Source organism: Oncorhynchus mykiss, chromosome 24 (genome assembly GCF_013265735.2).
Source record: "Oncorhynchus mykiss isolate Arlee chromosome 24, USDA_OmykA_1.1, whole genome shotgun sequence".
Lineage (NCBI taxonomy): Eukaryota > Metazoa > Chordata > Actinopteri > Salmoniformes > Salmonidae > Oncorhynchus > Oncorhynchus mykiss.
Window position 1 is genome coordinate 16,641,989 of NC_048588.1, and position 120,345 is coordinate 16,762,333.

The 120,345-nt window shown below is 42.5% G+C and overlaps 2 protein-coding genes across 8 annotated transcripts; both read left to right on the forward strand.

Moving 5' to 3' along the window:
* Positions 1–6,964: 6,964 nt before the first annotated feature.
* On the forward strand, positions 6,965–32,887 carry LOC110503870 (clustered mitochondria protein homolog). 4 transcript variants are annotated; one of them, XM_021582434.2, is made up of 27 exons: positions 6,965–7,335; positions 14,902–15,092; positions 15,370–15,541; positions 15,939–16,082; positions 17,770–17,909; positions 18,455–18,609; positions 18,854–18,979; positions 20,636–20,783; positions 20,899–20,991; positions 21,231–21,665; positions 21,905–22,164; positions 22,448–22,974; positions 23,485–23,586; positions 23,825–23,925; positions 25,468–25,620; positions 25,821–25,883; positions 26,064–26,305; positions 26,455–26,539; positions 26,744–26,897; positions 27,282–27,421; positions 27,535–27,615; positions 27,703–27,828; positions 28,005–28,126; positions 28,261–28,354; positions 28,505–28,639; positions 28,825–28,898; positions 29,057–32,887. In XM_021582434.2, the coding sequence occupies exons 1-27, from the start codon at positions 7,212–7,214 to the stop codon at positions 29,196–29,198; spliced, it is 4,329 nt and encodes a 1,442-aa protein (XP_021438109.1). In that variant the 5' UTR covers positions 6,965–7,211; the 3' UTR covers positions 29,199–32,887. The 4 variants fall into 4 exon arrangements, with proteins under 4 accessions (XP_021438109.1, XP_021438111.1, XP_021438110.1 ...); XM_021582436.2 differs by having other exon boundaries at positions 22,448–22,890; XM_021582435.2 differs by having other exon boundaries at positions 17,770–17,897.
* A 571-nt stretch (positions 32,888–33,458) lies between these two features.
* LOC110503872 (lissencephaly-1 homolog A) lies at positions 33,459–120,076 on the forward strand. Of its 4 annotated transcripts, none has more exons than XM_036962036.1 (11): positions 33,459–33,577; positions 65,614–65,926; positions 94,709–94,793; positions 97,141–97,215; positions 97,731–97,937; positions 105,956–106,124; positions 107,458–107,560; positions 107,715–107,943; positions 112,350–112,451; positions 112,737–112,893; positions 116,110–120,076. In XM_036962036.1, exons 2-11 carry the CDS (start codon positions 65,895–65,897, stop codon positions 116,181–116,183), a joined length of 1,233 nt encoding a protein of 410 aa, XP_036817931.1. In that variant the 5' UTR covers positions 33,459–33,577; positions 65,614–65,894; the 3' UTR covers positions 116,184–120,076. The 4 variants fall into 4 exon arrangements, with proteins under 4 accessions (XP_036817931.1, XP_036817929.1, XP_036817933.1 ...); XM_036962034.1 differs by having other exon boundaries at positions 33,575–33,720; XM_036962037.1 differs by lacking the exon at positions 33,459–33,577 and adding an exon at positions 33,805–33,925.
* The last annotated feature ends 269 nt before the right edge of the window (positions 120,077–120,345 follow it).

The window sequence follows — 120,345 nt, forward strand, 5'->3', positions numbered from 1 at the left end:
GAATGTCAGTGTTCTGCCATGGCCAGCGAAGAGCCTGGATCTCAATCCCATTGAGCACGTCTGGGACCTGTTGGATCAGAGGGTGAGGGCTAGGGCCATTCCCCGCCAGAAATGTCCGGGAACTTGCAGGTGCCTTGGTGGAAGAATGGGGTAACATCTCACAGCAAGAACTGGCAAATCTGGTGCAGTCCATGAGGAGGAAATGCACTGCAGTACTTAATGCAGCTGGTGGCCACACCAGATACTGACTGTTACTTTTGATTTTGACCCCCACTTTGTTCAGGGACACATTATTGCATTTCTGTTAGTCACATGTCTGTGGAACTTGTTCAGTTTGTTTCAGTTGTTGAAACACGTGTAAATATTTGTATGAACATAACATGTTAAGTTTTCTGAAAGTAAACGCTGTTGACTGTGACAGGACATTTATTTTTTTGCTGAGTTTACATATACATACATAAAGTATACACACCTCTTGACTTTTTCCAAATTTTCCTGTGTTCCTGCCTGCATTAACATTTATTAAATTGGGGCCTCCTAATGCACTGCATCGCAGTGGTAGAGGCGTCACTACAGACCCGGGTTTGATCCTGGGCTGTATCACAACCGGCCGTGATCGGGAGTCCCATAGTGCGGCGTACAATTGGTCCAGCGTTGTCCGGGTTAGGGGAGGGTTTGGCCGGGCGTTCTAGCAACTAATTCTGATGGGCCGGTAGCCTGCAGGCTGACCTCGGTCATCAGTTGAACGGTGTTTCCTCCGACACATTGGTGCTTCCAGGTTAAGCAGGCCGGTGTTAAGTGCGATTTGGCGGGTCATGTTTTGGAGGACGCATGACTCAACCTTTGCTTCCCGAGCCCGTTGGGGAGTTGCAGCGATGAGACAAGATCAAAAAAGGTTAAAAATGTGTTTTATTAAATTGAGATGGTGTGTGATACCCCATAATGTCAAAGTGGAATTATGTTTCAAATAAATGTTTACAAATTCATCAGAAATGAAAAGCTGAAATGTCTTGAGTCAATAAGTAATCAACCCCTTTGTTATGGCAAGCCTAAATAGATTCAGGATTAAAAACTTGCTTAACAAGTCACATAATATGTTGCATGGACTCACTCCAATAATAGTGTTTAACATTATTTTTGAATGACTGACTCATCTCTGTACCCCACACATACAATTATCTGTAAGATCCCTCAGTCGAGCAGTGAATTTCAAACACAGATTCAACCATAATGATCAGTGAGGTTTTCCAATGCCTCACAAAGAAGGACACCTATTGGTAGATGGGTGTAAATAAAAAAGCACATTGACATTGAATATCAAAAACATGCTTTGCAAACAACAGATGTAGACTAACAGTGAAATGCTTAATTACGGGCCCTTCCCAACAATACAGAATACAAAAATATATACACTACCGTTCAAAAGTTTGGGGTCACTTAGAAATGTTCCTGTTTTCCATGAAAACATCCATGAAATGATTTGCAAAATGAATAGGAAATATAGTCAAGACGATGACAAGGTTATAAACAATGATTTTTAATTGAAATAATAACTGTGTCCTTTGTCCTTCTAGTTGTTAATTTGTTGAGGTAATCTGAAGAGATTTCACCCCATGCTTCCTGAAGCACCGGTGAAATCGGTGAATACGGTCAAGCTGTTCCCACAACAGCTCAATAGGGTTGAGATCCGGTGACTGTGCTGGCCACTCCATTATAGACAGAATACCAGCTGACTGCTCTTCCCTAAATAGTTATTGCATAGTTTGGAGCTGTGCTTTGGGTCATTGTCCTGTTCTATGAGGAAATTTGCTCCAATTAAGCACCGTCCACAGGGTATGGCGTTGCAAAATGGAGTGATAGCCTTCCTTCTTCAAGATCTCTTTTACCCTGTACAAATCTCCCACTTTACCACCACCAAAGCACCCCCAGACCATCACATTGCCTTCACCATGCTTGACAGATGATGTCAAGCACTCCTCCAGCATCTTTTCATTTTTTCTGCATCTCACAAATTTTCTTTGTGATCCGAACACCTCAAACTTAGATTTGTCTCTTCATAACACTTTTTTCCAATATTTAGAGGCTGAGCCCAGTGAGAGGGAGAGAACTTACTGTGAGCACCTGCACCCGGGTGAGGTGCACTCACCCACACTGCGGCTGGATGAGAGGGACGTGAACGCTGGCAGCCAAAACAGGATGGGGGCGGGGGGGTGAGTACCAGAGAAACAGGGTGAAAATAAATAAGAGAAAGAAATATAAACCAAAAAGGGGGGAAAAGTGTGAAAGTCACCCAAAAGCAAAACCAAAATCATAACAGAGCGAATGGAGTCAGTGTGAAAGCAGAAGCAAGGCAGTGTGGTGGTCAGTGTGAATGAGAGAAGGAGGAGAGAGAAAGGGGTGCATCTCCATAGTCTAAAGTGGTTTCCTCTCCTTGTCTCCTCTGCACAGATCTGAAAACATATAGGATAGGTGAAAGATCAGTGCGGATGATGGAAAGGAGACAAGGAGAGGACGCCACTGTAGAGTGCTGCGATGCACCCAGAGAGCAGTGCTTTCCCATCCACCACTGCGTAGAAGTCAAGAAGCCATCTGCAGACAATGTCCAGCAGAGGGTGGTGTGGTACATTCAAAACTAATTCCCTTGGGGGAAACTAGCCAGTGAGTGAGTGTGTGTGCCTTGAACAACCAGCTTGCAAATACAGTTCCAATATTTATCTGTCCAGTGTCTGTGTTCTTCTGCCCATCTTATTGTTTTCTTTTTATTGGCCAGTCTGAGATATGGCTTTTTCTTTGCAACTCTACCTAGAAGGCCAGCATCCCGGAGTCAACAGGCATCTGTTTCTCAAACTAGACACTCTAATGTACTTGTCCTCTTCCTCAGTTGTGCACCGGGGCCTCCCACTCCTCTTTCTATTCTGGTTAGGGCCAGTTTGCTCTGTTCTGTGAACAGAGCAGTACACAGCGTTGTACGAGATCTTCAGTTTCTTGGCAATTTTTCGCATGGAATAGCAGTTTCAGAAGAAAGTTCTTTGTTTCTGGCCATTTTGAGCCTGTAATCGAATCCACAAATGCTGATGCTCCAGATATTCCACTAGTCTAAAGAAGGACAGTTTTATTGCTTCTTTAATCTGGACAACAGTTGTCAGCTGTGCTAACATGATTGCAAAAGGGTTTTCTAATGATCAATTTGCCTTTTAAAATTATAAACTTTGATTGGCTAATATTGGAACACAGGAATGATGGTTGCTGATAATGTGCCTCTGTACGCCTATGTAGATATTCCATAAAAATCAGCCGTTTCCAGCTACAATAGTCATTTACAACATTAACAGTGTCTGCACTGTATTTCTGATCAATTTGATGTGATTTTAATGGACAAAAAAATTTGCTTTTCTTTCAAAAACAAGACATTTTTTAAGTGACCCCAAACTTTTGAGCAGTGTACATTTATAATAATAATAGAAGAAGAAAATAGTAACACAAGGAGAAAATACACAATGAGCAATGATAGCTTGGCTAAATACATGGGATACCAGTACTGAGTCGATGTGCAGGGATACAAGGAAATGTAGGTACATATGTACATATAGGTAGGGGTAAAATGACTAGGTAACAGGATCACTCATCACACATTCATCACACACACTTACACATTCACCACATACACTGCTGCTACTGTCAATTATCTAATTGACAGTAGCAGCAGTGTATGTGGTGAATGTGTAAGTGTGTGTGATGAATGTGTGCCTGTGTGTTATGTGTGAATGAGTGTGTGTTGGAGTGTCAGTGTAAGTACAGAACCAGTCAAAAGTTTGGACACACCTACTCATTCAAGGGTTTTTCTTTATTTTTACTATTTTCTACATTGTAGAATATTAGAGAAGAAATCAAAACTATGAAATAACACATGAAATCATCTAGTAACCAAAAAAAGTGTTAAACAAATCAAAATATATTTTAGATTCTTCAAAGTAGCCACCCTTGATGACAGCTTTGCACACTCTTGGCATTCTCTCAATCAGCTTCATGAGCTAGTCACCTGGAATGCATTTAAATTAAAAGGTGTGCCTAAAAGTTAATTTGTGGAATTTCTTTCCTTCTTAATGAGTTTGAATGTGTGGGTAGAATCCAGTGTGTGTACATAGATTCAAAATGAGTTAGTATAAAAAAGGGTAAATGCAGATAGTCTGGTTAACTATTTAGCAGTCTTATGGCTTTGGGGTAGAAGCTGTTCAGGAGCCTTTTGGTCCCAGACTTAGCGCTCCGATACCGCTTGCCATGCGGTAGCAGAGAGAACCGTCTATGACTTGGGTGGCTGGAGTCTTTGACAATTTTTAGGGCCTTCCCTATGACCCATCCTTGAATAGATGTCCTGGATAGCAGGGAGTTCGGCCCCAGTGATGTTCAGGTCCGTAGGCACTACTCTCTGTGTTCAAGCAGTTGTCATGCCAAGCGTGATGCAGCCAGTCAAGATGCTCTCAATGGTGCAGCTGTAGAACTTTTCTGAGGATCTGAGGGCCCATGCCAAATCTTTTCAGCCTCCTGAGGGGGAAGAGGCTTTGTCGTGCCCTCTTTACGACTGTGTTGGGGTGTTTGGACCATGATAGGTCCATATTGATGTGGACACAGAGGAACTTGAAGCTCTCGACCAGCTCCACTACAACCCGTCAATGTTAATGGGAAGTGTTCGGCCTTCCGTTTGATGTTGTTCCCGATAAGCTCCTTTGTCTTTCCCACATTGAGGGAAGAGGTTGTTGTCCTGGCACCACAATGACAGGTCTCTGACCTCCTCCTTTTGAGCATGGTGTAGTTATTAATTACACTTTGGATGGTGTATCAATACACTCAGTCACTACAAATACACAGGTATCCTTCCTAACTCAGATGCCAGAGAGGAAGGAAACCACTCAGGGATTTCACCATGAGGCCAATGGGGATTTTAAAACAGTTACAAAGTTACATGGTTGTGATAAGAGAAAACTGAAGATGGATCAACAACATTGTACTTGCTCCACAAAACTAGCATAAATTACAGAGTGAAAAGAAGGAAGCCTGTACAGAATAAAAAATATTCCAAAACATGCATCGTGTTTGCAATAAGGCACTAAAGTAAATTATATTTTTGTCCAGATTACAAAGCTTTATGTTTGGGGCAAATCCAACACAACACACCACTCAGTACCACTCTTCATATTTCAAGCATGGTGGTGGCTGCATCACGTTATGTACATGCTTTTTTAAAATAAAAATAAACAATAGAGCTAAGCACAAGCTAAATCCTGGGGGAAAACTTGGTTAATTCTGCTTTCCAACAGACACTGGGTGGCAAATTCACCTTTCAGCAAGACAAATATACACTGGAGTTGCTTATCAAGACGACATTGAATTTTCCTGAGTGGCCTAGATACAGTTTTTACTTAAATCGGCATGAAAATGTTTGGCAACACTTGAAAATGGCTGTCTACCAATGATCAACAACTAACTTGGCAGAGCTTGAAGAATGTTTTTAATAATAATGGGCGAATATTGTACAATCCAGGTGTGCAAAGCTCTTAGAGACTTACCCAGCTGTAATTGCTGCTATAAAGGTGATTCTAGCATGTATTGACTCAGGGGGTTAAATACTTCTAATAGACACTCATATATCGAATAAAGATATATGAGTGTTTTATTTCTGGTCCCATGTTTCATGAGCTGAAATAAAAGATCACAAAAAGGAATATTTCTGTCTCTAATAAAGGCCTTTTGTGGGGAAAAACTAATTCTGATTGGCTGGGCTCCCCAGTGGCTTCGCCCCTGCCCAGTCATGTGAAATCGGGCCTAATGATTAGGTCCTATTGAAGTTATTTCAATTGACTGATTTCCTTATATGAACTGTAACTCAGCAAAATCTTTGAAATTGTTGCATGTTGCGTTTATATTTGTGTTCAGTATACATACATGTTTATATTGAACCAATAAGGTCGAGGTGGTGTGGTATATGGCCAGTATATTCCAAGGCTAAGGGCTGTACTTATGCACGACGCAATGCGGAGTGCCTGGACACAGCCCTTAGCCGTGGTATATTGGCCATATATCACAAACCCTGAGGTGCTTTATTGCTATTATAAACTGGTTACCAACGTAATTAGAGCAGTAAAAATGTTTGTCAAACCCATGGTATACTGTCTGTTATACCATGGCTGTCAGCCAATCAGCATTCATGGCTCGAACCACCCAATTTATAAACATCAACAACAACATAATCGGAAGTGTAGGCCAATATGGGTAAAGGTCAACCTATTCAGTCCTATATCCCTGGTTCATCAGCTTTGATATTGAGTGCAGAAGTTTTTCACACCCCTATAGCCATAATAACCAAAGAATGATGTTATACAAAAATTCTACATTTCGTAATACCAGTATGCCATATGGGCACAAATTACATGTCCAAAATAAATTCACAAGTTATAATTTTGTGATCCTAGATACAACTGTTCATAAAAAAAGTTAAAGAAGTTATTTGGCACACTGCGCTTCCCGTAGCCAGACGTTTTGGCCAAATATTTTTTATAATTATACCAAGATAGACCACAGAACAAGAAAGGAGGTGGGCAGAGCCAAGCATTCTAGTATACATCTGTATATTTCCGTTAGGGAACAACTACTCTGTGTGTGCGTGTGCAATAACTCAATTTACCTTTGCACTCCTTCTAAAAAGTATTTGTTTACAACTTTTGCAAAGGATAAAGTTTACAAAACATAGTCCATACTGTTCATAGCATATTCTAGTTTTGGGAACAGAAAACTGTATTGAGATCCAATGTTTAATTGATGAGAAAATTTGCAAAATGTGGGCCAAAATCCATCTCTTCACCTCTTCTCCCATTGCCCACCAGTAGGCTTCCTCTCACTACCATATTTGGTAGTGAGTAAAAACGCAAACCGGATGCTTCACATTTATACATCCAGTGAAATATCTGTCTCATTCTTCTATCTGTGTTTTGGGGTGGTGGGAAAGAACGCAAAGAGGTCAGGAGGAGGAGAAACCACGTGTGATTGCCATGTTCAGCGTTGACTGTCCTTCCTCTGTAGACTTGTTTTTGTAAGATCGTACCCTCTGCGTGTAGCTGGCTAGCCCATTAGCTAAATAAGGAGCATTTAACAGATTCACATAGCAATTTTGAACAACGGATTTTTGTTGCCACCTTTGACTAACTAGCTGCCAAATAATGGTGAGCAAGACTGATGACATCCCGGCGTCAGTACCCAACTGTAATGTTAACACAGTTGATCTTGTAGGAGAGACGCCAGACCGCAAAGAGACTTCCAAGGCACCACACAAGGACCCTTGTGGTAAGCAACTAGCTAACGTTACGTATTTATCAAGTTTGATAGACTATCCTGCGAAATGTTAAAGCGGTATCGGAATGCTGGGTAACTAACGTTAACTAGCCTAGCAACGGCATCGGTTGTAAGTTATGAAAGTGTGCACATAGTAATGTTAGCAAGCTAACTGCACAGATGTAACTTAGTCATCTCATCTGTCACTGAGTTGATTAGTCTGCTAACTAGCTGGAAATGCAGCAATGGGCCTCAGCATTCAAAACAGTTTTCTATAACCAAGATGAGTCAATTCTCAATTAAACGATGACAGCTAGCTACACCAGCCATTTTAGGCTTGTTTGAGCTGTTGAACTAGCTACCGTTAGTTGTGTTGGCTAAACTAACGTTAGCATGTCGCTAAGTGGTTAGCTCTGGCTATATCACGAGGGTTTGGCTAACAATCAAATAACTTAAGTATTTAGATAATGAGAGCATTGTTGACAGGTGAGCTGTTCGGCTAGCAAGTTAGCTCATTAGCTGTATGTCAAACAAAGACACAACCCTTGTTGTGTGGCTGACTTGATGTAGCTAGTTAAAGTTAGCTAGCTTAGAAATAGTTAACTAGCCAGGCTTGGCTAGCTAGTAGCAACGCAGCCAGCGGCGATGCTGGCTTGTTGTAGAAAAATGGTTGATATAAATGTGATTCTAGAAATAGTCGTAAGTGTATCCAGTATCTTAACAGTGTCGTGCGAGCACCTGACGCACATGGGACCACAGCTGCTATGTACCTGCCTGAAAGAAAGAATGGACTGAAGGTCACCTTCAGTGGAACTGCACATTAAGAGAACAGAGGGGTTCTAATCGATGTGAAGTAATTTCACACGCCGTTTTCTATTAATAGAAACGTATTTGTTTCACATTGTCCATCAAATGCATGCTATTGTTGTGACCTAGTAATATCGAAGTGACCAGATCACCAATGTCTCCGTTAGTTGGCGTGATACCTCCCCGGCCTCCCTCCCGTTCAGAACCAGAGGTTAGCTGTTCCTCGACCGGGAAGCGGAAGCTGGCCCTTTGAGAATAGTAATGGCGCATGCACGGTGAGAGAAGGTTGTACTTGAGACATTCTGAGTCATATAGCCGGTAAGTGTCGTTTAAACAAACCGATAATCGTTGTTCGCCACCGATCGCATCATTTAAAGTATTGATGGTCGAGACTAGAGGTCGACCGATTATGATTTTTCAACGCCGATACCGATTATTGGAGGACCAAAAAATGCCGATACATGTATTTGTAATAATGACAATTACAACAATACTGAATGAACAATTATTTTAACTTAATACATCAATAAAATAAATTTAGCCTCAAATAAATAATGAAACATGTATTTGTAATAATGACAATTACAACAATACTGAATGAACACTTATTTTAACTTAATATAATACATCAATAAAATAAATTTAGCCTCAAATAAATAATGAAACATGTATTTGTAATAATGACAATTACAACAATACTGAATGAACACTTATTTTAACTTAATATAATACATCAATAAAATCAATTTAGCCTCAAATAAATAATGAAACATGTTCAATTTGGTTTAAATATTGCAAAAACAAAGTGTTAGAGAAGAAAGTAGAAGTGCAATATTTGCCATGTAAGAAAGCTAATGTTTAAGTTCCTTGCTCAGAACATGATAACATATGAAAGCTGGTGGTTCCTTTTAACATGAGTCTTCAATATTCCCAGGTAAGAAGTTTTTGTAGTTATTATAGAACTATTTCTCTCTATACCATTTGTATTTCATTAACCTTTGACTATTGGATGTTCTTATAGGCACTTTAGTATTGCCAGTATAGCTTCTGTCCCTCTCCTCGCTCCTCCCTGGGCTCGAACCAGGAACACAACAACAACAGCCTCCCTCGAAGGAGCGTTACCCATGCAGAGTAAGGGGAACAACTACTCCAAGTCTCAGAGCAAGTGACGTTTGAAACACTATTAGAGCGCGCCCCGCTAACTAGCTAGCCATTTCACATCGGTTACACAAACCTAATCTCGGGAGTTGATAGGCTTGAAGTCATAAACAGCGCAATGCTTGACGCACAACGAAGAGCTGCTGGCAAAACGCACGAAAGTGCTGTTTGAATGAATGCTTACGAGCCTGCTGCTGCCTACCACCGCTCAGACTGCTCTATCAAATCATAGACATTATAACATAATAACACACAGAAATTTGAGCCTTCGGTCATTAATATGGTCGAATCCGGAAACTATCATCTCGAAAACAAGACGTTTATTCTTTCAGTGAAATACGCAACCGTTCCATATTTTATCTAAGGGGTGGTATCCGTTAGTCTAAATATTCCTGTTACATTGCACAACCTTCAATGTTATGTCATAATTACGTACAATTCTGGCACATTAGGCGGCCCAAACTGTTGCATATACATTGACTCTGCTTGCAATGAACGCAAGAGAAGTGACACAATTTCACCTGGTTAATATTGCCTGCTAACCTGGATTTCTTTTAGCTAAATATGCAGGTGTATTGATTTTAAGAAAGGCATTGATGTTTATGGTTATGGAGCAACGATACGCACCGCATCAATTATATGCAACGCATATATCAACTATATCAACTATATCAACTATGTGTAGTTAACTAGTGATTATGATTGATTGTTTTTTTTTATAAGATAAGTTTAATGCTAGCTAGCAACTTACCTTGGCTTCTACTGCATTCGTGTAACAGGCAGGCTCCTCGTGGAGTACAATGGTGGTGAGAGCGTTGGACTAGTTTTTTTTTTATTGAACCTTTTATTTAACTAGGCAAGTCAGTTAAGAACAAATTCTTATTTTCAATGACGGCTTAGGAACAGTGGGTTAACTGCCTGTTCAGGGGCAGAACGACAGAATTGTACCTTGTCAGCTTGGGGGTTTGAACTTGCAACCTTCCGGTTACTAGTCCAACGCTCTAACCACTAGGCTACCCTGCCGCCCCCAACTGTAAGGTTGCAAGTTTGAATCCCACGAGCTGACAAGGTGAAAATCTGTTGTTCTGCCCCTGAACGAGGCAGTTAACCCACCGTTCCTAGGCTGTCATTGAAAATAAGTATGTGTTCTTAACTGACTTGCCTAGTTAAATAAAGGTGTTTAAAAATACCTATTTTCGATTGTTATGAAAACTTGAAATCGGCCCTAATTAATCGACCATTCAGATGAATTGGTCGACCTCTAGTCGAGACAGTCACATGACGTACTACTGGTATAGGTTTGGTGAATGTATGGCCACTGTTGAAATTACACAACCGTAGGCAGCTTTCACGACAATGCCACAGCTTTCAGTGTCACATTTGACAGGACCTTGAGTTGCATGCATGTGTTGGCACGACTATAACTTTACACACACTATAGTTAGTTCAGTTGTCAAACTTAGATAGGTCTAACTTGGATAGGTCTCATCATTGTCACAATTATTGAGCGACCACTGTACTTGCGTCTGTAGAGATTTTCATTGATCGTAGGGACTCATTTTGTCCCAGCCAATGACTGACATGTGTATTAACATATAATTTGTATCAGAATTACAACTCTTTATTCCAGCTATTTGTAGGTATGTTGTGTTTAATCAATTATTTGCATTTGTTAATGCAGATAATTATTTTGAGACCTAAACAACACTTATGTACCAATCAGTATTTGTTGGACGATGAAGCATCTTTTTAATTGGCTAGCCTACACCTAGACTAGAGCCTTGTATGTGCAGCACATCGGCTATCATGCTTTCTTCAAGTGAATATAAGTTCATGTTGATGGACAAAGTGTTTGTTCATCATAGAGCTTTTGTCTGTTGGCAACGTCTGTCAGCTATTGACAAGATTCATTCACAACTCCATAGGTAAAAAATGATCATTACCAACAAAATCATCATTTACCCCTAAACCACTTCCTATTCTTATCAACACTTCAAGATACTATCACCTCCCTGATCAGCTTTCTAATGCAACTCACCTCTCATTTAATAGAAGCCTGCTGGACTGGATAAATGCATCAGGCCTAATTTAGAGCCTGTTGGCTAACTACCAAGACACTGAGCTGTGTATCCTGCAGTACTTACAGTATTGTGACAGACAGCACATGGCAGACTGATGGGGGTTGAGGGGGTATGTTAGTGATTGTAACCAAAGAGGCTTAAATGCTCCTCAAGTGTCAAGAGGTGGTCTTTATAGTCTTCTTGTCACTGCCCAGACTCTCCACACCCTCCCTTCTAGCCCCATGTCATCTCTTGTAAAGTTTTACTAACCTCAGGCCTTCGTAATCACAACACAGAGAGGTATACTACAAAGCAGGATCAAATGAGTTAGCCAGCTAACTTTGATAAGCAACCCAAAATGACTGATTTGCTTGTTCATGAAATATTGTTGTTGTTGACCATGCCCGTTTCAAGATGATCTTTCTCAAAAATATAAAGTTATATCAGAATATTTAGGAAGGTTAGCTGGCTAAATCTTTGATCCTGCTTTGTAGTACACCCCTCAGGTCTGAGGTCATATAAAACAACCCATTCTAAAACACATCAACATGCTTCAGACAGAGGAGCAATTTGACTGGTTATGAGAACTCCCTGCTAAGATGTATGCATGACTCTTCAGGAAAGCTTTCCCTCCCTGATCTCTATCAATGTATCAAAATAAGGTTTGCCATCTTGTGGTGTAATAAATCTATCTATGTTGGGCTTTGTAAAAAAATAAATACAAATAAAGCCCTTGCTCTGTGTTCCCCCCCCCAATGTTCTCTGTTCGATTTCTTGTTGCCCTGAGCCCATGGTCTGTAGGCCCGCCATGTCAAGTGGATGGTGAATTAATTCATCTTTAGTCGAAGCAAGAAACACGGTCAGTCTGTGGTAAACCTTGATCAGAGATATGACAGCAGACGGGGCAGCAGACGGGGCAGTTTGGAGACTAGTGGTTTAATCTCTGGATTAGTTGGCCTAGTGGTGGTCTTTCGCAATTTTGATTGAACAAGAATGTTAGTAGTGATCAAGACATTCACACCTCGAGGAAATTATTAAATTATTGTTGATCTCTTGTAGCTCCTTTCTATTATATGTTGATCTCTTGGAGCTCCTTTCTATTATATGTTGATCTCTTGGAGCTCCTTTCTATTATATGTTGATCTCTTGGAGCTCCTTTCTATTATTTGCCTGATTCATCTCCTTCGTCTTCCTTCCCATGCTATCAGGGACCTAACTCTGTGTTTTTGTCCAACTGGTTTAACTGAATGCTGGTCAGACTGGAGGTCTTCTGCAGAATAATGCCAGTATGGCAGTTTGCAGATTTTGATTTCCCTTCCTTCCATATCTTCATTCCCTAATAGACTGCAGCTCTGAAGGGTTTGGCTCTTTGGCAAAAGGTTGTAGTGATAATGGTAATTTGTTGCTGCCCTCTTCATATGTGAATTGTGACCAACAACATGAATCTCTCCTGTCTACACTACACACAGTGACATGAAGGCTCAACCTCAACAAGTTTAGTTTGGCTAAAAGTTGAGTTATGCAGAAGGTTGTGTAATATTGGACCCTATTCCCTATCACCTCACCCCCTCGTGCTCTGTTCTGCTGCTGTAGGGCCAAGTGGGTCTGTTTTGCAATTATTAGGCTACATGATTGCTTCAGCTTTCATAATGCTGTATAGCACTTCGTACTCTTGGTACTGGCTCTTTTGTACTCTTGCCTTCTCAGTGCAGATTGGATATCATTGGCAGCCAGCATTCATATACACTATTATTTGCAGGCATTTCCACTACCTTCTCAATTTTAATTGAGAAACTAAAACGGTTTACATTTTCATTAAATTACAAGTTACAAAAACAGTCAAGCTGAGCTAAAAACTGAATCTTGAATAAAGCGGAGGGCCGTGTATGACCGAAAGTATTCCCACTGTGTGTTTGTGACCACTCTAAGAAAATGCAATAGCTGGGCCATTGATGGAAGAATGAATGGAGTGATGAAGAGTGACTTGGATCAGGGCCGAAGTAGGACACCCAAGGGGAGAGACGGAGTAACTGATGTAACCTTATCAAATCTGTCTGCTTCTACAACAAGGCAGGAGGAGCAGTCACTGGAGACACAGGTCACTGAACCTGTTCCTAAAAAACAGTTGATCCCTTCCTTCACCTCCCTTCTGACCTACAGAAACATTATCCCTTGGCTCCTATTGTATGTTCAAGTCTTTTCTCCTTGCTCTTTTTTAGAAGTCTGTCTTCTCTCGTAGCGTTGACCAGTTATTGGCCAAGGCTGTTGTGTTTGGTTTTCAGAGCATGACAAGTCTCTTTCTTTCTCGCTCCCTCATTCCCTCCCCCCTCTATTTCTATCCCCCTCTCTATTTCTATCCCCCTCTCTATTTTTTTTTTCAAAATTTATCTTGCCTGCTCTCTCTTTTACTGTAGATTTCCCCCTACCGCCATGCCAGCTGTTTACCCTCCCCCAACCACCCCCTCTACATGTTATCCCTGACACTGCGTTACCCTTGACGTTGAACAAGGGCGCGCTGGTTGCAGTTGTCTGGGAGAGAGAACAGCCCTTCCACAGGCCCCACTAGCTGATATTTATGTATGTAGCCTTTCCTCTTGGCAACCCAACCCACACCATTCAAATGAGTTTGACAATATTATTTTGGCTACTTTTTTTATGATAGAAAAAAATGTTTAACAGCACCTTCTTGCCCTTTGCTGTTGTCTGTGCCCAATAATGTTTGTACCATGTTGTCCTGCTGCCATGTGGTGTTGCTACCATGTTGTGTTGCTGCCTTGCTATGTTGTTGTCTTAGGTCACTCTTTATGTAGTGTTGCGTTCTCTCTTGTCGTGATGTGTTTTTTGTCCTATATTTTAACTTTTTATTTTTAATCCCAGCCCCCGTCCCCGCAGGAGGTCTTTTGGTAGGCCGTCGTTGTAAATAAGAATTTGTTATTAACTGACTTGCCTAGTTAAATATAAAAATAAAGCTGTGGTAAATAGGAAACACCACTGCTACAGCTAGAGGCGTTTTCCACAGTTACAAGGCCTTGTGCCAGTGAGGCCCCTAAGGAGGTTGAGATGGAGAGTAGATGGATACATACACAAGGATGAGGGGAGGAGTTGTGTGGTTGGCTCTATTTTCCTTTCACACTTTATAGTAAAGTTCCTTGTTGTGGACCTTGGTAGTCTGGTGCCCTATGTGGAGAAGGCCAAAGGCACCAGGCAAACCACTAGCTTTTGTGTTCTGTACAATAATCTGAGTGATGGTTGAGAGAAGCAGACCATGGTAACCTGTATACCTCTGCCCCACAAAGCTGGAGATCTTGTTTTCTGTGCTAATTGGATCCTATTGTTCTCCTTGGATCCTATAAGTCGCCAACTTGGCACTGTAGACAATGCCCTTCCGGAGTAATCTAATCTGGCAACATGCACTACTTTGTTTGCTAACTGTAGTCTTATTATCCTTATTAATTTAGATATGTGTCACTCTGCCATGGCAACGCCTTCTCTACCCATCTGTCCAATCAGATAACAAGCTATGTTGAACGTCTCTCCTTCTGTTCAATCACAGGGCACAGTGTAGACACAGTGGTGATGAATGGGGGTGGGGCCCACAATCCTTCGGAGGAGGAGTCCAAGCAGGATGGGGCTGGTGACACAGACGGTGGGGAGGATTCTAATGAACAGGAAGTGATTGTGATTCAGGATACAGGTTTCACTGTGAAGATCCAGGCACCCGGGACGGAGCCTTTTGACCTCCAGGTACAGTACATACTTAGACAGCCCAACTGCCGGTCCCAATTTGCTCACTACCCCTTGACCCGCCTAATCCTTTGACGTCTACAGATCTGTAAGGTGTAAGCAATATAGTGGAAGCTCCACCAGCACACTGTTTATACCTATCCAGAGGCTTCAGATCTGCAAACATTGAAGGGTTAGGGACAAGGTGTACAAGTAGGGACCAAATTGTGACCAGCTGTACAACCATACACTGTCAGTCTCTATTGCTATAAGATGTTAATTCCGCCCGCTCCCGCAGGTTTCACCCCAGGAGATGGTGCAGGAGATTCACCAGGTGTTGATGGACCGTGAGGACACCTGCCATCGTACCTGTTTCTCCCTGCAGCTGGACAGCAACGTGCTGGATAACTTTGCTGAGCTGAAATCCATCGAGGGCCTGCAGGAGGGCTCCCTGCTCAAAGTAGTGGAAGGTAGGACTTGGTGTTTTTGGTATGTTCTAAAGTCAACCCCTAGTCCTAGACTTTATTGATCTTAAAGCCTAAGGATTGTTTAGGTGTAAGATCTACTCCTAGTTCCCTTCCTAGAGTGTTTCCTCGACTGTAGACCAGGCGTGGGCAACTCCAGTCCTCGGGGGCCTGGTTGGTGTCACACTTTCCCCCCATCCTTAGCAAACACACCTGATTTAAACTAATTGCATTTTTAACTGAAGATCATGATTAGTTGATAATTGGAGTCAGGTGTGTTAGCTGAGGCAAAAGTGTGACACCAATCAGGCCCCCGAGGACTGGAGTTGACCAGGCCTGCTGAAGACTGTCCCTAGATTGCCTCAATAATAATGAAATGGCTATCCTCTCTGTCTCTCTCCAGAGCCCTACACAGTGCGCGAGGCCCGTATCCACGTGCGTCACATCAGAGACCTGCTGAAAGGCCTGGACCCGTCTGATGCCTACAACGGCGTGGACTGCAACTCCCTCTCCTTCCTCAGCGTCTTCACTGACGGGGACCTGGGAGGTGTGTGTGTTTGCGTACCCATTTGTTTATTTGCGTGTGTGTTTGGGTGGGTCTGTCAGTGAGAATTGGGGTGTGATATTTCAGTCAGTATTCTGAGGTATCCAGCCACCTTTGTACTACATATTAATGTGTATGTACAGTGGGGCAAAAAAGTATTTAGTCAGCCACCAATTGTGCAAGTTCTCCCACTTAAAAAGAAGAGGCCTGTAATTTTCATCATAGGTACACTTCAACTATGACAGACAAAATGAGAAAAGAAAATCCAGAAAATCACATTGTAGGATTTTAAATGAATTTATTTGCAAATTATGGTGGAAAATAAGTATTTGGTCACCTACAAACAAGCAAGATCTCTGGCTCTCACAGACCTGTAACTTCTTCTTTAAGAGGTTCCTCTGTCCTCCACTCGTTACCTGTATTAATGGCACCTGTTTGAACTTGTTATCAGTATAAAAGACACCTGTCCACAACCTCAAACAGTCACACTCCACTATGGCCAAGACCAAAGAAGTGTCAAAGGACACCAGAAACAAAATTGTAGACCTGCACCAGGCTGGGAAGACTGAATCTGCAATAGGTAAGCAGCTTGATTTGAAGAAATCAACTGTGGGAGCAATTATTAGGAAATGGAAGACATACAAGACCACTGATAATCTCCCTTGATCTGGGGCTCCACGCAAGACCTCACCCCGTGGGGTCAAAATGATCACAAGAACGGTGAGCAAAAATCCCAGAACCACACGGGGGGACCTAGTGAATGACCTGCAGAGAGCTGGGACCAAAGTAACAAAGCCTACCATCAGTAACACACTACGCCGCCAGGGACTCAAATCCTGCAGTGCCAGACGTGTCCCCCTGCTTAAGCCAGTACATGTCCAGGCTCGTTTGAAGTTTGCTAGAGAGCATTTGGATGATCCAGAAGAAGATTGGGAGAATGCCATATGGTCAGAAAAAACTCAACTCGTTGTGTTTGGAGGACAAAGAATGCTGAGTTGCATCCAAAGAACACCATACCTACTGTGAAGCATGGGGGTGGAAACATCATGCTTTGGGGCTGTTTTTCTGCAAAGGGACCAGGACGACTGATCCGTGCAAAGGAAAGAATGAATGGGGCCATGTATCGTGAGATTTTGAGTGAAAACGTCCTTCCATCAGCAAGGGCATTGAAGATGAAACGTGGCTGGGTCTTTCAGCACGACAATGATCCCAAACACACCGCCCGGGCAACGAAGGAGTGGCTTCGTAAGAAGCATTTCAAGGTCCTGGAGTGGCCTAGCCAGTCTCCAGATCTCAACCCCATAGAAAATCTTTGGAGGGAGTTGAAAGTCCGTGTTGCCCAGCAACAGCCCCAAAACTTCACTGCTCTAGAGGAGATCTGCATGGAGGAATGGGCCAAAATACCAGCAACAGTGTGTGAACCTTGTGAAGACTTACAGAAAAATGACCTTGCAAATAAATTCATTAAAAATCCTACAATGTGATTTTCTTTCTCATTTTGTCTGTCATAGTTGAAGTGTACCTATGGTGAAAATTACAGGCCTCATCTTTTTAAGTGGGAGAACTTGCACAATTGATGACTGACTAAATACTTTTTTCCCCCACTGTATGTGTCCTCGGCAGCAGGCTATAAAACATATTTGGTCAAGATGCGTTAGTCTGACCTGTGACCTTATCGTCTCCTCTGTAGACAGTGGTAAGCGGAAGAAGAAGGGCAGTGAGCTGGAACAGATAGACTGTACTCCTCCAGAACACATCCTGCCTGGCAGTAAAGAACGCCCCCTGCTGCCTCTCCAGCCACAGAACAAGGACTGGAAGGTAATAATGACGGTAATTATGGTGATTTTAGCAAACACTTTTATCCAAAGCGACATACAGTTTGTAGTGACACATATTTCATATTTGTGGCCCATGCAGGAATCAAAACCCACACACCTGGTGTTGTCAGCAAGCTAATCATGATCATTCTAATGCCTTTTCATTTACATAGATTCATGTTTATCTCTGACATTGTCTGACAGTTAAAAAAGTCACATTCTTCAAGGAGTTTGTCCATTTGTAGTTACTGGTTTGCACTCCAACCTTTTGATCTGCTTGTATGAGCCATTTTTAAAATGTTATAGCTGACAGTGATTTGCCAGACTTACTCAAGCCTGGCACTAGTACACTATTTCTAGAATTAGTAAACATGGTTGAAAAATCAAGGGTAAGATTAGTTAAGTGACTGAAACCAGCATACATCAGCTGGCTGGGTCGTATTATATCCTTACCACCATAAAGTGCAGATGAAGTAATCAGTCTATGGCCCTTTTCCAGTATCCACAAGTCATAAGTCACATTCCAATGTCCATATCTGATTCCGCCTCTCTCTGTAGCCCATGCAGTGCCTGAAGGTCCTGACTATGAGTGGCTGGAACCCCCCTCCTGGCAACAGGAAAATGCATGGTGATCTCATGTACCTGTATATGGTGACTGTTGAGGAGAGACACATCAGTATCACCGCCTCTACACGTGGCTTCTACCTCAACCAGTGAGTCTGGCTTTCCCTTTCTCTCATTAGAATTACCGCATACTGTTTTCATGCTACTGAACCAAGCCAAGCTGTATGTATTGTGTTGGGATGATTACGCATCCACCAGCTGCTGGAACTGTACTGGAAAGTTTGAAAGGAAACTATCAGAGCCAGCATGGTTAGGTTTGGCTAGATGGTGTGAAAAAGTTTACTATCTAAGGGCGAAAGTTGACCATAATGAGCGATGACCGTTGTGTTCCAGGTCGACCACCTACACCTTCAACCCCAAGCCAGCTAACCCCAGCTTCCTCAGCCACTCGTTGGTTGAGCTGCTGAGCCAGATAAGCCCTGCCTTCAAGAAGAACTTCACTGCCCTGCAGAAGAAAAGGTAAGTAGTCTACACTATCTACAATGCACTGTGCTTTTTATTAGTTCTGTGTAATGGGGGGGAAAACATAATTACTAATAATTGTATGCTTATCAGAATTTTACACTACCGTTCAAAGGTTTGGGGTCACTTAGAAATGTCCTTGTTTTTGAAAGAAAAGCAAAAAAATGTAATAACATAAAATTGATCAGAAATACAGTGTAGACATTGTTAATGTTGTAAATTACTATTGTAGCTGGGAATGGCAGATTTTTTAATGGAATATCTACATTATCAGCAACCATCTCCTGTGTACCAATGGCACATTGTGTTAGCTAATCCAAGTTTATAATGTTAAAAGGCTAATTGATCATTAGAAAACCCTTTTGTGATTATGTTAACACAGCTGAAAACTGTAGTGCTAATTAAAGAAGCAATAAAACTGACCTTTAGACTAGTTGAGTATCTGGGGCATCAGCATTTGTGGGTTCGATTACAAGCTCAAAAGGGCCAGAAACAAATAACTTTCTTCTGAAACTTGTCAGTCTATTCTTGTTCTGAGAAATGAAGGCTATTCCATCTGAGAAATTTCCAAGAAACTGAAGATCTCGTATTACTCCCTTCACAGAACAGGGCAAACTGGCGCTAACCAGAATAGAAAGAGGAGTGGGAGGCCCCGGTGCACAACTGCAAGAGGAGAGTACATTAGTGTCTAGTTTGAGAAACAGACGCCTCACAAGTCCTCAACTGACAGCTTCAATAAATGGTACCTGCAAAACACCAGTCTCAACAGTGAAGAGTGAATAGGTGACTCCAGGATGCTGGCCTTCAAGGCAGAGTTGCAAAGAAAAAGCCATCTGACTGGTCAATAAAATAGTAAGATGGGCAAAAGAACAGACACTGGACAGAGGAAGATTGGGGGAAAAAGTGTTATGGACAGACAAATCTAAGTTTGAGGTGCTCAGATCACAAAGAAGAACATTTGTGAGACGCAGAAAAAATGAAAAGATGCTGGAGGAGTGCTTGACGCCATCTGTCATGGTGGAGGCAATGTGATGGCCTGGGGGGGCTTTGGTGGACGGTGCTTTATTGGAGCAAATTTCCTCCTACAACACGACAATGACACAAAGCACAGCTCCAAACTATGCAATAACTATTTAGGGAAGAGGCAGTCAGCTGGTATTCTCTCTCTATAATGGAGTGGCCAGCACAGTCACCAGATCTCAACCCTATTGAGCTGTTGTGGGAGCAGCTTGACCGTAGGGGTACGTAAGAAGTGCCCATCAAGCCAATCCAACTTGTGGGAGGTGCTTCAGGAAGCATGGGGTGAAATCTCTTCAGATTACCTCAACAAATTAACAACTAGAAGGACAAAGGTGTGCAAGGCTGTAATTGCTGCAAATTGAAGAACACAGCTATTATTTCAATTAAAAATCATTATTTATAACCTTGTCAACGTCTTGACTATACTTTCTATTCATTTTGCAACTCATTTCATGTATGTTTTCATGGAAAACAAAGACATTTCTATTTGACCCAAAACTTTTAAACGGTAGTGTATATATATTTTTTCAGAGCTAACAATATTAGACAGCCATGGTTGTTTTTCTTGATAATTCTGGTAATTACTTCTGAGGAATACTCCCACTGGCTAATTTGGTTTCTGATTGGCTGCAGGGTTCAGCGGCATCCGTTTGAGAGGATAGCCACACCCTTCCAGGTGTACAGTTGGACTGCCCCCCAGGTGGACCACACCATGGACTGTGTCAGAGCTGAGGACGCTTACACTTCCCGTCTGGGCTACGAGGAACACATACCTGGACAGGTACACACACTTCCCGTCTGGGCTACGAGGAACACATATCTGGACAGGTACACACACACACCTATAATACTCTGTTTTGGTTTCGTGTAACATTGCGTCTCTGTTATTTATTCAGACACGAGACTGGAATGAGGAGCTGCAGACGACCAGAGAGCTGGCCCGGAAGAACCTGCCTGATCGCCTGCTGAGAGAGAGGGCCATCTTCAAGGTGAGCCAGCCTACAGCAGTAGTTGAAGCTAAACTTCTTTCCCGTCTTCTGTCTCCTGCACTCTGGCCCTCTTATTTGCTTTTGCTAGTGAGCTTTGGTCATCAATTCTCCTCCTTGAAACACCCTCCTTTCAGCTCCGTTTCTCTGTTTCCGTCTATATCTTGTAGGGTGCAAACTATTACGCTGCTTTCCATCCTCTACATCCTTACACGTTCACTCTCTAACCCTCCTCGCTCCAGGTCCACAGTGACTTTGCGGCTGCTGCCACTCGCGGTTCCATGGCGGTGATTGACGGCAACGTGATGGCCATCAATCCTGGCGAGGAGACGCGTATGCAGATGTTCATCTGGAACAACATCTTCTTCTCCCTGGGCTTTGACGTCCGTGACCACTACCGCGAGCTGGGCGGGGACGCTGCCGCGCACGCTGCTCCCACCAACGACCTCAACGGTGTCCGGGCTTACGGGGCCGTAGACGTGGAGGGGCTGTACACCTTGGGGACAGTGGTGGTGGATTATCGTGGTTACCGTGTCACGGCCCAGTCGATCATCCCTGGTATTCTGGAGAGAGAGCAGGAGCAGAGCGTTATCTACGGGTCTATCGACTTTGGGAAGACAGTGGTGTCTCACGGGAAGTACCTGGAGCTTCTGGAGAGGACCAGTCGACCACTCAAGGTGAAGATATCATGAGGATAATGCCAGTTTCATGCTTTATTTTTAAGTCTGCTAATTGTTTGGGATTGACTTTATTTGTCACTACAAAGTAAGCAAACTTCAATATCTTTTGTTGAACTGTTTTTCTGTCACTGCACCGGCCTACAGACATTCAACGTTTATCACTGCCATGCCACAAACCTGCCATACTGTGGTTATCACATTCTCTCTGTCATAATGACTGACTCTCCCACCCCCAGGTCCAGAGACACAATGTACTGAATGAGAAGGATGAGTCCATGGAGCTGTGTTCCTCTGTTGAGTGTAAGGGCATAATCGGCAACGATGGACGCCACTACATCTTGGACCTTCTGAGGACCTTCCCCCCCGACCTGAACTTCCTGCCTGTGGAAGGGGAGGAGCTTTCCCCTGAGAGTGTGAGAGAGGGTTTCCCACGCCAGCACCGCCACCGTCTGGCCTGCCTCCGTCAGGAGCTCATCGAGGCCTTCGTTGAGCACAGGTACCGTAGAGCGCTTTAGGGAGGTGTTTTAATTGTGTGTGTGTGCTGTGGGAATAGCATGGAGACTCTACCTTTCACATTTACATACCTGTGTTGTAGTGATTAGCTATGGGCTTCCTTGGTGGTTTGTGTGCTTTAGATAGGGTACTGGTTACATCCCTCAAGATGGTCATCAGATGATATTTTTAGTGTATGATTGGGTCTGTGCAGATTTGAATGCTCACGTAACTGACTATGTCCTACCCCCTCAGGGATAATAAAGATTCTGTACTCTACTCCTCAGATACCTCCTCTTCATGAAGATGGCAGCGCTTCAGCTTATGCAGCAGAAAGCCAACAAGGAAAGCAAGCTAGCCACCCTGACAGAGAATAGCAGCCCCGGGGCAGCCGTTCCAGCCCTGCCCTCCACAGAGACCCCCGATGCCTCGGCCGAGTCCTCAGAAACTTCCACAGAAACCCTCACTGACGCCAACTCAGACGCAGTCCATACGGAGACCACCTCCACCTCTGATGCCCCTCAGCCAGCAGCAACAGAAGCCACCACCACAGAAGCAGCCCCCAAGACAGAGCCAATGACAGAAACAGACAGTTCAGCTACAACAACCACTAATGCCTCCCAGGCAACCCCTATAGAGGATAATGTGGTTCCCACGGTGACCACCAATGGGTCGTTGGTGCCCTTTGCCACAGCAATTCAGAACGGGGAGTGCGAGAGCCCTCTGGAGGGTAAGGCTGAGGATATTATCCCTGGCTTAGCCCAGGCCAAAGAGCTGGCTGAGTCTTTAGCCGCGGAAGACGGATCCGGCATCGGTACGTCCAAACCGTTGCTGGGTAGAGAGAGGCTGGGGAAACCCAGTCGGTGGGAAAATGCATTTAAAGAAGAGGGCTCTTTTAATTTCACTAAGACATGCATTTAGAAGTGTGTGTGTGGTTCTGTATGTTGCCATCTTCATGAAGAGGTGTCTAAAAGGGCTTAATGCTGGTGTCTTAGTTGCATCTCTCCACCTGGATATTTGTCCCTGTCTAGTTCTTAGCCTCCTAAGTGAGCATGGACCCCAGTAAAATCACTTGCAGTGTGGGATATAGCAATCCAATAACCACAGATCTCTCCGTTTTGATTTCTCATTGGCTAGTGTGACAATTAATCAAAGGGTTTGTGACTCAGAGTCAATTTGAGGAAAGATGATAGTGATTTTTGGGGAACTTACACCATATAATTTTGATTTGTTGCCCAGGTAACTTGTTATATTGATATTCATTCAACTTCTCTCTCTTCCTCCCCTGATCTCTCTAACCCCACCCTGACCTGTTTCCATCAAGACCCTAAAAGCCGAGAGGTGGTCCTCAACGCCTGCAAGGCCGTGGGTTCCATCAGCAACACCTCCTTCGACATCCGCTTCAACCCAGACATCTTCTCTCCAGGTAGGAACTGTCACTTTATGGTGGTGGATGATGGGAAATGTAGCGCTTTTAGGAGAAGTTTGCTGTGGCAGCTGGCTCTGCTGAACAGTACCAATTGTTGATAATTTTTTGGTATCAATTGCTGTTACCTCCAAAGCACTTCACAGGAATGACCTTATTTTCACATTCATGAAACTAGAGCGTAATAAAAGACTATTGCACCCCCTCCCCCCAAAGAATTCTGATGTCTCTCCCACAGGAGTGCGTTTCCCTGAGGACAGTGCGGATGACATTCAGAAACAGAAGCAGCTGTTGAAGGATGCTGGAGCCTTCATGGTGTCCTGTCAGATTCCGTCTCTGGTAAGTTTCAGGGCAGCAACATCATACCAAGCACAAGCAGTCATTACCTTCACTATATTACAACATAGTCAGCCATACAATTGGGTTTAATTATTTATTTACTAAATACCTAACTAATTACACAGAATTACACATTTAAATCATAACTTAATTACGTCATAAAGGAAAACGTCCCTAGCGGGCGGAACAGATATGACAGCTGGTTACACAAAAGAAAAGGGGCTGGGTTTGAGTGAAAGAGCGAGAAGACTGAGGAACAAAGGGCGAAGCTGTGCTATCGTAAATACAGTATCTTATTCATTCTAAATTACCGCCCATTTGGAAAAGGAAAATGCAATAAATATTTACTCTGAGCTGCGCTTCAGTAGGTTGGTGGTAGATGGAAGGCCGTGTTGACCAACCGAGTCCTTTGTCCTTTGAAGGTTGTCGATTGGATACGTTGTAGTAACGTCGTTGTGCGATAGACGGGATACTCTGTCTGTTCCTTCCTAACCCTCGTTTGCAGCGGCTGTTGCTAACTCAACGGCTAGGAGGTATCACTTCTGTAGTGAATAAGAGTTCAAAGTTCATACCATTCGCAACCAAAGCTCACACTGATGTTGGCTTCGTTCTGTAGTTATTATCTGAACCATTCTGACATCGGACCGTCGTCCTCACGTCCTCGGAACAGGAGGTTATATTGTCGTCAAGGGCTTTAATAGGAAGGGAGAGGAGGGTGTATTTGAAAAGTTTTATAGCCCATGTCCCTTCACAGGGGCAGGCCACTGATAGGGCTTTGCTCAATCTTATGAAAACCCAATTCTCACATTTTAGAAGCTCAAATCACATTTCATCCCATCACGAATAATTTCATATTCAAACATTTTAAATTGAACAACAATTCCATGTGAATCCGATAACTCTGATGTGTAGACTTCCACTGTAGAGTTTGTCATCTTATCATTGATGAGAATGTCTCCGGTGACAACCGAACTGACATCATATTCATTAAGTACCACCACATTATGTTCAATTGGTCGGCTTACCAGAATATAGTTAATTTCCCCCCACCTTCTGATGTTCCCGGAATCTCTGTTAACCAAGGGGTTTGCAAATGTAACATCAGTAGGGTAGAGAGAGGAAAAAGGGGGAAAGAGGTATTTATGACTGTCATAAACCCAACCCCAGGCCAACGTCATGACAGCTGTTTGTGTCTTAATGACTGTTACACAGGTGCATGTTCATTAATTGTTCATGGTTCATTGAACAAGCATGGGAAACAGTGTTTAAACCCTTTACAATGATGATCTGTGAAATTGAAATTATTTGGATTTTTATCTTTGAAAGACCGAGTCCTGAAAAAGGGACGTTTCTTTTTTTTGCTGAGTTTATTTGCTTACATCACTATCACTAGCCTTTGTTTGTCTAGCTATTTGTGGGTGAGTGGGTTGGTGTGTTTGTTTTGGTTATTTGTATTTTGTTGTGGGGGTGTGGTAATTTTTAATTTCTTACATTGTATGTGGAAATTTATTTTTATTTAACTTTTAACTTTTTTCACTCCAGGTAAAAGACTGTCTGGACCACAGTGCTCTGCCCATGGATGGAGCCACGCTGACTGAGGCGCTGCACCAGAGGGGCATCAACGTGCGTTACCTAGGCAACGTACTGGCGTTCGTGGACCAGACCCCAGCCAAGGCACAGCTGGAGCACTTCTATGTAATCCTGACCTCCATTCGATCTTGAAGACTGACTGAGGAGAATTATAATGAAGGGCAATGATAACATGATGCTAATAATGCTAACCTTCTATACTGTTCTGTTGTTTCTACTGCAGACATTGCAGAACAGAGTGCAGGATAATAATCTGCATTCAGCTTGTTTCCTTTTTATTAAATTGTTTTGTATGTGTTCTGTAGAGAATAGGTATCAGCGAGTTAATCACCAGATGTGCGAAACATATCTTCAAGACATACCTCCAGGTGAGCGCTATTTTTCGAGCAATGATTGTTGTAGAATATGATGTAGAATTATGATCACACAGATCTTTGCTATTTTGCACCACGGAATTGTCACCCCTACTTGCTTATCATAGAATGTATTTGTCTCCCTTTGAAATTGATTAAATATGAGAACAATAGACTATGTACTCCGTCTCCCAGGGTGTTGAGTTGTCGGCCCTCTCCGCCGCTGTCAGCCACTTCCTCAACTGCTTCCTGTCCTCTTTTGATGCCGTGGCACACTTGCCTGCCGACGAGCTCGTGTCGCGCCGCAAGAACCGTAAGCGCCGTAACCGCGTCCCGGGGGGAGGGGACAACACTGCGTGGGCCAGCCTGACACCCAGCGAGCTGTGGAAGAACATCGTCTCTGAGGCCCAGAGCTACTACCACTTCACCCTGCACTGGTGGGTGAGAATTAGGATTGATTTTGGCACAATAGTAGGCTTGACGTTAGCACATTATGCTAACAAGCTACCTCTTCAGCCTGCACTGGGTGAGTGTGCTTGGGTTAAAGTTGGTGTATGTTTTCCTAAAAACATGCATCTTTCTACAGCGAGAATGCCGACCAGGTAGTGGAGAAATACGGCCTTCAGAAGATCACCCTGCTCAGAGAAATCTCCATCAAAGCTGGCATCCAGGTAACTGCCATCAACTTATTTAGACTAGGTGCAATGTTCAACATATTGTATACATCTGTCCAATACCTTCAGATCTACAGAAATGCCTAGGGAGTAGGGGCCAGGGTTCAAATTGTAATTCAAAATGTATTTTAAGGATGTCACGTTTTTAACCCTCTCCCTTCTAACACTCTTCCTGTGTCTTCTACCTCCCTGCGTTTCTAGATCCTGATAAAGGAGTATAACTTTGACAGTCGCCACAAGCCTGCCTTCACAGAGGAGGACATCCTTAACATCTTCCCTGTGGTGAAGCACGTCAACCCCAAGGCCTCCGATGCCTTCCACTTCTTCCAGAGTGGACAGGCCAAGGTCCAGCAAGGTGAGGCTAGCATGAGGCTACTAGACCTCAATCAGCATACAGCACTACTTACACTTATAATGCAACTCACATGCATGCGCACACACACCTGCTACAGGTCCAGCGTGGTGAGGTGGGTACCAGTCCTGCTAGGCGGGGTCAGCATGGTTCCTCCTAGGGCTAGAGACAGATCTGTAAATTAAACTCTACTCACACATGCAACACACACACACACACACACAGGAAAGTTGAGAAATGTTTCCTTCCTCCCCATACAAACCATGCAGATACATTCAGTGTCATGCAACTTACATTGTGTCCTCTCTGAACCCATTCACATTACTTTCTGTTGCGCTGTACAACGATTGTGGAAGCCTGACTTGTCAACAAGGTCTCTGTGTGCAGGTTACCTGAAGGAGGGCTGTGAGTTGATCAACGAGGCTCTGAACCTGTTCAACAACGTGTACGGGGCCATGCACGTAGAGATCTGTGCCTGCCTGCGTCTGCTGGCTCGCCTCAACTACATCATGGGAGACCACCATGAGGTGTGCTGCTCTCGACATTATAAACACATTTTGATATTCCTCTCACGCATGACAACAAATGGCCACAGCAATTCCAATGACGCAGTCCTGACTGTGGTCTTCTCTGTCCACAGGCTCTCAGTAACCAACAGAAGGCTGTCTTGATGAGTGAGAGGGTACTGGGCGTCGAGCACCCCAACACTATCCAGGAATATGTACGTATCCAGGAAAATGTCTTTTTTTTTTTGAGGACAGGTTGTGTTTACTGTTTCTAAATGCCTCTGGTTGCTTTCTCTCCCCAGATGCACTTGGCTCTGTACTGCTTTGCCAACGGTCAGCTGTCCACTGCTCTGAAGCTGCTGTACCGTGCTCGCTACCTCATGCTTATGGTGTGTGGGGAGGACCACCCCGAAATGGCGCTTCTAGATGTGAGTGGGCCACAGTATTTCATTTATTTTCTTTTGACTGAAACCATCCTGTGGGTGTTTGTCACAATGTTAACTCTGAAGTTATCTACCATTTTTGTGTAACCCTTTGAGGTGTGTTTGTGACCTTTATTAAATCAGTTCTCCTTACACCTGTTCTCCCGGGTCTCCTCCTGTAGAGTAACATTGGCCTGGTGCTGCATGGAGTAATGGAGTACGACCTGTCTCTGAGGTTCCTGGAGAACGCCTTGGCCATCAACTCCAAATACCATGGACCCCGCTCCCTCAAAGTAGCCCTCAGGTAACTAACTACAAGGAAGAGTCATTTCTTGAGTGACTGAACATACATTTTGGTATTATAACTGATTTGCTGTTCTATACTCTAATTTGTATTATCTTCAGTTGATTTAATACAAATCCAATGCTCTTCTGCAGTCATCATCTGGTTGCGAGGGTTTACGAGAGCAAGGCAGAGTTCCGCTCTGCGCTCCAGCAGGAAAAGGAGGGCTACACCATCTACAAAAACCAGGTTACAGCTACAGTACACAACGCTCTACACGTCCTCTCATCGGAAGTGGCTTAAGAACATTTGCTGAAATAAGAATATGTGCTAGATTACCAACAACTGATAATAGTTTAAGGTCTCTTTCTCACTTTCTTCCCCTCTATCCCCTCTCAGGTGGGAGAGGCCCACGAGAAGACTAAAGAGAGCTCAGAGTATCTGAAGTACCTCACACAGCAGGCTGTGGCTCTGCAGAGAACCATGAACGAGATCTACAAGAACGGCTCCAACGCCAGCATCATGCCACTCAAGGTACGTGGCTTAGGGCCTAGCTATATTTTCATATGGGTTTTTATCTGTAAGACAAAATGAAAGGGCCTTGTATTGTCCCCAGATGATAGCATACCTGCGTCTGTAGATTATGCTTTCAAATGTATTGTGGCTGTTAGATTCATAGTACAGTGTGTAATTTTGTTGGGTTCCACCACTTTTTCCAGTTCACAGCTCCCAGTATGGCCAGTGTTCTAGAGCAGCTCAATATCATCAACGGCATCATCTTTATACCCCTCAGGTAAAGTGAAGTAGCACCTTATTTTTTACAGTTTGCTTTGAAAATAGAAACCTGTCAGGACCCAGTACTGACCCCTGTGGAATTCCATCTCTTAAAAATGTAAATGTGTCAGCGCTCAACATTAACCCTTGTGGTATCCTAACCCATTCACTCTGCAGCCAAAAGGACTTGGAGAACCTGAAGGCGGAGGTTCAGCGGCGGCAGCAGCTTCAGGAGTCAGGGAAGAGCGTGGAGGATCTCACTGTGGACGGTCCACTAGAGCTGGAGGACAAAATACCCATGGACGTTAACGTTGATTAACGTCAAACCCTCCACACCACATTACTTTCTGCAAGGGAGAGGACGTGATACAACTGCTATCTTCTTGAATGAGCATGTGGACCCGAGAACTGAGCTGTCTAAAAATCGACAATGAAAACAAAAGGGGTGAGGGGCAGACAAAGAGAAACATCTATGTATACAGTAGGTATAGAGTTTATAAGAGGAACTTCAAGGAGTAACAGAGCAGGAGTTAGTATATACAGGCGTAGGAGAATACAGAATCCATGTTAACATGTTCAGTCTGAAAGCCTACAGCCTCAAGAGCTTTGGTAAAGAAGCAGAACGAATGTAAACTTGATATCTGCTGCTGTGTGTGTGTGTGAGAGAGAAGGCGACCAAGGACGACCATGACATTGTATTACCAGAGCCTTATCCACTGTTCATCCCACTCCACATCAACCAACTGTTCTGCCTACCCAAGGACCACTTTTTACCCAACACCTCCAAAACTCCTGAAAAAGCCACTGAGGCAACTACGGCTTCCAACTACGGCTTTCATCATGGCCCCATGTTGCCTCAAATAACATCTGACACCCTGTCCCAGAACTCAGGGGATTCTTTTTTTTTTTTTTTTTTTACTGTGTGCTAGGTGAGATTAAAGTCACTAAAATTGAGAGATTTCTCTGTTTTGGGCCACAAAATGTAAACTCCCTACTCTTGCGTTTAGTCTTGTTAAACCTCCCCACCAATCGCCCATTTGCTCTTGAGTGTACCCTATGGTCAGTCAAAATTGTATTTGTATTTCATGGTTTTATCATGAGTTGCTGCTGTGTCTGTTGGTTCTATCACAGAAAAACAGACGGTGACGCATGTATGCTCTCCAATCAATCTTTTGATTGTTACACCTTTTTTTTAGTAAAAATGTATCTTTTTGTAAAAGCAAAATGGAAACGAGGGAGACGCCATTTTTAGCTCTGTCAATTATCCATTAATTTAAAGGTAAAGTCAGCGATATGATGTAGGTGCACAAAGTAAACGGCGTAGTGGATCAATTTCCGCAACAACCTAGAGTGAAGCACAAGGCTAAACTCACCCACTGTTTTAGTCCCGTACCTACCACACTCGAACAGTTTGAAGCGAACCCATGCACATGCGCTGATACTGTGGGAGCAAAGTCAAACGCCTCGCTCATTGAATTATCTGCGGTGTTGCTCGTGGCAACATCATTTCGCTGTTTACCTTTAAGCCATGTCCTGTTTTTATAGAAAAATGAGTGGAAAAGATGTATAAATAAATCTGTCTATGGGGTTTAGACAGGTATTTGATCAATGTTGATGTTGATACAGATATGAAACGTACAACTATGGCTTGAGCAGTAGACCTATATAGATGTGTCCAGTCTTCTATTTTTCCACTTTGAAAGAATATGTGCATGTATGTTTTTGTTTCTTTGTGTTTGTGTAGTCCGAGAGAAGGAATCGGATATGGCCATGAGGAATTTGACACTTGCAGCTTCGTAGTATAATGACTTGGTTGGGTAAGCCACAACTTTCCAAATGTTTTATTTTTATATGCAATGGCTGTGTTTACACAGGAAGACAAATTCAGATATTTTGTCCAATTATTGGCAAAAGGCCTGATTTGGTCTAAAGACCAATTAGTGGCAAAAAGATCAGAATTGGGCTGCCCGTGTAAACAAAGCCATAGTAAAACCATGGGATGGCTAATGCAAACTTCCATTCTCATGTAACATTCTTGGCCAGCAATGTTGTAAATCTGCTCATATGAAGTGAGTATATGAGAAACATATAGTGAGTATATGAGAAACGGTAATGAGAAACTCCTTGTTTCAAAATAGTAAACTGTTGTTTCCATTGTTTGGTAAACCCATTCAACAAGTTGACAGTAATTCGGCAACAGCAGGCGATGTATGAACAAAGTTTCCTCGTCAGTATTGAGTGCACTTTCCAGTGCTGTCTGTCTGAATACATACACATACAGCACCACCAAAAGTGGGTTGAGAAGGGCTTCTTCAATATACCAAAGAAGACTGATCGAGGTGTGTGTTTTGTGGGCGCTTGTGTACGACCCTCCCTTGCAAATGTCTTTCTAAAAATTGTTGCGGTGTCTAAATGTATGTGATTAAAGCAATAGAAACTATGCTGGAACTGATCCTTTTGAAGTGCTGCACTTGTGTGGCTGCACAAACTGCTGTCATTGTAAGTAAAAGGCTGTCACCAAGAGAGGGGACAGAGCAGTTAAAGTAATGAATCTCTTGATTATTATGCTCCTAAAAAGCTGGAACAATAGAATGTTGTATGATTTGTGCCTATTTATGCTTTTCAAAACGTTTTAAAATGTTTTTCTGGTTTCTTTTAATTTTTGCTCATGTTTTTCAAAGGAATATCATTGGTTTCCTTTTTGAAATATGTGTACCTGCATTTCCTTCTCAGGTTCAACTTCCTCTATGAATGTCAGTCCTGTCTTGCATTACACTTAGTAGCCATGGGGTGGTGCTCTAGAGTACTTCAGAAACAAATGAGAAGGCTTTATTCGTGTGAAATAATTTTGTCCCATACGATGTTAACAAGCATATCTCAATGCTAGTGTGTAACTAACTAACTGTTCCATATGCTTCTCATTCACTGGACGTTGAGGAAAGGAAAAAAAGTATGATGGAATTGTGACGATAGTTTTCAGACTATTGCTTGATGAACATTTAAATTGTTGACACCTTTACAAAAGACTAAGATTCTGGCCATTTCTGATAGAAGAAACTTATTTAGAGTGATCAAAAATACTTTTGTCTGCCTCGAGACATCACTTTTTTTTTTCATGGATCATAATCATGCTACTTCAATTTAATCACAAAGGCACTAATTATTGTTGGAGTTCAGCTGCAATTCTGTTCTAATTGCGTCATAATGTACCTCTTGATACATTCAAGTAATTGCATGAGAAACTGATTTGACTGTTCTTTAGATGTTCAACATTTGGAGACATTCAGAATATAAAGGATATCCATCCATACAAACCAAGGGGTTTACATAACATGAAGAAATATGTAATTTCAATGCTCTGGAAATGAATAATTGTAATATTGACAAAATTATACATTATCTTCAGCTTTGATAAAATTAACTGGAGGTCTGTCACTCCCTACTGAATTAATCTAATTTTAAACCTCTTCAAATGTCTCCCAGCACTTAACTGATGTCGCACATATGATACTGCTATTCTGTACATTTACACATCCATTTCATGTTCTCTCCAATTTGATACAAAAATGTGTATTTTCCAGAGATAGCACATCGAATCACCTAAGTAGCACACAAGAAACCACCAATCGAGCCATCTCTTTACTATGTAGAAAAATAGAAGGCTCTGACCATCAACATTTCATAGATGCACTGACACTGAGCGGGGTTGTCTCTGCCCTCTCGTCTAGTGGGGAGAAAAATAGATCCTATGGGGCAAAGACTGTGCAAATATGGTCTCTATCACCTCAGTGTAGCTGGCTGTCTAACTCAACGAGGGTTTGTCAGTTTGATGTTTCATTCTTCTATTTTCTCTCTTACCTTGAACTGATGAAATTTCTTTTGCACATTTCTAGTGTTAAAGTCTACTTCCCTGGCTGTGTGGTACCTGTCTGTTGCTCTTTACAAAATAACAATCTAATTATTTTTGGTCGTGAGTATGCTTTTGTATTAAAATGAATAAAGAACTAGCAAATAACAATTGGCTTGGATTTTTAATAACTACTCATGTACATTGAGATCTAATCAAACTTTTCTGAAATGATTCCAAGCTATCTGACTTATATAACCTTAATTAAACTAGGCAAGTCAGTTAAGAACAAAATCTTATTTACATTGATGACCTACCACAGCCAACCCCTAATCTGGACGACGCTGGGCCAATTGTGCGCTGTCCTATGGGACTCCCAATCACGGCTGGTTGTGATACAGCCTGGAATCGAACGCATCTAACTGAGATGTAGTGCCTTAGACCGCTGTGCCATTCTTGGACATGCAATTAGATGCAGTCCTATCATTATCATGTATTTCAATGGTAAAGACTGGTTGCTTATCTCTGCTAGCCGACAGGGGACCTGTCACACAAATGTTACAGTACGTAATTCATAGACCTATGGGACGTCATCAAGAGATCAAATTCTGATAACATTCTGGAATCTGAATATCCACTATAAACAGACGTAAATGACACCATTGACAGAGGCTGACTAATGATGTGTTGTCAAAAATAGTGAGTGTTTACAGCTAATAAGTAAAATTATAGTAGTTTATCAGTGGGTGTTTGCAAGTGTATATTTAAGTAGGGCTGTGATCGAAGTCGTACGCGCGCGTCGCTGTCAGTTTGCGAACGCAAGCGCGTCACCGACTCCGAAGGCAACTGCGGTAAGTAAAACAAGGATTGGTCGAGAGACAATTCGGCATACTTTAAACTCGAGATCAGAAGTCCCTTATTTTGGAACAAAAAACATCCTCTTGGCTTTCATAACTGGCCGAACTTGTTAAAGTTTTTCAGGAGAAACTATAAGGTAAGTGTAAATTATTTTGCATCAGATATTGAGTATCGAAGAAATGCTAGGTGGGGAAAATGACGATGTGGCTGTAGTTTTTGCGCCTCCTTTTTATGTCTCAAAATGGCGGACAGGCCGATTGGAGCAGCAGGTAGCTAGCTAGCTGGTCATCAGAGTTGTAAATGACTGTGTTAACCAACTAGTGGCACTGGTCGATTTGCATGTAAGTAACTTATTAACCTGCTTTAAGTTACCATTTGAATCTAACTTGCACCTATTTTTCCAAGTAAATGATCAAATTGATTCGATAATTTTATATCAACTTTACAGCTCACAAGGCAGCTAACTAATGTTGTTCAGACAGTGGAAATAATCATCAATTATGTGTGTAGGTAGCTAACCTAATAAACTAGTTTATTTACTGACTTGTTGCAATATCTTTTATCGATGTAGCTAGTTAACTTTAACTAATATTTTGCGGAGTATATTGGTGAAGTTCAATTCATTACTTCACCTCGCATTCGAATTGTTAGGCTAGCTAGCGTGCGCGCTCTAGTCTACCCTGCGTTCGCTTGGCGATCATATGTAGGTCATGATTTGAGACCGTTATTAAACATACCCGCTACAAATACTTACCAACTAATGTGTGGTGTTGAGTGTAAAACGATATCTAGCTATCTGCTTGAACACTTTGTGACAAGCTAGATAACTTTAGCTAGGTAACGTTACCTACGATTTTAGAATGTTCAATAATGGGAAAGGGCGTATGCAATCGGTTGTATTTAATTTATTTAGACATCTATTTAATAAGTAACTAGCTAAGTCTAAATATGTTATTTTTCTAGTTTTGGCCAAATGTCATGTGAAACAATAGCTGTGGTCTGACATTTTTATACCTTTTTTAGCTCCGCTAGCTACCAAGCTAGTTGTATGTTTCCTGTGTAGCCACTGGCTACCCTACTCCATCCATAACGTTACATTGGACAACTTTGATCAACATTTTGTGAAATGTCATCAGCAAGGCTCTACATTAGACCGGTACCGTTTTTACAGAAATCTTTCACTGCAAGTTGGCTCTGTTTCACGAATCACCTAAGTCTGAATTTATGCATTCAGTTTATAAAAATAAGGGTGGAGCACATTGGTGAAAAAAATTGAGTTGTAGGAAAACTACCATTTGTATTGACCAATAACTTCAGCTTGAAACCTATGTTTTCTAAAATACTTTTTCCTTTTATTTGGTGATTGATATCGATTAAGGATCGAGTATAGTCTGTTTGATCACATGTGGGTTGAAAGGCAGTGATACCCTCTATTCGGTTAGAAAAGACACCACCCCTCTGCTACTGCAGAATGGATCCTTCAGCCAGCATCGCTTTGAAACTGACAAGTCATTCTCCTCCTCGCCCGCCTTGTGGATGGTACCCCTGTCTTGTTTGTAGCCTGGATCCTTTGCTTTACAGTCCACCTCCCCTTAATGTACCATTTCATCCTGGACAGACCAGAGCTTGGCTACGCCTGTAAGGATTGCTGCAGCAGCTGATGCAACGGAAATGATGATGGGATTGTTTTAGGAGTGGCGCTTCAATTAATAAATCGGTAGCTATAATTCCTCCTCCAGTTGTAGCTAATGTGGTTCTTGGTTGAATAGGTACAGTCATTTATGTAAGCAATCAGAGATGTTGAAGTTCTAAGATCTGTTAATAAGCTACTTGTTTGCGGTTGCAGGCTTGACAACTTTCCAGACTCATTTAGAAAATAAAGCACATTATTATCGTGAGAATATAAACACGTGTACCCTCAAGTATCTATTGTGCAAAATGGCTAATCAGTAATCATTGTATTTGTGTTTCTCATAATGGCCTCAATACACACATGCTGTGATATTTGGCTGTTATCAGAGGTGGGACTATGTCAACTGGACTGAGTGTTCAGCCTGCCTTTCAGTTTTTTGAGTAGTACCTGACCAATAGCGACATCGAAAATGTGTTTTTTCAGATTGCTCTGGGGAGGGTGTTTGATTACCCTCTCTGTGGAGGAGGCGGCAGGGTAAGGGAGATGGAGAGGATGAGACGGGGTGTGTCATTTTTGTGAATGCCGAGTGCCTCACTGACAGTCAGCACCAGATGCCCACGTTACCCTGATTTGAGCTTCAGCCCAGAGGTCACAGTAGGACAGTGGCTGACCTTCAGCACAGGGGGACTGGTCTAACACACTGCTAGTAATGACCTGCCGGGCCAGCAGCTCCCCTCCTTTCTCCGGATCTGGGACAGCCAGGTTGGGTTCACCTTCACATGACTGCTTGGTGCCACTGCTCATTCAATGGGTTTTGATTGGAAATCAGTCTTTCCAGGATTCTGTAATCCCACATTTTTGAATCAATAATTTCCTGCATATTATGCGAGGACTTGGAAATCACTGCACTATTTCCGCATAAGTCAAACCATCACAATATTGTTGCATAAAACTGACCCATCACTGCAGTAACAAAAGGCCTGCTATTTCAACTAATCACTGCACATTTACTGCATAATTGGGGTCAATCAAGCCACCTCTCACCCAAGAACGTTCCCCAAATTTGTCAATTGATGCATATGTCAGAATTGCCTTAGCAAAATCGGGCATTTTTGCCTGAAATTCCCCCCGACATCCTGGAAAGACTGGGAAATATGGTGACTGTATGTGTATCTTCTGTTAGCTTATGCCATTGTTCTATATAGCAGCTTGATTCCCAAATCCTGTAATGTGTAACTAAAAATGGATAATGTCTTGATCCCTGATTTGCACAGTGCACTGCATAGCCTATACTGAAAACCCTTAATTGTATATGTTCTCATCAGTTTAATGTTGGCCTATGTGCAGTCAACTTGGATTTGTTAAGTAGCCTTATCCTATGTAATTTTGGTGCATTTTAAAGCACTTTGAGATTAATTATGTAATGGAATAGCATTATAAAAGTTTGTCTTGTCAGTGGTTTAGCTCACTGATGTGTTGCCCTGGCCTGTAGCAGCACCTCTTCTCAGACTCTCCCAGAGTCCTGTTTGTAGCACAGACCAGTGTTGCTGCTGAGCACAGCACTCCCTCAGAGGATGTTTACTTTGATCTGCTAATCATGGCTTTTCTATCAGGGGACTCTTAACAGCATTGATGGCTAGACCATGCTTTATTGGACTCACTTAGCTTCTCGGCAGCAGCAGTGCACATTCAGTCACTGCACTCGATCATGATTCCTCCCTCCTGCAATCTGTTTCAATTGGACTGCTTAAATATGCATGGAAGGAAGAGTAGCCAAGATTGACTTCTCCCACAACTCTCGCTGGGATGTGGCTAGTCAACAACGCTAAGATATGTTCAGTTTGATATGTGTTAAGTTTAAGAATGAATGCTATATGTGAATGAATAGTAGCAGCAGCCTTCCATTTTATCCCTGGATACTTTAGCTTGTATAATAGCTATTGCAGCCAGCCCAGTTGATATCCCCTGGAAGACTGCAGTGTGTGCCAGATGTTCAATCCCATCATTATCAATTAGTGATAAAGCTCTTCAAATAATTTCTGCAGGAGTGCCCTGCTTGCCTAGAAGGGAAATATTGTGCAAAGCTGGTAATTCTTTACAGAATAACTAGCTCTGAAAATCCCATCTGAATGTAGCCTAGGCTATGTTGGAGGTTCTGGCTGTTCCAGCTGTTATTTTAGGAGAACCCCCCCCCGCTTGCCCATGTAGTCATGGGTGAACAGGGTGTACAGGAGGGGGCTGAGCACGCACCCTTGTTGGGCCCCAGAGTTGTGGTGATGTTTCCTACCTTCACCACCTGGGGGCGGCTCGTCAGGAAGACAAGGACCCAGTTGCACAGGGTGGGGTCGAGACCAATGGTCTTGAGCTTAATGACGAGTTTGGAGGGTACTGTGGTAAATGCTGAGCTGTAATCGATGAACAGCATTCTTACATAGGTATTCCTTTTGTCCAGGTGGGTTAGGGCAGTGCAGTGTGATTGCGTAGTCTGTGGACCTATTAGGGTGGTAAGCAACTTGGAGTGGGTCTAGGGTGTCAGGTATGGTGGAGGTGATATGATCTCTCAAAGCACTTCATGATGACGGATAGTCATTTTGCTCAATGGTCACCCTCCTTGAAGCATGTGGGAACAGCAGACTGGAATAGGGATTGATTGAATATGTCTGTAAACACACCAGCCAGCTGGTCTGTGCATGCTCTGAGGACGTGGCTAGGGATGCTGTCTGTGCCGGCAACCTTGCGAGGGTTAACACGTTTATATGTTTTACTCACGATGGCTGTGGTGAAGGAGAGTCTGCAGGTTTTGGTAGCGGGCAGTGGCACTGTATTGTCCTCAAAGCGAGCAAAGAAGTTGTTTCGTTTGTCTGGGAGCAAGACGTCAGTGTCCGCGACGGGGATGGTTTTCTTTTTGTAATCCGTGATTGACTGTAGACCCTGCCAATAACAGTGGGGAGAACAAGTATTTGATAGACTGCCGATTTTGCAGGTTTTCCTACTTACAAAGCATGTAGAGGTCTGTATTTTTTTTTTAGCATAGGTACACTTGTGAGAGACGGAATCTAAAAATCCAGAAAATCACTGATTTTTAAGTAATTCATGTGCATTTTATTGCATGACAAAAGTATGATACATCAGAAAAGCAGAAAAAAGCATTTTAATATTTGGTATAGAAACCTTTGTTTGCAATTAGAGATAATGTTTCCTGCAGTTCTTGACCAGGTTTGCACACACTGCAGCAGGGGTTTTTGCCCACTCCTCCATTACAGACCTTCTCCAGATCCTTCAGGTTTCGGGGCTGTCCCTGGGCAATACGGACTTTCAGCTCCCTCCAAATAATTTCTATTGGGTTCAGGTCTGGAGACTGGCTAGGCCACTCCAGGACCTTGATGCTTCTTACGGAGCCACTCCTTAGTTGCCCGGGCTGTGTGTTTTGGGTCGTTGTCATGCTGGAAGACCCAGCCACGACCCATCTTCAATGCTCTTACAGAGGGAAGGAGGTTGTTGGCCAAGATCTTGCGATACATGGCCCCAAAGAATGATGTTTCCACCTCCATGCTTCACGGTTGGGATGGTGTTCTTTGGGTTGTACTCATCTTTCTTCTTCAAACACAGCAAGTGGAGTTTAGACGAAAGCTATATTTTCGTCTCAAGACCGCATGACCTTCTCCCATTCCTCCTCTGGATCATCCAGATGGTCATTGGCAAACTTGTGTGCGCTGCAGGATTTTAATCCATGGCAGTGTAGTGTGTTACTACTGGTTTTCTTTGAGACTGTGGTCCCAGCTCTCTTCAGGTCATTGACCAGGTCCTGCCGTGTAGTTCTGGACTGATCCCTCACCTTCCTCGTGATCATTGATGCCCCATGAGGTGAGATCTTGCATGGAGCCCCAGAGCGAGGGTGATTGGCGGTCATCTTGAACTTCTTCCATTTTTCGAATAATTGAGCCAACAGTTGTTGCCTTCTCACCAAGCTGCTTGCCTAATGACCTGTAGCCCATTCCAGCCTTGTGCAGGTCTACAAATGTATCCCTGATGTCCTTACACATCTCTCTGGTCTTGGCCATTGTGGAGAGGTTGGAGTCTGTTTGATTGAGTGTGTGGACAGGTGAGTGTCTGGTGAGTGAGTGGTGAGTGTCTGGTGTGTGGACAGGTGTCGATACAGGTAACGAGTTCAAACGGGTGCAGTTAATACAGGTAATGAGTGGAGAACAGGAGGGCAGCTTAAATAAAAACGAACAGGTCTGTGAGAGCTGGAATTCTTACTGGTTGGTAGGTGATCAAATACATATGTCATGAAATAAAATGCACATTAATTAAACAATCATACAATGTGATTTTCCGTTTTTTTTCTTTTTTGATTCCGTCTCTCACAGTTGAAGTGTCCCTATGATACAAATTACAGACCTCTACGTGCTTTGTAAGTTGGAAACACTGCTGATTTTGCGGGTTATCAAATACTTGTTCTCCCCACTGTACATCTTGAATTGTGACTATTTTGTCTCTATACTGATGCTTAGCTTGTTTGATTGCCTTGCAGAGGGAATAGCTACACTGTTGGTATTCGGTCAGGTTTCCAGTCGCCTTGCCATGATTAAAAGCGGTGGTTCGTGCTTTCTGTTTTGCGCATATGCTGCCATTGATCCACAGTTTCTGGTTGGGGAAGGTTTTAATAGTCACCGTGAGTACAACATCACCGATGCACTTGCTAATAAACTCGCCCACCGAATCGGCGTATACGTCAATATTGTTGTCTTAGGCTACCCGGAACATAATCCAGTCCACGTGATCGAAGCAATCATGGAGCGTGGAATCAGATTTGTCGGACCAGCATTGAACAGACCTGAGCACGGGCGTTTCCTGTTTTAGTTTCTGTCTATAGGCTGGGAGCAACAAAATGGAGTCGTGGTCAGATTTGCCAAAAGGAGGGTGAGGGAGGGCTTAGTTTGTGTCTCGGAAGTTAGAGTAGCAATGATCTAGAATGCTGCCAGCCCGGGTCGCGTATTCTATATGCTGATAACATTTAGGGAGCCTTGTTTTCAGATTAGCTTCGTTAAAGTCACCAGCTACAATAAATAAAGCCTCAGGATTAGAGGTCGACCGACTATGATTTTTCAACGCCGATACCGATTACTGGAGGACCAAAAAAAGCCGATACCGATTATTGGAGGACCAAAAAAAGCCGATACCGATTAATCGGCCAATTTTTTTAATTTATTTTTTTAAATATTTTTTTGTAATAATGACAATGCTGAATGAACACTTATTTTAACTTAATATAATACATCAATAAAAATCAATTTAGCCTCAAATAATGAAACATGTTTAAATGATGCAAAAACAAAGTGTTGGAGAAGAAAGTAAAAGTGCAATATTTGCCATGTGAAAAAAGCTAATGTTTGAGTTCCTTGCTCTGAACATGACAACATATTTTTAAATTTAATTTACTAGGCAAGTCAGTTAAGAACAAATTCTTATTTTCAATGACGGCCTAGGAACAGTGGGTTAACTGCCTGTTCAGGGGCAGAATGACAGATTTTTTTTGTACCTTGTCAGCTCGGGGATTTGAACTTGCAACCTTTCAGTTACTAGTCCAATGCTCTAACCACTAGGCTGAAGGTTGGTGGTTCCTTTTATCATGAGACTTCAATATTCCAAGGTAAGAGGTTGTAGTTAATATAGTATTTATGGGCCTATTTCTCTCTATACCACTTGTATTTCATTAACCTTTGACTATTGGATGTTCTTATAAGCACTTTAGTATCGCCAGTGTAACAGTATAGCTTCCGTCCCTCTCCTGGCCCCTACCTGGGCTCAAACCAGGAACACTTCGACAACAGCCACACTCGAAGCAGCGTTACCCATCGCTCTGCAAGGGCCGCGGCTTTTGTGGCGCAAGGGGAACAACCGCTCCAAGTCTCAGGGCGAGTGACGTTTGAAACGCTATTAGTGCGCACCCCGCTAACTAGCTAGCTATTTCACATCGGTTACACCAGCCTAATCTCGGGAGTTGATAGGCTTGAAGTCATAAACAGCGCTGTGCTTGCAAAACGCACTAAAGTGCTGTTGGAATGAATGCTTACGCGCCTGCTGCTGCCTACCATCTCTCAGTCAGACTGCTCTATCAATATCAAATCATAGACTTAATTTTAACATAACACACAGAAATACTAGCCTTTGGTCATTAATATGGTCAAATCCGGAAACTATCATCTCGAAAACAAGATGTTTATTCTTTCAGTGAAATGCGGAACCGTTCCGTATTTTATCTAACAGGTGGCATCCATTAGTCTAAATATTCCTGTTACATTGCACAACCTTCAATGTTATGTCATAATGATGTAAAATTCTGGCAAATTAGGTGGCCCAAACTGTTGCATATACCCTGAATCTGCGTGCAATGAACGCAAGAGAAGTGACACTGGTTAATTTCATCTGGTTAATATTGCCTGCTAACCTGGATTTCTTTTAGCTAAATATGCAGGTTTAAAAATATATACTTCTGTGTATTGATTTTAAGAAAGGCATTGGTTTTTATGGTTAGGTACAGTCGTGCAAAAATTATGCTTTTTTTTGTAAATGCGCTTTTAAATAATCCCCCTGCTTTGCATCGATTATATGCAGCGCAGGACAGGCTAGATAAACTAGTAATATCATCAACCATGTGTAGTTAACTAGTGATTATGGTTGGTTGATTTTTTTTATAAGATAAGTTTAATGCTAGCTAGCAACTTACCTTGGCTTCTACTGCATTCGCGTAACAGGCAGACTCCTCGTGGAGTGCAATGAGAGGCAGGTGGTTAGAGCGTTGGACGAGTTAACCATAAGGTTGCATGATTGATCCTGTAGCTGACAAGGTAAAAATCTGTCGTTCTGCCCCTGAATAAGGCATTTATCCCACCGTTCCTAGCCTGTCATTGAAAATAAGAATGTGTTCTTAACTGACTTGCCTAGTTAAATAAAGGTGTAAAAAAAAAAGCCAAATCGGTGTCCAAAAATACCGATTTCCGATTATGAAAACTTGAAATCGGCCCTGATTAATCGGTCGACCTTTAGTAATAATACATCAAGATAACAAAATGCTGCTTAGTTTCTTTAGAACATAAAGCAACCATTTCTGTTGGCGCCATGATGAAGACATTCATTATTTAATGTGACCACATGAGTTGAAAGCATCCAGTCAGACTATAGTGTCCTGAAATGTATCGTGGAAACAGTAATTTGATTTAAACTCGTATTATAACCAGTTATACTTTTAATCCTTGTTTTGACTTCATTACCTGCTTTTGTCAGGTCCCTTCGGTAGTTATCAGGGACATGTTTCATGTTTTACATTATTGACTGTAGCAGGGCTCTACGCTGACCTTACTTACAAGGAGAATTTGTGGGCCTAAGTTGAAGAATGTAAGTGCACAGAAGACCTATTCGCACGGGACTAGTATTACTAGAGAAAATTGATTATGTAATTATTAACCCTGAATGGTTGTTAATCCAGTGGGCAATTCGGATGGGATTATTTTTTTCTTTGCCAAACTCCCCCCTGTAATTATTTTTGTTTCATTAAATTGACATTTTTTTTCTATGCGTGAAGATATTTCAATAAGTCCAGGGATACACCGATAACTTGAGCTTTTGTTCCCAAGTTTGTAAACCATACCAAACCAATTTTGGTATAGATTCGCCATAATATTCGACTTGAGGAAGTGTCATCATAATCCTTAGGATAATTTAGCCAACTGCAGTATGTCCTAAATGCCTCCTAGCCTTGAGATGCATTTTAAGACTATGGTTGTGAAAGTGAACGTATCATTTCCAAAAGTTTAGGTCAGTTTTATTGTTCTTTGCCATCTATTAACAGCAAGGGTCACATTAAATGATCACTATTTTTTTACTGGTCATTTAGCAATGTTAAATTAATACGCACAAAACATTTACAGTACCAGTCAAAAGTTTGGACACATTTAAAACTATTTTCTACATTGTACAATAGTAGTGACTGCATCAAAATGATGTAATAGCACATATGGAATCATGTACAGTTGAAGTCAAAGTTTACATACACCGTAGCCAAATATATTTAAATCCAGTTTCACAATTCCAGACATTTAATCCTAGTAAAAGTTCCCTGTTTTAGGTCAGTTAGGATCACCACTTTATTTTTAAGATTGTGAAATGTCAGATTAATAGTAGTGATTTATTTAAGCTCATGTTTCTTTCATCACATTCCCAGTGGGTCAGAAGTTCACATACTCAATTAGTATTTGGTAGCATTGCCTTTAAATTGTTTAACTTGGGTCAAACATTTCGGGTAGCCTTCCACAATGTTCCCATAATAAATTGGTTGAATTTTGGCCCATTCCTCCTGACAGAGCTGGTGTAACTGAGTCATGTTTGTAGGCCTCCTTATGCGCACAAGCTTCTTCAGTTCTGCCCACACATTTTCTAAGGGATTGAGGTCAGGGCTTTGTGATGGACACTCCAATACCTTGACTTTGTTGTCCTTAAGCCAGTTTGCCACAACTTTGGAAGTATGCTTGGGGTCGTTGTCAATTTGGAAGACTTGAATGTCCACATGGACCATGACCCCAAGCATACTTCCAAAGTTGTGGCCTACCAAGCTTAAACTGAGTTATTGATGTTGCTTCAATATATCCACACAATTTGTCTCCCTCATACCATCTATTTTGTGAAGTGCACCAGTCCCTCCTGCAGCAAAACACCCCACAACATGATGCTTCCACCCCCGTGCTTCACGGTTGGGATGGTGTTCTTCGGCTTGCAAGCCTCCCCCTTTTTCCTCCAAACATAACGATGGTCGTTATGGCCAAACAGTTCTGTTTTTGTTTGATCAGACCAGAGGACATGGCTTCTTCCTTGCTGAGCGGCCTTTCATGTTATGTCGATATTGGTCTCGTTTTTACTGTGGATGTAGATACTTTTGTACCTGTTTCCTCCAGCATCTTCTCAAGGTCCTTTGCTGTTCTCGGATTGATTTGCACTTCTCACCACAGTACGTTCATCTCTAGGAGACAGAACGCGTCTCCTTCCTGAGCGGTATGACTGCTGCATGGTCCCATGGTGTTTATACTTGCGTTTTATTTTGTACAGATGAACATGGTACCTTCATGCATTTGGAAATTGCTCCCAAGGATGAACCAGACTTGTGGAGGTCTACCATTTTTTTTCTGAGGTCTTGGCTGATTTCTTGTGATTTTCCCATAATGTCAAGCAAAGAGGCACTGAGTTTGAAGGTAGGCTGTGAAATACATCCACAGGTACACCTCCAATTGACTCAAATGATGTCAGTTAGCCTATCAGAAGCTTCTAAAGCCATGACATAATTTTCTGGAATTTTCTAAGCTGTTTAAAGGCACAGTCAACTTAGTGTACAGTCGTGGCCAAAAGTTGAGAATGACACATTCATTTTCAGTCTGCTGTCTCAGTTTGTATGATGGCCATTTGCATATACTCCATGTTATGAAGAGTGATCAGATTAATTGCAAAGTTCCTCTTTGCCATGCAAATGAACTGAATCCCCAAAAAACCTTTCCACTGCATTTCAGCTCTGCCACAAAAGGACCAGCTTACATCATGTCAGTGATTCTCTCATTAACACAGGTGTGAGTGTTTACGAGGACAAGGCTGGCGATCACTCTGTCATGCTGATTGAGTTCGAATAACAGACTGGAAGTTTCAAAAGGAGGGTGGTGCTTGGAATCATTGTTCTTCCTCTCAACCGTGGTTACCTGCAAGTGAACATGTGCCGTCATTGCTTTGCACAAAAAGGGCTTCACAGGCAAGGATATTGCTGCCATTAAGATTTCACCTAAATCAACCGTTTATCAGATCAAGAACTTCAAGGAGAGGTGTTCAAATGTTGTTTAGAAGGTTTAGGGTGCCCAAGAAAGTCCAAGCTCCAAGACCATCTCCTAAAATTGATTCAGCTGTGGTATCGGGGCACCACCAGTACAGATCTTGCTCAGGAATGGCAGCAGGCAGGTGAGAGTGCATCTGCGTGCAGTGACACTTTTGGAGGATGGCCTGGTGTCAAGAAGGGCAGAAAATAAGTCACTTCTCTCCAGGAAAAACATCAGGGACAGACTGATATTCTGCAAAAGGTACAGGGATCTGACTACTGAGGACTGGGGTAAAGTCATTTTCTCTGAATCCCATTTTCCGATTGTTTGGGGCTTCAGGAAAAAAAGCTTGTCCGGAGAAGACAAGGTGAGCGCTTCCATCAGTCCTGTGTCATGCCAACAGTAAAGCATCCTGAGACCATTCCTGTGTGGGGTTGCTTCTCAGCCAAGGGAGTGGGCTCACTCACAATTTTGCTAAGAACACAGCCATGAATAAAGAATGGTACCAACACATCCTCCGAGAGCAACTTCTCCCAACCATCCAGGAACAGTTTGGTGACGAACAATGCCTTTTCCAGCATGATGGAGCACCTTGCCATAAGGCAAATGTGATAACTAAGTGGCTCGGGGAACAAAATATTGATATTTTGGGTCCATGGCCAGGAAACTCCTCAGACCTTAATCCCATTGAGAACTTGTGGTCAATCCTCAAGAGGCGGGTGGACAAACAAAAATTCACGAATTCTGACAAACTCCAAGCATTGATTATGCAAGAATGGGCTGCCATCAGTGTCCCAGAAGTTCATTGACAGCATGCCAGGGCAGATTGCAGAGGGCTTGAAAAAGAAGGGTCAACACGGCAAATATTGACTCTATGCATCAACATGGAATTGTCAATTAAAGCCTTTGACACTTGCGAAATGCTTGTAATTATACTTCAGTATTCCATAGTAACATATGACAAAAATATCTAAAGACACTGAAGCAGCATACTGTGGAAATTAAAAATTTGTCGTTCTCAAAACGTTTGGCCACGACTGTGAACTTCTGACCCACTGGAATTGTGACAAGGAATTATAAGTGAAATAATCTCTAAACAATTGTTGGAAAAATTACTTGTCATGCACGAAGTAGATGTCCTAACTGACTTGCCAAAACTATAGATTGTTAACTTCTTGGTGACGGCAGTATTTTCTCGTCTGGATGAAATTCATTTCTAAATTCAACCCCCTGCTACTCATCCCCAGAAGATTGGATATGCATATTATTAGTAGATTTGGATAGAAACCACTCTGAAGTTTCTAAAACTGTTTGAATCATGTCTGTGTATAACAGAACTTATTTAGCAGGCGAAACCCCGAGGACAAACCATTCAGATTTTGAGGTCACGCTCTTTTCAATGGGTGTTCATTGGGAATCCAGATTTCTAAGGGACCTTCTTGCCGTTCTGATCGCTTCCACTGGATGTCGACAGTCTTTGGAAATTTGTTGGGTTTTTTTCCTTTGTGTAATGAAGTACGGCCTTCTTGAACGAGGGGCACCTGAAGTGTACTGTTAGAGGCGCTTGACCAGAAAGCGTGCTTCAGTTTGTTTTCTTCCTGTATTGAATACAGATCATCCCGTCTTCAATTTTATTGATTATTTACGGTTAAAAATACCTGAAGTTCTATTACAAAAGTAGTTTGAAATGTTTTGGCAAAGTTTACAGCTAACTTTTGAGATATTTTGTAGTCACGTTGCACAAGTTGGAACCAGTGTTTTTCTGGATCAAACGCGCCAAATAAATGGACATTTTGGATATATATCGATGGAATGAATCGACCAAAAGGACCATTTGTGATATCTATGGGACATATTGGAGTGCCAACAAAAGCAGCTCATCAAAGGTAAGGCATGAATTATATTTTTTATTTCTGCGTTTTGTTGCACCTGCAGGGTTGAAATGGTTTCTCTCTTTGTTTACGGAGGTGCCATCCTCAGATAATAGCATTGTTTGCTTTTGCCGAAAAGCCATTTTGAAATCTGATATGTTGGCTGGATTCACAAGTGTAGCTTTAATTTGCTTTCTTGCATGTGTGATTTAATGAAAGTTTGATTTTTTTATAGTAATTTATTTGAATTTGGCGCTCTGCATTTTCCCTGGCTTTTGCCCACGCTAGCGTCCCATTGTCCCAATCATCCCATCATTGTCCCATCATTGTCATGTTGAAAAACAAATGATAGTCCCAGTAAGCACAAATCAGATGGGATTGTGTATCGCTGCAGAATGCTATGGTAGCCATGCTGGTTAAGTGTGCCGCCTCCATGCATCACGGTGGGAACCACACATGTGTAGATCTGTTCACCTACTCTGCGTCTCACAAAGACATGGCGGTTTGAACCAAAAATCCCAAATTTGGACTCATCAGACCAAAGGACAAATTTCCACCGGTCTAATGTCAGTTTCTTGGCCCAAGCAAGTTTTCTCATTGGTGTCCTTTAGTAGTGGTTTCTTTGCAGCAATTCAACCATGAAGGCCTGATTTCATGCAGTCTCCTCTGAACAGTTGATGTGTGTAACTTGAACTCTGTAGCATTTATTTGGGCTGCAATTTGAGGCTGGTAACTAATGAACTTGTCCTTTGCAGCAGAGGTAACTCTGGGTCTTCCTTTCCTGTGGTGGTCCTCGTGAGCCAGTTTCATCATAGCACTTGATGGTTTTTGTGACTGCACTTGAAGAAACTTTCAAAGTTCTTTGTTTCGTTTTTACTGACCTTCATGTCTTAAAATAATGGACTGTTGTTTCTTTGCTTATTTAACTTATGGCTAGAGGTTCCGCTAGCGCTACCCCTTGACAACAACATTCTGCTGAAAAGGCAGTGCGCGAAATTCAAAAATATATTTTAGAAATATTTAACTTTAACACATTAACGTGCAATACACCAAATGAAAGACACTTCTTGTTAATCTACCCATCGTGTCTGATTTCAAAAGGGCTTTACAGCGAAAGCACAACATATGAAGTCAGAGCCAAGTCAAACACAGCCATTTTTCCAGCCAAAGAGAAGTCACAAAAACAGAAACATAGATAATGAATCACAAACCTTTGATCTTCATCAGATGACGCTCATATGACATGTTACACAATACATGTATGTTTTGTTCGATAAAGTTCATATTTCTATCCAAAAATCTGTTTACATTGGCGCGTTACATTCAGTGATGTTTTGCTTCCAAAACATCCTGTGATTTTGCAGAGAGCCACATGAATTTACAGAAATACTCATAATTAATAAACATTGATAAAAGATAGTAGTGTTATTCACAGAATTAAAGATGCACTTCTCCTTAACCTCTCTGAACCACCCATACCGGATCCGGGATAATTGTCATCAGCAACGCTGAATTGCATAGCGCCACAGTCAATATTACTAGAAAATATTCATATTCATGAAATCACAAGTGCAATATTGCAAAACACAGTTTAGCCTTTTGTTAATCCACCTGTCGTGTCAGATTGTGAATTATGCTTTACAGCGAAAGCAATACAAGCGTTTAAGTTTATCGATCACTCGACAAAACAATAAGTACACTTAGCATCAGGTAACTTGGTCACAAATCAGAAAAGCAATCAAATTAATCGTTTACCCTTTGATCTTCAGATGTTTTCACTCACGAGACTCCCAGTTAAACAACAAATGTTACTTTTGTTCCATAAAGATACTTTTTATATCCAAATACCTCCGTTAGTTTGGTGCGTTATGCCCAGGAATCCACCGAAAAGAGCGGTCACGACAACGCAGACAAATTCCAAATTATATCCATTATGTCCACAGAAACATGTCAGATGTTTTTTTATAATCAATCCTCAGGGTGTTTTTCAAATATCTATTCGATAATATCAACCGGGACAGTTGGCTTTTCACTAGGGCCGGGGGTAACAATGGCCACCTTTCTCTTTTGCGCACAATTCACTCCAGGAGCCCCCACCTATCCACTTACGCAATGTGGTCGTTGATGCTCATTCTTCAAAATAAAAGCCTGAAAGTCTGAAGACTGACACCTTGAGGAAGCAATAGGAAAATGAATCTGGTTGATATCCCTTTTTAAATGGAGCTATGGAACATGGACTTTTCAAAATAGAAGCCACTTCCTGGTTTGATTTTTCTCAGGGTTTTGCCTGCAATATCAGTTCTGTTATACTCCGACAATATTTTGACAGTTTTGGAAACTTTTGTGTTTTCTATCCTAATCTGCCGTTTCAGTGAAGCTGTTTATAAAGGCAATAGGGTGGCTACTTTGAAGAATCTCAAATATTCTGTTTTGTTTAACACTTTGTTGGTTACTGCGTGATTCCATGTGTTATTTCATAGTTGATATCCTGGAATGAGTAGGTGTCAACTTTTGACTGGTACTGTAAATAATAGCATTCACTGTGAAAGTTGATACATGTAGGCCCTTCATATATAGGCTATGCATAGCATTTTGTTCAATTTATCCAATCTTTTTGTTTCTCAAACCGTGAGCAACACCTGTGAAACTCAGAAATTTCTCTAATGTTGAGTCACACGGGACTAGCATTATCAGAGGACCTCTGAGTTTGCCCAAAAACTGTGTTATTCTGGTTCGAATTATTACGCTCCTGCCATGTAAAAATTAATGACATGGCAGATTCGGATGGGACTAAAATGAGATGTGGTGTTTTGTGCACGTAATTACATTACCCGACCACTCCCAGTAAGACTTATCCCTTATGACTAGGGCTAAAGAATTGTTGGAGCCCATTTGAAAAAAAGAGGTGACATTGTTTTCTTTCTAGTAGTGATGCAAGTATGAGTGTCAATCTGTGGCCACTGTATTCTCCATGGCACAGGGAAGTAATCATTGCAACTATTATGATCTGATTTATTTTCACTTTTCCACGTGCACTGGTGCTCCTAAATAAAAATTCCAGGTCCCACAGCAAAATATTTTGGCGCATATGCAAGTAAAATCGTCGCACTGTAGAGCCCTGGCCTTTACCGATTTATTCATCCAATAACCACAGCAGTCAGGTGACAGACGAGGTAGTCAGGGCCCTGCATTCATAAAGCTAGTGCTGATCTAGGATCAGTTTAGCTTTTTAAATAGACAGGAGACCTGATCCTAGATCATTTTCCTAAACCGAGAGGCTTTGAGTACAGGCCCAGGGCTTCAATATTTAATGTACTCTATATTCAAAGCCAATTTGGATTGTTGTGGGGGTGGCGACAGCAAAGGAATCATGCTATTGTGATTGGTACTTGGATGTGGGAATCTGGGAAAGGGAATGCAGTGATATTGGACTTGCCCCCGGGCAGGGATTCTTCTAAATCCCTATTGCTGTATTCTTTGTTTGGCACAGTATGGTAGAGCTGCTAAATACTACATGCTGCTAAATAGCACGTGTGCGCCACCCATTGTTTCCATCATTCCATAGAAGTGTACCCCTGACGCATTTGCCATTCCTTTGTTCATGGCTTTGTTGGACTTCAGAAAGGCATTGACTAAATGCAATATCAGTGTACATTACTATTGTAAGGATTAATATGTTGAAGAAATTCAACGGTTATTTGCTGGGTTCTGTTAGCCTGTTGACTCATGCTTACAGCTCTCTAGATTTTGATCAATATGCTATTGTAGGCCTACAGTTAATCTGCTTGCTGCTTTCATTATTCTTACATTTATAATCAGATGTCAACTAGCCTACTAGTCTTAGTTTATTGTAAATCAAGATATTGTAAATTCACCTACACCTCACTGTTTGAAGGCTGTGAGAACTTGCATCACCGTTACGAATCCCTTTTGGCCCGACAGTCTAGGGGAGATGGTAACGAGACCCATAACATAACTCATGCAAATTATAATAGTGTAAAAGTGAGAACGGCGGGGGGGGGGGGCTGAGCTGGACCCAAGAAAAGAAACAATAAGCATCCAAAACACCCCTAAGCTAGACTAGCCTATTTCAACAACAGCTAACTAACCAAAAATACAGTGGGTGGTCCGCCCAGTTTTAACTAGTGTTAACAAAGTTTACCTACGGGTAGTGTACACAAACACCATAATCAAAAACAATACTCACAGGTGAGGACAAAGTGATATGGAGGTGCTCAAACAGAGATCTCAATACATAACGAGCGATAGAGAGACATAGTAGGAGAGGGTGAAACAGAGCGATCTACAGACATATGGCATTTACAGAGAGATTGAGCTCTAGAGCAAACCAACTGACAGGGTTTTTAAACCAAGGGAAAGGAACTGTGATTGGGTAGGAAACAGGAGGAGGTGTGTCTTCTGATTGATGATTTGATTGGTGAATGATTGGGGAGTGATGATTTTCACCTGTGAGGGGAGAAGGAGAGAAAAGAACACAGGACACACACACCCACAGGGTACCTGTATCCGTAACAATCACAAACACTGCTTTTTTTTATAACAGTTATTGACATTACTTAGATGTTTTCAAACATTGTTTTCCTGTTTTTAGTGTCAGTGGAGTGTTGACCAAGAACGTTTCCCTGTGAATTGAGGCATTCTTAGAATATTGATTCCTTACTGGAGGTTGACCGATTAATCGGAATGGCTGATTAATTAGGGCTGATTTTCAAGTTTTCATAACAATCGGAAATCAGTACTTTTGGACACTAATTTGGTGAATATATATATATATATATATCTTTTTTTACACCTTTATTCAACTAGGCAAGTCACTTAACCTGTTATGGCTGTATCCCTTTGTTCTCAATTTCTGCCTGAAGACATACCCTAATCTAACTGCCTGTAGCTCAGCCCCAGAGGCAAGGATATGCATATTCTTGGTATCATTTGAATGGAAACATTCTGAAGTTTGTGGGAATGTTCATTGAATGTAGGAGAATATAACACAGTAGATCTGATGGAAGAAAAGAGAAAGAGCATATGTTTTCTGTTTTTTATTGCTGTAGTATCTTTCACATGTACTAGAATAGGATGCTGGAGATAATTTTGATGGATAACACAAGAGGGCAACTGTAGGTGTGCAAAGTTTCAGACGGATAACTTCTGGAATGGGTGAGCTACATGACATTTAGCATGGAGTCACCCAGGTGTCCCACACAAGTTGCCCAAATGTACCCAAGTGGCTGAATTGGTGAAGTTATACATTTTGAAGCAAATAACTATATACAAAATACCAAAATGGTATTCTAACACACCCCTCCAAAAAACACAAAATACATTTAAAAAAATAAAATAAATAACAAGGGTAACTATTTATACACTTTCAATATTTGGAAGACCCTCAGTCCTCTACACTATTGTGCTTCTGATGCCATGTGCCATAGCAGTCGCTTTCTGCTGTAAAGCAGAGGGTCACCAAGCATGTGGTGCAGGTGATTGGCGACACCATTTTGCAAAGAACACAATGACGCCTCCATGCTGTGTCCTTTTGGCCCTGAGGCACATCCATGCCTGCATAAATACATTTGGGCATATGAACACCACTTGTGGCAGGAGCTGGATGAACCAGCTTCAGTGGGGGATGGACACCTTGGCGCTGGGGGCTCCCATTCGGAGTCAGTGTCACTGAAAGAAAATGTTCAATTAGAATAGTTTCACATATGAGCCCTGTATCAACAGGTATAATAAACAGAGATATATATATATATATATATATATATATTATGAGTACGGTGAACACAAGGTTGAATATATTATTATAGACCTGCTAGATCTGTCTCATTTATATTATGACAGACCAGCTAGATCTACGGTATTTTATATTATGACATTTCAGCTAGATCTACTGTCTCCATGTCACTTTGGCCATTGTTGTGGGCCTGCCCTCCCTTCAACAGCCTCAAATAGGCTATTTCATGTTGGGGTGGGGTTTGGCGGCAGACACGTGCATCTCACATTTCATTACATTACATTTTTATATATTGCTACTAAAATTGTAAAGAATATCAAATAATATTTTATTATTAATTTCAAACAACTGCATTAGCATGAGAAGAACTTACCAGTCCAAAACGATGTCCTCTCCGTTTAAAAAATATTCCTCCATTTGGGAATCGCTAAATGAATCATCCTCCAACAATCTGTCTCACTTCTGTCTCCCGATCAATTTCTTCTAAAATTGTGTGTACATCTGTATATCCAGACTTAGATTTAGCTTTCCCTGACTTAGTCGCCATACTGATTTGATATACACTGCTCAAAAAAATAAAGGGAATACAAAAATAACACATCCTAGATCTGAATGAAATATTCTTATTAAATACTTTTTTCTTTACATAGTTGAATGTGCTGACAACAAAATCACACACAAATGATCAATGGAATTCAAATTTGTCAACCCATGGAGGTCTCGATTTGGAGTCACACTCAAAATTAAAGTGTAAAACCACACTACAGGCTGATCCAACTTTGATGTAATGTCCTTAAAACAAGTCAAAATGAGGCTCAGTAGTGTGTGTGGCCTCCACGTGCCTGTATGACCTCCCTACAACGCCTGGGCATGCTCCTGATGAGGTGGCGGATGGTCTCCTGAGGGATCTCCTCCCAGACCTGGACTAAAGCCTCCGCCAACTCCTGGATAGTCTGTGGTGGATGGAGTGAGAAATGATGTCCCAGATGTGCTCAATTGGATTCAGGTCTGGGGAACGGGCGGGCCAGTCCATAGCATCAATGCTTTCCTTTTGCAGGAACTGCTGATACACTCCAGCCACATGAGGTCTAGCATTGTCTTGCATTAGGAGGAACCCAGGGCCAACCGCACCAGCATATGGTCTCACAAGAGGTCTGAGGATCTCATCTCGGTACCTAATGGCAGGCTACCTCTGGTGAGCACATGGAGGGCTGTGCGGCCCCCCCAAAGAAATGCCGCCCCACACCGCGACTGACCCACCGCCAAACCGGTCATGCTGGAGGATGTTGCAGGCAGCAGAACGTTCTCCACGGCATCTCCAGACTCTGTCACGTGCTCAGTGTGAACCTGCTTTCATCTGTGAAGAGCCAGTGTCGAATTTGCCAATCTTGGTGTTCTCTGGCAAATGCTAAACGTCCTGCACGGTGTTGGGCTGTAAGCACAACCCCCACCTGTGGACGTCGGGCCCTCCTACCACCCTCATGGAGTCTGTTTCTGACCGTTTGAGCAGACACATGCACATTTGTGGCCTGCTGGAGGTCATTTTGCAGGGCTCTGGCAGTGCGCCTCCTTGCACAAAGGCAGAGGTAGCGGTCCTGCTGCTGGGTTGTTGCCCTCCTACGGCCTCCTCCACGTCTCCTGATGTACTGGCCTGTCTCCTGGTAGCGCCTCCATGCTCTGGACACTACGCTGACAGACACAGCAAACCTTCTTGCCACAGCACGCATTGATGTGCCATCCTGGATGAGCTGCACTACCTAAGTCACTTGTGTGGGTTGTAGACTCCGTCTCATGCTACCACTAGAGTGAAAGCACCGCCAGCACTCAAAAGTGACCAAAACATCAGCCAGTCTTGCTAATTGCCTATAATTTCCACCTGTTGTCTATTCCATTTGCACAACAGCATGTGAAATGTATTGTCAATCAGTGTTGCTTCCTAGGTGGACAGTTTGATTTCACAGAAGTGTGATTGACTTGGAGTTGCATTGTGTTGTTTAAGTGTTCCCTTTATTTTTTTGAGCAGTGTAGTTTTGTTTTTATGGGGCTTTGTTCTTGGATAATCGCATCGTATTCTTTCGCAGTAAATCCTTTTTTAAACCTGACAATGCAGTTGGATTAGCAAGATTCTAGGCTTTCGACCCATGTGAGACACTGTATTTTCATGAATGTTTAATGACTATTTATTTAGCGATCACCGTATGTTGTCGAATTTAATCCCGCTAACGGGTTCGGTGCGCAGAGAGGTTAACAAATATTGGCAAATCAGCCATTCTAGGCAGTTTCCTATTATACACTGAACAATATGAAGTGAAATTCAATGTGTTGTATTGCGTGTGAATTGTGAATTTCAGTGACAAGTTTTTGCATAGCACATGCGCAGAATGTTTAGAAATCGGTAACAAGCGTCTGGGGGACGTGGCGAACAGAATGCTAGAACAGATTTTTTCCCCCCCCTCTGGTATCGCGATACTACTTGGTATTGTGATACTTGGCCTGGTATTGTACCGTTGGAGCTAGTGTTGTCGCAATACCAACAGTGTACTTACTACTGACAACACTGTAATTAGAATGGTAAAGTGCAATGTCGAACACGATACACAAATTACACACAGAAGCTAGCTATTAATAGTAAAAAAACATCTAGTTTGGGAAATCAACATGTTAGATTGCACTACAGTCATTTAGCAGGTTCTTATCCAGAGCAAGCCTACTGCTTTCATGTTGCCAGCCATGTAGCCTGGAGTGTATGACACATGGGAGCAACCAATGCAGTGTTCGATCTGTAAAGTTGTGAACGATTCACCTCACTGAATAAACTCCTGAGACTTTCCCCCTGCAGTCAGTGTATGACAGGGTGGTTACCGCTGGCATGGAGATGACATCAGTGTTCATAGGTCAGGTGGTGCCCTGGGCACATCACATTCACAGCAGAGTTCAAAGCCAAAGCCCCATGTATCTTTCCTCTAGCTCTCTGCTGCTGACAGCCAGTTCTGACTGCCCTGCTACACCAGTGTCAAGTCCGCCAACCGCTGATAAAGAACCACTGTTTCCGTGTTTTATTGATTCCGGTATTCCTCATTGCTGGTTTTGTGTAGAATCTCTATTGCAGGGCTGACCCCATTTAGTTGACTGGTAAAAAAAAAACATACAAATATTTTTGGGGGGTTGATTGGCTGTTTGTCAACTTTATTTTTATTTTTAGGTGAGCTGTAGCAAAAAAATAAAAAATATGGCACACGAGACACTTGTTTGAGTGGACTAATCCATTGTTGAGGCCGCAGGGATGGCACACCAGTATCGGCAGTTGTACATTTACCCTTATTTACCATACTTTCTTATCTACAATGTTTGTTTGGTAAGGGTCATTTATTTTAATGCATTTCATTTATTACATTTTCAGAGTTGTAGGAGTGGACACGTTGTTTGCAGAGTACACAACCTAGGTTAAACTTGTGACAAAAGTGTTGGGTTATTTCATTCCATTTACGGTTTGTAAATCTAGTCATTATTTTGTTTGGAGCGCTCCTGTTAATCTTGTGTAAGGACATGCACCTGATTACGCCTAGGCTACCTTGCCCGCTTGCAAATGTAGGCTTATACATGTACCCATTTGGGGATCTGATACTATTTCTGATAGAGATGCTTCATACTGATGGTGAGTTAAGACAAAGTAATTGTTCTTTGCCTCAAAAAGAAGGTAAAGGAAGTCAGTTTTTAAATCATTGAAAAAAGGCTACTTTGAGGAACTATTGCCAATTTGAGCAATCTTTCCAGCTTTCTCTTTCTATAACCACTCAGCATGAAACGTGGCAAAAAATGTCAAGCTCAGATCTGGTGGAAATGTCATAAAGGCCTACCTTATTATTTACTTATGCAAATAGCCTACTGCTGTGTCTGTCAGGAGCTCACTGGTGCAGTAAACTGAGGGCCCAGAATATTTTCTAAAATTGTTCCAGTTTGCTAGAGCAAGCGTCAGGCCAGACCTAAGTTAATAGTTTATACAATGTTTAAAGTTCCTTGCAGACAGGCCATGCACAGCAAATGTGATTTATAGGATATATATTTTTGTCATATTTTCTAACTGTAGGCTGCAATGTTTGTATTTATTGGCAATGGTAATAGAAGTTACTTTTAGATGTATTTTTATTTAGATAGATTTGGTTAACCACATGACATTGATTTTGAGAAATGAAGGCATCATTATACATTAAATGAAACAGGCATGCAGATAAGTAGAAATGGTATGATAACTTGGCAACGCTGTTGTAGCATATTACCGTCAACTAGAAGTTGCCTAATGGCAGAATCTGGGAATGCCACCAGCAGGAAGAGGGGGCGGGTCTGGAACAGGATTTTGTTGTCTTCTGGTTAAGCTATAATCTCTGGCTCCTTTAATTTGTCTCAATTTTTAATTGCTGTGCTTAAGCATCAGACAGTAACCTACATATAGTGGATTTTATTCAAACATAGGGTGTGTCTATATATGGAAAAATACACATTTAAAAAAAGTCTACCAATCAATTGGTCGAAACAACAGATCTCGGTCAACCAAGATGTTTTGTTAGGGACAGCCCTAATCTATTGACTAGGCAACCTCTGCTTTTATACGTTTTGTCTCTAGATTTGATGTAGGTACTACTCTTGCTGCTCTGTCAAAGGGTTCCCTTTCTCTTGCAAAAAAGCAACAGGTGGAAATTGACTGACTAATATAAGGAATGTAATTGAATGATCTTCCAGTAGGTTACAACTACAGGTCGACCGATTAATCGGAATGGCCGATTTTAATTAGGGCCGATTCATAATCTGTTTTTTTTATACCATTATTAATGACCTAAGGCTCATATTTCTGTGTGTTTTATAATTAAATCTTGATATTTGATAGCGCGGTCTGACTGAGCGGTGGAAGGCAGCAGCAGGCTCGTAAGCATTCATTCAAACAGCACTTTCTTCCGTTTGCCAGCAGCTTTTCGTAATGCTTGAAGCACGGTGCTGTTTATGACGTCAAGCCTATCAACTCTTGAGATTAGGCTGGAAATACCTTTAGTGCCTATAAGAACATCCAATAGTCAAAGGCCTATGAAATACAAATGGTATAGAGAGGAATAGTCCGATAATAACTACAGCCTAAAACTGGGAGTATTGAAGACTCAAGTTAAAAGGAACTATTCATATGTAATGCGCAAGGAACTTAGACATTTTTTTTTTTACATGGCACATATTGCACTTTTACTTCTAACTTTTTTTTGCATTATTTAAACCAAATTGAACATGTTTAATTATTTATTGTATTATATTAAAATAAGTGTTCGTTGTTCATTCATTGCCTGCGTCCATAATGGGTCCGCGGTCAAACGACCACCCCTCATCACTGTCAAACGCTCCCTAAAACACTTCAGCGAGCAGGCCTTTTTAGTCGACCTGACCCGGGTATCCTGGAGGGATATTGACCTCATTCCGTCAGTAGAGGATGCCTGGTTATTCTTTAAAAGTGCTTTCTTCACCATCTTAAATAAGCATGTAGAACCAGGAACAGATATAGCCCTTGATTCACTCCAGACCTGACTGCCCTTGACCAGCACAAAAACATCCTGTGGCATTCTGCATTAGCATCAAATAGCCCCTGTGATATGGAACTTTTCAGGGAAGTTGGGAACAAATATACACAGGCAGTTAGGAAAGCTAAGGCTAGCTTTTTCAAGCAGAAATTTGCATCCTGTAGCACCCACTCAAAAGTTCTGGGACACTAAAGTCCATGGAGAATAAGAGCACCTCCTCCTAACTGCACTGAGACTAGGAAACACTGTCACCACCGATAAATCCACTATAATTGAGAATTTCAGTAAGTATTTTTCTACGGCTGGCCATGCTTTCCTCCTGGCTACCCCTACCCCGGTCAACAGCCCTGCACTCCCCACAGCAACTCACCCAAGCATTTCTCCTTCACCCAAATCCAGATAGCTGATGTTCTTAAAGAACTGCAAAACCTGGACCCCTACAAATCAGCCGGGCTAAACAATCTGGACCCTCTCTTTTTAAAATGATCTGCCGAAATTGTTCCTACCCTTATTACTGGCCTGTTCAACCTCTCATATCGTCTGAGATTCCCAAAGATTGGAAAGCTGCCGCACTCTAGACCCAAGTTGCTACAGACCTATATCTATTCTACCCTGCCTTTCTAAGGTTTTCGAAAGCCAAGTCAACAGGTTACGACCATTTCGAATCCCACCGTACCTTCTCCGCTATGCAATTTGCTTTCAGAGCTGGTCATTGTTGCACCTCAGCCATGCTCAAGGTCCTAAACGATATCATAACCGCCATCGATAAGAGACATTACTCTGCAGCCGTATTCATCGACCTGGCCAAGGCTTTGTTTCTCAAATGACTGCCTGGTTCACCAACTACTTCTCAGAGTTCAGTGTGTCAAGTCGGAGGGCCTGTTGTCCGGATCGCTGGCATTCTCTATGGGGGTGCCACAGGGTTCAATTCTCGGGCCGACTCTTCTCTGTATACATCAATGATGTCGCTCTTGCTGCTGGTGGTTCTCTGATCCACCTCTACGCAGACGACACCATTTTGTACACTTCTGGCCCTTCTTTGGACACTGTTAACTAAGCGCCAGATGAATGCCATACAACACTGCTTCCGTGCTAAATTGTAATTATTTCGGCGCTATGGCCTATTTATTGCCTTACCTCCCTAATCTTCATTTGCACACACTATATAGACTTTTCTATTGTGTTATTGACTGTATGCTTGTTTATTCCATGTGGAACTCTGTTGTTTGTGTCGCACTGTCTCTTCATCTTGGCCAGGTCATAGTTGTAAATGAGAACTTGTTCTCAGCTGGCCTACCTGGTTAAATAAAGGTTAAATAAAAAATCATAAATCGGCCGACCTAGTTACGCCTCTCCCCTATTTGCCAAAATAGTTTGAATGCATTGATATGTAGGCTACGTGTGCCTTTAAAATAAAAAATTTAAATGTACGTAGTTCTGTCCTTGAGCAGTTCTTGTCTATTTATGTTCTGTATTATGTCATTCTGTATTATGTTTTGTGTGGGCCCCAGGAAGAGTAGCTGCTGCTTTTGCAACAGCTAATGGGGATCCTAATAAGACACAAATATTAGTCAACGCAGGGCCCTGTGCCTTTGGGTCACCTTGTCCTGGGTGCTATGTTGAAGCAAATTCTGGAATTGATCTTCTCTTCCAATGCTCTCGTCATTTACCTCTGTCGTTGTTGAGAAGGAAATTAGGAGTAGGGACACGAGGAATGCATTGAAGGAGAAGAAGCCCAGGAATCAAGAAAAATACTTTGAGATTCCCCCTTAGCATTTAACAGCTGTGTTTTGTTTACTGGTCTGGGTGAGACGACGTGATCCTGCTCCCAGTAGACTAAGAGGCTTACCGTGGCGGATGGCCGTGGTTGTAAACTCAGGTTAACCCCAAGTATCAATTGGTTCCTGAGTGTATTATGTTTTCCTGTATGCTTGGAAGCACTCATGTCCTTGTTACTTTGAGTTTGTATAAAATTAAGTAATAGTTAAGATTTATAGAAACTAGAGGTCGACCGATTATTACAAACTCATTTGTAATAATGACAATTAACACAATACTGAATGAACACTTATTTTAATATAATACATCAGTAAAATCAATTTAGCCTAAAATAAATAATGAAACATGTTCAATTTGGTTTAAATAATGCAAAAACAAAGTGTTGAAGAAAGTAAAAGTGCAATATGTGCCATGTAAGAAAGCTAATGTTTAAGTTCCTTGCTCAGAACATGAGAACATATGAAAGCTAGTGGTTACTTTTAACATGAGTCTTCAATATTCCCAGGTAAGAAGTTTTAGGTTGTTATTATATGACTATTTCTCTCTATACCACTTGTATTTCATTAACCTTTGACTATTGGATGTTCTTATAGGCACTTTAGTATTGCCAGTGTAACAGTATAGCTTCCGTCCCTCTCCTCGCTCCTCCCTGGACTCGAACCAGGAACACATCGACAACAGCCACCCTTGAAGCAGTGTTACCAATGCAGAGCAAGGGGAACAACCACTCCAAGTCTCAGAGCGAGTGACGTTTGAAACGCTATTAGTGCGCACCCCGCTAACTAGCTAGCCATTTCACATCGGTTACACTAGCCTAATCTCGGGAGTTGATGGGCTTGAAGTCATAAACAGTGCTGTGCTTGCGAAGAGTTGCTGGCAAAACGCACTAAAGTGCTGTTGGAATGAATGCTTACGAGCTTGCTGCTGCCTACCATCGCTCAGTCAGACTGCTCTATCAAATATCAAATCATAGACTTAAAATTAACATAACACACAGAAATATGAGCCTTCGGTCATTAACATGGTCAAATCCAGAAACTATCATCTCGAAAACAAGACGTTTATTCTTTCAGTGAAATATGGAACCGTTCTGTATTTTATCTAACAGGTGGCATCCCTAAGTCTAAATATTCTTGTTACATTGTACAACCTTAAATGTTATGTCATTATTATTCTAAAATTCTTTGCAATGAGCCAGGCGCCCCAAACTGTTGCATATACCCTGACTCTGCGTGCAATGAACGCAAGAGAAGTGACACAATTTCACCTGGTTAATATTGCCTGCTAACCTGGATTTCTTTTAGCTAAATATACAGGTTTAAAAAGATATACTTCTGTGTATTGATTTTAAGAAAGGCATTGATGTTTATGGTTAGGTACACATTGGAGCAACGACAGTCCTTTTTCACAAATACGCACCGCATCCATTATATGCAACGCAGGACACGCTAGATAACTACACATTGTTGATATTACTAGTTTAACTGGTGATTATGATTGATTGATTTTTTTTATAAGATAAGTTTAACCTTTCTAGCTCATGGGTTCTGCTAGCGGAACACCTTGACAACGTTCCACTGAAAAGGCAGCGCGCGAAATTCTAAAATATTCTTTAGAAATATGTAACTTTCACACATTAACCTCCTCTAGGGTATGTGGGATGCTAGTGTCCCATCTCGCCAACATCCAGTGAGATTGCAGAGCGCCAAATTCAAATACAGAAATGCTCATTATAAAAATTCAGAAAACAAAACATATTTTATATAGGTTTAAAGATTAACTTCTTGTTAATCCAACCACGGTGTCAGATTTATAAAATGCTTTTCGGCGAAAGCATACCTAGCCCAAAACACAGCCCAGTTGACAAATTATTACAAACAGTAACCAGCCAAGCAGAAGTGTTACAAAACACAGAAATAGAGCGAGAATTAATTCCTTACCTTTGATCTTCATATGGTGGCAATCAGAAGACATTAATTTACTCAGTAAATGTTAATTTTGTACGATAAATTCTAGTTATATCCAAAAACGTTGTTTTGTTTGCGGTTTCTTCAGTAATCCACATGCTCAAACGCAGTCAAAACAGGCAGACAAAATCCATTTAGCCTAAATGTTCTATAATATTTCAACCAGACAATAACGTTGTCAATATAAAAGGTAAACAAGAAATGCGCACTCTCGGGATTGCACATGAAAAAGCTCTGCGACACGGTAGGGTCCACTCATTCAGACTGGTCTTACTCCCTCATTTATAAAAATACAAGCCTGAAACAATTTCTAAAGACTGTTGACATCTAGTGGAAGACATAGGAATCAATTGGCAGTTCCTAAATCAATGGATACTGTAATGGCATTGAATAGAAAACTACAAAAATCCATTCAGGAAGTAGTTTTTTTTGTTGGTTCCCTCAGGTTTTTGCCTGCCAAATCAGTGCTGTTATACTCAGACAGTATTTTAACAGTTTTGGAAACTTTAGTGCTTTCTTTCCAAATCTACCAGTTATATGCATATCATATCTTCTGGGCCCGAGTAGCAGGCCGTTTTAATTTGGGCATGCTTTTCATCCAAAATTCCGAATGCTGCCCCCTACCATAGAGGTCAACAAGTCCAATACAGCAAATGAAAGATTAACAAGATGTTTATCTGCCCATCGTGTCCAAAAATGCTTTACAGCTAAAGCACAACATATGATTGTTAGATCACCGCCAAGTCGAAAAACACACACAGCCATTTTTCCAGCCAAAGATAGGAGTCACAAAAAGCAGAAATATAGATAAAATGAATCACTAACCTTTGATCATCAGATGATACTCAGGACATCATGTTACACAATACATGTATGTTTTGTTCGATAATGTGCATATTTATATCCAAAAATCTGTTTACATTGGAGCCTTACGTGCAGTAATGTTTTGATTCCAAAATATCCGGTGATTTTGCAGAAACACTCATAATAAACATTGATAAAAGATCCTAGAGTTATTCGCAGAATTAAAGATATGCTTCTCCTTAATGCAACCGCTGTGCCGGATTTTTTAAAAACTTTACGGAAAAAGCATAATCTGAGAACTGCGCTCAGAACCCAAAACAGCCAGAAGAATAGCCGCCATTTTGGAATCAACAAAGTGAGAAATAACACCATAAATATTCACTTACCTTTGATCTTCATCAGAAGGCACTCCCAGGAATCCCAGTTTGACAATAAATGACTGATTTTGTTCCATTTATGTCCAAATAGCCACTTGTTGTTAGCGTGTTCAGCCCAGTAATCCATCTTCATGAGGTGCAGATACTTCGTCCAGACAAAACTCAAAGTTCTGTTACAGTCCTTTAGAAACATGTCAAACGATGTATGGAATCAATCGTTAGGATGTTTTTAACATATAACATCAATAATGTTCCAACCGGAGAATTCCTTTGTCTTCAGAAAAGGCACTGGAACCAGAGGTAACTCTGTCGGGAGCGCGCGTCATGAGACCGAGGCTCTCTGCCAGACCACTGACTCAAACAGGTCTCATGAGCCCCTCCTTAAATGTAGAATCCTCATTCAAGTTTGAAAAGACAGTTGACATCTCGTGGAAGCCCTAGGAAGTCCAACCTCATCCATATCTCAATGTGTACTCGGTAGGCCAAGCTTCGGAAAAAGTACAAACCTCAGATGTCCCACTTCCTGGTTGGATTTTTCTCAGGTTTGCCTGCCATATGAGTTCTGTTATACTCACAGACATCATTCAAACAGTTTTAGAAATGCCAGTGTTTTCTATCTAATAATAATATTATATTATACAATAATATATTAGCATCTGTGACAGAGTAGGAGGCGGTTCACTCTGGGCATGTTATTCATCCAAATGTGAAAATGCTGCCCCCTATCCCAAAAAGGTTAATGCTTGCTAGCAACTTACCTTGGCTTACTGCATTCGTGTAACAGGCAGGCTCTTCGTGGAGTGCAATGTAATCAGGTGGTTAGAGCGTTGGACTAGTTAACTGTAAGGTTGCGAGATTGAATCCCCGAGCTGACAAGGTAAAAATCTGTCTTTCTGCCCCTGAACAAGGCAGTTAACCCACCGTTCCTAGGCCGTCATTGAAGATAATGTGTTCTTAACTGACTTGCCTAGTTAAATAAAGTATAAATAAAGGTGTAAAAGGTTTTTTAAATCTGTGTAAAAAAAAATACTGATTTCCGATTATGAAAACTTGAAATTGGCCCTAATTAATCGGTCGACCTCTATTAGAAACCATGAGACTAAAAAGGCGATTGATTGAATTATTAAAATAATTATTTGAGCCCTGTTGTTTTGAAGCCCTTGTCAGTTGATTTAATTTGTATTGTTATCAGCCAATTCAGACCCAAAATTAGTTTGGGTCTGCCTGGAGATTTGGCTGTACAGTCAGCCATTAGTCTGTCCTGCTTTCTACTGTTCTATTGGACAGCCATTGGGATGGGAACGGAAGTGGGCTGCCTTCAGCTGGATGAATCTGGGTCATCTCTCTATCCTGCATGTGTCAGGGTCTCCCTACAGGGTGAACCAAGGGCTCCAGACTGAACTGCCACCGTGACATGACCAGGCTACCTCGTAGGGCTGGAGTAGTGTGTTGTTGGTGGTGGAAGTTAGAAGAAGAGGGGTTATTGGGAGAGTTGTACTGGTGACTCACCTGATGAAAATGAGGATGTTTTGAATTCTTGCTGGGTGTCACATTGTGTTGACCAAGCCTTAAGTATATTACAGTCTATTGAGTCAAGAGGTCAGCTGCATTATTGTGACCTCTCCATCTCTTTCTGGTTCTCAGTATTGTGACGAGATGGCTTTAGACCAAGGGGGCCCACAAAATTGGGGAGTAAAAAGGGGCACACATTGTAGTTTATTTTCTTTGTCTCCCTTCGGCTGGAGGAAGTACCCCTTTTTTCTCCCCAATTTCGTCGTATCCAATTGTCCCATCGCTGCCTCTCCTGTGTCCGTACGGGAGTTGTGACTGTCGAGAGCCATGAGTTCTCCAAAACACGACCCAGCCAAGCTGCACTGCTTCTTGACACAATGCTCGTTTAACCCGGAAGCCAGCCGCACCAATGTGTCGGAGGAAACACCGTACACCTGGCGACTGTGTCAGCTTGCATGCGCCCGGCCCACCACAGGAGTCTAGATCGCGATGGGACAAGGAAATCTCAGCCTGCCAAACCCTCTCTTAACTCGGGCAACGCTGGGCCAATTGTGCGCAGCCTCATGGATCTCCCAATCACGGCTAGCTGTGACACAGCCTTGGATCGAACCCGGGTCTGTAGTGACGCCTCAAGCACTGCCTTAGACCGCTGCGCCACTCGGCATGCCCCACAAATTGATTTTAACAAACATTTGGTCCCCCCAAAAATGTGTCCCTCCGTTTAATTTCTAAATCACGACGCAATCCTTGTGCCCAAAAATGTGCCCACCTCTGCTTTAGACACATGATCTTTACTGTCATATGAATGTTCTCGTCCCCAGTTCTATGTGGTGTCTGTCATGCATAATACTGACCGCTCTGGCTCCTTTTCTCTCTCCCTCGACTTTCTCTCTCATGCTCATATTCTCCCTGCTCTTTCTCTTTCCAGATGCGGTTTAGAACTGACTGGTAACCCTACTGCAGGCGTTATCCTCGTCTCGTTCCTGGAGCCAGAGCTTTTGGGGGGCAGAGTCCTGCGTTAGTGGCAGAGCCTCCATCCCCCAGTTAGCCGGCGTCGTTGTTGTGCATCGGAACGCCATCACTGTCAGTGTGTCTGGTGTTCATTAGATTGAACTGATCTGATCTTCTGACTGGGGAAACTGCAGCAGCTGCAAGCCACGCCTTGTGCTCGACCATCCCTGGCCCCGCCCACATATCCCTGCTGCCACCATGGTGCTGTCACAACGGCAACGAGACGAACTGTGAGTAACACATACACGACCAACCATGTTAAAACACAACCCACAATTTTGTTGCAATAACTTGCTGAGCTGCCCTGTCTTTGATATCCACCACCATCTGTTCCCTAGAGCCACCCTGAATAACACAGCCATGTGACATCAGCAGTACCTGTGACATCAGCAGTAACTCTATCAGGGACTGTGGCTGGTTAATGTCTTTATTAGGTGGGCTAGAAGCCCCATGAGCTCAATACATGCATCTGTATTCAGCAAAGTGGGGAAAACAAGTGAACACTGGAAATTGCATTTCCTTCCTAGCCCCACTGCAAAGTGCAAACCTTCTATGCCTTGTTAACCATTCGATCCATTCCAGAGACACAAAGCAACATATCTCTAGCAAGTAGTTACCATTGTTCTCATCAGACAGACATGGATGTAGTGAAGGAAAATGCCAACTCACTCACAGCACAAGATGTGCATTGATTTTTGAAACTGACCAACTGAGGTGAACAATAACTATCAGGCCCACCCAGGAAGAATCAATGATCTGTAGTTAGGTGGGGTGCTTGGGTCCCAGACACCCCTGAGGTCCCCAGCCCAAATATATTGATCTCCTCCTTCCTGTCTCAAATGTTATTGATCACTATTCAGTTTGGCCTCTGTAACCCAAAAGATGGCATGAGGCAGAATATAACAAAGGATGTGGATGATGACACAGCCTAATATTCCTAGTGCAGAGGAGATCTCTTTAGCTTGTGGCCAAGGAAATGGTCTGAGGTATACAATGGCTTTTGTACTTTGTGGAAGTCCAGACAGTCCCATGTGTGTTGTCCCGCGAATCGTTACCCAGAGGCATTGATTTGCGGAGTTCTACACACACACAGATGTGTTCATCTGTGCAGTAAGTCAGGGTCGATGTTGAAGCCAATAGCAGGGACACTGTTGTAGCCAGAAATAACAGGGTAGGTGTGTAACCATCCCTGCGGTGTCCGTTGCCCTGTGGTGTCTATGAACCTGGTAATTAACTCCTGAGGTGGGGGATAGGGTTAACACAGCCCTGTGTCAGATCAGATGCATGATGAGAGTTGTGTAAGAGAAGGTGAAGATGTGTGTGGGGGGGGGGTGTGTATCTGAGCTCGGCCTGGGGTAAGGGGATTTCAGATCTATAGGAGGGGAGAGATGTCAAAGGTTATGCGTTTAATTAACACACTAATTTCTGGGGTCACATTAATGCAGGAATGAAAAATATTTGTTTTTATATCTTGATGAGTTTTTAACGATGTATTTTGTAAACTGAGATCAAAAATGCTTGTTGTAATAATAAGCTCTCGTTATCAATGAAATATCTACATTCACGAACCGGCATTCTATCAGCAGACAGAGCTCTGACTGTTGTGGAGCCACTTGTAGCTGGCTACATTTTTCTGATAAACATTAGACATATTATGATCATGCATTTGTTTTTGCAAAAAAAATACCTAGCCTTTTCATTATAAGCTAATTTACTTAGCTAGCTATGTGTGGCTGCTGGCCAAATAGCATTGCCTTTCTGTTGTCATCTGAAGCTATTTTCTGCCGAATGTGTTGCACTAAATGTACTTTGTGTGAAGGAAAACGAGTTGCATGCCCCTGATCACTCTATTGAAGCAGAAAAATAACCGGTTGAAATGGTTTAATGATCTGCGTTTTGAAAATGTATCTGTAATATTGTGTTAGGAAGAGTTTGCCTAACAATGCATCTTTTATTTGCATTGATGAACTAAGTTGGTGCTGTTACCTTATCTGTAATGAGATCGGTAGACAATGAATGTGTCGGTCATTCACATGACATAACAGAACACTCGTCATTCTCTTGAAACGGTTTTAGTTTAGCCTTCGAAGACATGGGGCCAAATTAACTCTCAGTATCGCTATTGAGTGTTCCGTTGGGATTCTAATCCTCCATGCTCTTTAATCAGAACACTGAGCAGGCTCTTCACATTCTTCTCCTTCTACTCCGTTATGTAATGCCCGGACACGCACTACAGGAAACCAGTATGGGACCATTGCTCCATGCGAGCCGCCAGGCCGATGAGGACCAGCATCTGTTGCATTCCATCTATTGTGGAGTCTGAAGGCTCTTGACAGTAAAACACCCACTCCGATCTGTGTGACAGACCAACCGCCGGTCCCGCTCTATCTGTGTTCTGTGAACCCTGGTGGGAAACCGGGTAGACATCTTGAGTCATTACATCTAAATCAATGGACTGACTGGAGGGAAATGGTGACTGTTACCAGCTGACTGCCCGCATGCCCCGGCCTCCTCAATACTCTATGACCCCTGTTCCCCTCCCTCACCCTCTTCATGGTTTGTTATCAAGCCGCACACAAATGGATCTTGTTCCCGTTCTATTTAAAACTTCCTCCACTCTGCCATTGCTTTTGTCTCAACTCAACTGTCAGATTGAGCTGGAGAGAGAGATGGTTCTTCAGGGCATGTGTGAAAGCTTCTATAAATTGCTGATGCTTTTTGAAAGAGAAAGTCTAGTAGAAGAATGCATTTTGCTCACTGATATATAAGACATGTCACCATAGAGATTGTTAGTTCAGGGAGAAAGAACGGGGAAGACATTTGTGTGCTGGTTTTGTAAGACTAGACTTTTTTTGAGAAACTTTGTGGTTCTTGGAGGTCTTCCTCACTGATGTAAATTGTATTTATATATGTATACATATTAAGTGAGAAGCCTTATTCTGAAAACAAAAATATTTGTCTTAGGTGTCAGGCCTATTTTATCAGCTGTTACTATTACGAATTTTTTATTTTTTTATTTTTTTTTGTGGAAGTCCAGACAGTCCCATGTGTGTTGTCCCGCGAATCGTTACCCAGAGGCATTGATTTGCGGAGTTCTACACACACACAGATGTGTTCATCTGTGCAGTAAGTCAGGGTCGATGTTGAAGCCAATAGCAGGGACACTGTTGTAGCCAGAAATAACAGGGTAGGTGTGTAACCATCCCTGCGGTGTCCGTTGCCCTGTGGTGTCTATGAACCTGGTAATTAACTCCTGAGGTGGGGGATAGGGTTAACACAGCCCTGTGTCAGATCAGATGCATGATGAGAGTTGTGTAAGAGAAGGTGAAGATGTGTGTGGGGGGGGGGTGTGTATCTGAGCTCGGCCTGGGGTAAGGGGATTTCAGATCTATAGGAGGGGAGAGATGTCAAAGGTTATGCGTTTAATTAACACACTAATTTCTGGGGTCACATTAATGCAGGAATGAAAAATATTTGTTTTTATATCTTGATGAGTTTTTAACGATGTATTTTGTAAACTGAGATCAAAAATGCTTGTTGTAATAATAAGCTCTCGTTATCAATGAAATATCTACATTCACGAACCGGCATTCTATCAGCAGACAGAGCTCTGACTGTTGTGGAGCCACTTGTAGCTGGCTACATTTTTCTGATAAACATTAGACATATTATGATCATGCATTTGTTTTTGCAAAAAAAATACCTAGCCTTTTCATTATAAGCTAATTTACTTAGCTAGCTATGTGTGGCTGCTGGCCAAATAGCATTGCCTTTCTGTTGTCATCTGAAGCTATTTTCTGCCGAATGTGTTGCACTAAATGTACTTTGTGTGAAGGAAAACGAGTTGCATGCCCCTGATCACTCTATTGAAGCAGAAAAATAACCGGTTGAAATGGTTTAATGATCTGCGTTTTGAAAATGTATCTGTAATATTGTGTTAGGAAGAGTTTGCCTAACAATGCATCTTTTATTTGCATTGATGAACTAAGTTGGTGCTGTTACCTTATCTGTAATGAGATCGGTAGACAATGAATGTGTCGGTCATTCACATGACATAACAGAACACTCGTCATTCTCTTGAAACGGTTTTAGTTTAGCCTTCGAAGACATGGGGCCAAATTAACTCTCAGTATCGCTATTGAGTGTTCCGTTGGGATTCTAATCCTCCATGCTCTTTAATCAGAACACTGAGCAGGCTCTTCACATTCTTCTCCTTCTACTCCGTTATGTAATGCCCGGACACGCACTACAGGAAACCAGTATGGGACCATTGCTCCATGCGAGCCGCCAGGCCGATGAGGACCAGCATCTGTTGCATTCCATCTATTGTGGAGTCTGAAGGCTCTTGACAGTAAAACACCCACTCCGATCTGTGTGACAGACCAACCGCCGGTCCCGCTCTATCTGTGTTCTGTGAACCCTGGTGGGAAACCGGGTAGACATCTTGAGTCATTACATCTAAATCAATGGACTGACTGGAGGGAAATGGTGACTGTTACCAGCTGACTGCCCGCATGCCCCGGCCTCCTCAATACTCTATGACCCCTGTTCCCCTCCCTCACCCTCTTCATGGTTTGTTATCAAGCCGCACACAAATGGATCTTGTTCCCGTTCTATTTAAAACTTCCTCCACTCTGCCATTGCTTTTGTCTCAACTCAACTGTCAGATTGAGCTGGAGAGAGAGATGGTTCTTCAGGGCATGTGTGAAAGCTTCTATAAATTGCTGATGCTTTTTGAAAGAGAAAGTCTAGTAGAAGAATGCATTTTGCTCACTGATATATAAGACATGTCACCATAGAGATTGTTAGTTCAGGGAGAAAGAACGGGGAAGACATTTGTGTGCTGGTTTTGTAAGACTAGACTTTTTTTGAGAAACTTTGTGGTTCTTGGAGGTCTTCCTCACTGATGTAAATTGTATTTATATATGTATACATATTAAGTGAGAAGCCTTATTCTGAAAACAAAAATATTTGTCTTAGGTGTCAGGCCTATTTTATCAGCTGTTACTATTACGAATTTTTTATTTTTTTATTTTTTATTCTTATTTCCAGAACCAATGAAAAGCACGTATTTTGTTTTTCCACTCTTGATTGTTACTTAACTTTTCCATGCCGTTTCTTTTTGGGATAGCTAAGCTTCTCGTCTCTCCCTGTGGAATTGTCAGCTGACGTTCCTGAATATGCTAAACATGGAGACGTCATCAAATGAACACATTTTGTCGGCAGATATATTGCTGTAGTGGTACAACAAGCTCAATCACTCCCTGTGCTCTGTATTGGGTGTGGCAGCTGTCTCCTATGGGAAATGGCTCACACCTGTCCATCTTGTCTACACACTCACCCCTACATACACTCACCCCTGTGGCGTGCTCCTGGTGGGCTGGGTATCGAGTTTGGCTGGGTGGGCTGGCAAGGGGTCCATCATTAAAATGTTCTAATATCCAGCCTGTCAGATACGCACAGACCTGATTGTGTGGGACACAACTGTTCTAACCACTGAAAAATGCTGATGCTCAGACCATGATAACATACATTTTTTTGCTTGTTGAACCTAGTGCATTAAACATTGGACAAATGTGCTTTGTATACATTACACAAGCATGAAGTGTACTTCAGCAGGCTAATCTAACAACCTGACTTGTGGGTCTTGCTGCTAGTCCTCTCTGCTGCTGAAAGCTGAATACATGAGTTGGTAATCTAAAGCCTGTACTCCCCCACACTCCCTCGTTGGTCTCGCCCCTTCTCTTGATTTCTCCCTCTTGCGCTCTCCTCTACCCCGTTTCTCTTTTTTTTTCTTTTTTTTAACACTCAAGCTGAACAATGTAACACCTGGTAGGTTTAGTCTGCCCTTGACTGCTGAGAGGCGCAGCCTTTGCAGAGCCCACCAAATCCCATTATGCCTGCTACTAGTGGAAGAGGCCATTAGTTGTATGACGAATGTACGGCAGATTGTGTTCACCATGCATATTTTGTGTGTGGTGTGCATTTGCAGCTGACTCAACAGTTCCAAGCTAGACACACAAACACACACCTCACCTCCATGTGTTGTAGAGCTCACTGACCCTCCAACCAGCAGATCAGTACCATGTCATTGCCTCTGTATGGAGTGGGGAAACTGACTTGGTTGGTACTGGTAAATACTACAGTCAGAATTACCTTCATTTCACTCCCTTTCCCTGTGCAGATTCACAGCTGTTTAGATAGCACTCCATACTGCTCTCCTACACTAAGTGCTGAACTGTGCTGGGCTCCTCTAATCTAATCCCAAACCAGTCAACACCGGGTTGAGAGTACGCTACAGGGACCACTGTAGAATGATCGGACCCGTTTGTTGGTACGTGTCAATAGGGCTGGGCGGTATATAATATTTTATGATATACTGGTATTGATGCAGGGACCAGTTTGGGTTTTTACTTTACCTTCTATAATGGTATTTGAATGTTTGTTAACTTCTCAGGGTTAGGCACCCCGACGGTCGCAGATTTTAGAGAAACAACAAATGTTCGTACATATAAGTGTCTTATATCGGTTGAAAGCTTAAATTCTCGTTAATATAACTGCACTATCCAATTTACAGTAGCTATTACTGTGAAAAAATAGGTCTGATATATTCCACTCTGATGGTGAAATGTGTACTTACATTCTGAAATCCTGCTCTGATTTATCAACCCAAGGGTCCCAGAGATGAAATGAAGTGTTGTTTTGTTAGAGAAAATCCCTTTTCATATCCTAAAAAGGTCCATATAGCATACACGATCGATTTTGTATTTTCACTCGTTCAATTTGCAAAGAAAGAAATCTGTGAAAATCTAACCCTAAACGTTCTTTCAACCAGTCAAATCACGTTCGTATGTATTCTTCAGAGATCCTAGAACGTAACCAGACTTCACTATATCATTAGGAGTATAGTATGTCCTATAGGACACCAAATTTGGTCAGTGACACCTTCATTGCATGCCGACGACGCAGGCGGCCTTCATTGGTCGACTAACTTTGTCAAATAAACATCAATCGGGGTCAAACAAAGCTAGCTAGATAGCCAATGAACTGGGCTTTACGGGAGTATCCGGAACCCTGTATCTGTCGCAAAATGTAGCTGCTAACCTTATGCAACAGCATGCCTTTCCTTTTAGACAAAAATGTATACGAATATTCAGAGTTATGAAAACTGGGTGTTTTGCAAATGTTAAACTTATAATGAATACTAATACTGGAAAAGCTAAGTTGAAGTCTAAGTATACAGATTTTACGATATTCTTGCAGAAAAATGTAATATGAATGCAAATGTCTACTTCACGATTTGCCCAAATGTACCTGGGTGACTTCGCACTAAATGTCATGTAGTTTGCTCATGCTTCAAATTGCCCTTCTGAGAATTTCACACTGCTGCCATCTGGTGGACACAATTGGAATTATGACCAGAGTGATGGCTGGAAGTGGGACCTTTGTTGCATTTCAAAAATGGTGGTAGAAAAAAACAACGGTTGTTTTGTCTTTGTCTTTTCTTCTACCAGATCTATTGTGTTGTTCTCCCGCAATAAATTCACTTTTCCACAAACTTCAGTGATTCCTAACAAATGGTATCAAGAATATGCATATCCTTCCTTGAGGGCCTGAGCTACAGGCAGTTAGATTTGGGTATGTCATTTTAGGTGAAAATGTAAAGAAAACATAGGGATAGCCCCCCCCCATTTTTCTAAGACTTGAATTAGCTAACACAACGTGCCATTGGAACACAGGAGTGATGGTTGCTGATAACGGGCCTCTGTACGTATGTCAATTCCATAAAATAAAAATGAGCCATTTCCACCTACAATAGTAATTTACAACATCTACACTATTAATGATCAATTTTATGTTAATTTAAAAATGGACAAAAGTGCTCTATCAGGACATTTCTAAGTGACCCCAAACGCATGCACGGTAGTGTGTATATATTTTACACTATTCTATGATATCTATTGCATCTTAGTCACTCTGTCACTGCTCATCCATATATTCTTATCCCATTCCTTTACTAGATTGTGTGTATTCGGTTTTGCTGTGGAGTTGTTAGATATTACCTGTTCGATACTGCTGCACTGTCGGATCTAGAAGCATAAGCATTTCGCTACACTCTAACATTTACTAACCATGTGTATGTGACCAATATGATTTGAGGAGTGGTTAATTCCAGTCCACAAAAAAAAAATCCCCCCAGCCCCAGCTGAAACACCTGACTCTAATAATCACCTAATCATGATCTTCAGTTTAGAATGCAATTTGATTAAACAGCTGTGTTTGCCAGGGATGGAAAAAAGTGCGACATCAGTAAGGCCCTTGGGGAAAGGAATTACCCACCTCTGTGCTAGAGGGTAAACCTTTTTCTAATGGCTAAAATAGTTTCCCCACCCCCTCAATCTACAAACAATACCCCATAAAATACAAAGCCCCCCCCAAAAAAACGATTTACCATTATTTTTTTTTGGGTGGGGGGGGGTTATATTTACATAAGTGTTCAGACCCTTTACTCAGTACTTTGTTGAAGCACACCTGTATTTGTGTAATTTCTCCCATCAAGCGCTGTCAGGTTGGATGGGGAGCGTTGCGGCACAGCTATTTTCAGCTCTCCAGAAATATTCGATCAGGTTCAAGTCCAGGCTCTGGCTGGGCCTCAAGGACATTGAGACTTGTCTTGAAGCCACTCCCTCGTTGTCTTGGCTGTGTGCTTAGGGTCGTTGTCCTGTTGGAAGGTGAACCGTCGCTCCAGTCTGATGTCCTGACAAGGCTCTCTGTACTTTGCTCAGTTCATCTTTCCCTCCATCCTGACTAGTCGCCCAGTCCTGGCCTCTGAAAAACATTCCCACAGCATGATGCTGCCACCACCATGCTTCACCGTAGGGATGGTGCCAGGTTACTCCAGACATGACATTTGGCATTCAGGGCAAAGATTTCAATCTTGGTTTCATCAGACCAAAGAATCTTGTTTCTCATGGTCTGAGAATCTTTAGGTGCCTTTTGGCAAACTCCAAGCGGGCTATCGTGACTTTTACTGAGTGGCTTCTGTCTGGCCACTCTACCATAAAGGCCTGATAGGTGGAGTGCTGCATGTATGGTTGTCGTCCTGGAAGATTCTCCCATCTCCACAGAGGAACTCTGGAGTGACCATCGGGTTCTTGGTCACCTCCCTGACCTAGGCCCTTCACCCCTGACTGCTCAGTTTGGCCAGGCAGCCAGCTCTAGGATGTCTTGGTAGTTGCAAACTTAATCCAAGAATGTTGTAATCCACTGTTCTTGGACCTTCCATGCTGCAGAACTGTTTTGGTACTCCTCCCCAAACGTGACCCTCAACAAAATCCTGTCTCGGAGCTCTACGGACAATTCATTCGACCTCATGGCTTGGTTTTTGCTCTGACATGCACTGTCAATGGTGGGACCTTTTTATATAGACAGGTGTGTGCCTTTCCAAATTATATCTCGTCAATTGGATTTACCACAGGTGGACTCCAATCAAGTAGAAGAAACAGCAAGGATGATCAATGGAAACAGGACGCACCAGAGCTCAATTTCGAGTCTCATAGCAAAGGGTAGGAATACTTGTTGTTTTTTATTTTAGCTTTATTTAACTAGGCAAGTCAGTAAAGAACATTCTTAATTACAATGACAGCCTAGGAACAGTGGGTTAACTGCCTTGTTCAGGGGCAGAATGACAGATTTTTACCTTGTCAGCTCGGTGATTCGCTTTAGCAATATTTCGGTTACTGGCCCAACGCTCTAACCACTAGGCTACCTGCCGTCCTGAATAAGATATCAGTTTATGTTAAAGACATTTGCAAAAATTACACACACACAAAAATATCACTTATTCATTGAGGTATTGTGTGTAGGTTGCTGAGTTATTTAAAAAAATATATATATTTTAGAATAAGACAAAACGCAACAAAATTTGGGAAGTCAAGGGGTCTGAATACTTTGAATGCACTGTATGCACGCATACAGTACCAGTCAAAAGTTGACACCTAGTCCAGGGTTTTTATTTACTTTACATTTGTCGAATTTCTTTCCTTCCATTTGAGCCAATCAGTTGTGCTGTCTCAAGATACAGAAGATTGCCCCATTTGTGTAAAAGACAAAGTCAATTTTATTTTAAATATAACTGGGCAAGTCGGTTAAGAACAAATTCAAATTTACAATGATGGCCTACCGAGGAACAGTGGGTTAACTGCCTTGAGGGCAGAACGACAGATTTACATTGTCAGCTCGGGGATTCGATCCAGAAACCTTTCAGTTACTAGCCCAACGCTCTAACCATTAGGCTACCTGCCACCTCATTATGGCTAGAACAGCTCAAATAAGCAAAGGGTGGCTACTTTGAAGCATCAAAACTATGAAATAACACAAATGGAATCATGTAGGAACCACAAGTTAAAAAAGTGAACAAATCAAAGTAGCCACCCTTTGCCTTGATGACAGCTTTGCACACTCTTGGCATTCTCTCAACCAGCTTCACCTGGAATACTTTTCCAACAGTCTTGAAGGAGTTCCCACATATGCTGAGCACTTGTTCGCTGCTTTTCCTTCAGTCTGTGGTCCAACTCATCCCAAACCATCTCAAATTGTGTGGCCAGGTCATCTGATGCAGCACTCATCACTCTCCTTCCTGGTAAAATAGCCCCTTACACAGCCTGGAGGTGTGTTGGGTCATTGCCCTGGTGAAAAACAAAATGAGTGGGACTATGTGCAAACCAGATGGGATGGCGTATCACTGCAGAATGCAGTGGAAGCCATGCTGGTTAAGTGTGCTGCGAATTCTAAATAAAATCACTTGTCACCAGCAAAGCACCATCACACCTCCATGCTTCACGGTGGGAACCACACATGCAGAGATTATCCGTTCACCTACTGTGTAGGTGAGACACGGCGGTTGGGAACCAAAAATCTCACATTTGGACTCGGACCAAAGGACCGATTTCCACCAGTTTAAATGTCCATTACTCATGTTTCTTGGCCAAAGCAAGTCTCTTCTTATTGGTGTCCTTTTAGTAGTGGTTTCTTTGCAGCAATTCAACCATGAAGGCCTAATTCACACAGTCTCTTCTGAACAGTTGATGTTGAGATGTCTTACTTGGACTCCGTGAATCATTTATTTTGGCAGCAGTTTCTGAAGCTGGTAACTCTAATGAACTTACTCTCCTCAGCATAGGTAACTCTGGATCTTCCATTCCTGTGGCAGTCCTCGTGAGAGCCAGATTCAATATTGCACTTGAAAAAAACTTTCAAAGGACTTGAATTTTTCTGTATTGACTGACCTTCATGTCTTTAACCTGTTATGGCTGTATCCCTTTGTTTTCAATTTCTGCCTGAAGACATACCCTAATCTAACTGCCTGTAGCTCAGCCCCAGAGGCAAGGATATGCATATTCTTGTTATCATTTGAATGGAAACATTCTGAAGTTTGTGGAAATGTTCATTGAATGTAGGAGAATATAACACAGTAGATCTGATGGAAGAAAAGAGAAAGAGCATACGTTTTCTGTTTTTTATTGCTGTAGTATCTTTCACATGTACTAGAATAGGATGCTGGAGATAATTTTGATGGATAACACAAGAGGGCAACTGTAGGTGTGCAAAGTTTCAGACTGATAACTTCAGGAATGGGTGAGCTACATGGCAATTATCTGCCGAAATTGTTGCCACCCCTATTACTAGCCTGTTCAACCTCTCTTTCGTGTCGTCTGAGATTCCCAAAGATTGGAAAGCAGCTGCGGTCATCCCCCTCTTCAAAGGGGGGGACACTCTTGACCCAAACTGCTACAGACCTATATCTATCCTACCATGCCTTTCTAAGGTCTTCGAAAGCCAAGTCAACAAACAGATTACCGACCATTTTGAATCTCACCATACCTTCTCTGCTATGCAATCTGGTTTCAGAGCTGGTCATGGGTGCACCTCAGCCACGCTCAAGGTCCTAAACGATATCTTAACCGCCATCGATAAGAAACATTACTGTGCAGCCGTATTCATTGATCTGGCCAAGGCTTTCGACTCTGTCAATCACCACATCCTCATCGGCAGACTCAACAGCCTTGGTTTCTCAAATGATTGCCTCGCCTGGTTCACCAACTACTTCTCTGATAGAGTTCAGTGTGTCAAATCGGAGGGTCTGTTGTCCGGACCTCTGGCAGTCTCTATGGGGGTGCCACAGGGTTCAATTCTTGGACCGACTCTCTTCTCTGTATACATCAATGAGGTCGCTCTTGCTGCTGGTGAGTCTCTGATCCACCTCTACGCAGACGACACCATTCTGTATACTTCCGGCCCTTCTTTGGACACTGTGTTAACAACCCTCCAGGCAAGCTTCAATGCCATACAACTCTCCTTCCGTGGCCTCCAATTGCTCTTAAATACAAGTAAAACTAAATGCATGCTCTTCAACCGATCGCTACCTGCACCTACCCGCCTGTCCAACATCACTACTCTGGACGGCTCTGACTTAGAATACGTGGACAACTACAAATACTTAGGTGTCTGGTTAGACTGTAAACTCTCCTTCCAGACCCATATCAAACATCTCCAATCCAAAGTTAAATCTAGAATTGGCTTCCTATTTCGCAACAAAGCATCCTTCACTCATGCTGCCAAACATACCCTTGTAAAACTGACCATCCTACCAATCCTCGACTTTGGCGATGTAATTTACAAAATAGCCTCCAATACCCTACTCAACAAATTGGATGCAGTCTATCACAGTGCAATCCGTTTTGTCACCAAAGCCCCATATACTACCCACCATTGCGACCTGTACGCTCTCGTTGGCTGGCCCTCGCTTCATACTCGTCGCCAAACCCACAGGCTCCATGTCATCTACAAGACCCTGCTAGCTAAAGTCCCCCCTTATCTCAGCTCGCTGGTCACCATAGCATCTCCCACCTGTAGCACACGCTCCAGCAGGTATATCTCTCTAGTCACCCCCAAAACCAATTATTTCTTTGGCCGCCTCTCCTTCCAGTTCTCTGCTGCCAATGACTGGAACGAACTACAAAAATCTCTGAAACTGGAAACACTTATCTCCCTCACTAGCTTTAAGCACCAACTGTCAGAGCAGCTCACAGATTACTGCACCTGTGCATAGCCCACCTATAATTTAGCCCTATCAACTACCTCTTTCCCAACTGTATTTAATTTATTTATTTATTTTGCTCCTTTGCACCCCATTATTTTTATTTCTACTTTGCACATTCTTCCATTGCAAAACTACCATTCCAGTGTTTTACTTGCTATATTGTATTTACCTTGCCACCAAGGCCTTTTTTGCCTTTACCTCCCTTCTCACCTCATTTGCTCACATTGTATATAGACTTGTTTATACTTTATTATTGACTGTATGTTTGTTTTACTCCATGTGTAACTCTGTGTTGTATCTGTCAAACTGCTTTGCTTTATCTTGGCCAGGTCGCAATTGTAAATGAGAACTTGTTCTCAACTTGCCTACCTGGTTAAATAAAGGTAAAATAAAAATAAAAAATTTAGCATGAAGTCACCCAGGTGTCCCACACAAGTTGCCCAAATGTACCCAAGTGGCCGAATTAGTGAAATTAACTATATACAACAGTGCAAATAACTATATACAACATATCAAAAAGCAATTCTAACACACACACACACCAACAAAAAAGTTTCAAAAAAAAAAAAAAGCAGTACACCCTTTGGAAGTCCTCAACACAATATTGGGCGTGCAAAATTATTCAGCCCCTTTACTTTCAGTGCAGCAAACTCTCTCCAGAAGTTCAGTGAGGATCTCTGAATGATCCAATGTTGACCTAAATGACTAATGATGATGATAAATACAATCCACCTGTGTGTAATCAAGTCTCCGTATAAATGCACCTGCACTGTGATAGTCTCAGAGGTCCGTCAAAAGCGCAGAGAGCATCATGAAGAACAAGGAACACACCAGGCAGGTCCGAGATACTGTTGTGAAGAAGTTTAAAGCCGGATTTGGATACAAAAAGATTTCCCAAGCTTTAAACATCCCAAGGAGCACTGTGCAAGCGATAATATTGAAATGGAAGGAGTATCAGACCACTGCAAATCTACCAAGACCTGGCCGTCCCTCTAAACTTTCAGCTCATACAAGGAGAAGACTGATCAGAGATGCAGCCAAGAGGCCCATGATCACTCTGGATGAACTGCAGAGATCTACAGCTGAGGTGGGAGACTCTGTCCATAGGACAACAATCAGTCGTATATTGCACAAATCTGGCCATTATGGAAAAGTGGCAAGAAAGCCATTTCTTAAAGATATCCATAAAAAGTGTTGTTTAAAGTTTGCCACAAGCCACCTGGGAGAGACACCAAACATGTGGAAGAAGGTGCTCTGGTCAGATGAAACCAAAATTGAACTTTTTGGCAACAATGCAAAACGTTATATTTGGCATAAAAGCACACAACTGAACACACCATACCCACTGTCAAACATGGTGGTGGCAGCATCATGGTTTGGGCCTGCTTTTCTTCAGCAGGGACAGGGAAGATGGTTAAAATTAATGGGAAGATGGATGGAGCCAAATACAGGACCATTCTGGAAGAACCTGATGGAGTCTGCAAAAGACCTGTGACTGGGATGGAGATTTCTCTTCCAACAAGACAATGATCCAAAACATAAAGCAAAATCTACAATGGAATGGTTCAAAAATAAACATATCCAGGTGTTAGAATGGCCAAGTCAAAGTCCCGACCTGAATCAAATCGAGAATCTGTGGAAAGAACTGAAAACTGCTATTCACAAATGCTCTCCATCCAACCTCACTGAGCTCGAGCTGTTTTGCAAGGAGGAATGGGAAAAAATGTCAGTCTCTCGATGTGCAAAACTGATAGAGACATACCCCAAGCGACTTACAGCTATAATCGCAGCAAAAGGTGGCGCTACAAAGTATTAACTTAAGGGGGCTGAATGATTTTGCACGCCCAATTTTTCAGTTTTTGATTTGTTAAAAAAGTTTGAAATATCCAATAAATGTCGTTCCACTTCATGATTGTGTCCCACTTGTTGATTCTTCACAAAAAAATACAGTTTTATATCTTTATGTTTGAAGCCTGAAATGTGGCAAAAGGTTGCAAAGTTCAAGGGGGCCGAATACTTTCGCAAGGTGTGTGTGTGTGTGTGTGTGTGTGTGTGTGTGTGTGTGTGTGTGTGTATATATGTATATATATGTATATATATGTATATATATATATATATATATATATATATGTATGTATATATATATATATATATATATATATATATATATATATATATATATATATATATATATATATATATATATATAATATATATATATATATACACACAAACAAACCACACATTTCATTACAAATTTAAAAAAAATATATATTTCATAAAACGGCATTAGCACTTACCCGTCCAGAAGTACGTCCTGTCCTTGCAGAAACAGCTCCTCAGTTCCTTTTTGAATCATAACACTCAAAGATTCCTCAAGCAAAAAATCTCTCACTTCCACTTTTTCACTTTCACTTTAGACTTTGACTTCGCTTTTCCTGATTTATTCGCCATGATGTCTTCAATGAAATCGTTGAAAATACAACTTTCCGAAATACAGCTGCGCGTAACAAGCCTCACAGCAACTCCTCTGATCGTCAAGGCGAGAATGGAGTTCGTTACACATGCGATATCAAACAAGGAATGGTGCTCCAACCCAAAACCATTACATACTGGCGTTTACCTCAGCTCATTGGCTATCTACCCAGCTAGATTTCAAGAAGATCATTGGGCAGAAATACAGTCCATCAATGAAGCTTCGCTAAAATGATTGGTCCGTAAGGTAGTCATTGCTCGTTGTCTTCAAATCAGTTCACTTCTGTTAATTCTCCCCGCAAAAAAAACAATGACGTTTGGCTGTGTTGCAAACATCCAGAGGAATGCACTGAAACCAACCATGACTAGATAAACGATGGTTTACCGTGTGTAATTGTCGAATGCGCCGTAAAAAATTGATGCGAGATGGAAATCACGGCACAAACGGGTTACAAAATGTTTAGATTTAAGCTATAAAATTGATTTTATCAAAGAAAACGGCACTTCATTTGATCACTGGGACCCTCGGGAAGAGAAATAAGAGCAAGATATCAGAATGTAAGTCATAATTTTACCTTCAGATGTGAATGTGTAAACTGTCATGGCGAAAAATGTTTCTGTTGTTGATTGCTCTTAAACAAAAGCATGGTATTTGTTGTCTGTAATAGCTATTTTAAATTGGAAAACGTAGTTTGATTACCAAGATTTGAATCTTTTGAAGGATGTAAGACACTTGCATTTTCAAGAATGTTTAATGTTAGGATGTTGTATTTTTAGTTGTCACTCTGAAATTTCCCCTGATGTTGATTCCTGTACAGGGATCGCAGCCATAACAGGTTCAATGATGGACTGTCATTTATCTTTGCTTATTTGAGCTGTTCCTGCCTTAATATGGACTTGGTCTTTTACCAAATAGGGCTATCTTCTGTATTCCACCCCTACCTTGTCACATCACAACTGATTGGCTCAAACTCATTAAAGAAAGAAATTCCACAAATGAACCTGCACAAAGGCACACCTGTTAATTGAAATTCATTCCATGCATTCTGGATGGATTTATTCTGGATGAAAGAATGCCAAGCTTTTGTAAAGCTGTCATCAAGGCAAAGGGTGGCTACTTCGAAGAACCTAAAATATATTTGAATAGTTGAACACTTTTGGTTACTACATGATTCCATGCGTGTCATTTCATAATTGATGTCTTCACTATTACTCTACAATGTAGAAAAGAGTCAAAATAAAGAACTCCTGGAATGAGTAGGTGTCAACTTTTGACTGGTTATATATTTATTAGCCAATTAATCTACAACCCCATTTCAAAAGAAAAGGTTGAATTAATTTCAGAGGGTAAATTGATAAGGTTTTATGCCCTTCCACACTTTTAACCCTTTGATGCGTAGGGCTTGGTGATATGGCCAAAATATTATATTACGGTATTTTATTTTAATTTTTTAAAGAAATGGACAGTATCTGTAGTTATTTAATAATCAAAGGTTCTACATTTGCTTTGAGTAGTGAGTGATCCAGAGTGGCAACACATACGTAAAGTTTTTTTCAATTAGTCTTTTTCCATTCTGATTGTTCTATACTGTTCAACCAAAACAAATTTCAGCACTTATAATTTCTGCATTTCCTGCACTCAATTGCAGTGGTGGAATAAGTACCCAAATGTCATACTTGAGTAAAAGTAATTTTCTATTGAACGACTGATAATTTAGAAAAACCTTTTGCAATTATGTTAGCACAGCTAAAAACGGTTCTGATTAAATAAGCACTCAAACTGGCCTTCTTTTGACTAGTTGAGTATCTGGAGCATCAGCATTTTTGGGTTCGATTACAGGCTCAAAATGGCCAGAAACAAAGACCTTTCTTCTGAAACCTGTCAGTCTATTCTTGTTCTGAGATATGAAGGCTATTCCATGTGAGAAATTGCCAAGAAACTGAAGATCTCGTACAATGCTGTGTACTGCTCCCTTCTCTAACTGGAATAGAAAGAGTGGGACGCCCCGACGCAAGAGGACAAGTACATTAGTGTCTAGTTTGAGAAACAGACGCCTCAAGTCCTCAGCTGGCATCTTCATTAACTTCTTATGGCTGGGGGCAGTTTTGAGTAGCTTGGATGAATAAACTGCCTGTTACTCAGTCCCAGTTGCTAATATATGCAAATGATTAGTATATTTGGATAGAAAACACTCAAACTGTTTGAATGATGTCTGTGAGTATAACAGAACTCATGGCAGGCAAAAACCTGAGAAAAAAATCCAACCAGGAAGTAGATAATCTGAGGTTGGTCATATTTTAAATCATTCCCTATTGAAGATACAGTGGGATATTGGTTGTTGCACTTCCTAAGGATTCCACTAGATGTCAAGTCTTTAGAACCTTGTTTGATGCTTCTACTGTGAAGGGGGGCCAAATGAGTGGGGAATGAGTCAGAGGTCTGCCAGAATGCCTTGAGCTCGTTCACGTGAGTTAGCTCGCATTCCATTGCATTTCTACAGACCAAGGAATTCTCCGGTTGGAACATTATTGAAGATTTATGTTAACATCCTAAAGATTGCTTCTATAATACGTTTGACATGTTTCTACGGACTGTAACGGAACTTTTTGACTCTTCGTCTGCTCCTAGTGAACGCCCTTCGTGAGTTAGAGCGTTTGGTAAACAAATCCAAACAAAAGGAGCTATTTGGACAAATGATAGACGTTATTGAACAAAACAAACATTTATTGCACTGGGAGTGCATTCTGATGAAGATCATCAAAGGTAAGTGAATATTTATAATGTTATTTCTGACTTCTGTTGACTGCACAATATATGGCAGATCTTTTGGGCTCTGAGCGCCGTACTCAGATTATTGCATGGTTTGCTTTTTCCGTAAAGCTTTTTTGAAATCTGACACAGCGGTTGCATTAAGGAGAAGTGTATCTAAAGTTCCATGTATACCACTTGTATTTTCATCAACATTTGAGTATTTCTGTAAATTGATGTGGCTCTCTGCAAAATCACCAGATGTTTTTGGATTACTTTACATAACGCCCCAATGTATACTGAGATTTTCTTATATAAATATGCACTTTATCGAACAAAACATATGTACTGTGTAACATGATCATTCTATTTCTGATTTTTGTGACTTCACTTTGGCTGGAAAAATGCCTGTTTTTCTGTGACTTGGCTCTGACCTAACATAATCGTTTGTGGTGCTTTTGCCGTAAAGCCTTTTTGAAATCGGACACTGTGGTGGGATTAACAAGAAGTGTATCTTTAAAATGGTGTGAAATACTTATGTTTGAGGAATTTTAGTTATGGGATTTCTGTTTTGAATTTGGCGCCCTGCACTTTCACTGGCTGTTGTCCTATCGATCCTGTTAGCGGGATCTCAGCCCTAAGAAGTTTTTAAATAGTACCTGCAAAACACCAGTCTCAACGTCAACAGTGAAGAGGCGACTCAGGGATGCTGGCCTTTTTGGCAGAGTTCCTCTGTCAGGTGTCTGTTCTTTTGCCCATATTAATCTTTTATTTTTATTGGCCAGTCTGAGATGTCGATTTTTCTTTGCAACTCTGCCTAGAAGGCCTGCATCCCGGAGTTGCCTCTTCACTGTTGACTGAGACTGGCAAATTGAAGAGGTTCTAGGGTGGCAGGTAAGGTGGTGATATGATCCTTGACTAGTCTCTGAAAGCGCTTCATGATGACAGAATGAGTGCTACGGGATGATAGTTATTTAGTTCAGATACCTTTTGCTTTCTTGGGAACAAGAATAATGGTGGCCATCTTGAAGCATGTGGGGACAGCAGACTGAGATGGGGATTGACTGAATAAGTCCGTAAACACACCAGCTAGATGGTCTGCGCATGCTCCGAGTACTCGGCTAGGGATGCCGTCTGGGCCGGCGTTTAAATGTTTTAATCACATCGTCCACGGAGAAGGAGAGCCCACAGTCTTTGGTAGCGGTTCGTGTCTGTGGCACTGTTGTCTTCAAAGCGCGCAAAGACATTGTTTAATTTGTCTGGCAGCAAGACTTCGATGTCTGCGACAGGGCTGGTATTCTTTTTGTAGTCCTTGATTGTCTGTAGGCCCTGCCACATACGTCTGGTGTTTGAGCCGTTGAATTGCGACGCCACTTTGTCTCTATACAGCTAGGCAGGTAGCCTAGTGGTTAGTGTTGGGCCACTAACTGAAAGGTTGCTAGATCGAATCCCCAAGCCGCCCCTGATAACTAACAAGATAGTTAGCCTACTGGGGAACAGTGGGTTATCATTGTAAGTAAGAATTTGTACTTAACCTTTCTAGCGCAGGGCTTCCGCTAGCGGAACACCTCGACAACATTCCGCTGAAAAGGTAGTGTGCGAAATTCAAAAATATTTTTTACAAATATGTAACTTTCACACATTAACAAGTCCAATACAGCAAATTAAATAAACATCTTGTTAATCTACCCATCGTGTCCGATTTCAAAAATGCTTTACAGTGAAAGCACAACGTGATTGTTAGGTCATAGCCAAGTCAAAAGAACAGCCACTTTTCCAGTGAAAGATTGGAGTAAAAAAAGCAGAAATATAGATAAAATTAATCACTAACCTTTGATCTTCATCATATGACACTCATAGGACATCATGTTACACAATACATGTATGTTTTGTTCGATAATGTGCATATTTATATCCAAAAATCTGTTTACTGCACGTAAGGTGCCAATGTAATGTTTTGATTCCAAAACATCCAGTGATTTTGCAGAAATACTAAAAATACACATTGATAAAAGATCCTAGTGTTATTCACAGAATTAAAGATATGCTTCTCCTTAATGCAACCACTGTCAGATTTCAAAAAATCTTTACGGAAAAAGCATAATCTGAGAACTGCGCTCAGACCCCAAAACAACCAGAGGAATAGTCGCCATTTTGGAATCAACAAAGTTAGAAATAACACCATAAATATTCACATTTTGTTCCATTTATGTCCAAATAGCCACTTGTTAGCGTGTTCAGCCCAGTAATCCATCTTCATGAGGCGCAGGCACTTCGTCCAGACAAAACTCAAAGTTCCGTTACAGTCCATTAGTCCTTTAGAAACATGTCAAACAATGTATGGAATCAATCGTTAGTATGTTTTTAACATATAACATCACTAATGTTCCAACCGGGGAATTCCTTTGTCTTCAGAAAAAGGACTGGAACGCGAGGTAACTCTGTCGGGAGCGCGTGTCATGAGACCAAGGCTCTCTGCCAGACCACTGACTCAAACAGGTCTCATGAGCCCCTCCTTAAATGTAGAATCCTCATTCAAGTTTCAAAAGACAGTTGACATCTCGTGGAAGCCCTAGGAAGTCCAACCTCATCCATATCTCACTGTGTGTTCGGTAGGCCAAGCTTTGAAAAACTACAAACCTCAGATGTCTCACTTCCTGGTTGGATTTTTCTCAGGTTTGCCTGCCATATGAGTTCTGTTATACTCACAGACATCATTCAAACAGTTTTAGAAATGTCAGTGTTTTCTATCCAATACTAATAATAATATGCATATATTAGCATATGGGACAGAGTAGAAGGCAGTTCACTATGGCACGCTATTCATCCAAAAGTGAAACTTTAACTAGGGACTGGACGTTAGCGAGTAATTTACTCTGAAGCGCTGCATGGTGTGCGTGCATCCGAAGCCTCACTAGGAGACCGCTCTGGCCCCTCTCCTCCGGCAGCGTTGTTTTGAGTCGCCCTCTGGAATAATTTCAAACGCTACAGACGTTTTCATGAGAATAACGATTTTTCGGGATGTCTCATGGTCTGACAAACACCGCTCTAGCTCTGCCACCTTTCACCGCAGATGCTGAAGAGCAATATTGGTGGATTGAGAAACATATCTCTAGCTGAAATAAACAAATTGGTATTTTTTTAATGTTAATTAGATTTCCACAGTGACGCTACCGTTGTAGGCCAAGGGTTAATTGCTGGATGTCTGCAGGTAAGAAGACTGTTAATTGCTGCTGTCTAATGACATAGACATGGGGTCAGTCTCATGGTACGCTATTCCCTACATAGTGCACTGCATTAGGCCAGAGCTCCCTATTCCCCATACCAGAGCCCTATGAGACACTGGTCAAAAGTAGTACGCTAATAGGGAATAGGGAGCTATTTTGGATGCGAGTCTGCAGTAGCCCAACCCCACCTATCAGATGCATTTAACTGGACAGAATTCATATGACTGACTTGTCTTTTTCATGGACATTTATGGTTGCCCAGGGATACAACTGTAATGACCCAATCCTTTTATATAATTGGTTCAAACTCCTGAATGTTAGAGGCAACAAGGCCTTTCCTACACACTCAGAGAACTGTTGAGTACAGTACATACAAGGATCATGGTTAGAGAGGGGGAGAGAGAATATGGGCACATGCTCCACACAATCCTTTGTTATAGAAATGTCTTGAAAGCTTCCCGCTCCCTTGGTTTTCTCTTTCCCTCCCCCTCTGTGGGCAGAGTAACTCCTGTGCCTTACAATAGTGCTGCTCTTCCATGGCTTCCACATGGGTGATCATGGCTTCGTGATCTTAACCGCTCTACTAAGCCATGTATCCCTCCAACTCAGAGCAGGCAAGCACAGGACACTATGGGCTGTAAAGAGTCCCATTCTTTGCTCAAGAACAGCGATGGGAAAGTAATAAAGAAACCCACCACTTCTTCTTGCGAGCGCTCTCACATTGCTTTTATTCTATTTTCTATTTATTGATTGTTTATCTCTTTCTGTAATGTCTTTCTCTGCCTGCCAGTCAGTGGCCTTGTCTTTTTATAACTGTACTGAGCCTGGTCCTCCACCCTGTTTGTTTCTACTGAGGTTATCATTTCACAGGCCAGAGAGAGAAGCACTGTAACACTGAGCCAGAACAAGCCCAGGTTGTGATATCATGCTCTATATACAGCAGCAGGCAGCGCAGAGCAACTCATAAAACATTGAGCCTATTCAGAGTTAAGGTCTACCACATAGAAGCCTTAATACGCCAATACCACACTTGGGTTCAAATAATACCATGTTATCTTTCAAATACTTTAGCTGCACGTCATTGAGCTTGCCTGGTGCAATGGAATAGTCCTAAAAGTGCAAATTCCACACAATTGGTAATCCAGGCAGTCAAGAAAACGAATACTAGCTACCTTTTTTAAAACCAGGTCTGCAGGGTATACCTACACACACAACCAGCATATACGATCAAAGACTTGACCTATATACAAATGGATATAAAATTCTAAAGGGAATAGAATTCTATATGTGACACAGTTCCTCAGAGTTCAGACATTGCTTAAAACATTTAATGATACAGGCTAGTGTTGAAATATTCAGCAGGTCTATCTATACATCTTGTCTACGGCTGTGATGTCAAGTGTACTTGAGAAACCTTGTTAGAGATGGTGTCCTGGCTGGCGAAGCAGAAAAGCTGGTTTTATAGCCTGGATTGATTGACCAGTAAGAAGATGGCTAAGTAGCCCATGGCTTGGTAATGATTGGCACAATCAAGACTGAGTGAGTGTATACTGAAATGTGTGCATGTCTTTGACTCTATGGGCTGTTGTAGGGTGTAAGACTAGGCAGTATGTAACAAGTTTCTCTGAGTTGGAAGGCTAATTTAGGATCCGGTCCATCCCCTGTCCATGTAATATTATTCATTATGATCTAAAAGACCAAACTGATTCTATATCAGCAATCCTTCTGAGATGCTTGATTACATGCAGCACCAGGTCTGTCGCGCTTTGCCTTGCTTCTAAATGAATTTCATAGTGAATTTAGGGGCGGCAGGTAGCTGACTTGTCTAGTTAATTCAAGGTTAAATAAAATAAAATAAATAGTGCAGTGTGAAAGCTGTGCAGCAGCGAGCCTGCTCTGGGCGGGGCTCTTGAAGCAGGTGTGTGTGGTGCGGAGCTAGCTCAACAGGACGTGATGTGATCAACAAGCTGGCTGGCTGGCAACAGGCTTGCGCTGTATGAGCTAATGCAGCATCTCCTTGCTCTGTTTGTTGTATATTCTTCATGGAACCGCTCTCACTGTCCTGTCTCTGCCATTTGAATCGCAGCATTTCACCCTCTGCTGCATTCAGCCTATGTTTAGGGTTGTTATACGTTTTGTCTAATTTGTCTGCTCTCCCATTGGTGCAATAGCTGGTGAAATCCTTGTTAGAGGAGTTTCTCATGATCATGTCATTTTTTTATTATTTTTTTATAAAAGGGTGGGGTTGGGTATTGGCTGTCTAAGTAAGCAGCATGACGTAATCTATTTGCCAACCACTGTTTTTAGATGGATAGTTGATATATGTGACATCTGTGTGTGTGTGTGTGTTGAATTGGTAAACAACAGTTTGTAGATACAGCATGTACTCTGAGCGAGGATGTCTTTTGTTACCTCTGGCCATGGCGGCCCACTCACTGATACCAACCAGCCACACACTGTTTCTTCTCACTGTGGGCTGGTAGCCATGGAGACCAGCGTGCTTGCACTCTGTTAGTCCTCTTCCCATTTCTCTCTCCCACCCTCTCCCTTTTTCTTTTTCCCTCTGTTTTCTCTTCCTCCTTTTTCTCTCCCTCTTTTGCCCCTTCTCTCTCGTCTGTTCTTGCCGCATAGTGAATTTGGTATGTTTTTTAATATAATCCCTCCCAGAGGTCGAGCCAGGGTGAGGAGGGAAAAGCTTGGATCTCAACAGTCCGACACTGCAGTACTTCAGCATCTTGATTTTTGACTGATGCCAATACAAGAATGCTTTTGTCCTTCCCAGTCTCTGTTGCTCTTATTGATACATCTTGTTCCTAGCTGAGGTAGAATAATGAATTGGCCCCCATCTTCCCATGTATGGAGGATGGGGGTCAGATATTTCACCGGATGTAAAAATGTGACGCATCAGCTTGGCGTTTCCACTCACTACCAAATATGGTAGTGAGAGGAAGCCCATTGGCCAGGAGAAGATGGAACGAGATGCATTTTGGCTGATCATCTGTAAATGTTCTTACAGATGAAACATTTTGATCTCAATACAGTTTTCTGTTCCCAAAACTAGAATCCAGAGTGGACTTTAAATAAAAAAATAAAATAAGGCTTGTTTAAAGGAGTGCCATGGCGAATTATTGCACATGGGCACTTCAGAGTAGGCGTTCCATAATGGAAATATGCAAATTAATGTTAGAACGTGCCAATAGCATTTCGCTAGCTCGTGCTTGGCTCTGCTCACCTTGCTTGCTCTGCCCACTATCACTAATTTGTTCCCATTTGAACTGACAGGCTGTGATCAAATCAAATGTATTTATATAGCCCTTCGTACATCAGCTGATATCTCAAAGTGCTGTACAGAAACCCAGCCTAAAACCCCAAACAGCAAGCAATGCAGGTGTAGAAGCACGGTGGCTAGGAAAAACTCCCTAGAAAGGCCAAAACCTAGGAAGAAACCTAGAAAGGAACCAGGCTATGTGGGGTGGCCAGTCCTCTTCTGGCTGTGCCGGGTGGAGATTATAACAGAACATGGCCAAGATGTTCAAATGTTCATAAATGACCAGCATGGTCGAATAATAATAATAAGGCAGAACAGTTGAAACTGGAGCAGCAGCACGGTCAGGTGGACTGGGGACAGCAAGGAGTCATCATGTCAGGTATTCCTGGGGCATGGTCCTAGGGCTCAGGTCCTCCAAGAGAGAGAAAGAAAGAGAGAAGGAGAGAATTAGAGAACGCACACTTAGATTCACACAGGACACCGAATAGGACAGGAGAAGTACTCCAGATATAACAAACTGACCCTAGCCCCCCGACACACAAACTACTGCAGCATAAATACTGGAGGCTGAGACAGGAGGGGTCAGGAGACACTGTGGCCCCATCCGAGGACACCCTCGTGGCTTAGTTTTACCAATCCTTGGTGGTACTGTAAGGGTTTAATGAATCTGAAATGAGAAATGGGGTGATGTCTATCTCTCGCTTGGCTCTGGAAACCCTTGTGCAGGGTTTTGTGCTTTTCTGGAGGCCAGAACAGGCTGTAGCTGGTTTGGGTTGTTCTTTTAATATATCTGTGTACATGACACCAAGGATCTTTTTGTTTTGCCCGTCTCAGCTGAGAGGCCCACAGTGTACCATTGTCTGCTGCGGCAAGCAGCCCCAGAGTAAGACTGACTGTTCTGTTGCAGCCCAGGATAACACTAGTACATACGCACAACCAATATGCTTCAGGGGTTTCTGTCTCTGTCTGCTGGGCCTGGGTGGAGCTAGGGAAACACGGTACACACAGTCACAACACACACCCTTTTAACTCTTTTACACAACACACTAACCTCCTCACCAGACCTGCAGCAGGCTGTCACATGAGCGATAACCTCCTGTTGACCTTCAGTTGTAATCACACTGCTATTGTCATCTGGGAGTAGGCAGGGATACAGGAGGTGTGGAAGGGGAATAGGGGGAGTGCAGGGTGGTACATGGGGCACTGGGTGCAGTCAGGCTGAAAGGCCAGCTACATGCTGTCCTGACAGACTGTCAAACATACACACACACACACACACACACCACTTTAAAGCCAGCCAGCCTCCGTGTGTCTGCCAAGCCCAACATCTTTTAAAAAAATTATTTATTGGTCAATTTTCTCACTCAGGTGAATAGCCTTGCCCAATGCCCCCACACACATCCAGACCATACAACGCTGTGAGAGTAAGCCCTCCTTGAACTTTGACACCTATTATCGAGCTATTGAACTTTACTACTTAAACTCACATTCTGTTCTCACTGTAAATTCATTCCATTCAGACCAGGGTTTCCGTTAGCCAGTAATAGCTGGCGTTTGTCGGTTAATTGTCAGAGAATAAGAAAAGAAAAAATCCCATTGCAAAATAATGCTTTTTTTTAGGCAATTCATTCATTAGGCTATTCACCAATTGCGGTAAATACATTTGACTGGCCATGCTTATGTCTAAGTTACTTTGTATAATTTTATGGAATTAAATTGCTGTGTGTACTGTATATTTGTTTTAATCACATGTGTAGAGCGTACAGATACAGAGCCTTTGAATGGACAATCTGTCAGACAGACTGCAGTATCTTTCGCTGCATTCGAGACAGCTGGGGACTCCGGAAAAATGAGGTCAAATCATGATGTCTGTGATCTTCAGGTCGGAAAGTCGGAGCTCTAGAAAGAAGCCGGAGTTCCCGAGTTGGATGACTGTTCAAAACAATTTTTCCCAGTCGGAGCTATGTTTAAAAAAATTAATAATAATCATGTCTCGATTGCACAGAAGTCGGAAGTCTATTCCTGTGTTTTGTAAGAGAGATCAAACGGCAATGGAAGGCAGGCTTCATCAGTGCATCACACCATTTTGCAATGAACTGGAGGCAGTATGCATTTTTAAAAAATACTTGTGTACAGTGTGTGGACACCCCTTCAAATTAGTAGATTCAGCTCTTTCAGCCACACCCGTTGCTGACATGTGTATAAAATCAAGCACACAGCAATGCACTCTCCGTAGACAAACATTGGCAGTAGAATGTCCTTATTGAAGAGCTCAGTGACTTTCAACGTGGCACCGTTATAGGATGCCACCTTTCCGACAAGTCAGTTTGTCCATCTTCTGCCATGCGAAAGCTTCCCTTGTCAACTGAAAAAAAGGTGTTATTGTGAAGTGGAAACGTCTAGGAGCAACAACGGCTTAGCCACGAAGTGGTAGGCCACACAAGCTCACAAAACGGGACTGCCGAGTGCTGAAGTGAGTAGCGCTTAAAAATCGTCTGTCCTCATTTGCAACACTCACTACTGAGTTCCAAACTGCCTCTGGAAGCAACGTCAGCACAATAACTGTTCGTCGGTAGCTTCATGAAATGGGTTTCCGTGGCCCAGAAGCCTCACAGAAGCCTTAGATCACCATGTGCAATGCAAAGCGTCAGCTGGTGTGGTGTAAAGCTCGTTGTCATTGGAGTAGTGGAAACCCGTTCTCTGGAGTGATTAATGGCGCTTGACTATCTGGTAGTCCGACAGACAAATCTGGGTTTGGGGGATGCCAGGAGAACGCTACCTGCCCTAATGCATAGTGGAGCTGTTTTTAATGGTTCGGACTAGGCCCCTTAGTCCCAGTGAAGGGAATTCTTAACACTACAACCTAGTGACATTCTAGACGATTCTGTGCTTCAAACTTTGTGGCATGGGAAAAGCCCATTCCTGTTTCAGCATGACAATGCCCTGTCTACAAAGTGAGGTCCCTACATAAATGGTTTGTCGAGATCAATGTGGAAGAGCTTGACTGATCTGCACAGACCCCAACCTCATTGAACACCTTTGGGATGAACTAGAATGCTGACTGCAAGCTAGGCCTAATCGCCCAACATCAGTGCCCGACCTCACTAGTGCTCTTGTGGCTGAATGGAAGCAAGTCCCCGCAGCAATGTTCCAACATCTAGTGGAAAGCCTGCCCAGAGGGGAGGCTGTTATAGCAGCAAACGGGGGACCAACTCTATATTAATGCCCATGATTTTGAATGAGATGTTCGACTAGCAGGTGTCCAAATACCTTTGGTAATGTTGTGTATATGTAATTATTTGAAACCTGAATGTTTTAATACATATTGAGGCATGTCTTACCTTGCTTCAAAGCAGCCTATTAGAGCTCCCTTTTTACTTCTTCAATGGATATTTTCATATCGGTCACATGAAACCGCTTGCATGTGCCGTGCACTTTGACAACTGTTTTCCCACTAATTGCATTATGAAACAAACCATTTGTGTGTGGCCTTCAGTCTTGTGCACGTTGCACCCAATGCATGTCAATAAATTGAAAATGTTGCCGGTCTAATGTCCTGCTCCACATTTCCTTAACGGAAACCCTGGTTCAGACAACCGTTTCAGCTGAATGACTTTTAGCACTGAAATAACCTAGCCCTGGGTGGGTAAATTTAGCCTCAGCCGTGGCTTTAGTTCCAGGTTGCACCCACAGGTCAGTTACGTGTGTGTATTGGCCCAACCCTGAACAGAGGAAGAGTCACACAGTGAAATGACTGCCTGACTCCTCTCTGTCTGGTTTATCTCCACATCTCTTACCGCTAGCTCACCTTTCACTTGTCTCGTCTAATATAAAGAATTTTATAGAATAGCTGTCTGTCTGAACTATGCAGCTGTTTCTGTGGTGTACAGTAGGCTACTTTTAATTTTCTCTCTACTCTGTGGGGAGTGATTCCTCCATTATTTGCCCAGAGCAACAAGATCTCATTATCGACAGCAGACATGTGCTATCTGTGCCAAATTGGTCTGTGCGTGTGATTTTTCTATAATGCATGTCAAACAAAAGACCAATGCAATTTACATGTTATTCAGACATGCTTATTTAATTTGTTTTACCTGTAGTCACATCCCTGACTCTAAATGAAGTCTGTCTCGTCTTCTAATCTCTACTGCTTTTAACAAGTTAACTAATTGCTGTTTTGTCCTATTGCAGAAATCGAGCGATAGCTGATTATCTTCGTTCCAATGGATATGAAGAGGCTTATTCAACTTTCAAGAAGGAGGCAGAATTAGACATGGTGAGTAATGATGGAACACATTACACACACACACACACACACACACTATCAATCAAGCCTATTTACCCAAACAATACGGCTTTGACTTCCACTTTATTCCCCCTTTTAATTGACGCAGACGTGTGACTGAATCCATATGAGCCCGATTAAGGTGCTTTAGAGCCATGATTATAGGTAGTCTCTCGCGCGCACACACGCGACACTGCAGTCAGGGTTGTGGAACAGAAGCTGAAGATAACCTCTCTCCCGGTCTTCCCAGCTGTGCTCTATCAGAGCTAATGTAACTGCAGGTAGTTAGCAGCTAAAGCCCCGAATGAAAGAGCCCTTTGAATTTATGCAATGAACAATCTCTTCTCAAACAAGACAAAACAAGGAGCAAAGATGACGTGTGGCAGGTTAACATGTAAATGCTCCCTCTGCCTCTTTCTCCCAGTCTTTGTCGTTACCTCTCTATTTGTATAGCACAGATGGGAGAGGTGTTCAGTCCTTCCTTCTCCCTTGTTAGTGGAAACAGCCTGAATAATATATGATTACTATGGACGGAGAAGCTCTCTGATGCGTCTGACACCACACGCACGCACTTTGGAAGGATTGTGTTAAAAGCCTGCCCTAATGATGCTGGCAATTCCATTAACAGCCTTCCATTGCCTTAATCTAGTCTATTCATTATCTGTTAAATGAGGAGGCTATGCCAATGGAGAATGAAGGCATTTCCCCATATGATACATTTACACAGCCTTTGTCTCGAGTTTCTTTTAAGACCTCCTAAAATAATGTAATGCGGTATCTAGGTGAGCAGAGTGGTGTTGAAGATGGCATACTAAACAGCATGCCACACCTTGCGTCTGGCACGGCCCGCACGCACGTGCGCACACATACACCCTGCAGATAGACTGGCAGACCACAGTGATAAGGAGGTGTGTGTGTGTGTGCGGAGCACTGACTGACTTTGTGTTAAGCCATCGGCAGATGGCAGATCACATTTCTCTCTCCTCCCTCTCTTCACAGGCACAGTGCCACGACTCCTTTCATCCCCATCACCTCTCCTCCTCCCCCCTTATCACTCCAAGCGCTGAGCGAGGCAGCAACTGTTCTCTTGTACACCTCTGCTATTTCTTCCAAGGAGCAGCAGCAGCTCAGCTTCAGTACACACACCTGCCCTCTGTTCCTGCAGCACTACTTCACACATTCACGTTTTCTCTCTTCTCATAAGAGGGGAAAGAAAGGGGTTAAATCTAGCATAAAGCAACAAAATAATTCCCTCACTGAAACTGGCTAGCCTGTCAATCAGATTTTTGTATGGTTTGTTTGATAGCTGAGCTGAAGCTGGTGACCTGGTATAGTACTTTACTGAATCACCAGAGAAGAGGGGTTGTACTACCCCTATCCCAACGCACCTATCTCCCTCTTGGCTCTTTCATCGTCTCCCATTAGTAACACCACGTGAAGAGACAATGGAAATACGTACCAACTCTACTCAAACACCATCCCTTACCCCTTTGAGTTTTTAGAGTTTAATAGCCACAGATGTAATTACAGGGTACAGTGAAATATGACCCTGATCACAATAGTCATGATCACTGTGACTGCATCTATTTAGCATGCTATGGAGGCAGAGGCAAGTGTGGGGCTCAGCTGCAGGTGACTTAACTCGACCTCACCCTGGCCCGTTGGCACCCCCAACTTAAACAAGAGCTGGGGGGCTCTATGTCTCACGTTTCCACACATACCAACCACTTCTTTGTCCTTTTCTGCCATCCCTGAATAAAACATGTAGGCTAGTTTTTAGGCAACATGATAGTCTTGATCTTGGCTAGTACCCGTAACAGGTTTCACTTAAGTTCGCCTTACTCCATACCCTAGCCATTCTGTAAACACGTACCAGAAGTCCCTCCTTTGCCCTTTAGAAAAATGGCCTCCACACCCCTGTTGCTAGTTTTTTTTCTACAGGTGGAGGCCGCTCTCTGCCAGGCTCCCTGAAGTAAATTTTCCTCCCCAGTGTACGGTTTGTGAGGGCATAAACCCTTGTCTGCAGGAGATTAGCTTGTGTGAGGAGGATTAAGAATGTGTTTGTCTCTAAGTATGTCTTCGTGTGTATGTGTTTACAATTAGCCTCAAGGCTGACTATGTTTGGCTGTAGGGATGTAAATCCCATTCCTTATTACTGCGCTCTCGCTCGCGCACACTACTGTTCCCGAAGACTCTGTCTGCAATCTCAGCTGCCCCCCCATGCAGACCCATAGGCCCCACTGATTAGGCCTAAGCTAAGTTCTGTGCTAGATTGTGTGTTTCTGTGTGCGTGCAGTGTTCTTTTCCAAAAAAAAATATTTTTTTTTTTCCCAACCAGAATGAAGAATTGGATAAGAAGTACGCTGGCCTTTTGGAAAAGAAATGGACCTCAGTCATCAGATTACAAAAGAAGGTTTGTTTTGTTTCAGGTGATGCTTTTGTAGCTGGGGATTGTGTCTCCTAGTCTTGGCCCATGACTGCGGCGGACCGTCATCTGAGCCGATACTCACTATACACAGCGTATTAAAAAGGTTACACAACAAAGAATTTAATGTGTTAACCTAATGCCCTTAAGATATGAGATCGTTTGATATGGGTGGCTTTGATGTGCTTACTTAGCAGTACACTGAAGAAGCCAGCAGAGATTTCCATGTGTCATCAGCATTAGCAAGCTTATATTAGACGTTTTTGCTTGCTTTTACAGATTATACACGTACTGTATTCCAAAATGGGAGGTTTTCCAAGCGTCTCAAAGTGCTTTACGTTGTAAGGGCTAAACTCACCTCATCCACCACCAATATGTATTTCCCACCAGATGAAGCGCGGCAGCTATTTTGTGCCAGAAATGTCTAATTTCCTTCTTTGTTACTGCATATCCTATTGTGACGGTATTACAATGTTGTCTACATATGCCCTCTAACCCCCAAGGTGATGGAGCTGGAGTCAAAGCTGAACGAGGCCAAGGAGGAGATAACCTTGGGTGGGCCCATAGCCCAGAAGCGTGACCCCAAAGAGTGGATACCTCGCCCGCCGGAGAAGTACGCGCTGAGCGGCCATCGTTCCCCCGTCACACGTGTCATCTTCCACCCAGTCTTCAGTGTCATGGTGTCTGCCTCCGAGGACGCCACAATAAAGGTCAGTAGAATATAAGAACCATAATAAACAACAAGTATTTACTCTGTCTGTTATTCTCCAGGGAAACAATTAAACAATGTACAAACAACGTGATGCACTTAAATGGGATGCAAGCAAACCGCCCCAAACAACTTCCCCAACACTGTGCTGGCAACTTATTTTATCCACTTGTATGGGAGTTGACTGTATATGTATAACTGCAACCAATAAGGCCTGGGTTTGAGTACCTTTTCAGTAAAGGTCAACTGCAGAGCTGTGTACCAACCATTGAACTGCATCATCTTTAACCAATTCACGTCCTTGTACAATATCAAAACGTGCCACTGAACCAATTATATTTGGTGTAAAAGCATGAAATTGGGTGTCAACATATGTTGAGCAAAAATATAAACGGAACAGGTAAAGTGCTGGTCCCATGTTTCATGAGCTGAAATAAAAGATCCTGGAATTGTTCCATGCTCACAAAAAGCTTTTTCTCTCATTCTGTGCACAAATTTGTTAACATCTCTGTTAGTGAGCATTTTCCTTTGCCAAGGTAATCCATACACCTGATAGGTGTGGCATATGAAGAAGCTGATTAAACAGCATGATCATTACACAGATGCACCTTGTGCTGGGGACAATAAAAGGCCACTCTAAAATGTGCAATGTCACAGATGTTTTAAGGGAGTGTGCAATTGGCATGCTGACTGCAACCATGTCTACCAGAGTTTGCCAGATAATGTAATGTTCATTTATCTACCATAAGCTGCCTCCAACGTCAATTTTGAGAATTTGGCAGTACGTCCAACCGGCCTCGCGACCGCAAACCATGTTTAACTACTCCAGCACTTCCACATCCTTCTTCTTTATCTGTGGAATACCCTTAAACCAGCCAACTAGACAGCCGATGAAGCTGTGGGTTTGCACAACCCAATAATTTCTGCACAAACTCCCAGAAACCGTCTCGGGAAGCTCATCTGCATGCTTGTCAGGGTTTTGACCTTGACTGCAATTTGTCGTTGTAACTGACTTCAGTGGGTTAATGCTCACGTTCGATGGCCACTGGCACGCTGGAGAAGTGTGCTTTTTAGGGATGAATCCCAGTATCAACTGTTGCGGGCAGATGGTGGTGTGTGGGCAAGCGATTTTCCAATGTCAACATTGTGAATAGAGTGCCCCATGGTGGCGGTGGGGTCATTGGATGGGCAGGCATAAGCTATGGACAACGAACACAATTGCATTTACCGATGGCAATTTGAATGCACAGAGATACCATGACGAAATCCTGAGGCCCATTCTCATGCTGTTTATCTGTCGCCATCCCCTCATGTTTCAGCATGATAATGCACAGTCCCATGTCGCAAGGATCTGTACACAATTCCTGCAAGCTGAAAATGTCACCAGATGTGTCATGCATTGAGCATGTTTGGGATTCTCTGGATTGACGTGTATGACGACGTGTTCCAGTTCCCGGCAATATCCAGCAACTTCGCACCGCCGTTGAGGAGTGGAACAACATTCCACAGGCCACAATCAACAGCATGATAAACTCTATCCAAAGGGGATGTGTCACGTTGCATTAGGCAAATGGTAGTCCCACCAAATACTGACTGGTTTTCAGATCCACACCCCTACCTTTAAAAAAAAAAAAAAAGATATGTGACCAACAGATTCATATCTGTATTACTGGTCATGTGAAACCCATAGATTATAGCCTACTGAATTTATTTCAATTGACAGATTTTCCTTCTGAACTGTAACTTAGTAAATTGTTACATTTATATTTTTGTTCAGTGTAGTTGGTGCAAGTTTGGGTTTATTTTATTTTTACAGGGGCAGTGCACATTAATCAACGTTTCAGTAAAAGTGTCGGTTTTAGCCAGCCGGCTAATTTTCAACCGCAGTCCCTGGGCAGGTTATTAAAAACAATTACAATATAGACAATCATTGAGCACATGCAGAGCAACAGGACAAGCAAGACATAGGACAAGCAAGACGTAGCATACAGACAGAGCAACATAGGACAAGCAAGACGTAGCATACAGACAGAGCAACATAGGACAAGCAAGACATAGAACAAAAAGCAGCAAGACAAAATTCATAAAAGCAACAGTGTTTCCACACCTCACAAGCTACAGACAACATGGAAAGTGGCAATACACAGCTAGGGATCATGATCAGAAATCTGATTGACCTTTAGCCATGTATTCATACATTTTGTGAAAGTGTGATAGGTGGTGCAGTTGTGTGTCTGATGGCAGTGTATTCCAGATATGGGAAGCTCTCACAGAGAAAGCGGATTTACTAAAGGTGCTTTTCCTTAGGGGAACTATACAGTCACCTCTCATGGCAGACCTTGTGGATCTGCTGCCATACGTTTGGGTTTTCTGTTTAACAAAAATACTGAGTGGAGGGGGAGCCAGGCCATTTAGGATCTTGAATCTTGTGCATTGCACAAGATTTTCCCAACTTAGGAGTAGAGGTCGACCGATTATGATTTTTCAACAACGATACCGATTTATTGGAGGACCATAAAAGCCGATACCGATTAATCAGCCTTTTATTTTAATTTTATATTTTTTATTTATTTTATTTTTTAAATGTATTTATTTGTAATAATGACAATTACAACAATACTGAATGAACACTTATTTTAACTTAATCTAATACATCAATAAAATCAATTTAGCCTCAAGTAAATAATGAAACATGTTCAATTTGGTTTAAATAATGCAAAAACAAAGTGTTGGAGATGAAAGTAAAAGTGCAATATGTTCCATGTAAAATATGTGCCATGTAAGAAAGCTAATGGTTCAGTTCCTTGCTCAGAACATGAGAACATAGGAAAGCTTGTGGTTCCTTTTAACATGAGTCTTCAATATTCCCAGGTAAGAAGTTTTAGGTTGTAGTTATTTTAGGTATTATAGGACTATTTCCCTCTATACCATTTGTATTTCATTAACCTTTGACTATTGGATGTTCTTATAGGCACTTTAGTATTGCCAGTGTAACAGTATAGCTTCCATCCCTCTCCTCGCTCCTCTCTGGGCTCGAACCAGCAACACAATGACAATTAGCGTGCGCTAACTAGCTAGCCATTTCACTTCGGTTCCACAAGCCTCATAGACTTCAAGTTGATAGACTTGACGTCATAAACAGCGCAATGCTTGACGCACAACGAAGAGCTGCTGGTTAAAACGCACGAAAGTGCTGTTTGAATGAATGTTTGAGCGGTGGTAGGCAGAAGCAGGCGCATAATCAGATACTTGTATGCTCAGTCAGATTATATGCAACGCAGGACACGCTAGATAATATCTAGTAAAATCATCAACCATGTGTAGTTAACTAGTGATTATGATTGTTTTTTATAAGATAAGTTTAATGCTAGCTAGCAACTTACCATGGCTTGCATTCGTAACAGGCAGCCTCCTTGTGGAGTGCAACGAGAGAGAAGCAGGTCGTTATTGTGTTGAACTAGTTAGGGTTGCAAGATTGGATTCCCCGAGCTGACAAATCTGTCGTTCTGCCCCTGAACAAGGCAGTTAACCCACTGTTCCTAGACCATCATTGAAAATAAGAATGTGTTCTTAACTGACTTGCCAAGTTAAATAAAGATTAAATAAAGGTGTTAAATTTTTTTTTTTTTTAAACGTCCCTAATTAATACTCAGGAGCTCATGCTTTCTGAGGATGTAACATTGATGATGGCTATTGGCTTCCTATCAAGCACTTTGAAAGCCTGTTTGTAGACAGACTGAATAGGTTGTAATGTTGTACAGCCAGCTTGGGGCCCAACTAGTCAAGCCGTATGTTAAGTGGACGAGTATCATAGATTTGAAGAACAGTTTTGCTACCTCTGTAGTCAAACAATTTAGTGTAAATCGGAAATTAGCTAGGTTGAATTTGGTCTTTTTTTTTTTTTGTTGGATTTTTCACATGCTTTTTAAAAGAGGTTGGAATCCAGAATGATGCCAAGGTACTTAAAATCAAATACCACCTGGAGCTTCTCACTTGACACACAGACATATGGCTCAGTAGCATCTGTTGCCCTCTTTGTGAAGAACATGCAAACAGTTATTTTCACATTGAGATGCAAACACGAGTCACTGAGCCACTTTGTAACCTGGACCATTACAGTAGTGAGTTATTGTGCAGCTTGTTGTTTGCTCTTTGCATGCACATATCACTATCATCTGCATACATTTGAACTTCAGACCCAGTACAGACAGAAGGCAGATCATTAATGTACAGGCTGAACAGGAGGGGCCCCAGTATTGACCCTTGGGGTACGCCCACATCATAGCTAAGAGTGTACTTAGGCCACATCGATATTGTAATATTGTCATTATCTATCATTGTCAATCTAATTTGGGGTTTTGAGAATGTTGAGACACTAAATTACTATTTTGAGTTACATTTCAGAATTAAATTGTTTAAAAGCATATAGTATTACTTGACCTGTTCTTAACCCAAATATGCCAAATACAGTGTATTCAGGAAAGTATAAGTAACAACCTTTTAAACATTTTTTTTTTTAAATTTCAATTACATTTGTCATAAATCTACACACACTACCCCATAATGACAAAGCAAAAACTGTTTTTAGAAATGTTTGTGAATTAAACATTTAAAATTAACACGTATTCAGACCCTTTACTCAACTTTCTTGAAGCACCTTTGGCAGCAATTACAGCCATGAGTCGTCTTGGGGATGACGCTACAAGCTTGGCACACCTGTATTCGGGGAGTTTCTCACATTCTTCTCTGCAGATCCTCTCAAGCTCTGTCAGGTTGGATGGGGAGCGTTGCTGCTCAGATATTTTCAGGTCTCCAGAGATGTTTGATCAAATTCAAGTATGGGCTTTGGCTGGGCCACTCAAGGACATTCAGAGACTTGTACTGAAGCCACTCCTGCATTGCCTTGGCTGTGTGCTTAGGGTCTTTGTCTTGTTGCGAGGTGCACCTTTACCCCAGTCTGAGGTCCTGAGCACTCTGGAGCAGGTTTTAATGAAGGATATCTCTGTACCTTGCTCTGTTCATCTTTCACTTGATCCTGGTCTACCAGTCCTTGCCACTGAAAAACATCCCCACAGCATGATGCTTTACCGTTGGGATGGTGCCAGGTTTCCTCCAGATGTGACGCTTGGCATTCATGCCCAATCTTGCTTTCATCAAACCAGATAATCTTGTTTCTCATGGTCAGTCCTTTAAGTGCCTTTTGGCAAACTCCAAGTTGGCTGTCATGCCTTTTTACTGAGGAGTGGCTTCCATCTTGCCCCTCTACCATAAAGGCCTGCTTTTGGTAGAGTGCTGCAGAGACTGTTGTTCTCCCATCTCTGCAGAGGAACTCTGGAGTGACCATTGGGTTCTTGGTCACCTCCCTGACCAAGGCCTTACTCCCCTGATTGCTCAGTTTGGCCGGGCGGCCAGCTCTAGGAAGTCTTGGTGGTTCCAAACTTCTTCCATTAAGAATGATGACCACTGTTCTTGGGGACCTTAAATGCTGCTGAAATGTTTTGAAAGATGGAGTACGCTGTAGCAGGCCTCATTCTCTATTGACTTGCATTGGATTTGCTTAGCTGTATAATATGCTCTAGGCATGTGTGGATTTCTTTTAGATATTTTTTTACGAAACGCAGAGGAGAGATGCTCATAAAACAATAGTGTTTTGCTTTTAGCTGCGTTCCCAAAGCGATGAGCTCTGCTTCCTTGTTGTTCATTCAGCCTGTGTGCCAGCCTGGCACCGCATCAGCACTACCTAATACCTACCACACTTGCCCGCGCGCTTTCTCTCGCTTGCGCTCTCCTTTTATCAGGACACGCCCTACAGCAACCCCCCCTATCGATTTGACATCCATAAATTGCTATTTTTAAGTGCATTAGTACAGGCAGTATAATAATGACCCTGGTTCGTCTGCCATGCTGTTTTTACAGCGTCTGGTCTGCTGCGCTACCACAGCGAGCTACCTCTGTGCCCAAATGAGTATAAATATTTGTGCTGTATCTTTTATTCATGTGGAATCAGTCGCCTGTTCTTTATTTTGCCACACTCCCTCCAGGGGCCTTCACCACCACCTCCCTCCTACCTTTACTACTGTTATTTCATATTTCGCTTGCGTGCTGGCCCCCCTGCCACGACCACCATCCAGCCAACCCAGAGCAGGCACAGTCAGGCTCCAAATCTCCCAATCTGCCCTCTTATGCCGCTTCTTCTTTCCTAGCCTGGCTCGCTACACTCTGTGCCCTACTTTCCCTCCAGACCTTGCTGTTAAATCTTTAACTGGGGAGCTGAACGTAAGAGCTCTGCACACTGACATTCTCTCTTTGACATTCCAGTAAGGCTGTTGGTTTGCCTGCAGTCTGAAACTAGTCTCTCTTTCTCCTCTTTTGCTATGCAGGGAGTAATTGTCAGAGCTTTGATGCTCTGCTTGCCCTCACTCCTTCCCCCTCTGGTCCTCTGTTAACGTAGCAAATCTATGCAATCCATTTTTATATATATATATATTTTTTTACATATTACCGTCCTTGAGCGCGCCACCTTGGCAGTATGTAAATCAGCAGGTTTTGTGAGCCTTCTCTACTTCCTTTGCTCTGTGTGTCCCGCATTCCCTTTCTCTGCATGGTGATAAGAAGCCCTGTCCCTCACACTAAACTAGGCCAAACAGCTTGAGGTTGAGCGTCAGGTTAACTGCTGCTTATGGCAAGAAAGACCCTGCGGAGGCCTTCAGCGCAGACTGGACCACATTATTTTAAAGTGACTATTTTAGTGTCCTCTCAAGTAGGCCTATATTAATTACTGGTTTGATCTTTAAATTGAATGTTGCTTATTTTTAGTTGGTCAATGGAAAGAGTTAACGTTAGTCTCGCTCTCTTAGAGCCCCATCGTTGCGAGTGGCGTACATTAATTTTATCTCATGCTGTTGTCAGTACATAAACACAGTTTATTTTCAGGTTAGCCTCCCTTGACCTCTGACCTAATGACATTGTGCAGTTGCATCTATACTGCAGCTTACTGAGCTAACAGGATACGTTGGTCTGCAGAAGAAAATACCATAAAAGCTGTAATAAATTGCACCACTATGTTTCACTAGCCCGCCATTTGCATAGGTAACAAGCTCAGCACTGATGGGTTTGGTGGCAGAAGCACAAGCTCCGCAGACTAAGTGATGGTCTTGGTGGTACTGGCAGACTTAACAACACGCCATACTGGGGTGGATTTTGTGGTAGACTAGACTCAGAACGGGCGGGGGTGGGTGGAGAAAGCCCAAATGAGGCAGAAGGAGTCCAGCCCCCCCCATGCTCAGTGATGGAGGAAAAGCTTATCCCCACAGTGCCTGCCTGTCTGGAAACGCAGGGTAATGTGATACCCATCATGTTTTAGATGCAGCCAAACTAGTGTTTGTTGCTGACCCTGCTATTTAAGACCCAAATCCCACGGTCAATATCAACACAATCACAATAGACATTTATTCAACCACCCTAGGCTTATTCCTTTCTCTCACTATCCCAATATGGGGATTTTTGAATTTATACGCTTCAGACAAATGTATTCTTCTAGAAACAGTAACTTAATCAGACAAAGGTTTTGAACGTTGAATATGTATGGGGTCGGTGTTTGCATGTCGAGACGCCGTCTGGCTTGTAGGCTCGTCATTCTGTGCTATTGGAGCTCTAGAGACGAACCTCAGACAGTGAACTGTGGGTATTTAATGTCTAGAGAAGTATTTCTGGCACCTCACCCAGGATGTATTGGTTCTCTTGTGATATGACATTAATATGATATTCTACTGCATTTTATGGATCTATCTTATCTCTCTGTGCCAGTCACAGCCTGCCTCCTGTAAGCCTGTTTTGGCTGCTTGGTCGCTCGGGGAAGAGGCAGTGTCACGGTGCAGACTAGGCTAGACGAGACAGTGGTATTTGGGGTCTCTGTTGCAGTGTGAGGACTTCTAGATTTTGGAGAGCAGCTGAGGGGTGTTCTGTGCATGCGTTATGTTCACACAGCAGCTGAAATGATGTGTTTTCTCTCCTTGCCAGGTGTGGGACTATGAGACAGGAGACTTTGAGCGGACGCTGAAGGGTCACACAGACTCTGTCCAGGACATATCCTTTGACCATACTGGCAAGCTGTTGGCCTCCTGCTCTGCAGACATGACCATCAAGCTGTGGGACTTCCAGGGCTTTGAGTGCATCAGAACCATGCATGGTGAGGGGACTGGAGGGACAGGAGTGGATGAGTGGGACTGTCTAGAGAGCTAATCGGTTGAAGGATATTATGTCTTAGACCATGAGGAGGACCAGGGATGGCGAGGTATGTGTGATTGTTTGGTTCAGGCAAAGCTTGGATGAGCAATTCCAGACGTGTATGTGTGAGCATGTGTTTGGATGGTGCGTTGGGACACAGGTGCTACCGATGCTGTTCATTATCACATATGATATGGCTCATCCTCACTTACGTTCATGGCAATCTGCTTCAATTAACAGATAACCCAGGGAAACACAGGAGCTTCACATCACAAACAAATTCTGTCACACAGGCTTTAATGTTAATGCCAAACTTAACATCCTCCCCAATCCAACTCCTGGGGACTTTCTCTCTCACTCTTGCACTCACTCACACTCACGCACACCCTCAAGACGAGGTGCTATTTCTCATATCATCAGCACTCTTAATGTACCAGTCCTTAGGCAGTGTCACTGCCCCTCCCCTCTTTTAATCCTAATTGCTGGATAATTCCAAGCGGCACATTTTGCGTGTGCCTTCAGGCCCCCCTGAAACAGATAACCGCCCTTTTGAGCCTTCGACCACCTATTACTATAACAGCCATTGCGCACTGTGGGTCTCCCCCCCCCTCCCCCCACCCACACACTACCCCTCCCCACCACATATATTTAAGCTTGCCTTTTTAGAGCCTCCTTAGTTTCCTCATCTTTTTAGCAGATTAAAGATGGCTGCCTTGGTGTCTAGGTAATTAACTGCCTCTTCTCCAGGAACAAAGACACCCTGGACATAATTGGCCATCTCACTATTCATGTTAATTGGCTAATTTGAACAAAACCGATTTTTATGGCACGTTTTAGTTCCGATGACATGATGGGGAGGACTTCTTGTCAAAATGGGTGGCATTCAGAAATGGCAAGGCTTGAGCAGGAAAAGCTGGCTAACAATGCATTTAGCCCAACTGGCCTCTGTCTAAAGTACAGTACTTGGACATTTAACCAATAGTTATTTGTCAGTGGTTGTTTTGGAAAGGGGATACCTCGTCAGTTGCACAACTGAATGCATTTAATTGAAATGTGTCTTCCACATTTAACTCAACCCCTCTGAATCAGAGATGCAGGGGGGCTGCCTTAAATCGATGTCCACATCATCGGCCCCCGGAGGGTAAAAGTTGTTGTTGGTAGAATGACAGATTTTGTCCAACTTGCCAGCCCGGGGATTTGAGCCAGCAACCTTTCGGTTACTGCCTCAGTACTCTCAACCGCTAGGCTACCTATGGCCCAGTAAAGGTCTCATTGCGTTGTCTTTTGTTTTCCAGGACACGATCACAATGTTTCATCTGTTGCCATCATGCCCAATGGAGATCACATAGTATCTGCCTCGAGGGACAAAACCATTAAAATGTGGGAGGTGGCCACTGGGTAAGTATGTTGCCAAATAGCAGTGCTTACCGTGAGCAAAAATGTTCACAAGTGTGCAGGAGCTTCTCTTCTTTTAAGTAGTATTCTACATTTCCTATGCCTCTGCAAAGTAAGCAACCATCTTTAACCCATCTCCCCTCTTCCTATCCATCAGCTACTGTGTGAAGACGTTCACAGGCCACAGGGAGTGGGTGAGGATGGTCCGGCCCAACCAGGATGGCACCCTGATCGCCAGCTGCTCCAACGACCAGACGGTGCGTGTGTGGGTGGTGGCATCCAAAGAGTGCAAGGCTGAGCTGCGGGAGCACGAACACGTGGTGGAGTGCATCTCCTGGGCTCCTGAGAGTGCCCATCCCACCATCTTGGAGGCCACCGGCTCAGAGGTGAGGAGCTTGACACTGAAATACTGATATTCACACTGAACTAAAGGCTTTGCTCCCTCCTTCATTCCTCGAAACGCCACCTGCTGACTCTTCAAAAGCACCCTTATGCCCTGTCCCTGGATCTGTGCCAAAACCTTTATGCGCATTCAGAAAGTATTCAGACCCCGACCCTTTTCCACATTTTATTATCTTACAGCCTTCTTCTAAAATGTATTAAATAAAACATTTTCCTCATCAATCTGCACACAATTCCCCATAATGACAATGTGAAAACAGGTTTTTAGAATTTTTCCAAATGTTTTAAAAATGTTATTTACTTAAGTATTTAGACCCATCGCAATAAGACTCGAAATTAAGGTGAGGTGCATCACGTTTTCATTGATAATCCTTGATGTTTCTACTTGATTGGAGTCTATCTGTAGTAAATTCAATTGATTGAATATGATTTGGAAAGGCACACACCTGCCTATATAAGGTCCCACCGTTGACAGTGCATGTCAGTAAAAACCAAGCCATGGTTTGGTCAAAAGAATTGTCCGTGGAGCTCCGAGACAGGATTGTGCCGTGGCACAGATCTGGGGAAGGGTACCAAACATTTTCTGTAGCATTGAAAGTCCCCAAGAACACAGTGGCCTGCATCATTCTTAAATGGAAGAAGTTTGGAACCACCAAGACTCTTTCTAGAGCTGGCCGCCAGGCCAAACTGAGCAATCGGGGGTGAAGGGCCTTGGTCAGGGCGGTGACTAAGAATCCGATGGTCACTCTGACAGAGCTCTAGAGTTCCTCTGTGGAGATGGTTGTCCTTCTGGAAGGTTCTCCCATCTCTGCAGCACTCCACCAATCAAGCGTTTATGGTAGGGGCTAGACGGAAGCCACTCCTCAGTAAAAGGCACATGGCAAACTCCAAGTGGGCTGTCAAAGGGTACCTAAAGACTCTCAGACCATGAAAAACAAGATTATTTGGCCTGAATGCCAAGCATCACGTCTGGAGAGAACTTGGCATCATCCCTAAGGTGAAGTGTGTTGGCAACATCATGCTGTGGGGATGTTTTTCAGCGGCAGGGACTTGGAGACTAGTCAGGATCGAGGGAAAGGTGAACAGAGCGAAGTACAGAGATTCTTAATGAAAACGACCTGTTTCAAAGCACTCAAGACCTCAGAATGTGGCGAAGGTTCACCTTCCAACAGGACAATGACCCCAAGCACACAGCCAAGACAACACTGGAGTGGATTTGGGACAAGTCCTCAATGTCCTTGAGTGGCCCAGCCAGAGCCCGGACTTGAACCGGATCAAACATCTCTGGAGAGACCTGAAAATAGCTGTTTAGCGATGCTCCCCATCCAACCTGACGGTGTTTTTTTCTGCAGAGAAAAGTGGGAGCAACTCTCCAAATACAGTTGTGCCAAGCTTGTAGCATCATACCCAAAAAGACTTGAGGCTGTAATCGTTGCCAAAAGCGCTAAAACTGAATACTTATGTAAATGTGATTAGAGTTTTTTTTTTTTTTTTTTTATAAATTTTTAAGAAACTCTATAATCTGTTTTTTTGCTTTGTCATTGTGTGGTAATGTGTGTAGATTGAGGAGGGGAAAAGTATTTAATACATTTTTGGAAAGTAATGTAACAAAATGTGGAAAAAGTCTAGTGGTCTGAATGCCTTCCGAGAGCATTGTATGTACATGGCTTAAGTAAAATGGTAATGTGACATCAAGATAATATTGTGCGCACACCCATTTAAACGTTACGGCTAGGTACGTTACGGCTAGGTACATACAAGTGTCTGATTGCCCAAGGGAAAGTCGACCTAGATATTCCCGGGTGAACACCCAAGTTAATAATATGCCCACGTCCTACAGTGCATGTATTTCTTATGTCAGAAAATGTACTTTGCTCTCCACCCTCTGACTTCCTAAATATCTGGCTTATTTGGTCCGTCTCCTAACCTAAGATTGGCACCTCACAGAGCCAGACATGTTTGAATCAGACCATGAAATTAAAAGTACAGGAGCAACCCTGTCATGAACCCAGGGTCAGACTATCACCCTGCCCCGGTGAGTCCCCCCACCCGATGCCCTGTGATTGTCCTGCTCTCCCAAGTCTTGTGATCATGAATGTCCAATTTCAGTTTCATTCAATTAAAACATTTATCCTCACCGGCAGCTAGTTGCCCTGTCAAGAACCCGGTCTGCCTCGATGCCTGCGCACAATGATACACAATATCCCATGTTCTCACAGAGGGAGCCTGTTTTTCTCTTTAGCGCTCTTTCTGTATTTACCCATTTGAATGGTTGATGTGCTAAGTCTGCAGTGATTGTATTGTTGATCTTGGCTACGGTATTGTTGTATGCACACAGACACACACAGACACACACAAACCCCATTACCCTTGCCTTTGATCAAATGCTCCTTTTGAAGACTTGAAGAACTTGGTGCTTAAGAGCAGAGCTGGTTCAGGTAGAATGGTTCTCCTGACATCAATTATACTGGCACACTTTATGTTCTGTGAACAAAAGCAGCCAAATGTGAGTCTGACATTTAAGACTGCTCTGCTCTGTGCTGAGATGAGCCTGCACAGGGGAACCCAAACTGTTAGAGTTCTGAAACAGGGAAGGGCATGTTCTGAGGCATGTAATTACTTTTATATCTGTGTGCACACTACATGTCCAAAAGTATGTGGACACCTGCTTGTCGAAAATCTCATTACAAAATCATGGGCATTAATATAGATTTGGTCCCCCCTTTGCTGTTATAACAGCCTCCACACTTCTGGGAAGGCTTTCCACTAGGTGTTGGAACATTGCTGCGGGGACTTGCTTCCATTCAGCCACGAGCATTAGTGAGGTCGGGCACTGATGTTGGGTTATTAGGCCTAGCTTGCAGTCAGCATTCTAATTAATCCCAAAGGTGTTCGATGGGGTTGCGGTCAGGGTTCTGTGCAGGCCAGTCAAGTTCTTCCACACTGATTTTCACAAACCATTTCTGCATGGACTTCGCTTTGTGCACAGGGGCATTGTCATGCTGAAACAGGAAAGGGCCTTCCCCGAACTTATGCCACAAAGTTAGAATCACAGAATCGTCTAGAATGTCATTGTATGCTGTAGCATTATGATTTCCCTTCACTGGGACTAAGGGGCCTAGCCCAAACCATGGAAAACAGCCCCAGACCATTATTCCTCCTCCACCAAACTTTACAGTTGGTGCACTGCATTCGGACTGGTAGCGCCAAACTCAGATTTCTGTCCGACTGCCTGCGTGATTCATCACTCCAGAGAACAGGTTTCCACTGGTCCAGAGTCCATTGGCGGCGCGCTTTACGCCACTCCAGCCAAGCCGATGCTTGGCATTGCGCATGGTGCTCTTAGGCTTGTGTGCGACTGCTCGGCCATATCATGGTTCTCCTAACGAACAGTTAATGTGCTGACTTTGCTTACAGAGGCAGTTTGGAGCTCTGTAGTGTGTCGCAACAGAGGACAGACCATTTCTACACCCTATGCACTTTGTGGCTGAGCCATGGTTGCTCCCAGACCTTTACACTTCACAATAACAGCATTTGCAGTTGACCTGGCCAGCTTTAGCAGGGAAGAAATTTGACGAACTGACTTGTTGGAAAGGTGGCATCCTATGACTGTGCCACATTGAAAGTCACTGAGCTCTTCAGGATGGGCCATTTTTCTGGATATTGCATTGCTATGTGCTCGATTTGATACACCTGTCAGCAACAGGTGGGTCTGAAATAGACAAATTCACTAATTTGAAGGGGTGTCCACATACTTTGGTATGTATAGTGTATATAATATCCCACCCATACATTTGGCAACGCTTTGTTTGCCTAGTGCCCAAGAAATAATTAGTTAGTGCTGAAGACCAAAAATATCCTCTTCACTCATGCTTAGCTGCCGAAGATAGATAGATATTTGAATTTAAAATAATAAATTGATGGTTGTTTTAGTATGGGAAAATTACAATTTATACTGCAACACAGACCATGTAGAAATGGAACAATTGAATGTAAGTGCACATTTTGGTCTATAATCAAATATTGCCCTCAGCTGTAAGGTCCCCTCAGTGCAAGTTTCTGCTATTGTGTTCAGAATCACTTTTATATGGGAGCAGAGTCTGTAATTGAACCTCTGAAGTGTAGGCATGTGCCCTGCTCTGGAGATGCATTGTCTGATAACTATTTTGTTGGTAGTCCATTTCCTCTGATTTTAAGGTGGTATTTATTTATCAAAGGTTGTGGTATAAAAATACATTTCATTCAGAAGGCTGCTGGCTGCATATAGCCCTCACAAAGAAATGATTAAGGGTTGACGTCCCGCAAGTGAAGACTGCTAAAGGTTCTGTATTGGTATTTTACTGCGGCAATTGGAGCTCATCGTGTTCTTGTTCTTCCTGTGTTCTTCCAGTCTAAGAAGAGTGGTAAGCCGGGCCCTTTCCTGCTGTCTGGCTCCAGAGACAAGACCATCAAGATGTGGGATGTCAGCATTGGAATGTGCCTTATGACACTGGTGAGTGGACCATCAATCTTAGACGCAATAGACTAGATGGTCATTTTGATTCATGCAGTTTTTATTTGTAAAATGTCCACATTTTATGTTGTTGAATCCAGTATTCACATGACATGAATTGCAATAGGATTGACCTTCTTGAACCCTAGTCTTAACTGAACGCTCTGTCCCAGGTTGACTGGTTTTCTGAACTAAGCATAGTCCTGGACTAAAAAGCTAGTTTTAGTCTGGGAAACTGACCATAGATTTCGTATTAACAATTCTAACCAAATGCTTTTGTCCCAGGTTGGCCATGATAACTGGGTGCGCGGGATGCTTGTCCACCCCGGAGGCAAGTTCATATTGAGCTGTGCTGACGACAAGACCTTAAGGATCTGGGACTACAAGAACAAGCGCTGCATGAAGACCCTGAGTGCCCATGAACATTTTGTTACCTCTCTGGGTAAGCCGCTCTCAATCTTTTCTTCTACAGTCAACGTCAGTTACAGCTAGGTCTTGTTCAGTACGGCAAAATGTTAGTGCTGGGCGATTAACTGAAATTTCAGGTATTTTTTTCAGTTTTAACACAGTTTAACTCAGTTTCTTTCTATGCGCTCAATGCGCACATTGCACAGTTTCTCTAGAGATCAATCCAGCCTGAACTGTGTTTTGTAGTAGGGAGTTATATATTCTACTTAGTTTAATGCATAAAACATGGTCATTGACTACAATGACCATAATCCATTGCGCATTTACTTGTCCTTTCTGTTTCTACACTGCTCAAAAAAATAAAGGGAACACTTAAACAACACAATGTAACTCCAAGTCAATCACACTTCTGTGAAATCAAACTGTCCACTTAGGAAGCAATACTGATTGACAATACATTTCACACAACCCAGCAGCAGGACCGCTACCTCCGCCTTTGTGCAAGGAGGAGCACTGCCAGAGCCCTGCAAAATGACCTCCAGCAGGCCACAAATGTGCATGTGTCTGCTCAAATTGTCAGAAACGGACTCCATGAGGGTGGTATGAGGGCCCGACGTTTACTGGTGGGGGGTTGTGCTTACAGCCCAACACCGTGGAGGACGTTTGGCATTTGCCAGAGAACACCAAGATTGGCAAATTCGCCACTGACGCCCTGTGTCCTTCACAGATGAAAGCAGGTTCACACTGAGCACGTGACAGAGTCTGGAGACGCCGTGGAGAACGTTCTGCTGCCTGCAACATCCTCCAGCATGACCGGTTTGGCGGTGGGTCAGTCATGGTGTGGGGTGGCATTTCTTGGGGGGCCGCACAGCCCTCCATGTGCTCGCCAGAGGTAGCCTGACTGCCATTAGGTACCGAGATGAGATCCTCAGACCCCTTGTGAGACCATATGCTGGTGCGGTTCCTCCTAATGCAAGACAATGCTAGACCTCATGCGGCTGGAGTGTGTCAGCAGTTCCTGCAAGTGGAAGGCATTGATGCTATGGACTGGCCCGCCCATTCCCCAGACCTGAATCCAATTGAGCACATCTGGGACATCATGTCTCGCTCCATCCACCAACGCCACGTTGCACCACAGACTATCCAGGAGTTGGCAGATGCTTTAGTCCAGGTCTGGGAGGAGATCCCTCAGGAGACCATCCGCCACCTCATCAGGAGCATGCCCAGGTGTTGTAGGGAGGTCATACAAGCACGTGGAGGCCACACACACTACTGGGCCTCATTTTGACTTGTTTTAAGGACATTACATCAAAGTTGGATCAGCCTGTAGTGTGGTTTTCCACTTTAATTTTGAGTGTGACTCCAAATCCAGACCTCCATGGGTTGATAAATTTGATTTCCGTTGGTAATTTTTGTGTGATTTTGTTGTCAGCACATTCAACTAGGTAAAGAAAAAAGTATTTAATAAGAATATTTCATTCATTCAGATCTAGGATGTGTTATTTTAGTGTTCCCTTTATTTTTTTGAGCAGTGTATATATATCTAAATCTGTTCATCTATCCATACAGTGGGGCAAAAAATGATTTAGTCAGCCACCAATTGTGCAAGTTCTCCCACTTAAAAAGATGAGGCCTGTAATTTTCATCGTAGGTACACTTCAACTATGACAGACAAAATGAGGGGGGAAAATCCAGAAAATCACATTGTAGGTATTTTTAATTACTTTATTTGCAAATTATGGTGGAAAACAAGTATTTGGTCACCTACAAACAAGCAAGATTTCTGGCTCTCACAGACCTGTAACTTCTTTAAGGTGCTCCTCTGTCCTCCACTCGTTACCTGTTTGAACTTGTTATCAGTATAAAAGATACCTGTCCACAACCTCAAACAGTCACACTCCAAACTCCACTATGGCCAAGACCAAAGAGCTGTCAAAGGACACCAGAAACAAAATTGTAGACCTGCACCAGGCTCGGAAGACTGAATCTGCAATAGGTAAGCAGCTTGGTTTGAAGAAATCAACTGTGGTAGCAATTATTAGGAAATGGAAGACATACAAGACCACTGATAATCTCCCTCGATCTGGGGCTCCACGCAAGATCTCACCCCGTGGGGTCAAAATGATCACAAGAACGGTGAGCAAAAATCCCAGAACCACACGGGGGGACATGTGAATGATCTGCAGAGAGCTGGGACCAAAGTAACAAAGCCTACCATCAGTAACACACTACGCCGCCAGGGACTCAAATCCTGCAGTGCCAGACGAGTCCCCCTGCTTAAGCCAGTACATGTCCAGTCCCGTCTGAAGTTTGCTAGAGAGCATTTGGATGATCCAGAAGAAGATTGGGAGAATATCATATGGTCAGATGAAACCAAAATATAACTTTTTGGTAAAAACTCAACTCGTCGTGTTTGGAGGACAAAGAATGCTGAGTTGCATCCAAAGAACACCATACCTACTGTGAAGCATGGGGTTGGAAGGAAACATCATGCTTTAGGGCTGTTTTTCTGCAAAGGGACCAGGACGACTGATCCGTGCAAAGGAAAGAATGAATGGGGCCATGTATCGTGAGATTGAGTGAAAACCTTCCATCAGCAAGGGCATTGAAGATGAAACGTGGCTGGGTCTTTCAGCATGACAATGATCCCAAACACACCGCCCGGGCAACGAAGGAGTGGCTTCGTAAGAAGCATTTCAAGGTCCTGGAGTGGCCTAGCCAGTCTCCAGATCTCAACACCATAGAAAATCTTTGGAGGGAGTTGAAAGTCCGTGTTGCCCAGCAACAGCACCAAAACATCACTGCTCTAGAGGAGATCTGCATGGAGGAATGGGCCAAAATACCAGCAACAGTGTGTGAAAACCTTGTGAAGACTTACAGAAAACATTTGACCTCTGTCATTGCTAACAAAGGGTATATAACAAAGTATTGATAAACTTTTGTTATTGACCAAATACTTATTTTCCACCATAATTTGCAAATATATTCATTAAAAATCCTACAATGTGATTTTCTGGATTTTTTTCCCTTCTCATTTTGTCTGTCATAGTTGAAGTGTACCTAATGATGAAAATTACAGGCCTCATCTTTTTAAGTGGGAGAACTTGCACAATTGGTGGCTGACTAAATACTTTTTTGTCCCACTGTGTATCTATATATTCAGGTCATAATGTTAAATTGAATATAGGTTTGTGATGAATAACCTATCTACTCTTCCTTTGTACTAATGCCCTTTCTCCTCTCCTCTCAGATTTCCACAAGAATGCTCCGTACGTCGTCACCGGAAGCGTAGATCAAACAGTTAAAGTGTGGGAGTGTCGCTGATCCGATCAGACCTGAGCAGATCAGACCACCACCACCCCCTCTCCTCCCACTCCACCCCCTCTAGGCCTCTTTCCACCCCCCCCCCCCTGCACCCCACCTCACCTCCCAGTCTCCTTCATCTCCTCTGGCTACACACACACACACCATGGTTAATAACTTATCCTGTCATAACGCTCTCTGGTCCAATAACTATGGTCCTTTTTATGTACATTATTCTGGATGTAGATTGAGCTATTAAATGTTGCACAGCAAAAAAAAGTATTGCATGGTGATGATGAATACAAAATTGTATACTGTAAATTTACATGATAACGTTGTCTAGAAGTACCATAGGGTTTAACATGGGCGGGGCTGTCTGTCACATGCAGCCTTACCTACCTACTTACTGAAGGCAGATGTTTCTTTGTGTGCGTCACAAATGGCTCCCTATGTGGTGCAATTACTGATGACCAGGGCCCTTGTGTCCTGGTAAAAAGTATTGCTCTATACAGGGAATAGGGTGCCATTTGGGATACACTCTTTGACTGGGTGTAAAATGTAGGGCACTAAAACCGATAATTTAAAACACGTTTCTTTACATGTCAGATTTATTTTTGTCTGCCTACTTTATTTTATTTTTAGATTTTTTTTCTCTCCTTTTCACTGTTGTAGTCTCTGTTGGTGAATTTTTTGAGGGGGTGGGGAGACGACAAAAGGAAAAGTATAATCCCTTGATGTCGGAGGATATGAGTTTTGGGGGGGGGGGGGGGGGGGGGGGTTATTGGAATAATCTGTAGCTTTGTAACTTCACTTCTGAAGTGTGCATACCATTTCTCTTCATGTGGAACTAGTGAATATATTAATTGCTGCATATACAAATGTTTCAAACTGTATCTTTGGACAGCTGGGGGTTGAAAACAAAACAGCTTTTTACTCTTGTCATGACGCGTACTAAACTTAGTAGAAAAACTTTGAATTATCCTATACAATAAATGTTCTGCTTCACGTTTATTGAATCGGATAACATTTCTGTTTTGGCATCTCAATGAATTAACCTGGCTATTCTGTGCAGATGGTGCCCATATTTCCGTTGGTTAGCATTTAGGCTAAACTCAGTGGACCGTAAGCCTAAATGCCAACCTGAAAGCTATGTGAGCCGATAGCGTGAGGTAACTCTTTCCTGATAAGCTGCCCCCTGTCCGTTCGCCCCGGTACTGGGCCTTACGGTTGGCCGCAACTGATAAGGCGAGCTTCTCAGCTTTTCTCTAGCACTTGGCCCTTTAGCAGCAGACATCAGGGATCACCTCTTTTAATTTCAAGTCACTTGAAAATAATCTTTAGGTGTCTCCCTCCCTCTGTAAGATGGCTCATTGACATCCCAAGTCTAACCTGAGTGATTTTCCATTGGACTCAACTGAACTCTCCCTTTTTCTAACCATTTGACGAATCTGGTGTCTGCTGGGTTTTGTCTGTTATACTATAGGAATCATGTAAGTGATTTGATGCTCAGTTGGCCATTGTCTTGTGCTGCTTGTGTCTATGGGCTGTGTAAATTAGGGAGGGTAAGCTTCAGCCTTAGTTTTGGATGAAATATGCAAGTTTCGAATGAGTCGGAATGTCATAGCATGACAAGGAGTCAGTTGCCCCTCAGGTATGTTTTGGGATGTGCAAAATATCTCTCCAGGGGGGGGAGAAATGATTGAGAGGTAATAAAGCTGTTTCTGTGGGGGGCAAAATACATGTAATTTTACTGAGCTGTAGGGAAGTGTCCAAATCGGTTTCCACCAAACTGACTGGTGAACTGTTGGGGTGATTCATTCAATTGATGATGAAATAAAATGCTAGTAGTAGACATGCTAATGAATGCTTGTGTTCGTTGTACAGTAGGTCTGATGATAGTTCTTGTAAAGGGATCGTAACCCCTAAGCCTACTTAAAGCAGCTCCCTTCCCACAGACCGGTCTTGGCTTTGGTCTTGAGCTAGGCTTCCTAGGCTGCGTTTGTGCCCAGAAGAGTGCTTAGACTCCTAGTGAGGAGCTCTCGAGGTGAAATTCCACAGGCAGACTAACACATTGCAGTCGTCTCCTGGGTGGCAGGCAGATCTTTATCATATTCTGTTCATTTTATGAGCTTGGAGGCTGAACAAAATGAAAACCAAATCCCTCCATTTCCCTTAAATATAAACATCTTGCTGCTGCTTACGCTGCAGCAGGTGAGGAAAAATCCTATTGTCTGGCACATCCCTGCTTTTCTTTAGATCTTTGGTCCTTTGTCGAACTGATGATCGAAGATGTAAGAAATTAAAAAATACTTAATAAAATGCATAAACAATTTTTTTTTATCAGCCTTTTTCCATTGATGCATTTATATAATAAAGAATTCCACTTGCTTAACTGATCTTAAGCTTCTTTGCTGAATATCTTCCTGTTCCTCGTCCTGTGTGTGTGTTTGGATGTAGTTAGCTGCTGACCTTTGAACCCTCATAGTGGCTAGTTTGACCTGTCGACAATAGAACTGCTACATGTACCTCTGTTGTACCAGGGGCTGAGCTGTCTGGTTTGGTGGGCCTTTCTGGTTCAAGTGCTGTGATGTAAGCCACTGAACACTCAGGCCGAGTCTGAAATGGCACCCTGATTCCCTAAAAAGTAGTGTATTTCAGACGCAGACTCAATCAGCCACAGGCCACCCCGCTAAACTGCCAAATGCTAATTGGTCCACTTGACAAACGATATACTGTTAAAAGAGCGAGAAGTAGGATAAGAGAACTCCATCTCTTATGAGAAAGGATTGTATCCCTCCTGTCTCTTACCAGTAAGCAGGTGTGTGGTTTCTATGTATACTGTGTATTTTGCATATTGACTTTTCAAAGACACCAGACACAGACTCTACCAGACAGGTCGGCTCAAGCTGGCATGATGTCTGCAGACAGACTGCTCTGTACTTAATGTGGTTGTTTGTTGCTGTTAGGAGGACAGGTCTGTAAATTAATGAACTGGCTCCTTCCTCTATATGTGATGGGATTGCGGCAGACTAAAGATGTTCTAAGAAAAAATAATATTCTCATTGAGAGAATACCACTTTTGCCTCCTCTGGACTAGAGGCTTCCATGCATTTAGTCAGACCCAGACTGGTCTTTCTCCAAGCTGCTTTCTGTCAGTCAGTGGGAGACTTTAATTGGAGAGTCAGCGTGCGTTACTCCATACACCAGCAATCGATAGGAAAATTGGACATGGTGGTGCTGATGCACCATAAAACGTGTTTTAGCTGAAGCCCAAAAAAATTTATCTAGTTGGACATTCTGGTGTAGCTTCAGCATTCAGATGTCCTGATCTGTTCTCGATGCTAGATTATGTTAGCTTCCTGATTTAAGCCGATTTTCTCTTTGATTGGCTAAATTCAGAATTATAATATCGTGATCCTTGGGTATTAATTCTAAACCAGGCCTGAAGTGAACCTAAATGGATATTAGATTTGACTCTTGTTGTTGAAAAACTTTCAAACTTTCTTGGGTTGGATAAGAAAGGTCTATAAACAAATTGTCGGGAGGGAGAATGTGTCTCTTCTTGTAATATAGTTATCATCGAATGAATGCTTTATATAACTGTGCTGTTGTACCTACCCTGTGAAAATAAATAACTTTTTGCCATTTGCAGGTCCCAAGCAATCCCTATGCTGCACTGGCTAGGTGGATCAGAGGGACTGGCAGACAAGCTTTTCACTGTCTGTTGGTCCTTTCCCCCAGTCTCAAGTCCATCTGTCTGCTATGATCTGCCTTGTGAATAGATTGAGGGCTTCAGACTTCTTCACACCTTTAACAGGATTTATTGTTTTGCTTTCATGGTCTTTCCCACGTTCAGCAAAATTGTTAACATCTGGATGTCATTATTGTTTGCAACATTAAACAAATATCTGTGACTGTTGTCCTTTTATTGGGTTGGAGGGGGTTTCTCAAAGAACATGCACAGCTTGCCATATTACATGTCTATAACAAGTTCACACAGGAATTTACTGATTTTGAGCTAAAGGTTTCATTGATGGCGTGTCTAAACATTTCATGATTTTCTTCAGTGAATGCATGGTGTTTTTTTCTTAGGTCAATAATGAGACAGACTAGGGCTATTGACATTAATCATGAAATGTTCATAATTACATTGTATACTGTGTATATGAAGTATTAATATAAT

Excerpts from the sequence above, each read along its gene's own strand:
- LOC110503870 (XM_021582434.2), top strand. The coding sequence starts at position 7,212 with ATGGTGAGCAAGACTGATGACATCCCGGCGTCAGTACCCAACTGTAAT. Across the intron at positions 23,587-23,824 it reads CCCAGACATCTTCTCTCCAG|GAGTGCGTTTCCCTGAGGAC; the intron begins GTAGGAACTGTC and ends TCTCTCCCACAG. Across the intron at positions 27,616-27,702 it reads CCAACACTATCCAGGAATAT|ATGCACTTGGCTCTGTACTG; the intron begins GTACGTATCCAG and ends TTCTCTCCCCAG.
- LOC110503872 (XM_036962036.1), top strand. The coding sequence starts at position 65,895 with ATGGTGCTGTCACAACGGCAACGAGACGAACT. Across the intron at positions 65,927-94,708 it reads CAACGGCAACGAGACGAACT|AAATCGAGCGATAGCTGATT; the intron begins GTGAGTAACACA and ends GTCCTATTGCAG. Across the intron at positions 112,894-116,109 it reads ACATTTTGTTACCTCTCTGG|ATTTCCACAAGAATGCTCCG; the intron begins GTAAGCCGCTCT and ends CTCTCCTCTCAG.